The sequence below is a fragment of the Gopherus evgoodei genome, chromosome 8 (assembly GCF_007399415.2).
Source record: "Gopherus evgoodei ecotype Sinaloan lineage chromosome 8, rGopEvg1_v1.p, whole genome shotgun sequence".
NCBI classification, from domain to species: domain Eukaryota; kingdom Metazoa; phylum Chordata; order Testudines; family Testudinidae; genus Gopherus; species Gopherus evgoodei.
The window spans coordinates 35,991,310-36,135,488 of NC_044329.1; the positions used below are offsets into that span (position 1 = coordinate 35,991,310).

The following is a 144,179-nucleotide window of genomic DNA, read 5'->3' on the forward strand; positions in this document are numbered from 1 at the left end:
TGGTGAATAATTTCACAGCCTACTGCACTCATCTGCCCTTTGCGAGAGACAGGTCTTATTCAAAAAGGCAGAGCCAGGTCCACAGATCCTCAGTGTAGGGTAGTCACCTGGCTATAGAGGTAAGGGCAGAATCAGAATTGATTGGACTGCTGATGAGAGACTAGCTCCCATATTTTGGAGCCCCTCCTGGTTTTCTGCATCCTGTAGTTATTGGCAGGGCAGTGGAATCCAGCACCTATCATGAGCGAGAGAATTTGTAACAAAACAAACAAAAAACGTTGAAGGGGTTCTTGGTCTCCTGCATGAAATTAATATAGCACCTTCATATCATCCCCACTTTGCTCTCCCCTCCCTCACTGCTCAGATAACAAGTGAGGAAGATGGTGAAGAAAGACATAGACTGTGTCCCTCCAGAGGGTACAGGACTGGTTTGTGCCTTGTGCACTCCAGCCACCACATCCACAGGTCCAGAAAGGTTTCGCTTTGGCTGCCATACCCTGACCCAGGAGCCGGTTCCCCAGGAGTTCCTCACCAGCGGGGATCTGACAGCTGGGCCACAAATGTCATGAAGTATGGTGGAAAGATTGAGAGCCTTTTGGGGACTGGAGGCAATTACAGCAAAGGCCCGTGGTCCAATGTGGAGAAATCCTCCAGAGACAGAGCAAGGAGCAGTATCTAACACCATTTTGCAGCACGAGTCTGATAGTTTGTCTCGCCTTGCCGTCATTGAGCAATTTGGTTGGTCTCCTGCCCTTAGCTCCAAGGGAAGTCAGGAATTCTGCATGGAGGGGAGAAGGGACTCTTCCCCTGAGGAAGAAATTCTCTCTTGACTAGGGAACTCTCAGATTTGGTGTGAAGAGTGCCTTTATGTCAGAGGCCACCATCTTGTGAGCCCCAGGCAGCAGCTGCAGTGTCCCCTTAAAGGCCTTGTAACCACTCAAAGGAGCAAAGATAAAGAAATGCCTGTTAGCAGAAGAGATTCTTAGGACTCAGGTTCCCAATCCCCATGTCCCCTAAGGAGTAAAATTAAAGGGAAAGTGGGTTCAGGAAATTACCTGAGAAACTTAGGAGAAAACTGGCCTGTTCTTCTGGGAATAGTAGTTCCTCTGTCTTCTCTCCAGCAGGTGCCAGAGCTAAAAGCACTGCTGACCAGGTTTTTATACTTGGAAAGAAAAAACATTTAAAAAAAAAAGAAGAGGTGTTTGTGTCTGGTTCTGCTTTGTCATAACATTTATGTTCATCCTTGTCTTCATGGACATCACCAGTGAAAAAGAAGGCTAGGCAACCTGTTCCGTCTAGTTCCAAGAGCAATTCCATCTGAAAAATGGGACAAGATCAGATCAACAATTACCTGAGGAGGTGCCTGAGGACATTAGATAAGCACCTTCATGAGCATTCTAGGGATGATCATGTCATGCACAGGGATAGTGCCTTGGACAAGAATGCATATGGGACTCTCCAGAGTTTCCTGCTGTCTCTTCTCCGCCATTTTCTGATTATTTTTTTTTCTTTCCATACTGGATAGTGAAAGTTCCATCACTTGTGTTGAGATCTCTGGTTTGGTGAATGGATCCAGAGAAATTCCAGGGAGGGATGGCAATGGTGGAGCCAGAGAGGTCTGTTGGGAAACATGTAGAGCATTCTCTGAGAAGTTGGTAGCCCAAGGAAAAAGGTCCTTCTCGGAATGAATTTTTTTTCTAGAGCTGAAGGCAATAAAGTATGTGTAGTGAGGAGGAGTGTCCTCTCACAGACCCAAAGGAGGAGGCACCACTCACTGAACCCTGGTAGGCGGAACCAGGCCACGTTCATCCCTCCCATTGGAAGTCAGTGGATGGGACAGGACGTATAAAAGGCGGGTCTGGGAGCTCAGTTGTGCTGCAGCTGCCGAAGGAGCCAGATGCCTCCTCCTGAGCTGGGAGACTGCCGCAGCCCCTGCAGAGCTGAAGAATGGTCAAATCTGCTGGAGCCGCCCGCTGACCAAGCCACAGAGGAGTTGTCGGGACTACCATGGGCCTTCTAGCCTGAGACCTTCTAGGGATCTAGGTACACCCAGAGGAGTAGGTAGGAAGTAGCCCAGGGAAACTAGACAACACTAGACACCCCACCTGTGGGGTGGCAGTACTCCCCCTCTTTAGGCCAGGAGGCCTGCATCAGCCTACAATCTGTCAAGCTAGGACACTAAGCTCTGTGAATCCTCCCTGAGCCTCCTTGACTGTATCAGGGTGCTTCACCCCTGCCTGAGGACTTGTTGCCTGCCTTGACAAAGGGCTTTGGCTCCGAACTGTTTGTTGCTCGACCCTAAATACAGGCCCCAAGCTAGAGACTTGTTACCCTGCCTTGCTAAGGGCTTGGACTCCTACTGGTGTTTGCTACTCTGCCCTGACTGCAGGCCAGAGCCCCAGGCTGTGTGTTGCCATGCTAATTCTCCAACAGTGGGCGACACATAAGGCGGAGTGGCCACCCATGGACCATGGGCAGCAGGGACCACTACCACCAACCCACTACAGTAAGCCAGCCAACAACTGGCCCCAGCATTGCCAAAATGGTTATGTTCTGATAATGACAGACAACACATTGGCAATGACGAATGTAAACCTTTGGGATGGAAGGGAGGACGAGGAGGTTAGGGATCTAAAAAAACGAAGCAACATGTCTCCACCCACTACAGTTTAGGGCCTGGCATATCAAGGGCACTGGCAATGCAAAGGCCAACTGTCTGAGCAAAAAAAAGTAAAAAAAAATCAGGTGGAATGGACTCTTCAGGATGCATCCTTCCGTATGATCATCAAAAGTTTTGGAGCTCCAATTCTAGATCTTTTTGCATCCAAGGCAAACCTGGAAGAGTCACAAATACTTTGCAAGAAAAGGGAACCAGGAGCCCTAGGCATAGATGCCTTGTTGCTCATGTAGCCAGAGGGCTTACTTTATGCTTTTCCTCCAATGCTCATCACCACCAGGATAATACAGAAGTTCAGAAAGGAAGTCTTCCAAACTCATGAGCATGTCAGTGGATCCACTTTTGTTCCCAAATCCAATGCCAGGTTTTTTATCCCAGTGGCTAGTTCTTCACAATGATCCAAGCAAGTTAAATTTAGCAGCTTGGCATTTGAAAGGAGGTTTCTAAATGGTAGCGCCGGCCCTGGCTAGAGCGGTAGTTCTCAAACTAGGGCCACCGCTTGTTCAGGGAAAGCCCCTGGCAGGCCAGGCTGGTTTGTTTACCTGCCACGTCCGCAGGTTCGGCGGATCGTAGCTCCTGAACAAGCGGCAGCCCTTGTTTGAGAACCACTGATCTAGAGACAGGAGAGTTGTCAAAAAGTCCTGCCTCCTGAGATTGTGGGGCTGTGATTAGCCTTCGGCTCTGTCAATCAAGGAGATTCTAGGAGACAGTTGGGCACCTCAGAACATTATCTCCCCCTGCCTAGATGCTACCCCCAGTCCTTCCCCACATGGGACTTTAATGGCTCCCCCTGTCTGGCTGCTTCTATCAGCTTCCCCCCAGCTTGTGCCTTCCCTTCTCCCCATTCTTCAGTCCTGGTAAGGAGAAGTTCACACGCACTCTTCCACCAGGTAACATCAGGCTACAAGCCATCACTGTGGGGCTGGCTGGGCAACAAATGAGAATAAGCTCTCCACAAAATGAGCACTTGAGACATAGGTAGCGGGTATAATAGGCTAAGGAAGGCTTGGCCTCCACTGGTGCAGCTACCACCAGATGCCTAGGCCATGGTGGCCCTGCCTGCACTCTGCATCTTTCTGTCCCTGCTCTGCCTCTTCCCTGAGGTCCCCAGGGGTGCCTGGCTGAGTCCCTCCTCTCCTCTATTCCAACCCCCTCTGCGGAGGTCCCCGCTGCTCACCACGTCCCTCCTTTGTGACGTGCCTCCCACTTGCCGTGTGCCTGTGGGCCTCGCAGGGGAAGGGGGTGTGGAGAAGAGAAGGGATGTGGTGGGTGATGGGGTCCTTGTGGGGAAGAGGGTGGAGGAGAGGAGGGATGTGGTGGGCAGCAGCAAGCAGGGCTAAGGCTGAGTTGGAGCATGGGTGGGGCCATGGGTGGAAGAAGCGAGACAGGAAGCTAACCTCCCCCAGGGGAAGCTTCACCTGCTGCCCATGACTTGAGAGTTCTTCCTCTGATGTGCCAGGGGTGGGATTAGCCTTTGGTTCGGTTCTGAACATCATGCCCTCCCTCAGGGGACAGCTGAGACTCCTACCTAGCACTTGTGAACTTTCCTAGCTCCTGAACTCCTCCCTCTTGGAACAATGGAGAGCAGGGAGCAGCAGGGAAGGAGAGCAGATACTCATGCCATCCCATGGGGGTGCAAGCTAGGGATGAGTGTGATACATGGAGAAGTCTGAGTGAGGCTGTTGTCTTCCTCTTTTGCAGGGAATAGGGTCTGTTCCTTAATGGCAACGTGAAGAGGAGAAAAAGGCTAGAGAACGAGGTGAAAAGATAGCAGCAAATAGTCATAAACTGAATCAAAGTAGCAGAAACATCCCAGGAAAGGGAAAAAACCTTTTTTATGAGGTGGTGGGTTTTTGTTTTTTTTAATCAAGTATCAGGGAAGTAAAGGAAGGCAAAACAGGGAATGAGAACAGGGTTTCCATAGGGAGAACCCAAATGCAGAAGAAAAGCACAGGAATTAATTGGAAATTCACTCTAAACTTGATCACCTGAGAAGAATTTCTAGAACATTATTGTAGGAAGGATGGGAATTGAAGGCAGCAAGAGAACAGCTGACTGCTGCAGCCAGTTCAGCATTCAGCTCAGGTGACAGTTACCAAGCCACAGTTTAGCCACTACTTCCACCAGCACTAGCAGCTCCTTCTATCACAGTGGTGACAAGCGCCATCAGAACTTTACTTCACATTCTGAACTTGATAACCAGAAGGGCTGGATGAGAAAAAAAATGATCTAATGTTTTGGGAAGGAAAAACATGATTTTATCTTTGAAGGCACCATACCTGCAATATTATGGAGCTTACTGCCCTTACCAATTCCAATAGATGGGGCCAGATTCATCCCCAGATAACTCCATTGATTCCAGGAATTCATCTGGTCTGTTGTGTTAACAGAATTTTAAAGGTGAAGTGTTGCAGAGGTTAATGGTATAAACTGATTAATTTTACAACTACATTGTTAGCAAACTCTCATTGCACAAATCCTAGGTTACATGCAATTCCAGAGCCTGTGTTTGGGGGTTAAAGTTAACAGTGGGTGCTTATTGTTTTAAAATTCAAATTTCCCTTCTCCAGTTTGGAGGGTCTTTTCTGGTTCCTGGCCTCTCCAAAGTGAGTTAGTGATTGGGGTGCTTAAAGCTGGGGCAAAAGCTGGTTGGGGAGCTACCCTAGAAGCTGGGAAATCTGGGTTCAATTCCATATGCTGTCACAGACTTCCTCGGTGATTTTAATTGATTTCAATGGCAGTTAGGTGCCTAAATACCTTTGAGCATCTGGGCTTTTGTGTCTCTGTTTTCCATCTGTAATTTTTTCCATCTGCAAATTGCAGATAATAGCACTTGCTACCTCAAGGGTCATTGCGAGGAAAAATATATTAAAGGTTGTGAGATGCTGAGATAGTATGGTAATGGGGGGCCATATAAGTAAATTAGCATGCTTTGGTCCTCTTAACATTTCCCATCTTCTCCACAATTCCAAGTCAAACTAAGTGAAAGCCCATGCTGTCATACTGCTGTAATTTATAAAGCGTAAAAAAGCAGAAGACGGCTGAGAACTTAAAAACTGGATGATGCGAGACTGCGAATCCCAGGGATGATCCCTAATATTCTTAACAAAAAGAGCCCTCAACCATGCCTGTAGTTGTTTCCATCACTTCACAATGACTCAACGGACATTCTAGGCTTCAGAATGACACACAGACCGAATGACAACACTGGAATCTTATTAGATAGATTGGGGTGTATGGGGATTGTGATGGGGTTCTTCCAGCAGCACCCTGATCACTGACATTGCCTGCAGGCTCAGCTGAGGGCAGTTACACACTTTCTGGTGGGGGATTGTGAGTATCTGGATGACAACCACGGGGCTAACAAGGATTGGGGAGAATATAAGGGGAGGAAACAGGAAGCAAGGTATAGCTCAGAAGGAGGCTCACAGAGTGAACCTGGGCTGGGGAGTGAGTGTTGCAGGGAAACCTACCATAGGTGCTGGAACTAGAGGTGCAGGGGGTGTGGAAGCACCCTGTCATCTGAAGTGGTTTCCATCACATACAGGGTTTACAGTTTTGTTCAATGCTTTTCAGTACCCCCACGATAAAAATTGTTCTAGTACCTATGAAGCCTATCCTTGGTGTACACCTGTATTGGCTGGTATTCCTATGTAAGAGGGGAATAAATATACACCTTGGTGAAAGATAAACAGCCTGCAGTACATTTGTGACTGAAACCATCTGAACTAGTCAGGCACTGTGGATCACCAGATGGTGATGGAGATGCCCTGTGACAGGGATGGATAGATAGCTGTGTTGGCTGCTTTTTGGTGTCTGCATGGAATTCAGTATGTTGGTTTTCATCTATAAAGCCCTTACTGACTTGAGACTGGTCTTCTTGAGGAACCACCTTTCCCTCCAAGCCCTACTGCCACAGTTATAAGCAGTGATGCTAGAGCCCCCTTGGACTAAATAAGAGAGAATGATACTGTCTAGGAGTTCTCTGTGAAGGGCCTTCAACATAGAAGCTACTTCTGGTCTAAACTAGCCTGAATTTGGTGACCTTCATGGCCGTCTGCAAGGAACATCTCTTTGCCCAGGCCTTTGAAGGAAAGAGGTCATAATAGAGGCTCTTGTTTGTATGGGGATGGACAGTACTGTCAGGCTTGATTTTGCTGTGGTTGGTTATTTTTGGCTTGGGAGCAGACAGCAGCTGTGGTTCTGCTTTTGTTGATTGCATTCTTAAATACTGGCAGAAGCACCAGGAGCGTAGGATAGGTGCTTTTTTGAACATATATTGCTTTAAATCAAAATAAATTAAAAATGAATGGGCGGAATGTGATGCTGAACATCAGTAAACAGGACTGAGATGTTCTTTCCTTTCAGCTGGCTAGACCCTCTAATCATGACTATGCTTAACGTTAAGTCCCACTGACTTCAAGTTAAGCACATGCAATTGGGACCTTCACTCCTTGCTCACAGGATCTTCTATTTTCTTTAGAACTGTTTATAGTTACAATGCCACTCATGCTTGACCACACATGTAAGGGAACAGACACGGATCTCTTCTTTGGAGGGCTTGAGAGTTACAAAAATTAATATGAAACATTTTCAGCGTTCAGAAAACAAAAGAATAAAAGCTAAAAATTGAAAAACCTGCCTGCAGGGCTGGACACCCAACCACAACAGCACAAGAACCCAAAAGAAAATCTAACAGTAAGTTGCAACTGAACGGTCTCATTCCACAGTGCCAAGATTGCCGAGGAGAAAGAAATATTATAAACTGTGAAAATGTTAGATTATTATAACAGAGAGATTTAAAAATGTCTATTTTAGTAACTCAGAGATTCAGGAAGCATAGAGATTTGTAAGATTTAGAGGTTTTTAAGAGACTATAGACATGACTGTTTAAGGATTTTGTTTTTAATGTAATACTTATCTAGTCAGTGTCCATGTCACTATTTCTAGCCCTGGCTCTCTCTGTTTCTAGTTAGTCCAGCATAGGCTGCTCTTTTGTTTCTGATCATACTCATGATGATCATCCATTCATGCCTTGATGCTGTAGCTATGCAACTAGGAAGAGATTATATGGTTTAGAAGATTGGTAGAAAGACACAGCTCATGGTTACTGGTTTGACTCCATCCCTGAGTGGTACGGATCAAAAGTTACTGACTCTTTGATGACAGCCTACATGAAATCAAATGCACAGGTGTCATGTATATATCACTCACAAAACTACCACTGTAATCTTCACTGTTATTGGTGCTCTTGATAGAGAGGCCAACAAGTGAATGGAACTTTCCTTTCACTGCTAAAAGTGCTAATCTTTAGGGCACAGTTGAGGAACTCTGGCAGGACACTCTAGGAGAATCTTGCATTACTGCTATATATGCTGTAACTGCTCTGTGTATAGAAAAGTGCATTCTCCAGGCCTCTCAAACAGACTAGTGCTTTTCACAAGCATTAAATTTGCTTAAATAATTTAATGATTGGTTTTCCTTACTACAACAATGCTTTATTGACAAGTTCAAAAAGCTCGAGTCTTGACACATTAGGATTTTTTTTAATACTGTAGGTAAAATATGGCTTGCTTGATATCTTTTTCTAATAGCTGTAAAATGATCTGCTGGGTATGTTTTCATCTAAAACTAGTCACTTTGTGGTTAAAAAATGCAAGTCTACTATGAGTCACAGAATTTTGCCTCTTGAGCCTTGAAAGGCATAATTTAGCCCATTAGAGCCATTTTAGCAGTTAAAACGAGTGGCCAGAAATATTTTTCCTGTCGTTTGACACACTTCTGGGGTATTTCCACTTTCTGTTATGGGCTGCTCTCACCACTTTCTTGCAAAGTTCCATATCATCTCCACTCCCCACCATTTCTGAGTGTTGATGAATAAGGGCTTGACCCTGCTGTCATTGAAGTCAATGGCAGAACTCCCAATGAGTTCAGTAGTGAAGGATCAGTCCCCTAAATCCCTTGACAGGGCAGCTCTGTATTTGCACAGCTTAAAAATCCACCTGTCCACTCCAATGCCCATTTTTAGGTGTGCAGGTAGAACCCAATGTAAAAACTCTGGATCTATGTTCATATACACACAAAAAGTAACAAATCAGCACTCAAGAACAACCCTATAACCAGAAGTTATAGTGCAGGTATAATAGAGAGTTAAAAACAGCAAAGGGCATTTGTTTCAAGCTACCAGGGTTTATAGACTGACTTTAACATCATGCTCATCTGGTCTAACCTCCTGCTTATTTATAATACCACAGTGATCATAACACCTCAAGATTGTCCTTTCCCATGACTCATTCTTTTTTCGGTAATGCGTAAGATGTGATGCAAAGACAAAGGGATAAAGACAACACTGGGGCAGATGGGAGCAATTTCTTTTGACAGAGCTGCCCCTGCTTATACCAGCAGCAAATTCAGGTTAAAGGTTGTAAACTTTTTGGGGCAGAGAGATTGTCTTTCTATATATCAGTATGTCACCTAGCATATGGCCCCCACCCTAACTGAGGTCTTTAAGAGCATACAAATAATAGTAATTGTGGTAAGTCTAAGAGGACATCAGTAAGTCCTCCTGCTGCTAGTTTAACCTGAACCTGAGGGTAGTGATGAACTGCCAAAATCTTAACAGGTTCCCTATAAAAAGTTCTGATTTAAGGGATGTGCCACAGTAGGTATTTTTTGTACCTTTCTCCATAAGAAGTGGCAATGCATTGAGTTATTGAGAGCCATACTTAACAATAAAAATATGTCCGTATTTTCCTGGGAATTTTAAATTTTAAAAATTTCTCCCGGACAGTGATTTAAGAACTATAAAGCCTGACATGTCCAGGAAAATATGGATGTATGTTAACCCCACCTAAAGTTTTTTTTTAAAAGATGGGCCTGAACAAGAAATGAGCTCCATTTCACATGTGTGGGTCCCTGCCATTCCCTGGGGGTGTGCTAGCGTGACCAGATGTCCTGATTTTATAGGGACAGTCCCGATTTCTGGGTCTTTGTCTTATATAGGCTCCTAATACCCCCCACCCTGTCCTGTGCCGATTTTTTACACTTTCTGTCTGGTCACCCTAGGGTGTGCACATATGTGGGTCCCAGCTGCTCCCTGTCCACTTCATTGAAGCAGGTGTGCAGGGTTATTGCCCTGGGAACTGCAGGGCACCAGTGGACGTGGGGCTGACTGCAGACAGGGGTGTGGGGCAGGGTTAGCTGGAGGCAGGGGGCTCAGGTCTGGCTGCAGGCAGGGCAGGGAGTGTGGGGCTGGCTGGCTTTGGGCCGGGCCGCGGGGGTGTGTGGCAGGGGTTGACTGGAGACAGAGGAGTGTGGGGCTGGCTGGCTGGCTTCAGGCAAGGGTGTGTATCAGGGGTTGGCTGGAGACAGGGAGGGGGCGGGGCTGTTGTAAGCAGGGCAGGGGGTGCGGCAGGGGCTGGTTGCGGGCAGGGGGTGCAGGGCTGGCTGCAGGCACGGTGGCGGGTACTCACAGGGAGAGCAGCTTGGACCAGCCTGAGCAGCAGGACATAGCCCAGGCCCAGCAGAGCAGCCAGGGACCCACAAGGCAGCAATGGGAGCCTCAGGGCTGGGGTCAGGGTCGCACCAGCAGCAACAGGGCCTGTGCCCAGGGCCAGGTGGCGGCCCACATGGATTCTGCAGTGCAGTGCCCCTGGCGGCTAAAGGAGGAATTACATCTCTTCCCAGCCGGAGCCCATCAAAGCCGCAGTGCCCCCTCGCAGGGAAACAGGTTAACAACCGGTTCTAAAACTGCTTCAAAATTTAACAACCAGTTCGCATGAACCAGCACGAACTGGCTCCAGCTCACCACTGCCTGAGGGAAAGGAAAAACAGCAAACATTCCAGCATGCTACGTGGCAACCTGCCACTGGATTAGAAATGGGCATTAATCACAAATGGACATGTGGGATTAAACCTAGAGACCCAATGTAAACCCTATCCTGGGTAAATCCTTGAAGCATTGTATCTGACTCAGACAGAGATCTGAAAGTTCTGTCCTTTTTAGAAGTTTGGCAACATTTGTACAGTGTGTCATACCCAAGGGTTCTGAATTTGATTTGACTCACAGGGTGTTTGTATGCAGTTTTGTTGTAGCCATATTGGTCCTGCGATATTAGAGAAATAGTTTTCTAACAACTTTTATTGGACAAACTTCTGTTGGAGTGAGAGGGACAAGCTTTTGATCATGTGACAAAATGGCCAGTGTTGGTATGGGGAGGAGTCCCATGATTTTCTTGGCAGGGGGACGAGAACACCATCCCTTGCTCTGCTTTTGGGGCACCAAGGACCCCTACTAGGAGCCCAGGAAGGTGGAAAAAGAGGGAAGGGGTCTGGGTTTGCTCTTCACTCCGATCCCCAGCCCCTCTCAACCTCTGTCGGTTTCTTACCTTCTTCCCCCTTGGTAGGGTTCCTCTCCCAGTGTCAAGGACTAAGAGTGAATCTCCCTGCTGCGCAAGGGCAGGGTCTCCCTTCCTCCAGATCTCTAGTCTTTCAATTCTCAGCAACAGACCTCCAAACTCCAGTCCTCTCTCTTTCCTCACTCTACCCTGTCTAGCTGAAGCACGGCTTTTTATTAGGTCCCTGAGAGGGCATTAATTGGCTACAGGTGCTCCAATTAACTTGTAGTAATCTTCCCTAGATTACAGGGAACCATGCCTTAATTACCTAGGGTTTATATATCTCCCCTGGACACTCTCCCACTGCTCCATCACAATGTACAGAAAGCTCTTCTTCAGGTCTGGAAAAGGTACAGTATCACCGCTAAATAGAAGGTTAAATGGACAGTTTAGCACAAATAGTTAGCACATAAGAATGGCCACACTGGGTCAGACCAAATGTCCATCTAGCTCAGTATCTTGTCTTCTGACAGCGGCCAATGCCAAGTGCCCCAGAGGAAATGAACAGAACAGGTAATCACCATCAAGTGATCCATCCCCGTTGCCCATTCCCAGCTTCTGGCAAACAGCAGCTAGGAGACACCATCCCTGTCCATCCTGGCTAATTGCCATTGATAGACCTTCCTCCATGGACTTATCTAGTTCTTTTTTTAACCCTGGCATAGTCTTGGCCTTCACAACATCCTCTGGCAAAGAGTTCCACAGGCTGACTGTGCACTGTATGAAAAAAATACTTTTTGTTTTAAATCTGCTGCCTATTAATTTCATTTGGTGACCCCTAATTCTTGCGTTATGAGTAAATAACACTTCCTTGTTTACTTTCTCGACATGATTTTATAGACCTCTATCATATCTCCCCTTAGTCATCCCTTTTCCAAGATGAAAAATCCCAATCTTATTAATCTCTCCTCATATGGCAGCCGTTCCATACAGCTAATAATTTTTGTTTCCCTTTTCTGAACCTTTTCCAATTCCAATATCTTTTTTGAGATGGGGCGACCATATCTGCATGTAGTATTCAAGATGTGGGTGTACCATGGACTTATATAGAGGCAATATGATATTTTCTGTATTACTATCTATCCCTTTCTTAATGATTCTCAACATTTTGTTCACTTTTTTGAGTGCCGCTACACATTTACTGGATGTTTTCAGAGAACTATCCACAATGACTCCAAGATCTCTTTCTTGAGTGCTAACAGCTAATTTAGATCCCATCATATTGTATGTATAGTTGGGAATATGTTTTCCAGCATGCATTAGTTTGCATTTATCAACACTGAATTTCATCTGCCATTTTTGTTGCCAAGACACCATTTTGTGAGATCCTTTTGTAGCTCTTTGCAGTCTGCTTTGGACTTAACTATCTTGAGTAGTTTTGTATCATCAGCAAATTTTTCCACCTCACTGTTTACCCCTTCTTCCAGATCATTTATGAATATATTGAACTGGGCCCCATGCAGACCCCTGGGGGACACCACTATTTACCTCTCCATTCTGAAAACTGACCATTTATTCCTACCCACTGTTTCCTATCTTTTAACTAGTTACCAGTCCATAAAAGGACCTTTCCTGTTATCCCACAACAGCTTACTTTGCTTAAGAGCCTTTGGTGAGGGACCTTGTCTTGGCTTTCTGAAAATCTAAGTACACTATATCCACTGGATCCCCTTTGTCCACATGCTCGTTGAGCCCCTCAAAGAATTCTAGTAGATTGGTGAGGCATGATTTCCCTTTACAAAAAACATGCTGACTTCTCCCTAACAAATTATGTTCATCTATGTGTCTGACAATTTTGTTCTTTACTATAGTTTCAACCAGTTTGCCTGGTACTGAATTCAGGCTTACTCGCCTGTAATTGACAGGTTCACCTCTAAAGCCCTTTTTAAAAATCAGCATCACATTAGCTATCCTCCAGTCATTTGGTACAGAAGCTGATTTAAATGATAGCTATGGGCTACAGTTAGTAGTTCTGCAATTTAACATTTGAGTTCCTTCAGGACTCTTGGGTGAATACCATCTGACTCTGGTGACTTATTACTGTTTAGATTATCTATTTGTTCCAAAACCTCCTCTAATGACACCTCAATCCATAGGAGCACCCACAGGAAAAAACCCACCAGCAGCTCCCTGCCCCAGCTCACCTCCACCTCTTCCCCTGAGCATGCCGTGTCCCTGCTTCTCCCCCTACCTCCCAGTGCTTGTCAATGCAAAACAGCTGTTTTGTGGCAGCAAGCACTGGGAGGGGGGGGGCAGAGGGAGAACACTGCATGCTTGGGGAAGAGGCAGGGCTGGGGTGGAGACTTTGGGGAAGGGGTTGGAATGGGGGCAGGGGCATGAAGGGGTGGGGCAGGGGTGGAATCAGAGCAGGGTTAGGGGGGTCGAGCACCCACCAGCACTGAGAAAAGTTGGTGCTGTCCTTCAGTCTGGGACAGTTCCTCAGATTTGTCACCTAAAAAGAATGGATCAGGCTTGGAAATCTCCCTCACATCCTCAGCCATGAAGACCAATGCAAAGAATTCATTTAGTTTCCCTGCAATGGCCTTATTGTCCTCGAGCGCTCCTTTAGTATCTCAATCATCCAGAGGCCGCACTGGTTGGTTAGCAGGGTTCCTACTTCTGACGTACTTAAATTTTTTTTTGCTGTTACTTTTTGAGTCTTTGACTAGGTGTTGTTCAAATTTTTTGCCTTCCTAATTATATTTTTACACTTCATTTGCCAGAGTTTATGCTCTTTTCTATTTTCCTCATTAAAGGATTTAACTTCCACTTTTTACAGGATGCCTTTCTGCCTCTCACTGCTTCTTTTACTTTGTTGTTTAGCCACAGTGGCACTTTTTTGGTTCTCTTATGTTTTTTAATTTGGGGTATTCATTTAAGTTGAGCCTCTATTATTGGGTCTTTAAAAAATTTCCATGCAGCTTGTAGGGATTTCACTTTTTCACTGTACCTTTTAATTTGTTTAATTTTCTCATTTTTGTGTAGTCCCCCTTTTTGAAAATAAATGCTAATGTTGGGCTGCTGTGGTGTTTTCCCCGCCACAGAGATGTTAAATTTAATTATACTGTGGTCACTAATACCAAGCAGTCCAGCTATATTCACCTCTTAGATCTGATCCTGTGCTCCACTTAAGACTAAATTAAGAATTGCCTCGCCTCTTCTGGGTTCCAGGACTAGTTGCTCCAATAAGTAGTCATTTCACATGTCAAAGAAACTACATCCCGTTCTGAGGTGACATGTACCCAGTCAATATGGGGATATTGAAATCCATTATTATTTTTTATTTTAACAGCCTCTCTAATCTCCCTGCACATTTTATAGTTACTATCAACATCCTGGTCAGGTGGGCAGTAAAATATCCCTACTGCTGTATTTTTATTATTAGAGCATGGAATTACTATCCATAGAGAGTCTATGGTACTGTTTGGTTCATTTAAGATTTTTACTTCATTTGATTCTAGACTTTTTCTTTCCCATATACTGCCACTCTCTCACCAGCACGACCAGTTCTGTCCTTCTGATATATGTTGTACCCTGGTATTACTGTGTTCCATTGATTATCCTCATTCCACCAAGTTTCTGTGATGCCTATTATATCAATATCCTCATTTAATACAAGACACTCTAGTTCACGCATCTTATTTAGACTTCAAGCATTGGTATATAAGCATTTAAAAACTTGTCACTTTTTAGCTGTCTGCCATTACATGATTTAATTGAAGGGGACTTTTTTCATTTGACTGTTTCTCATCAGATCCTACCTCTATTTTATCATCATCCATCCTCTCATCCTTACTAGAACATAATCTTCATTAATAGATCCTCCCTAAGGGATGTCTCTGTTTGAAGCATGTGCTTCTTTGCACCTGTCGGTTTTCCCCGCCCCCAGCTCTTAATATAAAAACTGCTCTATAACCTTTTTAAAGTGCCAGCAACCTGGTTCCATTTTGATTTAGGTGGAGTCCATCCTTGTTCCATAGGCTCCCCCTTTTTCCAAAAGTTTCTCCAGTTCCCAATAAATCTAAACCCCTCCTCCCTACATCATCTACATACACATATTCTAAGGGACCATTCAAGGGGAAGTGGCCTAACACTCCTGTAGTTGTAGGACAAAAAAGGGGATTAGTAGGTACAGATTGTTGTAATAAACCATAAACCCAGTATCTTTATTAAGACCATGATTTTAGGTGTCTAGCAAAGTTATGAATTTAAGATCCCAGGCTCATCTTTTAAAAGTGTTATGCAGGTTTCCTTTGAGGATGAGGCCTGATAGGTCAGAAATAGCGTGATCACTCTGTGATAAGTGTTCACCCATATATAATATGGTGGGTTTTGTCTTTTAGAATTTTCCTGTGTGAGTTCATTCAAGAGCATAATGATTGGTTTCACCCACATAGTTGTTATAGGGGCATTTAGTGCACTCGATGAGGTACATCACATGTTGATTGGCATGTGTAGGACCCATGAAACTTGAAAGGTGTGTTGATGGGAGTGTTGATTGGTCTAGCAGAGTATATACATCTGCACCTTTTGAATCTGTTCTGGCAGGGTCTGTGTGGAGCTTGCTTCTGATGAGCTTGGAGATGTGGGGGAGGGGCTGGCTTGAAGGCCAGAAGAGGGAGTTCAGGATAGGGATGTAAATATTTAAAAAGTTAACCATTTAAACAATTAAAATTGAATCAGTCAACCAATATAAGAGAAGGGCTGGGGCTGGCAGGCGTGGCCGGGGCTACTCTCAGAGGCACGGGGCTGGGGTTGCTCTAGCCAGCTGGCGCAGGGTTGGGGCCGCTCCCGCTGGCCCAGTGTGGCTAGGGGCTAACAGTTAGGGTGGGCTATAGTTGTTATACCCCATCCTGCAAGGGTGCTGAATATTTAACCTGGACTGTATTATGCAGAATGTGACTAAGGAAGTTTCCACATTGTTTTGTCCAACCCTCCCAATTTTGTGTCAGCAAGAGTAGATTACATGACAATGATTCATCTACCAGCTCACTTGAACTAATGAGCCATTTCCTCAGCTTTAGGTCTCCAGATGGCTTGCAATTGTTACATAGGAGGATAATCCTTACAAGGGAAGTGTCTTCCTCAGGAAGCACCATGGTGGCTCCCTTACAGCACACCACTTGCGTAAGTAGTGATAGGATTGCATGCTCCTAACCAGAAATCATAGAAAATCAAGTGGTAAGATCAATAAAGCAATTTTTCTTTTCCTTATGCAAATGTAGTGACTCATATGTATTATACTTCAAATGGGTAATAAGTCATGAATTCCACTGTTGTTAGTGGTGGAAGTGCTGGGATCACAGAAAATAACTGTTGCTTCACAATCAGTTTAAAAAAAAAAATCAGATACTTCCAGCTAGGCAGCTGGCTAAATAGCTGGAATTGCTGTTTTTATTTCCACACAGCACATGACAAAGCTGAGAAAATGCCTGGTGGTAGCTATTCTTCTCTGAAGCTGCAGTTGATAAATTGTCCATGCTATAATTTAAACTATAGCAGCACTTTCTACACAACTTTCTCTGCCTTGTGTTAATTGGCTGTTTGCTCCCTATCCCTCACTCTTCACCTCAGCTCCACTCTCCCCTTACCTATCCCATTCCCCACCTGATTTGTCTTTCATTTAGCTTATCCCCTCTTAAGTAAACCCATACCCCTCCAAAAATCATAGAACATGACCCTTCCTGCCATCACCTTGTTCACTCTCCCTGTGTCCTACCCCTTCCCTCCCCTCCCAGTGTATCTTATCTATTTAGATTGTTAGCTCTGCAGGGGCAGGAATTGACTACTCTGTGTTTGTACAATACCACCAGCCCTAAGACACTGCTGTAATAAACAAGATGAATTACTGTTCAAAAATAAAGAACTATGGCTGAAAACAATCTGCCAGACTGTGTGCCACATGGCTTTGTCTGTGTATTCAACAGTTCAAACTTTGCTATGAACTGGTCCCTTCAGGTACTCACATGCATTATTTTTCCAATGTGTTTAACTATACTGAGTGTGCATGCAACTCATTTTAAACTACTTTCAAATACTGTTACATGGCACACTATGAACAAGGCAAACATACATCAAAGAGGGCAAGTAACAGACAGGCAGGAAAAGGAGAGGCACAGAAAACAGGAGCAACCAAAAGATGCATTCTTCCAGATACTTTCACATTTTTGCAGCTGAGTGGCAAGAAATTATGGTAAGTCAAAGAAAAGGTAGCTTCTCAGCCTGGTCTGTATGATGACAGGCTGCAGGATGCCCTATTCCCGCTTCTCCCACTGCAGGGTTACCTACAACCATGGGGAATAAAGAACAAGTATTATTAAGTCCTTTGGCACAGAAATTTAAAAGTGAACCTCCTCCCACCCCGTTTCCAACTATGCCTCAAGTCCTTTCAGTACTGCCTGTAGAGCAGAAAGTCTAGACTTTCACAGGAGCAACCTTTGTGGAGAGGCCCACTGTTAAACCAATTTTAACAGCGTTAAATCGATTTAACGCTGCACCCGTTCACACTACACTGCTTATTATATTGATTTAAAGGGCTCTTGAAATCAATTTCTGTACTCCTACAAAACAAGAGGCGTAATGCTAAAATTGATATTACTATATCAGAGTAGGGTTAGTGTGGACGCAAATCGAAGTTATTGGCCTCATTATTTTACAGTAGCTACCCACAGTGCACCGCTCCAGAAATCGACGCTAGCCTCGGACCATGGACGCACCCCACCGAATTAATGTGCCTAGTGTGGATGTGCACAATCGACTTTATAATATGTTTTATAAAATCGGTTTAAACTAATTCAAATTTATCCTGTAGTGTAGACGTAGCCCTAGAGACCTCCAACTTCTCTTTTCAGAGAAAGTCCATGAGAGGATCTATTTCCCTTATCACTGCCGAGGCTATTATATTGTGGGTCACCAAGCAGGAAAGCAGAGCCGAAGGCTTACCATTCTGAGCCCTTAACGCAGAGGTGGGCAAAATTTTTGGCCTGAGGACCACATCTGGGTATGAAAATTATATGGCAGGCCATGAATACTCACAAAATTGGGGGTTGGGGTGTGGGACTCCGGCTGGGAGTATGGGCTCTGGGGATGGAGTCGGGGTGGAGGAGAGTGCTCTGGGATAGGACTGAGGGGTCTGGAGGGTTGGAGAGGGATCAGGCTCTGGGCAACGCTTACCTCAAGCAGCTCCAAGAAACAGTGGCATGTCCTCCCTCCAGCTCCTACGCAGAGGTTCAGTCAGACTACCTTGGGCACTGCCCTGTCTACAAGCACTGTCACTACAGCTCCCGGCCAATAGGAGCTGCAGGGGCAGCAGTTGGGATGGGGGCAGTGTGCAGAGCCCCCTGGCTGCCCCTACATGTAGGAGCCAGAGGTGGAACATACCGCTACTTCCAGGGGGCCAGAATGAATGGGGCAAGACCCTGACCCTGCTCCCCAGACTCTGCTTCCCAGTGGGAGCTTAAGGCCTGGAATAAAACATCTGGAGAACTGATGTGGCCCCCAGATTGTAATTTGTCCACCTCTGCCTTAAGGGATAGGCAAAAGTGCACCTGACCTTGCCCACAGGTGCCTCCGAGCACAAGCCCTGGCAGGAGCTGAGGAAGGCACCATAGTGTGTGCAGGCACTTGCTCAGGGAGCTAGAACTGGGGCATGGCCTCCAATCCAAAAGCGAGGAGCACAGGGCCCCCTGAAAAGGAGAGTGGGGGCAGCACAGAGGAAGGCAAGGTGGGCACAGGCCTAGCCTGGAGACGAGGGAATGGGGTCCCCTGGAGGGGAAAGGGAGGCAAGGGAGCAGCGTGGGTGGGCAGGGCCCAGGCCAGAGAAAGGCAGGGGAGGGGGTCCCCTGGAGGGGAAAGGGAGGCAGGGGAGTCATGGGCCCAGGCCGGAGAGAGGCAGGGAAGGGGTCCCGTGGGGGGGAAAGGGAGGCGGGGGACCAGCAGGGGGGGTGTCATGCGCCCCAGGCCAGAGAGAGGCAGGGAAGGGGGGTCCCCTGGAGGGTAAAGGGAAGCAGGGAGGGGGACATGGGCCTAGGCCGGAGAGAGGCGGGGAGGGGGTCCCCTGGAGGGGAAAGGGAGGCAGGGGAGCAGCGGGGGGGAGGGACATGGGCCCAGGCCGGAGAGAGGTAGGGGAGGGGGTCCCCTGGAGGGGAAAGGGAGGCAGGGGAGCAGCGGGGGGGAGGGACATGGGCCCAGGCCGGAGAGAGGTAGGGGAGGGAGTCCCCTGGAGGATAAAGGGAGGCGGGGGAGCAGCGGGGGGAGACATGGGCCCAGGCCGGAGAGAGGCGGTGACGTGTCCCCGAGCGGGAAGGAGACAGGCTCTCCCCTTCCCCTGCAGCGCCAGATCCCGACACGCGTTACAGCCGCCAGCCGGAACCTTCCTGTTCTAGGCCCCAGCCCCCTCCGCACTGCGCAGCCGCTCCAGGTTTCCCTACTACTCTACCCCTCAACCGTCCGGAACCTCTTTCTTTCTCTTCTCGCGAGAAGTTACTTCACTCCATCGTCTTCTCTCCCCGATCGTATCCTTCCGCTTCTCCGAGCCCCTTTCTGGAGAGTTCTGTGTGAAAGGAGAGTGAGGAAATAGTTCCTGTAGCCGAGCGGGCCTCATCACCAGGTGATGCTGCCCCTCCGCCCGGCTGCCCCGCTGGTGACTATTGGGATGGTGGCGGAGTGATACGGCCTCGGAGGCAGCAGCGCATAAAGGCCCCGCGGAGTGATGCGGTAGCAGCTGCGGCAGTGAGTAAGAGTCCAGTGGCTGCCGAGGAACAGTGAGGCCCTTCCGCCGCACCGAGACTCCCTGCGCTGCACCTTCCCCCTCCCAATAGCTCTGCCACCGCCGCGCCCCTCCCCCCGCCAAGTAATCCCGAACGAGCTCCCCTCCCTCCCCCACGCCGCCCGAGCCGCGCGCCCCCTCCCCGCACCGAGCCCCTCACACACACAATGGCGCTGAAGAGAATCCACAAGGTAAGGGCTCGCGGGCCGGGGCGTCGCGCGCAGGGAGGGCCCGGCCGGGCTCCTGCTCGGCAGCCTGGGAGGGAGGCTGCCTCCCGTTCCCGGCCGCCACCTCGGCCTCCGTGTCCGCACCCGGCCGAGCTCAGGCTGCAGCCAGGGGTCGGGCTCGGCTGTGCTGTAGGCCCCGCGAAGGGCCTGGCCTCGCCCCCCGGGTCCCGAGTACTGGGCGGGGGGCGGCTTAGTGGTGGGGGAGGCCGGGCGGAGGGCAGCGCACCCCCCCTTACGTAACCTTGCTGGCAGGGGCTCCTCTGCCGCGAGGCGAGCCCCGAGCGGCTGCCCGCCGGCCAGTGTGCGCTCGGCCGAGAGGGAGCCTGCTCGGGCAGGGGCTTCCCGCAGCCCCAGAGCGGGGCTCCGCGCCGGCAGCTCTGAATCGGGAGCCAGCCCACTCGCCTGGCCGAGGTAGACATGCTCCTTGTCGCTGTCAGCCCCTCGAGCTCAGGCCGCCCCAGGACTGTCACTGCTCAGCCATCGCCGGGCGAGCCGAGCTGGCCTGAAGGGACCCCGCACGGGGCGGTTTGGGGCGATTGCATCTCTTTGTTGTTCTGAGGCTCGAAAATGGCCTGGCAGGTGCCTTTCAAAGACCCAGGTAGTCTCATGCGGGAGAAATGTGGGCTCTGTAGGCTGGAGAGAGAAATTAGTGACATTGTAAGAACAGACAGTGAAAGCTGAAAAACTGAAGGTGAGGTACTGTAACCAGACTCCTCAAATCTTCTGGGTTTTTATCAACACGTATTTAAGATCAATAACTTTTCTCGACTAAATAAAACTATTATTAAATCTTGAACACTTTGCCTTCTGTTAGGGGGTTAGTGCTCACAATATGCACCCACAGAAGCTGAAATCTGTAGTGGTAAACAAGCAGAAAAACCTCTACATCTTGTATGAGTTGAACGACCTAAATCAACTATTTTTTTTAAAGCTGGGTGACAAAATCTGAGGCAGAAGAGAGTTCTGGTTGCTCACCTAGTTATATGGTCTCTGTATAATCCCCGAGTCAAAAGTGGTAAACTCATTTTGATTATCAAAGTTAAACAAATAAGACTCTAATATAGGGAATAAAATCCTCAGATCCTAACAAGCTTTCTGCTCAAAGCCCCCCAAAGTTTCCCTCTGCTGTGGAGGACATGTAAAGTGCTGCCCAGGAGTTTTCTTTTGAGGCTGGAGGTAATTCTGTGTGTAGGAGTTGCTATCTAACCCCAGATCCTGAAACTCAGGAAGTCCTTCCCAGGTGCAAGTTTGCTTTTGTTTAACTTCAGTATTGAGTGTGGTAACATTAATAGGCATATGTACTTGCTGTATAAGCTTGTATTTTTTTCCTCAGCTGGAAAATTTACCCAGTAAGCATTTTAAACCTTCTAGTGAAAGCCTTATTTGACCTTTGTAACTGCTGTATCTAATTGTTTTTCTGCCCAGTTTCAGATTTAGTATTTGCTAATTGGAAGCTCCACTGTATCAGATTCTTGTATTTTGGTAGGTGGTAGTGCCTACTAATTTTTCCTAATCTATTCTTCCCTTTTAATCCCCTCTGCTCCTACTGGTTGTCTGTTAGTGGAGTGTGAAGTGACCATAGTTGTCAAACTGATTAGCTGAATATATTCAGCTAGACATAACAGTACAGTGCCATTTATTGTATGCTACCGCTCATTTACAAGTGAGCGAATGCAGATAGGAAGGGATGCTCAGAATGGCATGGAGTTGACTGGACTCCAGGTGGTTGAGGAGTGGATGAGTATGGAACTGATGGGGTGGCGGGAAGGTATGGAATTGATGAATCTCTTGGGGAATCAGTGTGGAATTGATGTTTTTCAAGGTGGACGCAAGGCAGAGTGCCCCTAGTTTATGACTTATCCTGTGGGAGAGCAGATATTATCCAGGGAACTTCGTGTGTCTCGCCAGCTGTGGTGGGAAGTATTTCAGGAAGCCCTTAGTTCCAATTTTGGGAGTGCCTCACTTAGTCCTGTCTCAGGTTCACCCAGGTCAACCCAATGCCTACCAGTCATAGCCCAAACAATATCCCCCCATCTGCCAGTGAATCCACCCTGCCAGTGCCCACCTCTGCAACTGTAGGGAGCCCCTATTTGTGCCCTCAGGAAACAATACACACTAATTAGCTGCACTCAGCACACATCACTCATGTCACCTCTGTGACCAGCTAGTCTCCAATTCATTTACAAATTTATTTTATTTTTTTTATTTATTGTATGCTACTGCTTATTTACAAGTAGCTTCATCAGATCATAGTTACTTAAAACACATCTGAAGGAAAATACACCTAAAATACTTGTTCTTGTAGGTCAGAAAAGTCTCCAGACTCCTGTCTCCTAGTCTTTTTGTAGGAGACTGTCAGTTTCTCTTGTACTCTGGAAAGCATTATAAGAAATTCTAAAGTAGTCATCCCCGTAGTATCTAATAAATACTTGAAAAGGACAGCTGTCCAAGAGTAAACTGTTGAGGAATCTTTTGCTACTCTGCTTAGTCTGCCAAACAAATGGCATACTTCTCCAAAACAAGAACCAACCCTGAACTTTGACTTTTAAGTACAAGCCCCATGTGTGCAACCTTCCTGTGTGTTTTCAGGTGTGGATTACGTGTTTCGATTCTAACTCAAAATTTGGATAAAATAAAATGTATAGCTTCTGGCTGATGTGGAGATCTTTGAGGCCATTTCTGTTCTGATGCACCCAGCAATGGACTTGCACCACACATGCAGACTAACTTCTTTTTCTGCTGTGATTGCATGGCATTTGTAAGTGTTCAGGAAGCTTTCTTTTAATGTTTTCCATTGATCAACTTAAAGTAGCTCATGGAGTGCCAAAAAATACCACTCTGAAAAAGCTTGTAAGCTTGAGATTTGTCTACATGGGGAAATTTATTGGCATAATTATACCAGGTTACCTATAGCAATATAATTCCCCCATGTGGACCTGTACTTATGGAGTAAGAGTGCCTTTTTCTGATGTAGCTTGTGTTACTTTGGCAAACTTGAAAATGTCTTAAGCTAACTTTGAAAAAGGCTCTCTACTTCTGGAATTAAACCACTATAGCTAGCTGATGATTTCCCGTGGTGAAAATATCTGTGATTTTACAGATATGCTAAGGGTAGCACTGGATCTGCACATGTTCACCAAATTGATATGCCTGTCAAATACCATTTGGCTTACCTTTGCTTTCAGCTGGGTTAAATTCCAGTTTAGTTGGTATCATTTCACTCTGCACCAGTCTAGCACCCCTGTAGACAGCATTAAAATGACAAGTGGTTCAGACAGTTCTCTCCCAGTGGCCTTTTCAAAGTCTCCTAGAGTCCACTGTCTCTGCAGGTTTGTGCCAGGAACTGAGAAGTACCCAGAGGGAGTTGTAGCCAACTGTAGAACAGCAGTAGTGTGAATATCAAGAACACTAGTAGGCATGGTTAGCATGGACTTTACCATTTGTACTAGGCACTTGTTTCAGTGCTCAAGTCTAGCCTGAAGTGGTTAGGTCATAACACGGCTTGATCACTCAGCCTTTAATTCTTTGTGTTTTAACAATGCAAGACTTGGAAGAAATTTCAGACCTTGTAACAGATGGAAGACTGACACTGAATAACTGTTCTTTCATCTGTTCACAAGGGTATTGGTATGGTGGCTGCCCTTGAATGCTAGTCCCATATTCAAAGATAATAAGTTTGTAGAAGGATGGGGCACTTTAAAATAACCATAATCCAAATGTTGGCTGTAAAAAATTTATCTCTAAATATTTGAAAAATGGCTGTGGCATGTGCTATAGCAACTAAAACTACATGCAGCCTTTTTATTCTAACATTGGAGGCATTCCAGTAGAGTGAAATTCATATTCTAAAATGCCAACTTTAAACAGGGTGGTGGTAATGGAGAACCACATCCCTTTGTGTGGGAAGGGCTCCTAAGCCATACATTTCTACAGATTTTAAGCTTTCATTGAAAAAGTTTTTAGCCCTTTAAAATATTTGGACTGGCCAGGTCTATACTGCTTTGCAGTTTGGACTATGCGGAGTAAATAGCAGTGTGTGCTAAAGTGCTGTGCAGTAACTCCTGTGTTGATGCTGCAGACTAACTTAAAGGTTTGTACTTTGCACTGAAGTAGTCCTGGAGAAGCAGCAGAATTCTTCATGGAGGAAGACCTCTCTTAAAAAACACCTCAGAAACTGGAATAGCAAATTCTCTCTCTCAGACTTTACTAGAGGAGAAAGTTGTGAGAAGTGGCTAAGGTAGCAACAGTCCAAAAGACTTTGTAGAATGGGGTAGGGAAGATGAAAGTTCCCTAGCTATGTTAGGGAAATAGGGGTATCAGTCTCTGGCCCGTAGGAAGATGTTTATTGTGAATAAGGCACTGTGAACTGGGATTTTAGATATCAAAGTTCAGTTTCTAGTTCTGCTACAGAATTTCTGTATGACATTGGGGAAAGTCAATTTGTCCTTGCCTTGAAGGGGTCTGGGGGGAGGAGGGTGGGCGGGCTGGGTGATTAGCTCACTAATGATATATTCTGATACTGTGGGGATGGGAGTTACAGAAGTACTTATGTTTGTGATCCAAAAGTTGAAGCCAATGATCAGTTTATAGGGACAGTACCCTGGTGGGGTTATGGTCTGAGATGGCCTCTTGGGAGTCAGGTCATTTCAGAGGCAAAGCAAAGTTGTTTGAAATCTGACTGTCAAGCTGTAGATGCTCCTAGAAGATCTTGTATGAAGTATGAAATCTGATACAGTGGCCACATCTCATTCAGCAGGTATCCGCAGGAGAGAGACTTGCTTTGGAGTTCTGTATTCTCTAGTCAGAGTGCTTTGAAGAAACTTTAGTCCTAAAACTGATGAGGTCTTGGATAAATTAAAGGCTATAAGATTAAACTGTCAGATCTCTTGGGTTGTGTTAGTCTGTTCCTTGCAGAAAATTTTCCTTCAGGTTGCACAAGGGGCAATCTCAGCAGACCTTATCTGCATGTCTGCTGACTCACATATCTAGAAAATTTGTGAAGCACTTCCCTGTTGGAAAAAGCAGATCTTCAGACAAATCTGAGGATATGCAGGATGACCTCAAACTGGTCAGGAGATCCAGAGTCTCCTACTTCCTCTCCACTATCTGGGGAACACTTGTCCCAACTCTTTCAGGCAGGGGAAATCATTTCGCTTGACGTCCTATTCAAAACTGTATGCCAGATTCCAGCTCATCTGCTTTTTTATGGATTCCTTATGGGAAAGATTGAGAAAAGATCTTAGTTCTGTTGAAAACAAACTGTAGAAGTGATGCCTGAACCTTACAAAGGGAAAAGACTTCTATTCTAGTATTTCCTTATCCCTAAGAGGATCAGTAGTCTGTGGCCTGATTCTGGATCACTGCAAACATCTGAATAAATCAAAATCTGTAGCTTCTTTGCAGAGTATAATACTTACACCCCACCTTAAGGACAACTTTGGGGCGTTCTGCTTTGGAGATGACTTATCAACATGTGGAAGCAAGTAAAGGCTCAAGTACCAGTTCAGATTCAAAGTGGACAACAGTAATTGGCAGGTGCTACCATCAGACCTTGTCATAACCAGAGAGTTTAATTACTGGTAACTGAATGGCTTATGTTTGAGTTAGCTATGCTGAATGAATTTAAATTTTGTCCTGTGTTCACACTGTACTCAAACACACTTTCATTTGTGTGTACTTATCCCACAACTCCAGCTCTGCTCCAGAAGCAGTGCATTTTGGGAGACTTGAGAAGGCCACTGATGTATTGTGGGACAATAGTGGAAGGACTAGGTGAACCATATCTTATTTGAATCCACGACACCAGTTTAGTCTGTACTGGTTAAGCATTAACTGGTTATTTAGACTTCAGTTTTATTAAAATTTGACACCAAAGGGAGACTATATAAAGTTCTAGGCATTCTTGACATATATTGAGACCTTTAAATTTTATCACCTGCTTGTAAAAACTGACCAAAGCAGCAGTACTCATCAAAATAGGATGCCTGTATGGAAATAATCTGTTCTTCCCACTCCTTCATTCTGGAATTCAGGTCTGAAGGCATTTGCAGGTGTAGAGTAACATGGGACAGTGGGATGGGGTAGGATATTTGTTATAACTTCAACTTATAGAATGTAGGGCTTGTCCTGAACATGCCCTTATACTGCCAACTAATAGTCGATGTTCTGTGGTCAGGCACATGAAATATAGTTTCTGTAGAAGTAATATAGCTGGTCTTTCTAGATAATGTGTTTTTCTGGAAGTTGCTCTGACCAGTTTTAAGGTACAGGCAAGTGTCATTCACTATTCTGTTTGCCATACCAGCAACTTTGCTTAAACTTCACACTTGCCTAATATTAAATCCTTAATGAGAGCTACTCTTTACTAAGGCTGTGTGGGGAACAATTTAGTTCTTTTGGCTGCATAACTTTAAACTTCTGCACCTATTATCTTCATAGACTTAGTTAAACTACTGTTCACTGTAACAGAATTTAATCTGCAGAACTGAAATTCAGTGAGACAAAGCTACAGATGAGGGTGAAAAGAGAACTTGCTTTATGTCCCATGAGGGAAGTTTCATGGTGCTTATGAGCTATGACTGTAGACTGTAAATCTCCTGAGGTTTATAGTACATAATACTTTGTCAGCAAAACTTTAGAATTTGAAAGTACACTGAGAAGTAGAAATAGTGGATTTGATTTAAATCACCAGTCAGGAAGGCTCAATTTAATCATGGTTTTCTAGATAAAAGTATATTCTTGTTGGTTATTATAACCTTAATACATATTCTTCATAACTCAGCAATAGATGCAGGTTTCATTTTTAGATGGTACACACTATACATTTTTTAAACAGTGATTTAGTTTGAAAACTTTTCAGATTTAGTTTTGCAGCTATATTAGAAAAGGAATGATTGTTTGGTTATTTCATTTACCAAAGATAATTGAAACAGATATTTATGAAATTGGGAGGTGAACGATCTCCAATTCAACAGGTCAGTCATTAATATTTGGAGGATTTTGTTGTCATGCTGTATTAGGAGGAGAACATCACCAGACAGACAGTAAAATTTGTATTTAACTAAAACAATGTTAAGTATTCTGGATTTTTTTTCTTCAGTGGCAAACGTATAGTATTTTTAACAAAACACACATGTCCCTCACTTCTCACATTTATCTTCCAGACTTCTTCTCCTCGTCCAGATCTGTTCTGCCCCCAGCACTCTTCTATTCATTGAACTTCTTGAAACTTTGTACTTTTAGGGCATGGCTACACTTGCAGATGTAGAGTGCTTTAAGTTAAACCAGCTTTCATAGAGTGCAGTAGGGAAAGCACTGCAGTCTATCCACACTGACAGCTTCAAGCACACGGGCATGGCCACATTTGCAGCACTTACAGCTGCATTGGGAGTGGTGCATTATGGGCAGCTATCCCAGCATGCAAGTGACTGCAATGTGCTTTGAAAAGAGGAGGGATGGGGTGGAGTGTAACAGGGAGTGTATTCAGTGTATGGGGAGGGGGAGAGTTTTTTGGGGGGGCTGAGAGCATGTCAGCATGCTGTCTTGTAAATCCAGACAGCAGTAGACCTCCCCCTTCCCCTGCCTCTCTCACTCCACATTCCACAGTAAAGGCAGAAACGGAGCTTTGAAAGGGCATTTCAGCATTCCTACAGGAGTTCAAAACAGTGACGAGTGGCCACTTGACTTAAAGTGATTATAGGACTTTTCTGGAGGCCGATCAGAGCACAGTAATGCAACACCTCATTCCCACTGATGTCTGGGCGTTGTAGCCAAGGCGCAGCAAACGTTATTCCTCTTGCCGAAGTGGAGTACCATCCGTGCTGTAGCTGCGGAGTCAGCGCATGCTATGAGCCTTGCCAGTGTGGATGTGTAGTGAGCTAGTGCACCTGGGGCTCCTTTATTGTGTTGTAAGTCACAAGTGTAGCCAAGCCCTTAGAGAGAGGTAAGGGACTGACTCTGTGTACACAAATTTGCAAAGGGACAATAGAGCTGAGGTCTGTTGTTTCTCATCTCTCTATATTTATTTAATATTTTTGCTGTTAACAAACATGTTACCCCTGGAGATACATCTACAGTTCAAGAACTGCAAAACTAAGCATCTCTGATGGTATCTTCTAGACCAGGGATCGGCGACCTTTGGCACGTGGCCCATCAGGGTAAGCCCCTGGCAGGCCGGGACGGTTTGTTTGCCTGCAGCATCCACAGGTTCGGCCCATCACAGCTCCCACTGGCTGCGGTTCGCTGTCCCAGGCCAATGAGGGCTGTGGAAAGTGGCAGCCAGCACATCCCTCGGCCCGCGCTGCTTTCCGCAGCTCCCATTGGCCTGGAATGGTGAACCGTGGCCACTGGGAGCTGCGATCAGCTGAACCTGCGGACACTGCAGGTAAACAAACAATCCCGACCCACCGGGGCTTACCCTGATGGGCCGCGTGCCAGAGGTTGCTGATCCCTGTTCTAGACTGAACACTGAGTCCCATTGGGTAAATAGAAAGATTAATCTAAATATATGCAGAAGGATGTGGAACCCCGTAAGGTTGGGTCCCTAGTCTATGAACTATTGGAACTCATTTACAAAACTTTTCTTAAACATTACATGAATATATTGTCTCCTGCTATAGAATTAGGATTTATAATCCCTATTCCATGATAAGATACATTATAGCTCAAAGATATCTTAATTAAAACCATCTTTAGATAGGTTTTTTTCCTCAACTGCATTTCATAAGAAAAACCCAACCCTGATTTTTTTTTAAATTGATTTTTTTCCACCCTGGAAGTAGATATGATTAACCACTGCTAGGCACATGCAGAGCTTATGACTGCTGTGAGAAATAAATGTGGTTCATAACTCTTACAAATAATATGCTGGCAAAGCCAAGAAGCTCATATCTTCAGCCGATGGCATATGTTTTTTTATCAGCAAAACTGGTAGACCCTGTAACTTACATAAGAATTGCCATATTGGGTCAGAATAAAGGTCTCTATAGGCCAGTATCTTATCTTCTGACAGTGGCCAATGCCAGGTGCCCCAGAGAGAATGAACAAAACAGGTATCATCAAGTGATCCATTCCCTGTCGCTCATTCCCAGCTTCTGGCAAACAGGCTAGGGACACCATCCCTGCCCATCCTGGTTAATAGCCATTGATGGACCTATCCTCCATGAATTTATCTAGTTCTTCTTTGAACCTAGTTATAGTCGTGGCCTTCACAACATCCTCTGGCCAAGAGTTCCATAGGTTGACTGTGTGTTGTGTTGAAGAAATACTTCCTATTGTTTGTTTTAAACCTGCTGCCTATTAATTATATTTGGTGACCCCTAGTTCTCGTATTATATGAGAGAGTAAATAACACTTCCTTATTTACTTTCTCCACACTAGTCATGATTTTATAGACCTCAATCGTATCCCTCCTTAGTCATCTCTTTTCCAAGCTGAAAGGTCCCAGTTTTATTAATCTCTCCTCATATGGAAGCAGTTCCATACCCCTAATAATTTGTTGCCCTTTTCTGAATCTTTTCCAATTCCAGTATATCACTTTTGAGATAGGGCGACCACATCTGCATGCAGTATTCAAGATGTGGGCATCTCATGGATTAATATAGAGGCAATATATTATTTTCCGGCTTACTATCTATCCCTTTCTTAATGAGTCCCAACATCTTGTTCACTTTCTTGACTGCCACTGTACATTGAATGGATGTTTTCAGAGAACTAGCCATAAGGACTCCAAGATCTTTCTTGAGTAGTAGCAGCTACTTTAGACCTCATCATTTTTTATGTATAGTTGGGATTGTTTTCCAATGCACATTACTTTGCATTTATCAACATTGGGCAACAAAATGGCAGATGAAATTCAGTCACCTAGTTTTGAGAGATCCTTTTGTGGCTGTTTGAAGTCTGCCTGAGACTTAACCATCTTGAGTAGTTTTGTATCATCTGCAAATTTTGCCACCTCTCTGTTTAACTCTTTCCTCCCCCCCAGATCATTTATGAATATGTTGAATAGGACTGGGCCCTGTACAGACCCCTGGGGGATACCACTATTTATCTCTCTCTTTCTGAAAACTGACCATTTATTCCTAACCTTTGTTTCCTATCCTTTAACCAGTTACCGATCCACAAGAGGACCTTCCCTCGTATCTCATGCCTGGTTACTTTGCTTAAGAGCCTTTGGTGAGGGACCGTATCACCTTAGTTTGAGGAGGAACGTTACTGTTCTATTTTTGGGGCTTGGGATAGGACTGTACAAGGGTGGGTTAAGTTGCAGAATACGTCTAGTCTTTTTACGTCCATTCTAGATATAGCCGTTAACCTTGATCATGCTCTTGATGTTTTGCAGAAGCTATGAGGATTTAATTTAGGACTAGTGATTCATGGAATCTCTTGTAGGTGAGCTGGCATTCCTCCTGGAGGCTATAGGGTTCTTAAAAGGTGTTATAAAGATGAACTTGATCTCCATCAGCCCTTCATCTGAGGGTTTATTACACATAGTGCAGGTAAACTGGTAGAGCTAAAACAACGAGGAGTCCAGTGGCACCTTAAAGACTAACAGATTTATTTGGGCATAAGCTTCCATGGATAAAAAAAACACTTATGCTTAAATAAATCTTGTTAGTCTGTATCCACACACAAGGAGTCTGGTGGCACCTTAAAGACTAACACAGCTACCCCTTCGGTAGAGCTAGTAACCCTCAGGAATTAGTTTTAAAAGCAGTGTCAGAAAGATGGCAGACTTAATTATTCATTCATCTTGGATCAAGGAGCTTAGAAACTGCTGGAGGCTTTAGTGGATCTTATGGAAGTCTCTGGCATACATGCTGACAATTTTTGTACCAACTGAGTACTTTGTGCATCTCAAGACCATGTTTTCAAAAGGCAGACAACCACTTGGTGGGTGCACATATTTTTGGCACACACTTAAGAAATGAGTCTTCCCCAACCCTGGTTTCATGTGCAATTGTAACTGCATGGGGAAATGATTAGGGAAAATCAAACTGCCAACATGCTAGTACAAACACAGTGGCACATAAAGATTACTAGTGCCTCTGCTTTTCCAGCAGATCTTGTAATCTTAGTCTCTTCAGGGTTCAAAGTCAATCATTTGCCTACTGAAGTTACTATGACCAGAGCTCTAAAGAGAATGTTTTGTGGACGTTAATTCCTCATTTGTCATTCTAAAGCTTCGAGAAGTGTGATGCTACTTCTTGCTGACACAATGTCTGAAATAGAGAACTTGGGTTACTTACAGCTACCAGTTTCAGTGAATTTATGCATCACATTCCACTCAACTGCCATCTTGTTGACACAGATTCTAAAACTAATTCCTGACAAATGGTTCTTGAGGGTTCTTAGCTCTACCAGTTTACCTGCGCTGTGTGTAACAAACCCTCAGATGAAGGGCTGATGGAGATCAAGCTCATCTTTGTAAAACCAAACCTGAATTTGCAGCTTAGAGTAGGAGTTGCATCATTAACATGACTACATACATATGACTTGATCTGATGAATCGTGGCTTTCCTAGGGAAACTACTATGCACAACTTCATTAATTGTGAGATTAATTAGAGGCAAGAGGAAATAGCATCATTGTGGTAACAGCTCAATTTCTAATGATAGCTATAACTCTACCCTGTATTCTCATCTGCCATAGTAGCAGACTCTTATATATGGTGTCTAATGAGTGCTGTAGTGAAACTCATGACAGCAGCACTGCAAGATGATATAACATAGTTTGGAAAAGTAATGTGGCACCTCTATATATAATGCATTGAGTGAACTGGCTTTATGCTAAAACTACAGTTTGTATAAGCAGCAAAGAATCCTGTGGCACCTTATAGACTAACAGACGTTTTGGAGCATGAGCTTTCGTGGGTGAATACCCACTTCGTCAGTTTGTATGTGGAACTTATTGCCTCCGCTTTATAGCAAGGAGGCTGTACAATGGGTTCTTAGGCCTATAGTTTGTTGGTGGACCTGAAGTTTGTCCTGTATGTGAAAACTCAAAGCATTGTAGCTTGTGAGGGAGGTATAGTAGTCTTGATCCCGAGTGTAGTAGTGGTCCAACCATACAAGTGTATAGCTAAGATGGAGTGGGTGTGTTGAAGAGTGGTAAGAGGGAGGTCTAGGCTGGGGGGCTGGAATTTTGAGTACTATCAGTCATAGATTGATTTAGTTACCTCTCTCAAATAGTGACAACGTCGTGATATAGATCCCCTGTCACTTTAAAGGTATCTCAGTCTTTATTTAGTCTTTGGAGTTAATATCTATTTCAAAGTGAGATGGTCAGTATTGTATTGACCCCTAGGGTCCTCTCTGGGACTGGGATCATGGGGTATCATCACATACAGCCTGAGTGGTGTGGACAGAGCCCAGTGCTTGTATCAGAGCAGTCTGCAGTGTAGGAGGCCTGGGTGGCTCAGACACTTAGCTAACCACTTGAGACTTTGAGGGCTGCTGCTATAGTTAAAGTGGCTGGCGCAGAGTTGGGTGACACTGCTGCTGTTAGGGTGGCAGGGGCATGCAGCCACTAATGCTTATAGGGCTTGATTTGAGGGCTGTCAACACTACACCATTCAAGCATTGATTCTTCTGCTGTAGTGGTGCATAAAGGGGGCCTCTCTTGCACAGGACAACAGGCAGTGGGTTTTCCACCACTTGTCTTCAGGCTGGCTGGAGCCCCTGCTGCTCCCTGTTCAGTCCAGTCAAGGAGATAGAGGGACAGGGAAGGGACCTCAGCCCCATGAGGTGTGCAAGTCCTTTTGCTGGGGTGGACTGGGGCTGAAGCATCGCTCTTCCTGAATGGGCACAAGTTCACTTGATGAGCAGCACATCTTGGAGACCCCTAAGCCTGGCATGAGAAGTGGTTGTAGGCACCCCAGCAGATGATAAAAATCATCTTTGCAAGCTACCAGTGCCCCACGCACAAGTGGAGCCATGGGGCTTCCTGTATAGGGATGTATATACAGCCTAGGATTGTCTTAATCCAATTTTGGAAGCACTTAAACTGTGGAATAACTGAGAACAAGATCTGATCTAAAAGCCTTTAGTTGCCCATTTTGTCTAGCTCAAGACGATATCCTTGTGGTGAAAAGTCACAGTACAGAAATGAAACAGCAAGTAAATCTAAATAAAACTTAACTTCACTTTTGTTAAGGAGTATATTTGACCCTTAATTAGATGTAGGTTGCAAACTTTCTTCCCATAACAGCTAACTATCTTGATCCTTGCTCTTCAGTACCACTGTTTCCCCATAAGCCTCAAACACTGTCAGTGATCTAACTATAGATATTCAAATGTGGGTTAGTCGTACTAAGAACCAGAATGGCTCCACTAAAACTTTCAGTTTTGATTCAAGGCCTCTTTTTAAGGCTTGTGTATTAATCCTAGCAGGCTATGCTGTGTGAGGTAGAAGTTAAGTCATAAAGGATTTATTTTAGAGACCTATTCTAATGACATTTACAGAGAAAACGTGCATAAACAGGTTACTGTAATTAAATCTTTGAGACTGTTTAATGCAAATATTTATTAATTTATTAGATGACTGGTTTCAGTTCATTTGTAGCTAAACATTTAATCCAGTGTCAAAATATGGATTAGATTAAAAACTCAAAATGCTTATAGATTTGCCAGAAATTTGCGAAGAGTAGAAGGCTCTTAAAGCCGAGATTCCATGTGAATGCTCCCTGGGCGTTGCTTCTTTCCCGCTCATTCTTGGGTGTTACAACCTGAACAATACTTCAGCAAAAGGTTATTTATATTCTGTAAATTTGTAAGCAGCAGAGGTATAACTGAACTAGTGGGGAGGCATAAACACCTGGATGTGAGGAGGAAAGGAAGCGCTGTTCCTCTCCCCAAATTTGTTGGTCAGCCAGAAAGCAATATGAGAGTCAGATGCTGCATTTTTCTCAGCAGTAGGGGCTTGGGCGCTCTGAATTTTCCATACTTGGGTACAAGAAGGAACAGAAGTTTCAAGTGTGGTAGATGTTCCAAATGGAAAATAACTTCATGATGTTCATGTAGCATTCTAGGCAATGGGTCAGTGCTGCCAAAAGTTAACTAAAGCACAATACCCTAACCTAAAATTCTTAAACTCACCTTAATGCTTTCATCGAAAGAGCTAATTATAACACCTTAAAAGTAAGAAGTTCAATAAATGCAGGGAAACTCATAACAAGAACTCCTGTTGGCACAAACCTCTCCAGTCTACCTAACACTTAGCTCATAGCACCTTTCTTCAGTGGATCTGAGTGCTTGACAAAGGAAGTCAGTATCTATCCCCATTTCACAGATGGGGAAGCTGAGTCGCAGAGGCAGCATGAGTGGCCCAAGATCACCTAGCATGTCAGTGGCAGAGTCAGAAATAGAACCCACATCTGAGTTCCAGTCAGTAGCTCTATCTACTGGGCAGCACTGCTTCCTGCTTAAATCCCCAGTACCCTGAACTGTAGGAGAAAGTGTCTCAAACACAGTAAGATGTCTGAGAAAAACTAGTGGGACCAACTTGTTAACATTGGGATTATCAGGGATAATCTATTACTTACATAAAATATAAATCTATAATAGTCATTTTTGGAAATCTTCCTAAAGCATGAAGCTTGTAGGATGTGTGTGTGTGTTCTGGACTGAAGTTCAAAATTCTGTGGTTACTTAAAACTGGATTGAAATTTCCTCAGAAATGTTCTGAACCATGAAACACTGACTCCAGTGCCCATAGGAGTATGAGACTTCCAAAATGAGATTCCTCAATTAACTTGACCATTGGTTGGGCACTTAGTACATACACACTCTCTACTTTCTTTTAGTTTGAGTGCTACATGCTCCTCAGCAACTCCATGTATAACAAGTTCAAATTCTGATAACATTCTTTCCCTAGGGACCTCAGGAGGTCATCTGGTCCAACCCCTGCTCAAAGCAGGACCAGTTCCCAAATTGCCCCCTCAAGGATTGAACTCACAACCCTGGGTTTAGCAGGCCAATGCTCAAACCACTGTCCCTCCCCTTAAAATATATGGGGATATACCTATATCTCATAGAACTGGAAGGGACCCTGAAAGGTCATTGAGTCCAGCCCCCTGCCTTCACTAGCAGGACCAACTACTGATTTTTTGCCCGAGATCCCTAAGTGGCCCCCTCAAGGATTGAACTCACAACCTCGAGTTTAGCAGGCCAATGCTGCTTCTTACACTGAACTAATAGCTGCTGGTCACTACAGCAGAAGCATGCAGGTAACATGCATTTCCCTATTCATAGGCCATTTTTACCTTTGGGTAAAGGTCTGGTTTTTGGGAGTTCTGGTATGGATTAAGGCTATATTCCTAACTTCATCTTCGTTACATGGCCCAGGCTTAAAAAGTGGGATTTAATGTCACCTATCTTAATTTTGTGAACATTTAATAATGCCTTACTATAAAAGCACAAATAGCTAAATGGAAATAACTTGAAGCAGGATAATAGACTTTTCAGACCGGATTAGTTTCTCTGTTGTCTGAGATCCTATCCCTAATTTATTAATATAGTTGAGAACAGTCTAAAGGGAAGTAACTGAAGATGCAAGTGCAAGGAATTTAAGGCTAAGATGGAACATGGGGTCTTTTAGGTATGTTGGCTGAAAGTGAAGCTAGTTCAGCACTGCTTACAGGGGACAAAAGATTGATGTCATAAGTGCAGGTTTTGATTAAACTTCAAAACTAACTTCACATAGTAAGAAATGATCCTCACCAGATAAATGAAGTTCCATTTGAGATTTAGGAACACACCACTGAGGGAAAAGTGCCGCTGAAGTACCACTGTCAGTTTTTTTGTGAGAAGCAAAATGTGATTTGATTTTTGGATTAAGTGAAACATCAACTGTCCGTCCATTCTTTTTTTTAGGAGTTGAATGACCTGGCACGTGATCCCCCAGCGCAGTGTTCAGCAGGGCCTGTTGGAGATGACAGTAAGTACTGCCTGAGTAATAAGGCATCTAGCATGCACATTCATAGGCAATACTGGCACTGGCCTCCACTTTCTTATCTCTAAAATGGGAATACCGAACTCACAGGAGTCTCCAGCTTCAGGAAATACTCATAAAGTCTTATCTGAATGGAAGATCCTAAATAAGTGCTAGATATTACTCCATGTACGCTTTCAGATGTTACCCAACACCTTAATATTTTCCTCCTGGTAGTGGAGATCTTCCAGTCGCTCTTAATTATTGCAGACATCTTAAACTCTCTTTACCTTCTGTTACGTATTCTCTTGTATGAACAGTGGTACACATGGCTTGCGGCTACAACAGCAGGTAAAATGCTAGGGTGTAGCTATCAGAGTTCCTATCTAAACCAGCAAGATACCCAGGCTTAACATATCTTGTAATGCATTATCTGCCTTTATACAGAGGATGCCATCAGGACTACAGTGTATACAGGAGCAGGTTTGAGATAAGGTTGTCACATTAAATATAACCCTTACATAAAATAATATACATGACAAGAACCTTAGCTTAAAAAATCCCTAAAGCATTAATAACAGAAATTAATTGTTGTAGTCTGATATAAACTGCACAATCCAATTATCTCTACTTTAGTCTTGAAGAAAGCGCCATATCAACCTCTCTGAGGAAGAATATGGGGGCACATTCTTACTATGGTCAGACAATTTAGACACCGAAAGAATCTCTGTCCTCAATCTCAGTATCAGTATGGTTGTATTAAGGGGAGATCTGGGTCATACTTGTGGGTCTTTGTTTTTAAAGTAGGCAAGAAAAATTGGGGATCCACCATATGTATCAAAACAGAGCGTTAACATCTAGGAGTCTGACTTCTTCTAGGGCAGTGGTTCTCAACTAGGGGTATGTGTACCCCTGGTGGGGTGCAGAGGTCTTCCAGGGTCAACTCATCTAATTATTTGCCTACTTTTACAACAGGCTACAGAAAAAGCACTAGCAGTCAGTACAAACTAAAATTTCATATAGACAATGACTTGTTTATACTGCTCTATATACTGAGGGTCTTCTGCGCCAAAAAAAATTAAAATTCTGCACACTATTTTAAAATTCAGCAAATTTTATTGGTCAGTAAATAAATGTGGAGGCTCCAGCATGGCAGTGGGGAGCACAGGCCACTGACTGCACACAGGTAGATCACCCTGTGTGCTGTGGCACTGTCCCCCTCCCCCGCCAACATTAGCTCAACAGTAAAGTTGTACCCGATTCTGACACAGTGCAAGGACCAGGACTGTCCCAGAAACACCCCGGGGCCCTGCCCCTCTGTGTCAAGCACACTAGATATAGGCAGGCAGGCTCAGCCCAGCAGGATCCAAGTATGGAGGGGGTTAGTGAAGGGAGATCCAGGTATGGGGTGATAGGGTTCTGTGTGGGGAGCTTGGTGATGGTGGGGATCTGGGTGTGAGGGAGATCTGGATGAACAGGGGGTGGGGGGAGTTTGAGTGCAGACACAAAGGGGTGCTGTGAGAGGGTCCAGGTGAAGGTGGTTGGGACTTGTTGAGGGGTGATGTCTGGGTGTGAAGGGCTCAGCTGCACGGGGTCCAGGCGCTGGCTTGCTCTGGGTGCTGGCTTGGTGGGGTTCAGTGGGGTGGGAGTCTGCATGTGGGGAGCTAGTGAGGATGGTCCAGGTGCATGTGGGATGGGACTTCTTGGAGTGGGGGTTTAAGTGTGGGGGGTGGTCTGGGTGCAGGATTAGGTCCAGATGCAGGAAGGTAGGGATTGGGGGGTCTGGATGCAGGGGGCCTCCAGATGCAGCGGATGAGGCTTGTTGTGATGTGAGTTTTAGTCAGTGGCGGTTCTGGGTGCAGGGCATGAGGCTTGACGGGGCAATCTGGGTATGAGGTGGGTCCAGATGCACAGGTTGGGTGGATGGGGGAGCAGCTCCCCATATAGCGACTCCTCTCGTTCTGCCCTGACAGAAGAGCAATGGGGGCAGGACAGACTCCTGGACGTATTCCTTTCCACACAAATGTACACATTCATAGGAAGGTAGGATATTGGACTAGTGATGACTAGTCCAGTGTCCTGTCTTGAACTCTGACTAACATCAGATCTTGCACAGGAAGCAAGAAACCTCAAAGTGAATATTTTATTAAATCTCCTGTGTAGGAGAAACTTCTTCTTAACCCCACAAAGTTTTTTGCGTGTCCTGCAGCATGAGGTCTTATATTCCATATATAGCAGGCTTTTTCAACCTGAGTCACCAGAATGTATCAAAGGGTCTCAGAACCAGCTGGGCTCCCTACTCTGAGCATTGTGACCTGTTATATGGAGTTGCAGCAGTGCTTGGGTTTGGCCAAACTGCCTCTCTGGCTCTGTATCATTATGACAATCAGGCCAAGTTTGTGTGAGTGGTGCTCTGACCCCGTTTTCCGGGTCACAGTGCCACTCACCAATCCAGGCCTGGCCAGCTCCTGTCAGGGGGTCTGGGCCAAACCTGAGTGGCGCTGTGATCTTAAAGGTTGTGATACCTGAAGCAGGGAGCTGAGCCCACCCAGACTCATTGGACAAGAGCAAGGAGAGGGCAGTTGGGAAATAGTGGCCCCCAATGTAACCCCTGCCCTGCAACTCAATCTATCTTCCATACTTTCTTGCTGCCCCCATCCCAAGTCCCTGAGGCGGTTCTCTCTCCTAGTTGGATGATTCCTTCTGTTGTACCACCCCTTTTACTCTCTTCCCTCCATGGGCATTATGTGGGGGCTGTATTTTTTGGGGAACTATTGGCTTGCCACCTCTTTGCCCCCAGTTCCTTCATCAAACCCACAACTCCTTCCACACTATACCACAGACTCCCCACTTTACCTCCAGGTCCCCAAATCTCACCTGCCCCATAGTGCCATTTGCCTCCCTGGGCTATGGGGGAGAGGCTGTTTTGGGGGTATCTCAGTTTGCCACTCCCAGTTGCCACTGTATGAGGTCCTCAGCTGTTTGCATCTGGCCAGAGGATCTGGAATCTTAGCTCTGAGCACCCTGATGGACCCCTGTGGGGGGCGGGCATCAGGTCTGGGGAAGCATGGGCAGGGGAGAAATCTCTGGGTTGTGACAAGCCATCAAGGTTTACCAATGTATTTTGAGCCCAAAGGTTGAGACTTGCTGACTTTTTAGCAGTCTTTTATCCTGGGTAATTCTAGACCAAGGGTCGGCAACCTTTCAGCAGTGATGTGCCAAGTCTTCATTTATACACTCTAATTTAAGGCTTCGTGTGCCGGTAATACATTTTAATGTTTTTTAGAAGGTCTCTCTATAAGTCTATAATATATAACCAAACTACTGTTATATGTAAAGTAAACAAGTTTTTCAAAATGTTTCAGAAGCTTTATTTAAAATTAAATTAAAATGCATATCTTATCAGTTTAGTGTGATCCTTGCCCTTGCTTTTTCTTACTGAGTTTTCCAATGTCTGGCACGTATTTGGATACTTTCAGCTGCACACAGGCTTCTGAGTGATCACTTGTTAACTGGCTCCGAGAGGGACAGAGGACAGATTTCATATGTGAAAATACCTGTTCACACAGGTATGTGGATCCAAATGCTGAAAGCGTTGCAAACGCAGTTTTCTCCAAACAGTTAAATTTCACTGGCAGGGATGTCCAGCAGGTCAGAATAGAGGGCCCATGATTTCTCTCAGTAGCTTCAAGTGCGCTCCGCGAATCCACAAACTTTAATGTCCACAATTCTGAGCTTTTTAACTAAATGAGTTACATTTCGAAATTTTCAACACCCATCCACTGAAATACAGATAAATGCAAGTCACTTTTGTTGAATTTTTCAAGTTTAGTTAGAAAAGAAAGCATTGGGCCAAATTGCTGGAAATCTTGAAATCAGCCAGAAAATTCTGATTCCAGTTCTTGCATGTACTTTCCAATCTCATCGACATTGACAGTGCAATGTGTCGATAGCTCTTTTATGAGTTGGAAGTAGTGGAAGGTAGAAGTTTGAATATCCGTGGGAAAAACTGCTAGTTTCACAACAAATACTTTCCAGGCTTCATAAAGATCCAGAACTGTTTGTCCTGCCTGGAGACAGAGGTTGAGTTGGTTTAGGTGAGCGGTGATATCAGTTAGAAACATGAGTTTACACAGCCATTTGTCATCATCCAGTTTGCGATAGCTTTGTTCTTTTTCCGACAAAAAGGCCTTGATTGCATCAAAACAGTTTACAAAGCGCACTAAAACCTTGCCACGACTTAGCCACCGAATGTTGCTTGAAGTGGGATGTCGTTATGAGCACTGTCCATCTCTTCTAGCAGTGCCTGAAATTGTGAGTCAAAGCAGATCGAGCAACAAGGAAATTCACAATTCGCACCACTGTATTCACATTATTAAGCTCTGAAATAGAAGTTTTAGCACACAGGTTTTCTTGATGTATGATACAGTGAAATTTGACTGTCGGATGGCCAATTTGATCTTCAAATAACTTTACAAATCTCTTCTGTTTTCCGACCATGGCAGGAGGATCATCTATTGTCTCACACAATATTTTTCTGATGTCAACTCCTCGTTCTTCAAAATGGTTTACAAAACTTTCCAGTATATCTTCCCCCTTTGTTGTGCCATGCAGGGGTTTTAGGCAGCAAAGTTCCTCTTGGATTTCATTGGAAGCACAATATCTTGCGACAACTGCCAAATGTGGAATGTCGTTTATATCCACGCTCTCATCAACTGCAACACTAAATGCTGCTGTGTCTTTTAGTGCAGTCGTCTGCTTTTCCTTAATGTTTTCTGCCATTTCACTTATGCGTCTCTCAACTATTCTGGCAGAGATGGGCAGACCTTTTATTCTAGATATGATTGTATCTTTCTTTGGCAAATCATTGAACAAAATCTCCAAAATGCTGAGAGAAACTTTTTATATATTCCCCATCTGTAAACGGCTTTCCGTTTTTTGCAATGCACTGTGCAGTCTTGTAACTTCCTTCTGTAGCTTGATTTTTCTTACACTTAAGCTTTAAAAAACACTGCTTTGCTTCTCATAGGCTGCTACTGCCTTTTTGATTTAGTCTTGTCTGCTTCGTCAAGAAAAGTTTTCTCAGGCTTTGTTTCAAAATGTCATTGAACACTTGATGTGCGACATACAACACTTTCATAACAGAAAGCACAAATAGCACAGTCCTTCTTTTCAATAAATCCAAATGTGTCTGTCCAAGCAGGCTGAAATGATTGGACATCTAGCTTCGCTTTCTTAGGAGCTGCCATTTTGACAAATATTCCCTTCAACTCTCAGTGGGGGAAAAGTGGCAATAGAAGGCAGGCACAAGGTCAAACGTGGTGTGGTCTGATATAAGCAATTTTAAGATGGGGGTGCTGAGCTGCACCTGCTCTTGCCTTGTGTGCAACCCTCACTGTCCCAGGCTAGAGACAGTGGGCCACAGCGGGGAGGCTGCAGAGCAGTGATCCAAGGCCAGGAGCAGAGCCCAGAGTGGCCTGCTGGGACTCCAGACCAGAAAGCAGGTTGAGCAAGGCTAGAGATCCAGATCCCAGCTGGCAGGAGGTCAGTGGCTGGAACCCTAGATCGGCCATGGAGGTGAGTGGAGGTCGCGGATGGTAGGGCTGAGCATGGCTGGAGGCCTGGACCCTGTCTGGCAAGGGGCCTGCACAAGGTGAGTGGGGCTGCGGCGGGGGGGACCCTGGCTGGCAAGGGACCAGCAGCTGGAACCCCAGAGCAGCGACTGAGCAGCTCAGCCCACCTCACTCTGGGGTTTCGGATGCTGGCTCCTGTCAGATGGGGTCTCAGCCCCTTTCCAGCCTGGGGTTCCTTCCCCCATGCCAGCAGCGGGTGCTGAGTGGGGCTTTGGCAGGGGGTACCCCAGAGTGGCAGCAGGGTGAGCAGCTCAGCCTGCCCCGTGTGCCATCAAAAATCAGCTCGCATGCCACCTTTGGCATGCGTGCCGCAGGTTGCTGACCCCTGCTTTAGACCAGGGGTTCTCAAACGGGGGGTCGGGACCCCTCAGGTGGTCACGAGCTGTCAGCCTCCATCCCAAACCTCGCTTTGCCTTCAGCATTTATAATAGTGTTAAATATATAAAGTGTTTTTAATGTATAAGGGGAGATTGCACTCGGAGGCTTGCTGTGTAAAAGGGGTCACCAGTACAAAAGTCTGAGAACCCCTGCTCTAGATACTACATACTTTACAGCCAGTTTGTCAAGTACATAACCTTAACTAACTATATACATTATTTAATCTACAGCCAACTTACAATCTCTCTGAAATATCAGTCTTTTGTATACTCATTGTACTCTTCATGTTTGTGGCCATTGTCTTTAAACTAAACATAGACCTAGATCTTGCAAATAGACCCATGCAGGCAGACCCTTATGCCTGCATGGACTCCCATGGCTTCTGTGCAGGTAGTGTGTTCCCACATTCCTCCCTACACATCCAGAATTGGTCTAGTTTCACAATTAGGATCTTATTTGCTTCATATTAAATATATATGTTGTTCCTCCTCTCCTAGTTTAAAACAGACATTTATGAAAATCAGAATTCTTCTAAAAATCCAAGTATGTAAAAGTAGGAATTAGAGAGGTAGTACATATCACGATTGCATCTGTCTAAATCTTGTATTCCAAGTTGTTACTTGTACTTATACTGTGATACTAAAATTAATACCTTCGTATCATTAGAACTGAAAAGCTAGCAGAAAGCACCAACTTTTAACTTTGTGCAGTTGATAACTGGGATAGTCAGTTTCACTCTTCGCCTGTATACTTGGTCAGGCTTTTTTCTTGCTCAAATGTTTTCTTAGATTTTTTTTTTTAAAGATTATAAACTCTTGTAGCTTACAAGAAGTTTTTAAAAACTAGTTTTAAAAAATCTGTCAACTGTCCCTATGTAGTTGAGTATTTGTGGCAGTGTAGGTTTGTGCTGTAGCAGAATATACTGTATGGTGTCTTATAGGATGGGAGTATGGATAGATGGTATGTGAATGGTTTGATTTAGGCTTCTAGGGATAGTGGTGTTGATGTAGTATTACGTATTTCAGATCATGTAAGTGTGGAGTCTTGGGCCTTCGTGTAGGAGTTTCCTGGCTTACTACACTCTATCGCGGGGTGGGCAAACTACGGCCCATGGGACATTTTAAGCCGGCTCTTGAGCTTCCGCTGGGGAGTGGGGTCTGGCACTTGCTCTGCTCCAGCGCTCTGCTGCTCCAGCCAGGGAGCAGGGTCTGGGGCCAACCCACGCCACTCCCGGAAGTAGCGGCACAGCCCTGCTTCAGCTCTTATGTGTAGGTGCAGCCAGGGGACTCCACTCTGCACACTGTCCCCGCCCTAACTGTTGCCCCCCAGCTCCCATTGACTGGGAACTGCGGGGAAGTGTGCAGAGCTGCCTGGCCACAGCTCCAAGTAGGAGTCAGAGTGGGGACGTGGCCGCTGCTTCCAGGAGCTGCTTAAGGCAAGTGTTTCCTGGAGCCTGCATCCCTGAGCTTCTCCCCGTGTCCCAACCCCCCTTTCCCAGCCCTGTTCCCCTTCCGAACCCCTTCCTACCATCCCTGAGCACCCTCCTGAACTCCAAACACTTCATCCCCAACCCCACCCCAAACCTGCACCCCTAGCTGGAGTCCTCCCCCTACACTCTATTCCTGAGCCTCAAGCCCCCTCTCGCATCCTGAATTCCTCATTTCTGACCCTTCCCTGGAACCTGCACCCATACCCCCTCCCACTCCCAACCCCAATTTTGTGAGCATTCATGGCCCACCATACAATTTCTATTCCCAGATGTGGCCCTGGGGCCAAAAAATTTGCCCACCCCTGCTCTACCCCTTTTTCAAAGGGTTGTTTTACATATGCATACAGTTTACTGACCAGTGTTTTGGTGATAACTGCAAATACTTTTGGACTTTTCAGATTAGAAATTATAGTAATTAACTTGTTTTCCTCTTTTCAGTGTTCCATTGGCAAGCTACAATAATGGGACCAGTAAGTATATGAATTTCACATCTTCGTGTAAAGAACCCTTGAAGTTGATTCTCTTCTAATAATGATTCTTTATGTTAACAGAATGACAGTCCCTATCAGGGTGGAGTATTTTTCCTGACAATTCACTTCCCAACAGATTACCCCTTCAAACCACCTAAGGTGAGTGGCTTGTATAAATCTACATAGTGTTGTGTTGTATAACCTACATCAGCGGTCGACAACCTTTCAGAAGTGGTGTGCCAAGTCTTCATTTATTCACTCTGATTTAAGGTTTTGCTTGCCAGTAATACATTTTAATCTTTTTAGAAGTCTCTTTCTATAAATCTATAATATATAACTAAACTGTTGTATGTAAAGTTAATAAGGTTTTTAAAATGTTTAAGAAGCTTCATTTAAAATTAAATTAAAATGCAGAGCCCCCCCGGACCAGTGACCAGGACCCTGGCAGTGTGATTGCCTTTGAAAATCAGCTTTTGTGCCGCAGGTTGCCTTCCCTGGCCTACCTCGATGAGCCTAAACTGAAATTTTCCCCTCTTCTGCAGGTTGCATTTACAACAAGAATCTATCATCCAAATATTAACAGTAATGGCAGCATTTGTCTTGATATTCTACGGTCACAGTGGTCTCCAGCACTAACTATTTCAAAAGGTAACTAAATGAGCACTGGAGGTAATCTTACTTTTGTTAAATTATTGATTTGGATTTATTAATGTGAAAAACTGTTGCCTGCCTGTTACTGATTACTCAGTACAGTGGTCAGAACTTCTAGCTCAATGTCTAATTCTATGAGTGCTGCATATATTTTTCATCTAGAATCTTAAACAGTGTCCCTATGGTCCAGTTATACCAATGCGTCCTTGCTTTATCCCAGTGATGTAAGCAGAGGTAACTCGTATCTCATTACTCAGTCGTGTTGGTCTCTATCTTCATTCAAATGCATTTGAGCAATGAACTTACATTCAGGAGTTTAAGAACATGGGGTAGGAAAGTGCCTGTAGTGATGAATTTTCATACCATACTTATGACTGTAGTAAAACACTTTCCAGTAGTGTGCTTAGCAGTGTGACTATGCATCAGGCATGTGATTTTTATTCTCATCTTTTCTCCATGGGGAGATGCATGTGCATTGAAGAGTCTTGTTTTGGTAGGTTTTGTACTTGGAAGGGAATAATTCATGGTGTATAGGTGCTATTCTAGAATAATATAGCTATATCTAACAAAACAAGCTGTTAAAATTGGACTAAGGGCTTGGCTACACTCGAAACATCAAAGCGCTGCCGCGGCAGCGCTTTGAAGTGTGTGTGGTCCCAGTGCTGGAGCTCTCCCAGCGCTGCACATACTCCACCTCCCCATTGGGATTAGCTTGCAGTGCTAGGAGCCACGCTCCCAGCGCTGCGGCACTGTTTACAGTGGTGCTTTACAGCGCTGTATCTTGCAGCACTCAGGAGGGTGTTTTTTTCACACCCTTGAGCGAGAAAGCTGCAGTGCTGTAAAGCGCCAGTGTAGCCAAGGCCTAAGTCAGTTTACACAAGTAAAACATCTTAAAGCAGACTTACTTTATTCAGAGGAAAATATTCATAGGGACAAACTCATTCTTTTTGTGGGACTGAATGATAAAACCATGGAGGCATGGATTTGCTAAGATCACATTGTTCCAAACAAATTGTCTTGTAATATCCTCAACTACTGCCCTACTTGCCCTGAAAAATCAACTTGGTATGTCCTGTCTTTATGACTAATTCTATGCCATTGTGTGGGATACATTTTATTTTTTTCTCAAACTAGAGGATCATAATTTGTGAAGTATTGGACATGCAATATATCCCGTGTGTAGTGGGGCGGTGGCCCCACTCCTTGAGAGTGTGGTTCTGCGTAGACCAATAGCCAATAAGAGAAGGGCTTACAGGGGGCCAGTCGGAGCCAAGATTGGAGACAGCCAATCAGGGCTCAGCTTGGCCCTATATACAGCCTGCCCAGGCCTGGAACAGACAAACTGCTCCCTTTCTTCGACAGGGGAAGGTCTGTCTCCAGAGCTGGGAGACTAGCACCATGGACAACGTAGGGCTGGCCAGGCTCGGGAAGCAGAAGGGAGCTCTTGCCTGTAGCCTGCCAGGCTGCAGGCCCTGAAGGGAAGGGCCTAGCAGGTGCAAGGGGCTGTAGGGGAAGCGGACCAGGGAAGTGGACAGACAAGGCGAGAGAAGGACAGTGAGGCTGCTGCCAGAGGGTCCCTGTGCCAGGACCCAGAGTAAAGTTTGGGCCTCGGTCCACCCCTCTACCCTTGCAGTACACCTCACCATCAGCCATGGGGAGCGGCCATCATAGACTATTCCAGAACCCTGACAGGAGGGATTAGACTTTGGGGGTGTGGTTGAACATGGTGGCTGGGGCGTAGGAAGACTGCTGATCACCCACCCACATACGCACAGACATCCCCCCCAGAAGGAGGTGTGGATGGACTAAGGGGCACTGCCGAAGGGCAGTGGTCCTGAAGAGGACGCCATGAGCTGCAGAGCAATGTGGGCTCAGATGCCAACCAAGGGCAAGACTGTGGGCGGGACACCACGAGGAGAGGGCACTCCATTGGACTGAGCTAATTCCCGGAGACAACCAGTAGGAGGTGCTGTGGTGGTGAGTCCCAGCTGTGTCACACCATGTTAAAGGGTCATTTATGTCCAATTTGACATAATTTTTCTCTCCTATGCCACTACATGGGTTTCCAGGTTCTTCCCTTCTCGTTAGATGTTCACCTAATGCTGGTGGTTTTCCATGAAGGCAGCTCCTGCTACCTCCTGCTTGTGTACTAAAGCTCCTAATGGGGGCAGTTAGGCTGGCTCACTTCCAGATACTCTATAATATATAGTATGGCCTTAAAGAACTTGTACGTTTGCCAAAGCAGTTAGAAACAAAAGAGCTCGACTAGAGATGACTATTCATTCATGAAGCTGAAAGTTAAATTGTCACTGCTATGAAGTGAAGATCCAGCATCAATAGAGAAAATAAACTAGATCTTAAGTCCTTTGACTGTCAGATTAAGATACCAGTTTCCTTACTTATGACCTTTGCCTAAAGAAACTTTGATCACCATCTAGTTTTTGTGTACTTTATCACACGGAACTCAGTCTTCTCCAAAGCAAATACATTTTTCTCTATACAGGGAGGGTTTTAAAAGGAACAATGAGCAAAGAGTATAAATGCATATATAAAGTAGAAAAAGGGAAACTAGAGAAGCTGGAAACAAAACAGTTAAAATCAAAGTATAAGATAACAGGACAATTGCAGATGGCTGGTTTGTTTTACTTGGTACAAAATAAATGGCAGGGTGTGACAGCTCTGGTAAAACTCCCCAGGCTGCTCCAGCCATCATCTTTGGCTCCATATTCCCTTGCACACTTCCTCATACAGTTAATCTTTCATGGATGTGAATCCTCTAGGTCCAGCAGCTCTAGACACCAGGTCCTGTTCTGACCCCCAAGATACCACAGTAGCTCAAGCACACCCTTCAGAGATCCAGCCTTCTGAACACTTTAGTTTACAGTATCTCTCCAGGAGCACATGAGTGAAGCACATAATACACAGGCCTTGCAAAGGTTTCAAACACAATTACATTGATAAGTACAAGAAATATACGTTTCTAAACAGGCTTGTGTATACATTTCCCTTCCTCAATTTCCTCACCACTCTGTGTTGTTTGGGACTTGAGTCAGTCTTCTATCGCCCCTGCCCTCCTGTAGATGGCTTCTTCTCTGGAACATGGAATTTCTCTGGTCTCTTTTCCATCTCCTTCCAATATTGCCAGTGAGATCCTTTCTTTGATAACTTCCAGTCCGCTTTGTCATAGGATTTCTTATCAGTCTCATGAGTCCGTCCCCTCTTCCCCCACCCCTTTCCCCGATCCATTGTTTAGTTATGTTCTCCTAGAGTCTGGACTTAAACTGGGGTTTGCTGAGTGGTAGCCATTTTTTTTGGCCAAGAGGCCCTCCATGTGGCTAGAGGTCATCAAGGTTTAGTGACCCTCTCTTAGTTTAGTTTAGTCCTGTCACTATCCCTTGGAAATTCAGCCTAGCATGGAAGTAAAAATACAACAAAACATTCAGCCTCATAGTCAAAATGGAGTTGTTTGATAAAGAGGTCATCCTCCCAAACTGGAATTCATAAATTTACACACATTCCCCAAATGGTCATACAAGGACAAACCACCAAATGCCTACTGAAAAGGAGGCATTGGAAATATTAGCTCTGCCATGTCATCTCTGAATGCCAGCTCTCAATGTAGAGGCAGAATGGGGAATCAACTAAGTTCCCTGGAAGTAGTTTAGGGATCTTAGAGACACTTTGTTCGTAGTACACAATACATAGAGTTCATCAAAAATGTTGGAATTTCCATGGAACACCTTCTATTTCCTGAAGTTTTTGTTCCAAATTGGAACAAAGTTAACATTTACCAAAGAAAGGAAATCTGTTTGGAAAAACTGATTCCTTAAAATAAGTTTAAAACAGAATACAAAAATATTAACTATCTTAACTATATAATTACACAATTTGTTTGGCCTTTATTCTCTCAACCTTTATCAAAATTGACACTTCCGCAACCTTCAGTTTTTCGACAGAACTGTTCTATCAGATTGTTTGGCTCTAACAATCGGCTAAAGCCATTAGTTCGACTAATTTGCATAGCTAAAGTCGAAGTATCTTAGTTCAACTTACCTGGCCGTCCTCACAGTGATGAGTCGACTGCCGTGGTGCCCCCATTGACTGCACTTCTTCTCCTGCTGAGGTGGAGTACGGGCGTCGATTAGCAGATTGATTTTTATTACGTCCAGATGACATGCGGTAAATTGGTTCCCCGATACATCAAACACTACTTGCTGATCCAGCGGGTAGTATAGATGTACCCTTGGAGATGTCTTGCCAACTTGCAGGACAGTGGCTTGTCTTAATTTCTCTTCCTTGTTTGTATAGCTTTTTTTAATTTTTCATAAACTGAAATGGAGAAGCGTTGTGTAAGCTGTTTTGTAATGATATTTGGTCTACTAACAATGGTAGCTGAAGATCCAGGCTGAGCATTCTTTAAATTGCATGTCACATCTACAATATGTAGACTTCAATTACAGTTGAACCTTAGTTACAAGAATCTTGGGAATGGAGGTTTGTAACTCTGAAATGTTCGTAATTCGTAACAAACATTATGGTTCTTTCAGAAGTTTAACTTAATACAGCTCGGAAACTTTACTATGCCGAAGAAAAATGCTGCTTTTAACCATTTTAATTTTAGTGAAACAAGCATGGAAAGTTTCCTTGTCAAATATATATTTTTTAAACTTTCACTTTACATGGTTTACATTTAACACAGTGCTGTATTGCATTTTATTTTTTGTCTCTGCTGATGCCTGATTGCATGCTTCTGGTTTACATGAGGGGTGTGTGTGTGTCTGTGTCTGTGTCTGGTTGACCTGTCAGTTCATAGCTTTGGTGTTTGTAACTGTGAGGTTCTACTGTATAAGTGAACCCCTATAGTGAAAGGAATTGCTAATAAGAAATGATATAAGGGAGGGATGAATGAAGCCCTCTTATTTTGGACAAATTTAATGCAACTTATCCTTTAACCACTTCTGAATTGTGGCTTTTGCTTGTGTGTGCTATGTGCAATGAATTCACTTGCAAAATTACATATAGATTACATTCTTTAATGTATAGGTTTTTTATAAAGGCAAATGTCAGTGAAGGTTGCCCATGCAATCTTAATTCAGTCCCCTTGTGCGTATGTATTGTGCTAGTCTTTACCATGATCACATACTGTCCTACAGGACCCTTGCCTAATGCAGTGCACAGTAGGGACTGTGCCCACTAAATGGGTAGCTATTCAATATTTCTCTTTAACCTCATTCAGTGTGGCTCTGCACATTACTTCACACCATTTAAAACCAGTACTGAATACTAAGTTCTGTGTCTTAGTATCTTAATGAATTATCTTCACCAACTCATGTGAAGTGAGACAGCCACATTTTACAACATAGGGGAACTGAGGCATGAAGACGAAAGCCAAAATTATTAATGCCCACTAGTTTTGGGTGCTCCATTTGAGAAACCTAGGGTTTTCAGAATACTTGGCATTTTATGGTTTTACTAATAGTTGAAAGCCTGTGCTGTGTCACAGGTATAATTTTGTAAATTTAAAATGTCTGAGAATTAAAAAATTGGATGGTAACAGATCTTGAATCCCACTGATTGAACCTGGTGATATTCTAAACAAAATGCTTTCAGCCATGCATGTAGCTGAGTGGTTCTCAAAGTTTTGTACTGGTGACCCCTTTCATGTAGCAAGCCACTGAGTGACATCCCCCGCCCCCATAAATTAAAAACACTTCTGTTATATATTTAGAACTGTTATAAATGTTGGAAGCGAAGTTGGGCTTGGGGTGGAGCCTGGCAGCTTGCAACTCTCATGTAATAACCTCATGACTCCCCTTCAGGGGTCCCGACCCCCAGTTTGAGAACCCCTGTTGTAGCTGTTTTCATTGCTTCATGCTGATTCACCAGTCACTCTAGGCTTCAGAGTGACAGTCCTGGAATTGTTATATATAGATATGTTCATAGCTTCTATTGATGCCAGTGGGAGTTGCAAGTGAGTGCTCACTCAGCACTTTTGCAATTCAAATCTCAGATTGGGCCCCCAGAAAATGAGGAACACACAATTATTGGCCATCTGTAAAGTACCAAAACTTTCTCTTGCCCAGCATCAGAAGACCTCTGTGGCAGATTCAGGAATAGAAACCAGTTCCTCAAGGTAACATTCAGCTGCCTTAACCAGGAGATCATCCTCTCTGCCTTCAATATCCTGCCAAATTCACTACACATCTTCCAGTTTCTTCATCAAAAGAATGAGGGGGTCCTACAGTCTCCTTCATTACACAGCCCTGATTCATTCCCAGAGGACAGTACCTGTGCACCGAATTAGGCAGGGGTCATGGGGAGAGGTACTTTGTGATCACGTAATAAAGACTCTAGCATAATGCATATGTGCAAGGAGGCTGAACTAAGAATGCATGGGCAACTTTAACTCTCTGGCATTTCTTAGTTTTTGAGTTGCTTGATTTAGCAACCTTAATGGTTTCACTGTAGTTTTTTTGTGTAATTTCCTAAGTATTAAACTTAACTTGAAAAGAAGATTCTATGCAGTTAAAAGAAAATCAGTTTTATTGACCTCTCCTTCACATGAGTAATCATTGGTGTTGGGATCTTTATTTCTTCAGCACAGCATTCTACCATGTGAGCTAATTAAAGTAACTGATAGCAGGAGAAAACTTATCTTTTGGATTGAGCTTGTGCGTATGCGTGCTCTCGCTTTGTCAGTGGGTTTCACAGCTATTTGCTTGATAGCAGCAGAGGAATGTTTAAACTGGGAAGTGATGGGTTTGGTTGCAAATTCTGGAAGGGAGTGGGCGCTCATGGGAGGTAGAGTCCCTTCTGCCCCAATCCTCTCTGTATTAGAGTCAGGTGCTGCCTGTGTACCAGCAGGCATGGGAAGCATTGAAAGCACTGCACATTCTTGTGCACAGTGCCCCTAGTGGTGTGGAGGAGCAGTTGTGGGGAGTATCCCATCCCTGGGCTGAAGCATAACACTGCTCTACAGCCAAAATGCTTCTGAAATAAATGTAGTGCAACTTTACTAATTCTGGGTCACTGAGAACGAAAATGATGCTTAAAATTGTTGATTGGCTCTAGTTTTCAGGATATGCTATTGGGTCAGTATATACGACCCTTGACTTGGGAATGGCGGAGGATAAGTGAGTTATAAAGGGAAGGGATCTCAATTTAAACCAGAAATGACTAAAATATATCTGATTGTATCTATGAAGAAATCTATGACTGGGTATGGACAGTACTTGCTTTTTAAGCAAAACATTGAATGATGCAATCTGAAGCTGGTATTGCGTCGTACGTGATATGAATTGCATCATGTTATTCCTAGAAGTCATGGATGATGCAATCATAACGAAGCTTACATCACTCTGCTGAACAAATTGCCCTATATCAGCTCTAGAAATCATACAGTGTCGTGCTCTTTTATTTGTCAGTGTTTGATTTTGCAAAGGGACACATTTCTGTTTAGCCAAAGTGAGCAGAGATGCCTCGTACTTGTGTGAACAGTGCAGATAACTTCTGCTATGTTTGTGGTGAAGTGACTTTTGCATCACAAAAGTGCAGTATAACCACTATGGTTAAGAGAGCCTATCACCTTTATTTTGGCTGCAAAATTGGAGATCAGGACAAGAGGTGGGCCCCACACTTACGCTGCAACACTTGTGCAACAAATCTTGGCCAGTGGTTGAACAGGAAAAGGAAATCTATGCCTTTTACAGTGCCAATGATTTGGAAAGAGCCAACAGATCATACCAGCAACTGTTACTTCTGCATGGTGCCTCCAGTTGGGAAAGGTGTGTCAAAGAAGAAAAAGTGGACTGTGCATTATCCAAACATTCCATCAGCTATACGCCCAGTACCCCACGGAGAAGGACTGCCGGTTCCTGATGCACCAGAATCATTCTCACTTGAGTCAGACGAGGAAGAGGATGAAACTTCTGGTTCTGAACCATCAATGTCACAGGACCCACATTTTCTCTCATCCTCCTCCTCCTCTGAACCACACCTCATAACACAAGGTGAACTGAATGACCTTGTCAGGGATTTGGAACTACCGAAGAGTAAGGCAGAGCTGTTGGGCTCCAGACTACAGCAGTGGAATCTCCTGGCAGACTATGAGGGCAGATGGAGCCCATCAATGCTTGCAGGCTATTGCTGGACAGTGACAAGAGATGCTCCATTTAATGAATACAAGAGACAAGCCAAGAAGCGCCGAGTAGACACTGAATAGGACTAAACTATGTACGTAATAGTTTTTTGCCTTTTGTTTCATAATAAATTTTATTTATATAACACTTTTGCTGATTTTTAAAGTGTTACATAAACAGGACAGGTGAAATATTATCATGTAAAGCAACCATAAGCACATGAAAAGACCTAGGTTTACAATTTATGATTAAAACTCTACTATCTACACAATATACATAGACATAAAATGTAAAAACTTTAATATCTTAAACAGTAGCCAATCAGTTTTAATTGTCATATTTGAATTCAGCACATCAAAATACATAATAAATATCACATTTTATCTCTGAAGCAGACGACTTCTCAAAAATTGTAGACCAGTGTAATAAATTATTCTAGGACAGTGGTTTTCAAACTTTTTTTTTTCCTGGGGACCCAGTTGAAGAAAATTTTTTATGCCTGCGACCCAGCGGAGCTGGGGATGAGGGGTTTGGGATGTGGGAGGGGCTCAGGGCTGGGGCAGAGGATTGTGGTGCAGGGGTGAGGGCTGCAGGGTGGGGCCAGCAATGAGGGGTCCAGGGTGTGGGAGGGTGCTCATGGCTGAGGCAGGGGGTTGGGGTGCAGGAGGGGTCAGGGCTCTGGGCTGGGGATGCATGCTATGGGGTGGGGCTGGGAAAGAGGGGTTTGAGGTGCAGGAGGGGCTCCAGGTTTGGGGGAGGGGGTTCATGGCTGAGACGGGGGCTTGGGGTATGGGAGGGGGGTGCAGGCTCTGGGGTGGGGCCAGGGATGGGGGGGGCTCTGCATTGGGGTGTGAGAGGGGGTGAAGGCTGGGGGCTGGGGGTGCAGGCTTTGGGGGGATGGCTTTGGGGTGCAGGAAGAGGATTGGCGGGGCTCAGGGCTGGGGCACGAGATTGGGGTGCGGGATTGGGGTACAGACTTACGTCTGGCAGTGCAGCTGGAGTGCAGGTTTCCCACCAGTCCTGGCCTCACACTGCACCTGAAGCAGCCAGCAGCAGGTCTAGCTCCTAGGCGGAGGCATGCAAGCAGCTCTGCGCGGCTATCCCCCCACAGATACTCTCCCCTCCCCTCCCACCCCCCAGTTCCCATTGATCGGGAACTGGAATGCGGTGCTCAGGGTGAGTGCAGTGCACCAAGCCCTGTGGCCCCCTGCCTAGAAGCTGGACCCGCTGCTGACCGCTTCCGGGGTGCAGCGCGATGTCGGAACAGGTAGGTATCTAGCCTGCCTTAGCTGGGCAGCACTGCCAGTGGGACTTTTAACGTCCCAGTCGGCGGTGCTAACCAGAGCAACCCGGTGCCTTATATGCTGTGACCCAGTACTGAGTCGCGACCCGAACTTTGGAAAAGCTGATCTAGGGAATGTGCATGCTCACTGCAGATAAATCTTTGAAGAATTTAGTTGCCATACTCTTAACAAGTTTCTACTGAGCATGTGTGAGCTGAGGTTTTTCAGAGGCTTATAATTCAGCAAAATTTGGGAAGATTTTTATAGGAATGGTGAAAGGTGTTTCTCTGACATTACAGTGATCCCTTGCCAAATTTCAGTATGGAGACACTGGCAGTTCTCAGTGAGGTAGTTGGAAGTTTTGCCTGTGCTTAAAAACATTACCCTAATCTCATTCTCATAAATAGCTGAACTGTTAGCTGGAGATCTCACATTCTCACTGAAAATACGTTCAGATCTTGAGGCAGATACCTGTCAGGCAAAAACTTCAGCCTAAATGGTTGGTTTAACAAAGTTAAGACTCTGTTTTCCATTTCTGATACTGAAAGTGCTGGGCAACCTTTACTATAGGCATTACTATCTGTGCCACCTATAACAGAATTTCAGTAATGATCTAAGCTTTTATTCACTTTTTCTTTGGCTTGAGTTATCGGGTGCATGAATTCATGAGGTTTTTTTGTTTTGTTTCATCATTCTGTTACGAATTTAGCTAAGGCTCTCAACTAGAGTTCCATGAAGTTGAGGGCCTTCAGGAAAACTCACTCACGTCTCCTGAAACTTTAACCCTTGTACCCTGATTGCTACAGCATTTGCAGTGGGTGCAGCTGTCACAGTAGGGAATGAATGTGATGATGGTCTGACATTGAAATTCAGAGCCCACTGAGGCCCTCAAGAATAGGATCAAGTTTTTTTTAAATTATTATCAAGAAACTAATGGGAAGCCTCTGGGGGAGGTGGGAGATATGGAGCACTTGTAAGATAATCTTAGCAGCTATCCTCTGAAGTGGCAAAAGCTGCTGCATTGTACAAACTGGAGCTTATATGTTGTCTTTTAGCCCCAGGCAGAGTGTATTACAATAGTCTAACTTGGGGCTTGATGGACACACACGTAAGAGGCTAGATACTCACCTTAGACAAATGGCATAGTATGCCAGCAACCGTAAAAAACCTATTCCCCTTAAATTCCAAGACTCTGAATCCAGGATTGTCATCTTTGCTTGAAAATCCTTTTAATTCGTGCTATGGTCCGTAAACCTGTTCACTTTCAGAATGTAACTTGGAGATGGCCAGAATGGCACAAATGTATCTTAACTGGGTATAGGAATATTTGGAAATATAGCTAAAAATCTAATTGCAAGGGAAGCCTTCATATCATGCAACTGTTTGGCTGGGATGTGGGGATGGAATCTGTAAGCTTATAACTGATATTGGAGGTGGAACAAATAGTAAGAGACCATAGCCAGATTCAAGAGGACTTGGATGTTTTTCAGTGACTGTCAATAGTAGGCAAGTGTAATTCAGCATAGGCAGAATAAAAATAGCTTGTCCTGAGAAAAGCGGATGAATGTAATAGAGTGCTCTGCTACATTATCACCATACTTCTCTGTATTGGGGAAACTTGTTTCCAGTCTCTCTAGTGGAAAGGGCTTTAATAGGATGGGTGATGGCAGCTTTAAAAACCTCTTTAGACAATTTGAGACTATCAGTTTTTTAAACTGATAACAGCAGAACCTCAGAGTTCACCAGAGTTACAAACTGACTGGTCAACCACACACTTCATTTCGAACCAGAAGTATGCAATCATGCATCAGAGACAAACAACAAGGAGCAAATACTGTACAGTACTGTGTTAAATGTAAACTACTAAAAAAAGGAGGGAAGTTTAAAACAAAAATTGACAAGGTAAGGAAACTTTCTGTGCTTGTTTAATTTAAATTTAGATGGTTAAAAGCAGCATTTTTCTAATGTATAGTAAGCTTTCACAGCTGTATTAAGTAAATGTTCAGTTGTAAACTTGTTAAAGAACAATCATAATGTTTTGTCAGAATTACAAACAGCCTCCATTCCTGAGTGTTAGTAACTCTGAGGTTCTACTGTATGTTAAATGAGGGAGAAGGCACATGGATCTTCTCACCAAGGGGGGCTTTGGACCCTGTAGGGGTACTGCAGAAACACTTTGCCCCTTGGAAATTTCTTAGGTTCCTCAGGGAGGCTAAAGCTTCCAATCTGTTCAGGGAAGTCCACTTTTCTAGCTCCGGGAGACCAAAAGTACCAAAGAAACTGAATGTTTGGAAAAGGCTAGGATGTTCAGTTTATAAGGTCAAAGCTGTCAGGCCTCTTTTTTTCCTGGCCAAACTGTCTTGGACAGGTGATAGTCCAAAAATACAGGATATTAATCCTAGTAATCATGGAAGAAGGCCAAGAGGTATCGAGACACTTAGGATGCCTATGATACAGATGTCAGAATGGCTAGAATAGCATTGGTAAAACATTCTTGGATATGGAACTCTGGATTGACAAGCAGCAGTTCAATTTTAGGTTATTATTCTGCTGTTTTGAGGAGTAATTTCTTCAGGAGCTGGAAATAGTTCTCATCTATGCTGAAGGTATCTGCTTTGGCACCTGTTCCTACAAAAGAGCGACCTGGAAGATTCATTGGAGGACCTCAGATCATTTGGTTGTCACTCCATTTTTTTCCTGGCATAAATTTAATCTCCAGTTTGATGGATCTTGATGTGGTTACACTGTGCAGTTTGTTATGCCAAAAATCATTATCCCCACTTTGCTAACTTTCAGAAAAGTTCCTATACAGGAAGTCAGTGCGCAGATATGGATTATAGAATGAGTGGCAGTACCTTGCAGGGGAAGATTTTGCTTAATTTCTTGTACCTTCCTAGTCCAGTTAAGAAATTAGTGCCAGTTCCAGAATTTCCAGAGGAGGTAAAAGTATCCAAAAAGTTCTGTAGTTTCTCTGGAAGGCAGATTGTATCCTTAAACTCTCGGGATTGGTTTGAGCACTCATTGAAATGTTGATGGCCTAGCCCCAAGAATAAGCAAACACATTGTGGAAGTTCCTCTGGCTCAGAGTGGGAAACAATCACTCAGTATACTACCACCATTGGGAGTTGCTAGCAACTTTGTCTATACCATATAATTGGCAGAGACTGTTCCACCTTCCTTGTCTAAAAATACACCTACAGTTATTAGCAAGGCATGAAGCTCTAAAAATAAGGCTTGAGCCAAAGTGACTTGCTACTTGGTCTGCTTCCGAATAAAAGTCTAAATTAAAGCCCTTGCCAATTTAGACAACTAGGGTTGTCTTCAGATTCCAGGAGGGTGTCTTCTGTGAATTCAAACTCTCCAGGAGTCTCCTCAGTTGCAACACTGACCTTCCTTTCCAAGTTGGAAGTGCTAAATTGGGACTTGAAAGGTCTGTGTTCATTTCCTACTTCTGTCAGACTTGTTACTATGGTCACATGACATAATCTCTGCTGGAGTTTGTCTGGTAAAATGTGGCTAATACTCCCTTCATTTTTTCTGTTTGGCCTAACAGCTCTTTGGGGGCAAGGACTGCTACTTCTATGTGTTTGTACATTGTGACTAAACAGGGAAATATTGATTGAGATTTCTGTGCCACCAGAATAGAAATAGAGACACACAGGACTGGAAGGGACCTCAAGAGGTCATCTAGTCCAGTCCTCTGCACTCATGGCAGGGCTAAGTATTATCTAGACCATTCCTGAGAAGTATTTGTCTAACCTGCTCTTAAAAATCTCCAATGGTGAAGATTGCACAATCTCCCTGGGCAATTTATTCCAGTGTTTAACTACCCTGACAGTTAGGAAGCTTTTCCTAATGTCCAACCTAAACCTCCCTTGCTGCAATTTAAGCCCATTGCTTCTTGTCCTGTCCTCAGAGGTTAAGAAGAACAATTCTTTTCCCTCCTCCTTGTAACAACTTTCTATATACTTGAAAACTGTTATCATGTTCTCTGTCTTCTCTTCTCCAGACTAAACAAACTCATTTTTTAAAAAATCTTCCTTCATAGGTCATGGTTTTCTAGACCTTTAATCATTTTTGTCACTTTTCTCTGGACTTTCTCTAATTTGTCCCCATCGTTCCTGAAATGCGGCGCCCAGGACTGGACACACTACTCCAGTTGAGGCCTCCTCAGCATGGAGTAGAGCAGAAGAAGTACTTCTTGTGTCTTGTATTAGCAGGAGTGCTGTAAATATCTTAAAATGACGTTCGCTTTTTTACAGCAACATTACACTGCTGACACTCATTTAGCTTGTGGTCTACTATGACCCCTAGATTTCTTTCCATGGTACTCCTTCCTAGGCAGTCATTTTCCATTTTGTACGTGTGCAACTGATTGTTCTTTCCTAAATGGAGTACTTTACATTTGTCCTTATTGAATTCCATCCTGTTTACTTCAGACTGTTTGTCCAGATCATTTTGAATTTTAATCCTATCCTCCAAAGCACTTGCAACCCCTTCCAGCTTAGTATCATCTGTAAATGTTATATGTGTACTTTCTATGCCATTATCTAAATCATTGATGAAGATATTGAACAGAACCAGATGCAGAACTGATCCCTGTGGGACCCCACGCCTTATGCTCTTCCAGCATGACTGTAAAGCACTGATAACTACTCTCTGGGAACCGTTTTTCAACCAGTTTTGCACCCACCTTATAGTAGCTCCATCTAGGTTGCATTTTTCTAGTTTGTTTATGAGACGGTCATGTGAGACAGTTTCGAAAGCTTTACTAAAGTCAAGATATACCATATCCCCCCTATCCACAAGGCTTGTTGCCCTGTCGAAGATTATCAGGTTGGTTTGGCACAATTTGTCCTTGACCAATCCATGCTGACTGTTACTTACCACCTTACTATTTTCTAGATATTTGTTTGCAAATTGATTTCTTAATTATTTGCTCCATTATCTTTCCGGGTACAGAAGTTAAGCTGACTGGTCTGTAATTCCCTGGGTTGTTCTTATTTCTCTTTTTATAGATTGGCAGTATATTTGCCCTTTTCTAGTCTTCTGGAATCTCTCCCGTCTTCCATGACTTTTCCAAGATGATCGCCAATGGCTCAGTTATCTCCTCAGTCAGCTCCTTGAGTATTCTGGGAGGCATTTACTAAGGCCCTGGTGACTGGAAGACATCTAACTTGTCTAAGTAATTTTTAACTTGTTCTTTCCCTATTTTTGCCTCTGGTCCTACCTCCTTTGTGAAACCCAAAACGAAGTTATTACGCACCTCTGCCATGTCCACATTCTCAGTTTATTTTCTCTCCACCCACACCCACACCCACTCTCTCTCTCTCGTAAAAGGCCTACCCTGTCCTTGGTTTTCCTCTCTAATCTTGTCCCTATGTACTTCTGATATTTGTTTATATTCATCCTTTGTACTTTGACCTAGTTTCCACTTTTTGTAAGACTCTCTTCTTTTGACTTTTAGATCATTGAAGATCTCCTGGTTAAGCCAGGGTGATCTCTTGCCATACTTCCCATCGTTCCTATGCATTTTAATAGTTTGCTCTTGTGCCCTTAATAATGTCTCTTTGAAAAACTGTCTTCAATTGTTTTTTCCCCTTAGACTTGCTTCCCATGGGATCTTACCTACGAAAACCCTGAGTTTGCTAAAGTCTGCCTTCTTGAAATGCATAGTCTTTATTTTGCTGTTCTCCCTCCTGCCATTCCTTAGAATCATGAACTCTATCATTTCATGATCACTTTCACCTAATCTGCCTTCCACTTTCAAATTCTCAAACAGTTCCTCCCTGTTTGTCAAAATCAAGTCTTGGACAGCCTCTCCTTTAGTAGCTTTCTCCACCTTCTGAAATAAAAAATTGTCTCCAATACATTCCAAGAACTTGTTGGATAATCTGTGCCCTGCTGTGTTATTTTCCAAACAGATGTCTGAGTAGTTGAAGTCCCTCATAACCATAGATCGATTGCTATGGTACTGGAGGAGTCTCTTCCTTGAACAGGTTGTCATTGCCAAGAAATAGGACCTTCTTTACAAAGTATTTCCTGTACTTTAAATGGAAGCACTTTCACTCTGAGCTGAAAGAATTTTTCCTGAATCATATATCCATCTGGGTTTCATTTTATTCCTCATCACAGTGCAGAAATACAACCCTAGTTGACGGTGATTTCGTCTTGCCATATTCCAGTTCAGAGGGCTTCTTGTTAATCTCCTCATGAAATTGAAATTGTTCTTGAAATGGTTAAATTTGTAAATCTAAATCTGAAAGCCTGAATATTTTCATACTCAAATTTGGTGCTTGCTAGGCTTGTGGAAGGTTGTTTTGAGTCTGTTTTTCCTTTTTCCTGGTGACTATAACAGCTCCAAAATCCTTCTGGATGATACAAACTCTTGCCTCTTTTTTTCCTTATGAAAACAATTATAAAATATCATTAGACTTGTTTTGTGTACCATCCCTATACATGAGAACTCAATTGATGGTAATTTGCTCTCAGTAAGCATAGCTAAAATATCTGGATTCATCTATAGGTTGAGCCTACTATACTCTTCTCCTAGCTTTTTAAAAAAAACACCAAATTTAAAGTAGACTACATTCCAATTTAAATATTAAGTTTCATAGCCTGCCAGTTTCTAATGTGACTCTTGAAAGTTTCAAGTCAGGAAATTAAGTTGTCCTCACAACTGAGCTGATTCCCTCAAATTAAAAAACTGCAATTTTTAACACTCAGTCTCTTTGCTGTGCTCAACTAGGTCTTGTTTAAAAAAAAAATCATTTATATTGAACTGAATTCTGCCAGGTGCATCAAGAATACCTCTTTAACTGATGGTGGGAGTATAGGTAGCTTGTCTTTGTCTTAGCCTACATCCAGTATATAGTGAAGTTGGTCTATAGGAACCCGTTATCTTTCTGAATGAACTGAACCATTGTTTTAGACTTCAGAAAATTAGGCAGTATTCCCCATTCTCACTTTTTTAGAATAAAAAGAGCCGGTTGATTACCGTATAGCCTAAAAATTGGAGGCATAAACAAGTTCTGCACATTAGCTAAGGAAAATAAAAACACTTAGATAATCACCCCATTGTTGGGCACTGTGTCCTGTATTTGTGGCATGACAGTTGGGATATGTAGTGTCTTCTAGGAGTAAAAGTTCTGTCCCTTAGGCTATATACAGTGTATAGGCTTATCTCTTACGGAAGTTAGTCTCCTTAGTGCATGAGCCTTGAAAATTTTGCAGATCATAGTTCAGTGCCCATTAGAGTAGGAAGACAAGTTAGAAAATACAAAGTCTTTAAGAACCTGTGATGGCTTCAATGGTGGATGGAGACGATATGCCCATGATGTCAGGCTGAAAGCTCTACTTAGAATACATTCATGACTTAGTAAATAGCAGCCTATTTTTAGCATATTGAGTATCCTAACTATGTATAGCCAAACTCAAATTGTAACAGGACAAGGGATGTAGATAAGAGTTGATTGGCCTCTTTGTGAAGGGAGATGAGAGCTAGAGCCCAACATAAAATCCATGTAAAGTTTTACCTTTGTATTTTTAACTCGGATACTGTGTGGCTTGATTATTAGGTCTGGTACAGCTGTGCTTGAGGCAGAACTGGAAGGATGAAGGGAAGAGGTAATTTTATGTATGCCTACCCCAGACCCAGGGGCCATTTTGGCTTCAGGAGTGTGCTGTCTCAAAGCTGCCAACAGCCCCAAGGGTGAAGTCTGCTAGCCAGGTTGCTGGGGCACTTCAAGCACTTATTACTCCTGGGGACTTCCCCATGCTGAAGGATCCTCAACTGACCAGTTAGGCTACAGGTCCTCTCCGCTCCTAGAATGGTGCAGTTGGAGCTTGCTGGAGCCAAGACTCTTATCCCAATTTCATCAACTTCTTGAAGGTGTAGTTCTAAAGGAGTTGGCTGATGTGAGTGCAGGCACATTGGAGATTTTCTTTGAAAACTCATGGCGATTGGGAGAGGTCCCGGGTAACTGAAAAAAGGCTAATATAGTGCCCATCTTTTTGTTTAAAAGGTGGAGGAGGTGAATCTGGGGAACTACAGGCCAGTCAGCCTCACCTCAGTCCCTGGAAAAATCATGGAGCAGGTCCTCAAGGAATCAATTTTTAAGCACTTAAAGGAAAAGAAAGTGATCAGGAACAGTCAGCATGGATTCACCAAGGGCAAGTCATGCCTGACTAACCTACTTGCCTTCTGTGATGAGACAACTGGCTCTGTGGATGAGGAGAAAGCAGTGAATGTTATTCATTGACTTTAGCAAAGCTTTTGAAAGTCTCCCACAGTATTTTTGCCAGCAAGTTAAAGTAGTATATGGGCTGGATGAATGGACTATAAGGTGGCTAAGAAAGCTGGTTAGATCATCTGACTCAGTGGGTAGTGATCAATGGCTTTGTCTAGTTGGCAGCTGGTATCAAGCGGAGTGCCCCAAAAGTCGGTCCTGGGGCCGGTTTTGTTCAATATCCTCATTAATGATCTGGAGGATGGCGTGGATTGCATCCTCAGCAAGTTTGCAGATGACACTAAACTGAGCAGCATGATAGATTTGCTGGAGGGTAGGGATAGGATACAGAGGGACCTAGACAAATTTAGAGGATTGGACCAAAAGAAATCTGAGGTTCAACAAGGACAAGTGCAGAGTCCTGCACTTAGGACGGAAGAATCCCATTAACTGTTACAGACTAGGGACCGAATGGCTCGGAAGCAGTTCTGCAGAAAAGGACCTAGGGGTTACAGTGGATGAGAAGCAGTATATGAGTCGATAGTGTGCCCTTGTTGCCAAGAAGGCAAACAGCATTTTGGGCTATATAAGTAGGAGCATTGCCAACAGATCGAGGGACGTGATCATTCCCCTCTATTTGGCATTGGTGAGGCCTAATCTGGAGTACTGTATTCAGTTTTGGGCCCCACACTACAAGAAGGATGGGGAAAAATTGGAAAGAGTCCAGTGGAGGGCAACAAGAATGATTAGGGGTCTGGAACATATGACTTGCGAGGCGAGGCTGAGGGAACTGGGGTTGTTTAGTCTGCAGAAGAGAAGAATGAAGTGGGATTTCATAGCTGCTTTCAACTACCTGAAAGGGGGTTCCAAAGAGAATGGTTATAGACAGTTGACAGAACAAGGAGTAATGGTCTCAAGTTGCAGTGGGGGAGGTTTAGGTTGGATATTACGAAAACCTTTTTCACTAGGGCGGTAGTGAAGCACTGGAATGAGTTCCCTAGGGAGGTGGTAGAATCTCTTTTCTTAGAGGTTTTTAAGGCTCGGATTGACAAAGCCCTGGCTGGTATGATTTAGTGGGGGATTGGTCCTGCTTTAAGCAGGGGACTAGATGACCTCCTGAGTTCCCTTCCAACCCTGATATTCTATGGTTCTATGCTCATTAAAGTAGTCCTAAACAAGTATAGTGGAGTTCATATTTCTGTAATGGATTTCCATATCAAATTTGCACCTTCCTGAGATATATGCAAGATAGAAGGAATTGGATTCTCATTATTAGTAAAATTGCAGTCACCCTTAATTCTGTGGCTGATATGCAAGACAGCACTGCGGAGATGATAAATCTGAGAGCTGGATTCTATTTCAACAGTAAAATAAACTCTGAAATTGTAACTAGAATGACTAAGTACATAGGGAAGTGTGACGGGGAAGCACCAGCCCCAGCAGCGTCAGGCCGGTAGCACTAACCACAGAAGTCCTGCCCCATCAGAACTGGGCATGCTCCAAGTGCTCTGGGAGTATAAAAGGAGGGAGCCCAGGTCAGTCTGGGCTAGCGGCCGCAGGGAAAGGCCCTGACCAGGAAGCTCCTGTGGAGGGCCAGCCACCACCCACAGAGGTGCAGGGGACTGAAGCCTCTCCAGGCTGGCTTGAAGCCCTACTACAAAAGGAACCCGGAGAGACAACTGACCCGGAGGCCCGCAGGGAACCTAGAGACTCATGGGAGACCTCAACACTTAAGCCAGTAGGAGGTGACTGGGGGGGGGGGGGAGTAGGGGGAGTGGACAGACTGGTACCCCCTTGCCCCTGGCAAGCCTGTGTGTTTCAGTAGGATACCACTCCTGCTGAACCAGTGGCAAGGTCCTATGCCATGGTTAGGGCTGGAGGATGGAGCCCAGTGGAGTGGGATGGACCCCGGCCATTAGGCCGTACTGCCCTGTAACCTGGGGCGACCCTACAGACTCTTGCCATTAGACCGTACTGCCTTGTATCCAGGGGCACAAACCCTCACATGTGCTGGAGAATGTGGGCAATGATTCAGGACTGTTGAAAGGTTCGGGGAAGGGAGTTAAACCATGGGAACCCCATCAACCTCCATGATGGGAGATGGAGAAGCTCCTAAAATGGTTGCTGAAACGGCAGCAAGAGCAGGCGACCCAACAGCAGCAGGTGCAGATGATGCAACAGATGGCAAGCCAGCAGCAGCTACTGATAACCCAGCATCAAGACCACCAGCAGCAGCTCCTCCAGTTATTGGCGGTCCAGCAAGAGGTGCAACAGGAATGCCTGGTCCAGCAGATGGCCACTCTATTCTGCCTGGCGGGAGCCGCAGCCACCATACCTACTGGGTCCAGACCCAGGGAGAACTTGGGGGAACTACTGCTATGCTTCACTAAAATGGGGCCAGAAGACCACCCGGAGGAGTTTCTAGTGATGTTTGAATGGGTGACGACCACTAGATAGCCCCCAGAGCATTGGAGCACCCTACTAGCCCCCTATCTGACGGGACAGGCCCAGGCCACCTACCATAGTCTCAAACCCCGAGAAGCCCTGGAATATCCCCGAGTGAAGGTGGCCATACTGGACCATACTGGCATTAGCCAGGAGACTGATCATCAGTGCCTCCACAAAGAATAGTATCCCCTGGGGTTCCAACCCTGGGCAGTGGCCCAACTGATACAGGACCACTATTGCAAGTGGTTGAACCCAGAGGGCTTGACTGGACCAGGTAGTGGAGATGGTGGCGCTGGAGCAGTTCACCCAGATCCTGCCCCCGGGAGGAAGGCCTGGGTACGCCGACATCACCTGGCGACCTTGTCAGCGGCGGTGGCCTTGATGGAGGACTACTTGTCCGCCAAGGGGGCCGAGGCACCACCCCGGACAGCAGGGAGTTCCAGTCAAAGGGGCGGGCCAGGCAAAGGAAATCCCAAGGGGGCAAGGGCTTGGGAGCCCTCGTCCGGCAGCCGCCCCGTACCGCTGAAGCTCCCTAGCCCCGAGTCCAGACACAGGGCCGCCCGGGTACTGACCCAAAGGGATCAACACCCACGGGAGAGAGGAAGCCCACTGGGTGGAGGCCCTGGACCCGCTAAGGCCCGAGGGGGTGCTGGGAGTGCAGACAAGAAGGGCATTTTTGACGGGATTGCCCATTTATGGACGGCAATTACGGAGAAGCCTGGGTCCCCAGATGAAGGGCCTGGAAGAGAGGACCGGGAAAGCTCATGATCCCTGTCCGGATCGAGGGGATCCTCGTGAATGCCCTTGTAGACTCGAGGTGCAGTCACACCCTCCTGCAGGAGGGGTTGGTCCCAGACTTTAAACTCTCTTGACACCCGGATCAACTTACAATGTGTACACGGGGACATCCACCCCTACCCCACGGCCTGGGTGAGGATAAAAGTTGGCTGTCGAGGGGGAGCTCCGCATGGTTGTGGCCCCCCAGGTTAGCCTACCCTGTAGCATTGGGATGAGAGTGACCAGGCTTTGGGGAGATCTTCCGGAGGTAACAACTGGCCGACCCACAGACAGAAGGGACTAGGCTACCACGAGTAGGGCTGCTTGGACACACACCACAGGTCGACCCAGGGAGGGAGATTCGGCTCGGGGGAGACCTCTGTGACACCTCCCACCCCCAGTAAGGCCCCTTTTGGTGGAGGACACACAAACAGGCCTGGAACAGGACGTGGACTTTGTGCAAGAAAGGCCTGACCCTGAGGCCCCCACAGGGGCCTCGCTTTGAGATATGGCAGGATTGCCTATATCGGGTAGTGCAGGAACTGCAGATGCAGGAGATGTTCTGTCGGCTATTGGTCCCTCAGAGGCTGCGACGAAGCTGCCTCCAACTATCCCATGAAAACACCTGGACTGGGCACCTGGGACAGGAAAAGACCCTCTACAGGATAACTCCTCAGTTCTTCTGGCCTGGCATATGCTGGGAGGTTCGGGACTACTGCACATCTTGCCCAGAATGCCAGCTGGCAGGACTGAAAGGGGTATCCCAGGCACCCCTGATTCCTATGCCAGTCGTTGGCGTTCCCTTTGAACTGATTGGGATAGACCTAATCAGCCCCCTTGAAAGAAGCAAGATGAGGAACTGATTCATCCTAGTGGTCGTTGATTACATGACACGTTACCCTGAAGCCGTGCCCCTGCAGACAGCAACAGCACCGGTGATCGCTGCTGAACTGATGATTTTTGCTAGCGTTGGGATACCGGCAGAAATCCTGACTGACCAGGGCACGAATGGGTCCTGTAAATTGATAGCTGAACTGTACCGCCTCCTCCATATATGAATACTCAGGACATCAGTTTACCATACCCAGACAGACGGCCTAGTGGAATGTTTCAATGGCACCCGAAAGGCCATGTTATGGAAGTTCATGGAGGAGGACCCCAGGCATTGGGATACTTTGTTGCCAGCCCTGCTGTTCGCCATCAGGGAAGGTACCCCAGGAATTGACAGGGTTGACACCCTTTGAGCTCTTGTATGGCAGGCAGCCCAGGGGGATCCTGGACCTCCTGAAGGAGGAGTAGGAAGCCCAGAAGACACAAGTCCTCGTGTCCACACAGTATGTGTTGCAGCTCCGGGAACAGCTTCGGACACTAAGTGCGTTCTTCCAGGAAAGCCTGACCTAGGCCCAAGCGAACCAAGAATGCCTCCTATAACCGAGGAACTATGGGGCCGAGTTTCGCCCCAGGGCATCGGGTGTTGCTTTTGTTGCCTTCAGCTGAATCAAAACTTCTGGCCAAATGGCAGGGACCCTATGAGGTAATCCAGCGGGTTGGGCCAGTAGACTTACGAGGTCCGACTACCAGGGCGACAGAGGGAGATGCGTGTCTATGATGTGAACCTTCTGAAGGCTTGGAAGACCAGGGAAGCCCTGCTCATTGGCCTGTTGACCCCAGAATTGGAACTTGGGCCCCAAGTGGGGAGGACCCCCAGACCCAAGGCCAGTGGCATTCTGGGGTGGGGGTGGGGCCTCAACTCTGTACTGTGAGAGCAACTACAACAATTGATAAAGGATTTCCCTGACGTCCTTTCCGCCCACCCAGGGCTGACTGCCTGGATGAGTCATCACATCAAATCACCCCCAAACAGAGGGTAAGAGACCACCACCGACCCTTGCCCCAGACAATGTGGGACATGGTCTGACAGGAGCTGGAGACAATGCTGGAGATGGGGATTGTGGAGGAATTGAGTGAGTGGCGCAGCCACATCGTCCTAGTCTCGAAGCCTGATGAATAAGGTCTTACAAGCCCATGAACAGTATGCAGCGGCGTATATAGATGACATCGTGGTCTACAGCTACAGCTGGGAGAATCACCTATGCCACCTGGCTGGGGTGTTGCAGGCCCTCAGGACAGCCAGCCTCACAGCTAACCTTGGGCAAAGTGCCACCTCGGGCAAGAAGAGAGAACCTATCTTGGATATATGGTGGGGGTGTGTGTGTGTGGGGGAGGAACTGATGCCTCATATCAGCAAGTTGCAAGCCCTCATAGACGTATCTGTCCCCAGGATGAAGAAGCAGGTGCGCCAGTTTTTGGGCCCAGCTGGATATTATCGCCACTTCATGCAGATTTCGCATCTATCACTGCCCCCCATCAGACCTGACAAAGAACTCACAGCCTCGACAAGTGCAGTGGTTGGAACAGTGCAAAGAAGCCTTCGAAACCCTGAAAGAACGACTCATGCAAGAAACAGTCCTGCAACACCTAGACTTCTCAAAGGAATTTATACTTCAAACCGATGCCTCTGAAGTAGGCTTGGGGGCCGTACCGTCCCAGGAATTAGACGGGGAAGAGCATCCAATACTGTATCTAAGTCATAAACTGTTCACCCTAAGAACAACATTATTTCACAATAAAGAGAAAAACCCTAGCGGTGAGATGGGCCATTGACGCCCTACATTTTCTGCTGGGGAATAACTTGAGGTTGATCACAGACCATGCCCCCTTACAGTGGATGCATAGAATGAAGGACACAACCCCCCAGATTATGTGATGGTACTTCTCCCTCCAACCCTATGACTTCCGTGTGTTTCATTGCCCAGGTAAGGCCCACGCTTTCTTCTCTAAACAGAGGGGGAGGAGGAGGCAGACCAACCCAGAGGATCCTTCTTAAGGGGGAGGGTGTGTGATGGGGCAATAACGCACTAGCCCCAGCAGTGTCAGGCCAGTAGCACTGATGGCGGAATTCCTGCGCCGTCCGTACTGGGCATGCTCCAAGTGCTCTGGGAGTATAAAAGCAGGGAGCCCAGCTCAGTCTGGGCTGCTGGACTCATGGGAAGGACCTGACTGGGAAGCTCGTGCGGAGGACCAGCCACCGCCCGCAGAGGCGCAGGGGGCTGAAGCCTCTCCAGGCCAGCTCGAAGCCCTGCTATGGGAGGAACCCAGAGAGGCGACTGACTCGGAGGCCCGCAGGGGCCCTAGAGACTCATGGGAGACCTCAACACTCAAGCTGGTAGGAAGTGTGTTTGTGATGGACTGGTACCTTGCCCCAGCAAGCCTCAGTGTGTTTTGGTAGGACACTCCAACTCCCCACCCCCGCTGAGCTAGTGGCAAGGTCCTACACTGCGGTTAGGGCCGGAGGACGGGGCCCAGTGGAGTGGGATAGACCCCAGCCATTAGGGCCTATTGCCTGGCAACCCGGGATGACCATACAGACTCTGACCATTAGGCTGTACTGCCCTGTATCCAGGGGCGCACACATCCTAAGAAGCATATCTGTTAAGGTTCTCTAACTTCTAACCATTACACTTTAGAGGGAGAAGGGTCTTTGACCTCTTTACACTGTTGCCATGAAAGTTAAGACTAAAGTCCAGGTGAACTGGAATGCCTGGCAATGGAAGAGGATCTTGAAATTGGTATGCCACCATATTTCAGCACTGCCTAATATTCGAGGAGGGCAGGGGAGGAGAGGAGAGAAGGGGATACATTAACACCTGATCATAAACTAAACTGGACAGATCAGGCTGTAAAGGTGAGGAGTAGTACTATATCTAAACATTCCATAAAATCTAGTGAGAAATTCTGAATGGAAAAACCAGATAACTTTTATAGATAGAAATTCAAAGCTGTCAGAATACAAATTTACTTAAGGTTACACTGCTGGCCTTCTAATCAGAAAAAAGTGAGTGCACAATACTGAGATTAAATAGGCAGCAGTCTAAAATGGTAGTAATGGAGGACTTCACCTACTTGCATATAAGCTGGTCGATTGGGACATGGTATAGAGAAGCAATGTTATGACACCTTAAATGATTTTTTAGAACAGCTAGTTCCAGAGTATGAGGAGAAGCTGCTCCTTAGTCCAAAGTAATACACAAGAATTGGTTCAGGAAGTAACTTGAGTTGGTAGGTAATAATGACTGCAGCATAATTAAGTTCCTCTTTAGCAAAGAAAATGACAGAAACTGGCATGGTCAACGTTAGAAAGGGGAGCAAGGGGGATTAAAAAAGTTGAATTCCCTCCAAACAAAAAGAGAAAACCCTTATCCTTGAAACTGATATGGTTCATTTAAGAAATCTCCATAAGTGTCATAAAAGATGCATACACTTAACAAAAAGAAGGAAGGGAAGTGTAAAGCCCATGGTAAACTACTATGGATAACTAGCTATGTTCAAGAGGTTACTTGAGCAAAACTGTTTTTTCAGAAAATGAAAGCCAAGCCTAGTGAAGACAAGAACACTTAACTTCAGTAGGCAAAGCACATAGGAAGGAAGTTAAGAAGGCTGAAATGGACTATGAAGAGCAAATACTTCTAACAAGAATGTACTAGCAGCAGAAAGTTTACAAGAGAACTAGGAGGTAGCCTGGATCACCAGAGATTAAATTTAACAATTGAACGATAAGGATATGGTAGAGAATGACTTGTTTGCATCAGCCTTCACCACCAAGTAGGGTTGCCAGTTTTGGCTGGATGTATTCCTGGAAGTTTCATCACATGTCATAATCTTTAATGTCTGGAGACTCCAGGGCAATCCTGGAGGGTTGGCAACTTTACCACTGTGGTTTTGGGGCTATCTGCTCATCTTAGATATTGAGGTGCTGTCAAGGACTGAAGTGCCTGTGCCAACTTGATTAAAGTAGAGCACAAGTCACCAGGACTGGTTTGTCTACATCCAAGAGTTCTGAAAGTACTTAAGAATGGCAGTGGCTGAGTTGCTGGCAAGCCAGATGTCCTCACTAAAACAGCTACTCTGCTGAAGGATTGGAGCATGGCAGATGTGTAGGTTTGCCTTTTCTTTAAAAGGCCTACAAGCGATATTGGGATTGAGACCAGCAAAAAGTTAACAAGAGTGTCCTAAGGTTCTATACAAAGACAAATGTCTGTAGTAATGAATGATCTACAAAATCAAGACAGAATAAGGGAGAAAAACTTGCAAATATCTTTGAAAGACCTAACCAACCGATGTGAACGGACTGCATAATGGCAGATGAAAGTTTTAACAAATGCACAGTGGTGCAAAATGGAAAAACTGTTCATGAACCTTGCTGGGTTCTAAATTGTCTAACAACTTAGGTATTTAGGGGGAAATCTGAACATCATTGTGAACAGCTCAAATCAAACCTTTGCTGTTGTGCGGATTAAAAGATAATGTTAAAATCCTTAGGGGAAAGGGATGGAGAGCACTGAAAATAAAGCTACTATATAAATCCAATGAGATGATCTCACCTGGAATACTATGTTCTATTCAGGTCACATTTTATTAAAAAAAAAAGGGGGGGGGGGCGGGCCGGGGGGAGGGTACTGGGGAAGTGGAATATTTTGCGACAGTGACTGACTACAGCCAAGCAGAAACTTCATATGAAAAGATTGAAAAGACAAACTACTTCAGAAAAGAGGTGACTAAAGGGCTTGATATTCAAAACAATGGCATAGATGGGACTGGCATTGCTTTTCACCATCTTATAATAGCAGAATAAGGGAACATTGAATGAAATAGAATAATTGATAAAAGGAAATGCTTTCACATAATGCGCATTTAGTCTGTGGAACTTCAAGGTATTGAGGCCAAAGAGTTTAGCAGATTTCTGAAAGGACTGGATGTTTTATGCATAACATCCAAATCTTACAATAATAGGGATGTTAAGTGTTTTTTGGAAAGGATAAACTGTCACGTCAAGCTAACCCTGACAAGTATTAGTTGTTGTATGGGAAGTATTTTTCCTATTCCATAACTACCTGCTACAGAATTTTTTGTACTTTTCCTCCAAACATCTAGTACTGACTGGGCTGTCAGGATATTGGACCACTGGAACTACTAGTTTGAAACAGTGTGACCATTCCTGAACTTTTAAAGTTCTCTAAAATTGTGTGTACAGATACTGATGAGGGTGCAGAAATTCTGTTAACGCAGAATACTGTTTTGTCATACTTTTTCTCACTGACAACTATTTTAAGGATTTTGTTTCCTGAACCTAGTCCGTCCAATGAAAATTCAACTAATCTGTTGGAATATCACAGGTATTATAACCTTAGTAGACTAGTAACATGGAAAAGAGGCACTAATCTAACCCAGAACAAGAAATAGGTTGACTTTTTCAGAGACCTTACATCTGCAGGAATTTATCCATTGCAGAACCTGAATTTTACACCGATCAATATTTTTGTTCTTCCCTAAAGTAGTTCTAGAAACCTGGAACTATAGTTTGACACTAATATACCTCACTAGTAAAGTGTCTACTGTAATACAGTGAAAACTGCATTAAATCAAGCATCTGTAATCACTTCTTGTTCTCTCATCCCCACCCAATACAACTTAGCTAGTGAAAGCACCTGGCCCAAGTACCTGGTATCATTTCTTTTTTCACTCTAGTTCTGAAGTTCTTTTTAGCATGACAAATTAAAGATGAATGTGAGAAATGCATTCTACCCTTGCACTCAGCATATGGGACAACAGTACGCCCTGTCTTGTGGAAGACCCTTTTGTACAAGGAGTTTCCAAAACCATCATGGAGCAAACATCAAATAGTATGATTAGACAAATATTTAATTTTGAATCCGAGCTGCTAGTGTAGATACGTTTAAGATTTCCCAGCTCTGCTAATGTCATGTATATAAACTTGCCCAGAGCAGGCCTTGTGTGTGCTAAGACTCCTTCTTTTGGCACCATGAATGGAGCTGAGCTGGTGGTAGGAATTATGGGACACCTGGGAGGAAGGGAGAGCCCTTGTCTATACTACCGTGGCAGCATCAAAGGATAAGCTGGACAAGGTCACAGCAAGATGTAAAGATGCATATTTTTAAAGATGTGCTTAGTATTACTCCTCTGTATGAAGATCAAGATTTTTTTTTCCCCTTATTTTTAAACCTCAGAAATATAAGAATGTCAACTCTGTTCTTTTCTGGCTTTGCTGGAGGGCTTATTGAATGTCTCAGGCTCTGTCCAGTCTTGGAAGACTGGTCATATTATTTAAAAATACTTACCGAAAGTTTTAACATGGCTTTAAGTACAGCTTTACACTTAGTTCAAACAGGGAAGGTTGTGTTACCTTCTGAATATGACTTTCCCTGTTTACACTAGATGCAGAGCAGTGTTTTAAAACTGTTTAAAACATGTTGACAAATGTGATCTCTCTTCCTGTTCTAGACATGGCCTCAGTTGTCTAATCTTAACTTTAAATGAGTAGTAGTAAGTAGTATGGACAAAGAATATTAAAGCATTAAAATGAAGCTGTGAACAGTTGATCTTAAAATCTCTTCCCCTTCTCAGTTGCTCTTTCACTCTTTGACTGTGTCATAACATTAGTTCTCCAGTTATCTTCCAGGCAAGTCAGGACCTAAATTTCTATTAAAACATTTTTTTGTTTTTAAATCTTGTCTTAAAACCCTTCAGGCAATTGTATACATAATACTTGATATTTTTTTAATTGCATGACACCTTTTTAAAGGTGATTCCAACTTGTAATTGAACAGTTCTGTCCCGCTGTCTCCATACTGGCATGGTGTACTCAAAATAACAGTGTTATGGTCCTGCAAAGCCTTAATTCAGTTGTGAAATGGTAATTACTTTATATCATAAAGTCATTTGGCTAAATTTTCTGGAATTTACTATTCATTAGTGTTAATGTTGTCTGTTTTATTTTGGTCACTGCATCTTGACTCCAGACATCAAGGGTTAAAATAGCAATGTAGGTTTATTTCCTGCAGGTGTTTTCAGCAGCACTTAATTCTAATGCAATGGTTTTCTTTCTCTCTAGTACTTTTGTCCATCTGTTCTCTGTTGTGTGATCCCAATCCAGATGATCCCTTAGTGCCTGAGATTGCACGGATCTACAAAACAGATAGAGAAAAGTGAGTATGGAAGCCAAAAACCTGTTAAATGCTTGTTAATGTGAAAACAGCAGAATCTATATTCAGAACCAGAGGTAAAAAGAAAATGGGATTACTTTATAAAAAACTAATCTCTGAATTTGTTAAATTTGTCTTGATCAGTTGGGAACCTTGGTCTTCTAAAGACATTGCTTAGAAGAAGCACTGTAGATACAGTGTACACTGACACTAGTCTTCATATAGTAGTACCTAATGGCATTGCTATAGGGAAGTCTGTATTGAGGGACTTTTAAGTAAGCCATACCTCCCCCTCCTCCCACCGCCCCCAAATCCATGAACCAAGTTCTCAGCCTATAAGCAAATCTATATCTGTTTAGTTGCTTTAACTACAGGTTTGCCTTCATGATTGATACCCTGATAAACCTGAGATAATCTCCCAAATGTAATCTGTACTAAGAACCAGATTTTATACAGATTTTGCAGCATCTGTTTTGAGTTACACACTTTAAAAACCCTTCACTATCTGTGCTTCAATCTATATAGTCAGCAGAAGGAGAACAAGTTACTCTATTACAGGGAGTGCTAATGTTCTAAATGGTGGGGCATGAACATGGAGGTAACCAGTACCTCTGATTCAGCTTCATTGACCTCATACTTAGGGTGCAAGGGAAGGATAAGAGTGGTAGAGATGTGGGGAAGACTTATTAGCTTTTAGGGAGCATATTGCAAAAATCAGAAAAACTTTTGAATTAATGTCACTCAAACTGCTTCAGTTTAAAAGGGAACTTCTTGTCTGAGCAATTGCTTGATGATGATGATTGTAAACTAATTCCCCACCTTGAGCTGTTCCCACTCCAGAACTGATCAGCAGTTCCCTTACACGACCATCTAATGAAGTCAAGACAGCACTTCAGCAACCTGTGAGTAGGGAGGGAGGTGAAATTAAGCAAGTTTCTGGATAATATTGTTTGGTAATTCAGGAGCAGATACTGGGGAAAGTCAGTGCATCTTGTCTGCCATCAGAGCTGCATGATTAGTATTCAGCAGTTCGCACGAGGTACAACTGTAAAATTGTCAAATCCACAGAGTTTATATATTCAGTTCTCATATATTCTGGAAACAAGTATGCAAATATATTAGTCTTGTGCTATCAGCACATTTGAACTTGGCTTTTGAAGAGTTTAAACAATGTTGAAGTTAATGGGTTGTCTAAGTAAAACCTGTTATGTTGCAAAGAACCATTCTTAGTTTAAGTTGACTAGATAGCTTTATTGGACAAAGATCCAGTTGGAATTCTGTATTATAAGGTGGCCAAGTATCCTGTAGCTAGTAGAATGTACTCTCCAAAGTGAAGTGTTTGCAAAAGAAATTATCTCCCTTTTTTGTGACAGGTGGAAGGGAGATGTTCCAAATATAAGTAATGCATCAAACATTATGGTGATATTGCAGTTTTTACTTGAGACTCTAGCCAAAATGTCCTGTGTGCACAATTTCTGACCCCAATGGGTGCACTGGGTGCAAAAAGACTAGCTTGGGTCTGTAAGGAGCAGGTTGCTCCTTAGAAGTTAAAAAGTTGTCATGGCCCAGATTTCATCCCTCTTTTTTGCTTTGTCAAAATAGTCAACCATAATAGCTGGTTACAAATGCTGTAACACTATTCTAAATCTGGCAATATCTTGCAGCTCAGCATCTATGAGAAACTGTTATTACTTCTTCCTTACAACTGATGATGATTGAAGAGAAAGCAGAAGCAAAACCTTGCCAAATAGTTATTGCATCATACAGAGCTTTCAGTCTATTATGAAGATAAAATTTACAACAGTAACACAGTTGCCTAAAGATAGTGGTTAGAAAACATGTAAATTTAAGTCATGTCAAAACACTAATTCTTTTATGTAATTCTGCCCCAAAGATTTCGTTTTGCTGCTGCTTGCTGAAATAATTATAAACACAGCAAAGATTACTCTCCCTGCCCTGATAAAGGGTTAAGTTGTCACTTATTTGCATGAAACTTTATTTTGCTCTTCAAATTACCTGACTGAAAGTTCTGATGTTGCTGAAGAGAATTTAGCTCAAAGGCATGTGTAGAACATTCCACTGGAGTTAAAAATCTCTTGAATTTGAGTGGATGATGCATGTTAAACAAATCCTCTTTTTATATATACAGGTACAACAGAATAGCTCGGGAATGGACTCAGAAGTATGCGATGTAATTAAAGAAATTATTGGATAACCTCTACAAATAAAGATAGGGGAACTCTGAAAGAGAAAGTCCTTTTGATTTCCATTTGACTGCTTTCTATGAGCCCACGCCTCATCTTCCCCTGTGCACATGTTTACCTGATACAGCAGTGCTGCGTGTTGTACATACTTGGAACAACAACATAGAAATACTGTATTCCCCGTACCAACATTGACTCCTAGCAAAGAAGTGTGTGTGAAAAGCCAGTTCTTCAGTCATAACTTAGTTGTGAGCCTAAAAGCATTCCTTATTGATTTAAATTGAGTAATAAAATGAGGGGGGAGGGGTGGTGGGTTTCATCGTTTTCTGGAGACAGTTCACTGACTTGTGGGAGGATTTTTTAAAAATGGAATCCTTTTAAACTCATAACAGTTATGGAAAGCCAAGGTGAAGAACTCAAAGCTGTTTCTGTATTCATTTTATTCTGAAGGATCTACATCTTAGGTAAAAGTTACAACCAACAAGATTAACCCGTACCCACATCCTGTGTTTAAGATCTAAGTTCAAATGGTCAACATTTAAATGGATTGGAGCTATTAGTGCATCAAGTGACGTTGATTTATTTCAACTTTTCTATCCCTTCCCTCATATCTTTTTGGTTTGTATGTGGTTTCTCAGTTAATACATAGCTAATAGCTCTTATTTTTCTTAAGTTTTTTTAAACTGCTTAGGTCTTTCTGGATGTAAGGGTAAAAATTCATTTGACAGAAAACTCTTGTATATTTAAAGACCCAACTGCTCCCCTGGGGCTTGTACGTTCAAGAATGATTAATCTGTGTAATAAACTGATTACTACAGTCATTACATATAACTTTGTGTGAATAGGCTTTTAATTTTAAAACCAGTTTATTACAGGCTAAAATTAATGGTGGCTTGTCCTTAAATATCTGCATTCACAAACAGTTGCATTTCAGAATCATGAAGCAATTCAGTTTGCATCAGAAAAGGCTATGTGCCTGGACAAGACAAACGTAAGGTTAAAGCACTTACATGAACTCAAGATATGTAGTGTGCCAGCTACTTGACTGTTAAACCAAAAAAGCAGTTTACTTAATGAGGATCTGAGCAACAAAATTTTACAAAGCCTAATGGTATTATTCCCACTTGCATGGGACTTAACACAATGCATATGTAGGTAAGTGAAACCTTATGTAACTAAAAGTAATGGATGTAAAAGGGTAAAAATTATCCCACACATCAGCACAAACGTTCATAAAATGTAGGTTTTATATGCTTACTTTGCACTAAGCATTTGCAAATGTTCATATGGTTTTAAATTGTACTTGTATGTCTTTTATTTGAACAAAGTCTTCACTTGAATTCAGTGAAAATGTAGTTTGAAATTTTACTTTGTAAACAAGTGTATTTACCAGCAACATTCATGTGAAGTAGGTGAGTCTGCAATTTTATCTCCTTTAGTATAATTGTAAACCAAGCCATCAAAATGAAGGAGAGGCTGTAGCCTCCAACTCTCCAGCCACAGGGTCTGTCCCATCCATTTTCAAATGCATCTTTACACTCTTGCACAAATGAGGAATAAATGTCCACTGCTTTTGGTCTAAATTTGTTCCAGTTGTCTCATCTCTCAATGTCCTTGGTTATGCATCTCTGCATGTAAATGTTAGCAGCCTTGAGTTTTCTGTGCAGCGGGCTATAGGAAGAACTTGCATATACAAATGAGTCTTGATAGCAGACACATGGTAACTGCTATGGTTTACACTTGGGGGTCTTTATACTTATTGCATGAGGGAAAAGCAAAGTTTTCTGATTAAAATGGCTCTGAAACGGAGCAGAGCTTCACTTACAAAGAACTGTAGAATGTATGGCCATATATTGAACAGGTGATGCGCTAAGAATATAGAACGCTGCTTGGAAGAAGTACAATCATGTAAAGTAACTTGTACTGAAAGGACAAATGAACTTGGGAAAGGCTTGCATTATTGAAGCATTCTCTAAGAGCATGACTGTATTTGCCTATGTTCATATAATATTATAGCCATAGAGAAATGAGCCGTAATGGGGGCCTACAGACTGGTTTGATTCACCTACCATGCATACTGTTACCAGTAATAAGATACAGCGCATAGAACAGGAATTTAATAACTTGTACCTAAATTTGCAGCTGTAGTTTAGTAGGAACTTCCGTGCAGTCTAGTTAAACTTCTAACAGTTATGATCAGGCCTTATATTTAATAGTAATTAAAAAAAGCTCCAGTGTTAAATGCGCTGGTACCCTACTGTGGCACTTGGGGAAAGAACAAGGTACTGTGAAGTCATCAGTGCAACTTCCTATGCCATGTTTGATCTTCCTTGCCACCTTCAGTGATAAGCATAATTAAACTATTACTTGCCTTTAACTGCACATCTGTTTTGAATATTGTGTAAAAAGTCTCCATAGTCTGCTGTAAGTGCCAGAGAGTGGAATATATGATCTAAATCCGTTTTGTATGAGGTCATGAAGTAAATTACCGTACTCATAAGGCCCAAAGTGTGTGTGGTGGGGGAGAGATTGAGAGGCAAGGGTAGAGAGGAGTGTTATAAGAAGAGATGAAGAAACAAAAGGAGCCTGTTTCAAAGCTGTGGATGAGGCTCTTGCATGGTCAGTTGTGATAGAAAGGGTGTCAGAAGTCTGTTCTAGGTAAGAATAGATAAGATCTAAGCTAAAAGCTAATGCAAAATGACCGGGGTGTTCCATCTTCTGCATAATTCCAGCTTACACATTGCTGTCATCACTTGTAGTAAAGTGACTTCTACCCTCTGTAGGTGAAGTGAAGACTTTAAATTTATTGGGACCGGAGTTCATGCAACCGCGGTGTGAATAGCACCTTGTGTAGATGTGTGCATACTAGTTGTATTCTAGCTAACTCATTAAAAATAGCAGTGAGTATGCTATGGCACAGGGCTTAGCAGTTACATATGTACTTGTGCAGGCAGGCAAGCTTGTGCAGCCTGTGCTAAAGCCCATTCCATGACGTACACTTAAATTAGCTTGCTGCAGATTGGAATACAGATAACAAAGAATGTCTGTCTACATGGCCTTGCATTCACATCCCTGACTACAATGTAGACATATCCTGAAACATTACGTGTTGCAAGAAGCTTTAGTTTCTGGGTTCTTTGCACAGGTGCTAATGTTACCCAACCAAGCAGCTAACAGAGAGCTTGTCTTTATTTTACAGTTGTTTCAGTTAACTAGTTCACTTTAACTGTTACTACTGTGACTTACAGGGTTGTACCTTCAGCAGCACTCTGCATCTAATAGTTCCCATTTTTCTGGGTGCTAATTATGTCTACTTATTAAAAAAATAATAATAATAAATTGGCCTCATTGTGGATGTCGGAGCCTTCTTGAAAACTCTGGCTGTAAAGATATCTGATGTTAGAGCTAATCGCTTAAATGTTTTTATGAAGACTAGGATATACTGCAGTTAGACAGATGGAAGGATAAATGGTTTCAGATTGTGAACTGTCACTAAAATGTCATCCAGCTATCTTAATTCCAGCAGCCTCATGAAATTATCTGCCAATGCTCTACCTGTAGTTTTAACAATGTTATGTTCTATAATTGTAGCTCCTGAGAATTCAGTCAAATTGGTACTTTATTCTGTCACTTCTGTATAAGCCTAAATCATACACTCCTGGATGTTGGACTGTGAAAACTCGCTTTACGGAAGAACTCCACTTACTTGGTCTGTTGTATTAAATGGCTATAATTGTCTAAATTTCAGTTTGGAAAACATGTCTTTAAATGAATCTTGATGTTTTTATTAGGGTTTTTAGGGGTGGGGATAGCTTAAAGCAATTCTGATTCTTAAACCTCTTCACACTGGGATTTGCTTTTAAAGGATTATATTTAATAACTAAAGCCTAGATTTTTAAAGGTATCTAGGCGCTGTTAAATTTAGTATTGCAACACCTAACTGATTTAGGAGCCTACAATCATTTAAAAAAGGGGGCTTGGGCACTTCAGTGGGATATAGTCCTAAATTCTTTTGGAAATGAGATGTAGGCATCTAAATCAGGTGTAGCTGTTGCAGTGCCTAAATAACTTACAAATTTTAGCCTAAATATCTTGAAATCTTCCTTGTTACTTAACTTGGGAGGATAGGGTTTGAATGTAACAGGATCAAATTGTCTCTAGATAGATATTGTAGGGTAGGTTCCAAACTTTAACACAGTTAATGTATCCGGTATATCCTCCAATGTGTTCCTGAATTGGGGGACACTGCTGCACTTCTTACCAAGCAGTAACTAAAGGATAATCTGCTCTAGCACTTACAACTGAAACTCTTCAGTAACTGGGCTGATATGCTAAAAGGAGCTGCATGCTTGTGTGCGTGTTTAGAGACTTTCTGTTAAAGTGTTGTCTGTGCTAGTCAAGTAATGTACGATAAAATGTCTTTGTCAGTGTCCATCTAGGTTCTTTCCTCATATCCACCACTATATTAGCCTAGGTGTTAAGCAAATGGCGGTCTCTCCCTTGCTACTTCAGCAGCCAATCACAGACACGTGTCCTGCCCTGCTTGCCTTCTCTTGATGATCTGAATCATCTTCCTGCTATTTAGAGAAGTTAAGCAGCTCCAGTGATGCCCTGCTGACCTGGCGTTTTGGTGACATGGAGAATGGATCATAGGCCTCTTTGTCCAGTTGCTATTCCCTGACACGCCCTTGTGGGAGCAGCGCTAGCTTCCTGCTCTGGCACCTGGGCATGTGGGAGGTGCAGTCAGGGCCAGCTCTAGGCACCAGCGCTCCAAGCATGGGCCTGGGGCAGGACTCCAGCTTTTCTTTTTGTGTTTGAGGCACAAGAAGCTGGGAGCTGGCCCTGAGTGGAGGTGAGCTGCTGCAGGGAGGGCTGCAGGAAGTAACCCTGGGGGGGGGGGGGGTGTGTGCAGAGGAACCCTCGCCCTCCCCCCACCTCGACCTGCTCCCCTGAGCATGCCGCCACTCTGCTTCTCCCCGGCCCTCCCAGGCTTGCCACAAAACAGCTGATTCACGTGGCAAGCCTAGGAGGGAGAAGTGGAGCAGTGGCAGTGCACTCAGGAGCAGGCAGAGTGGAGGTGAGCTGCAATGGTGGCAGGTGTGGGGAGGGCCCCAGGAAATAACCCTGGGGGGGCAGAGGAACCGCTCCCCCCCCCAACTCACCTCCACCTCCTCCCGAGTGTGCCATTGCTCCACTTCTCCCCCCTCCCTCCCAGGCTCTGGGGGAGGAGGTGGGGCTGGGGATTTGGGGAAGGGCTTGCAATAGGCAGAGTTGGGCGGGGCGAGGGGGGCATAGGAAAATTTTTTTGCTTGGGGCAGCAAAAAAACTTCGAGCTGGCCCAGGGTGCAGTGGAAAAGTCTGCATCTTTGCTCAGAGTAGTTAAGAATCTGTCAAAATGTCGCTTTGCTGTAGAGAGTTTGAAGGACATGACACAAGCTTCGCTGCTGCTGACAGTGAACGTAATTACACTGCAGCTAGCAGAGGCCTGTGGTGTAGGCCTTGAAGCCTGTGGGTGATGTCTTATCCTAGAAGGATGGAAACTTATCTTCAGTAACATCCAAGTTCCATAATTTTTAAACACTGGATAATAAGCCTGTCTTCTTTTTCTTCTCCCCGCCCCCTGCTCAGGTTTGTTACTCTGAAGCTCTCAAATTCCCTCAGCCTATAGATCCCTACCTTATACATTTCCCCTGTCTTTAATACTTTTAACCACGTTTGATCCTTCTCCCCCTCCATCCCTTCTGTGAGTTCTGAGCACTTTTCACTGTTGGGGTTGTAGATGGAAGTTTTTCCAGGTGACAACTTCTGCCAAATCTACAAGAAGGAGCAAGAAATGGTTTTTTTGAAGGATCTAAGGTTATTCTTGTCGGAGTTTTAAAGAGAACCTGCCATTTTTAGTACAATCTTGAGCATTCTGGAGGTGCAGAGGCCAAACTGGACATGAATAACAGCAGCCACAGAGGAAAATTGGGGTGAAAATCCCTATTGCCACTGCCCCTCTGAGTCAGGGAATATGTTCATAAATCTGCATGTGTGATTGTAATGTCTTGCAATGCCTCGCCATTAAATAATTACATTAAATTTACTGTGGCTTGACTGCTTCTTTTGCTTAACTTTGGTGTTTTCCTTTTTTAAACTGGTCTTTCATTTCTTCTGTCTGACTAGATTGTTCTACCTAATCCATTCACTTCTCTACATTCACTTATATCTAATCACAAGCCCTTTCCTTCCTCTCATCCATCATCGATGATGTTGCCCTCTCCATCAGTCCTAATCTTGTTCCACTTGCTCCCCTAATCTAGGCTGTCCTTCAAAGACATACAGTGCTTCCAGGGCTGAATTCAGTAGCACTAGCTAGCTGCCTCTAAATCTAGTTTCTGCCTGCTCCCTGTGCTGTGGAGAATTACTATAGGCATCCCCTCCAATTCTGTGCTCTCCTTCCCCCAGGAAGGGGGCGGAGTTGAGAGCAGCATCACCCCCTAGTACCACCCCTCACTTTCCAGAGAGCAGCAGAGCGGCCAAAGCTGATAGCTGCCTTCTCCTTTCAGCATAAGGCAAAGTTTACAGGCTCACTTACTGCAGTAAACTCGTGCCTAGGAGCACAGCTATCTGTGGCATCGCTGATGCCCCCAGCAGACCCAACCACAGTTTGATTTCTTGCCTGAAGATTCCCATTATTCCTCAAAGAAAAGTTTGCTGTCAGTTTTGTGTACTGGCCTCAGTCTGAGATTTAGCATGAGCATAATAGATAATTCCATAGCCTGATAGTTAATTTAGCATGTCTCTCCCTTGCTTAAGTTAGATGGTCTTTTTGACTGTCCATGCCCACCCTGGGGGAGATCGCTCTCGTGGAGGCAGATCTGTTTCTTTTGGGGCCAGTGGGCATTGTTAATGGGTCAAGTTTGCTTTTATAGAACTCATTTACATGGTGCACACACTCTTCACCCCTAGAATACTGGTGTCCCAAATCCCTTCATCTGTGATGGGGGAAAAAAGCTATCATTTAGTCTTCTGGAAATTAGAGCAATGAGTGAATCTCAAATTCCTGAGGATATGTTCCAGTGCTACTTAGTCCCTGAAATCTGCAGTCTCTCTCCAAACGGAATCTTTGGATGCAGACTTTGTGCCACCATCTGAAGTATCAGGCTGGGAGAGGTGATCTTTTTGTATCTACATAGAAGGATCCCTACTTTCATACCCCCATTTTGCAATATCAAACTAAGTCTTTAGTTCTCTCTGGGCCACTTGAATTTCCTGTATCATTTGTTCCCACTTGGCCTTGTGTCAGCTGCAAGAGCCTTCAGAGGGCTGGCAATAGTCACATTGCTCTTGGCAAAATGGTCTCTGCATTTCCCATTGGGTAGTTGGGCCATTAAGAGCCACACTTAGGGAACACTCTCCATATAAGTCATAAGGAGATGGGAGAAAACTTGTTCACCTTAGCCTCTAAGGATAGACTAAGAAGCAATGGGCTTAAACTGCAGCAAGGGAGATTTAGGCTGGACATTAGGAAACTGTCAGGGTGGTTAAATACTGGAATAAACTGCCTATGGAGGTTGTGGAATCTCTATCTCTGGAGATAAATTTAAGAGTAGGTTAGATAAATGTCTGTCAGGGATGATCTAGACAGTATTTGGTCCTGCCATGAGGGCAGGGGACTGGACTCGATGACTTCTCGAGGTCCCTTCCAATCCTAGAGTCTATGAATCTGTCTGAGCCATCAGCTGAAAGGCTTTCCTCTTTTGTATTGAAGGTGAAGTCTGGAGAAACAGTTTAACCCAAAAGATAGACTGAGGCTAGTTGTCCATTCCCTGCTTGGTGGAGAAGCATAATGATTTCCCTTTTAGACCTGCTGCTTTTGGGTCCATATCATGAATGGATTTAAGCATTTTATGGTGCGAGACATATTGAGGAAAATCTAATCCTTAGAGTTCAGACCAGAAAGGAACTTGGACTTCATTCATGTGGTGCTGAACCCCATGACTGTCATAAACAGATAGCTAAGGGTTAATGTTCTTTTACCTGTAAAGGGTTAACACAGGGAACCAAACACCTGACCAGAGGACCAATCAGAAAACAATACTTTTTCAAATCTGGGTGGAGGGAAGTTTTGGGTGTGAGTCCTTTGTTCTTGGTCTGTTCTTTTCTCGTCTCTGAGAGTGATCTTTCTATCTCCTGGCTTTCTAATCTTCTGTTTCCAAGTTGTGAGTACAAGGATAGTAAGACAATAGGTTTATATATTTTTTTGTATTTACATGTGTGTAGTTGCTGAAATGTGTTAAATTGTATTCTTTTTGGCTAAGGCTGTTTGTTCATTTTTTTCCTTTAAGCAATTGACCCTGTATATTGTCACCTTAATACAGAGATCATTTTATGTCCTTTTTTCTTTCTTTTTTTATATAAAGCTTTCTTTTTAAGACCTGTTGGAGTTTTTCTTTAGTGGGGACTCCAGGGAATTGAGTCTGCAGCTCACCAGGGAATTGGTGGGAGGAAGAAGTCAGGGGGAAAATCTCTGTGTTAGATTACTAAGCCTGACTTTGCATACCCTCGGGGTGAGGGGCGAGAGAGATTAGATCTCTCGGTACTTGTGTTTCCAGGACTGGAAGCAGGGAATCTCCTAGGGTCGTACAGGGAGGGGAGCCTGGGAGGAAGTAACAAGGAAACAAGGGGAGGGGTTTATTTTTCTTTGTTGTAAGACTCAAGGCATCTGAGTCTGGGGGTCCCCCAGGGAAGGTTTTGGGGAGACCACAGTGAGCTAGGCACTGTATAATTCCTAGCTGGTGGCAGCGATACCAGGTCCAAGCTGGTAACTATGCTTGGAGGTTTTCATGCTAACACCCATATTTTGGACGCTAACCCATGACCTTCAGTAAGCCCTCACCATGATTTGAACTGCCCCAGGTGCTGGTCTGTCAGGGTTGGGGCATGTCACACTGTATAGGGTTGTCACTCAAACCTGTAGCTGCATGCTATTATATTGCTGGTGCTTGTCCTAAAGGATCTCTGCCTAGAAGTTGGACATTGTGGTGAGATTGGCTAACATGATAGTTGTTTATCAGTTGACACTGGGGCATGAGGCAGGAACTTAATGAAATAAACAGGTCTGCTGTTTAGGTTAGCAGAGGCCAAACTCAAATACCTTGAGGCTCTCTGGGTCCTGGAAAGTTCAGTCTTCAGAAGCAGAGTGTTTTTCTTGAAAGCAATGGACAGAGGAGTCCAGCCCCAATAGACCAATGGGCATCTCCTGTGGCTTCTCTATTTTTGCATCTGAGAGCAATGCAAAGGTTCACCAATAAACTTACTCAGGATACATTCTCCATATTCTGGTATTAGCATACACCTTTCTTTCCCTTTCTTTGATTTGAGAAGATATTGTACAATTAATTTCCCCTCTTAACTGCATATTTGGTCTCGGTGCTGCCCAGATGGTTACAGGCACTCCTGCCCCTGAAATCAGCTGAAGGATGACTCACAAGACTAATTAAAGATTGTTAGCAGCCTGATCATTGTTAGGGTGATTGGGTGTGGTACTGTGGGCTCTCTCAGCTGTACAGGATTCAGCTGGGCTCATGAGGGGTAACAGGAAAGAAGCAAGCTAGGGTTGGGAGAGTGGTATAGAGGCTTTTGTGACTGGCTGCCTAACCAAGGAAAGTGGCAATACTATGGTCTGTTCTGTTTTAAACACAGAAAACAAATTAGCATGTAAAAGGAATCCAATATGCCTTAGATTCTTTAGAGTATAATATTTTTTGAAAAAATAGTCTGACGCAATGCTGTTCATAGCTGTGGAGAGTACTAATGCTCTTTCCCCTTGGCATGAAACTGGGATGTCTCTAACCGGACAAATTGGTTGGTTTGAAAATTCCGCAGTAGCTCTGTAGTCTAGGGTGTTAAATTTCCATTAACATGGCTTAAAATCATATTGCATCAAAGCGCTCCTATAGCTTGGGGATTCCCCCATTTGAATCTTTGCTAATACCCTGTCTACACTGCAGCTTTTAACAGCGTTTGTGAGCAGCTAGTGTTGTGGTCAGCTTTAAATGTGGCAACATGCAATGTGGAGAATACTCAGAGGCCTCAAACTTGCAAAGAGTTCTGCACCTGCTTTATTTTATACATTTGAATAGTTCCATTGAGTGCAACAGGACTACAGAGGCAACTGAAGCATGTAGATAACTTTGTAGGGGCCTTTGTAATCATGGCAGCTCACAGTTTTGTCCTCCTGGGCAGCTTGGTTATCTTACAGGTTGTCTCACTGATTTGCAGTGTAGATAGGCATCATTCAAGGAGTGAGGGTCTTTGTAACCATATTGGCTGGTCCCCCGTGCACCCAGCTGCCTATGAAGAAGGGCATCCAGAATGTGTGACTTGATATGCTAGTGGTGCTACTTTGTGTGCATTCTCTGACTAGCCTGCAGGCACTTTTTCCTGGGCTGAGGAACTATAGGATAGCTTAGATTTTCCCAAGATGCATGCACACAGTTGAGCAGAGTGGCTGGTGTAAATGCACAAGCACAGGTGATGCTACTGTATTGTGGTGTGTGCGTGTGGTTTTTGCAACCTAAACCTGTGCATGGACACAACTCAACTGTACACAAGCAGGTGAGAGTCAATCTGGTTACGAGGATAAGGTGGTTTTTATAGCATAGATGGTTCTACTTTTCTAATAAGTTCTGGTAACTGTTGACTATAAATGTAGCTATTTAATTTCATGGTATCAGTTACTAGCATTGTTGATCTATAAACATTATGTAAAGCCTCTGAGTTCGGTTGCCAAATCAAGACTGAGTGCTTTTCTAGAAGATATGCTTTAGCCAGAGGGGTCCTGATCCATCACTAAGGCTGTTAGGACTACAGCTATACTGATACTGTATAGGTAATAATGAAATTTTAATAGCCTGTGACGTCAGACATGATCTGATCCCTTCTGGCCTTAAATTCTGGATCTGTGGAGCCTTCACCTATGTTAATCTTGTGATATTCAAATATCTCACTCCATATAATGGATGTACAATTGGCTTTTGTGAACACCCATAATAGAACTCTCTGCACAGTAAGCATGTCAGGAACAACCCCCTGCTCCCAAGAACAAACACTCCAAATCCTCTAGAGAAGAGAGGGGCTTTGCAGTGTCTGAAAGGCTGACAAATATGAGTTCTGATGAGCAAGCAATGAGCGAAGTCCAGAGTCGTTGCATTGACACCTTGCAGAGCAGCTCCATCCCATGCCTACAATGCATCTCCAGCACCACTGCTAATGGCAATTGACCCATTATGTCATGAAAGGATTCCAGGGCTAAGTTGGGTAATGTGGAATTCCCTGGATGGACCTGATCCAGTGCTTAATGAGAATCTTTCCTTTGATTTCAGTGGGCTTTCGTTGAACCCCAGTTCACTGTTCCCAACCCATGTTTGACCAGGCTCTTTATGGTGTGAAGTTCTCTGCTTTAGGAGTGTCTTAAAAAAATTAAGTCAAGGTCCACTTTCAGATTTCAGTGCATTTGGTCCAGCACTTCCTTTTTGCTGCAGTATCTTTTTCTTATAGACTACCAGATGTATTGGAGTGTAAGCATCTGACAAAGTGGGTATTCATCCACGGAAGCTCATGCTCCAATACATCTGTTAGTCTATAAGGTGCCACAGGACACTCTATTGCTTTTTACAGATCCAGACTAACACGGCTACCCCTCTGATACTTTTTCTTTTAAACTGGCTTTTTGTTGTTCCTTATCAGTAGTAACATACTTTTAGACATCATTCAGCTTGCTTACAAGCTATGCTGAAAGTCCCATGTTCTCTTTGGCAAAATAAACCCAGCTCCCACCGCAGAGCCCTAGACTCCCATTGCACTTGGCGGCAGCAGATTGAAAATTGTGACAGATTTAGGAAAACACTCAAGGTAATAGTTGACTCCAGCATGAAAACTGGACAGTGCCATTGGTACATAAAATTTGTAAGTGTAGCAGAATTTTATATTGACAATGTACAACTGTATTGTGGAAGTTTGGTAATGTTGGAAGCTGGATGGGGAACAGTAAAGTTATATGTGGAATTTAAGGTGGAAGGGACCACCAGATCATCTAATCTGACCTCCTGTAGATCACAGGCCACCAAACCCCAACTAACCACCCCCCAAAACCAGAATTAGACTAAAGTATTTCAGTCTAGAGACTAAACTATTGTGTATCTTAGACCAAGAACAGGGAGGACAAAAGGTGCACCAGAGCCTGAGGCCCCTGCAGTGGCAGAAGGCACCTGGGAAGGTGATCTGGTTGTTTGGTACCCAGGAATCGAAGCTTTTGGTTCTAAGGAGGGGATGCATCTCCTTGTTCACTCTACCTTGTAGTCCAGGGCAGAGGTGACTTTAAGATTCCTATTTTCAGACAAGAGTGTAGAAGTCCTCTTCCCCACTCCAGCAACCAGTTGTTTCCCACCCCAGTAGGTCACAGTGTCCAGCAGCAATGAGTAAAGATGGTCCCTGGCTGGTAGTATTTAAATGAACAGCCATGCAATAGTTAACAATGGTGAGCTATTTAAATAGAGCCATAAGGCCCTTCTGAGTGTGGAAGTAGTGGGATAGAGTTGTATGCTATTGGTGTGCTGAGGGAGAGAAGGCGGAAGGAGCCTATTTATGCACAGCCTGCAATACCGTCATTAGGTGGTTCATTAATTGTATATATTTGCATGGTTTTTATGCACATTTGCAATATACTTCCACTCTGAAAAGTAGTTCCTAATCAAATGCTGAAGAATCATTGCAGAGAAAATCTATTTAAAATTTTCCTCCTAATTTGGAGATATTGGTCCATTTCTGTTTTATAATCTTCTTACTTTTGTTAGGATTTCTTGTATTACTTGGACCCCTTTCCATCCCACCACTCTGTATCCATAATCCCAGCTGCCCCTTTCAGCAGTAATCCAGCAATTGATTGTAGTTCACTGTCTCTTATACGAGTTCGGGCTGATTTTTTCAAAGCTGCCAAAAGGGTTTGGATGCCTGGAAATTGGATATCTACGGCCCTTGAGATGCTTTCTAAATCTCGTCCTGAATTTAGAACAACGAACTGCTCCCAGGTTTTGGCTTTAACTCTAGCAAAGGAGTTTGAATTGGCTCAAGGATCATACCGTTGCAACTTGGCATTTTGGGAGCTTTTTAAAGCTCTATTTTCCTCTTCCAGCTGCTCACTATTCCAGCCCTGTCACCTGCTGCTTCAGCCCCATCCTCACTGGGTGCTGCCTGAGATATTACAAGTGAGAATATTTGTTTTTTCCAGCCGTGCCCTGTCACTGACTCCATGCTCTTGCCAATGGAAATTCCAAATGCCATTTGTGGGAAATTAATTTACCCTGTTAACACACATTTGCTTAAAAACTGAACTGTTTAGTATGTTCCTTCAGTTTTACTTTGTCTCCAGTATTGCAAGGGATAAAAATTAGTGGATGCTAATGACCAAATGAGAAGTGCCCTCATGGAAACCAGAAGCAGCTAAATGTTTAATTGTTTAATTCTTTAATGCAAAGGGAAGTATTTTTCCTTTTTAAAAACTTGTGGCCTCATTCCTCTTCCCTCCCTCATTAAATATAATGCCTCAGACTCAAGAAACCCTATTCAGGGTAGCTTTTAAACGCATGCAGAAGTGCTATCCTGAATTGTTGGGAATAAGGGCTTGGCTACACTGGAGAGTTACAGCACTGGTGGTGGCTTTACAGCTCTGTAACTTACTCCCCATCCACACTGGCAAGGCACATACAGCGCTGTATCTCCCTGGCTACAGCGCTGGTTGTACTCCACCACGACAAGGGAATAGAGAGAACAGCACTGGTGCTGCAGCGCTGGGGTGCCAGTGTAAACAGTGATTAATCTTACTATGTCGTAACTGACCTCCAGAATTTTCCCATAATGCTTTTAAGTAAAGATAACACTTTGTTTTGTTGTGATGCCTCTCTTGGTTTTGTTGTGAACTTGGGCTTCCAGAGCTGCTTATCTAAAAAAAACACAGCTACTGTTTGCTCGAGCAGAGGCAGGCAGGGGGATAAATGTTCACAGCTAGTGTTTGCTTGAGGAGAGAAGCAGCACGACTTGCGGGGGGAGGGGGGTTCCGTTTCGGAGCAGCTGCTTATCTGGTCTGTGAGGGGAAAAAAACAAAAGGCTATTTGTATTTAGTGAATATGAGAGGGGTGGGGGAAGGGGTCGGAACTTGCCGTCATAGAATATCAGGGTTGGAAGAGACCGCAGGAGGTCATCTAGTCCAACCCCCTGCTCAAAGCAGGACCAATCCCCAGATTTTTACCCCAGTTCCCTAAATGACCCCTCAAGGATTGAACTTGCAAGGCATGGAGCTGACACAGCATCAGCTCCAAAAATCCTCCCTCTCTCTCTCTCTTTCTCTCCCCCCCACGCTCCCTGTCACACTCCACTCGACCCCCCTCTTTTGTAGACTAGCCCTTGTATGTTTTGAGTCAAAGGTCCTACCTTTACACCACTGAGTTGGTGCATGACGTGACAACGTTCAAAAGGCCCAGCCAGCCAAATCAGAATATAGCTTTAGACAATCAGCACCCCTAGCCATACTCTGATTAGATTTGAGTTCAGAGTGGTGGGAGGTGGAAGGGCAGTTTATATCTCTTAGAACTATAGTTTCAAGCTGTCTATAGCTGCAGGCAGATAGGGCTTTATAGTGGTTTATATTCAAGTTACATTTGGAAGTTTTCCTCCTCTGTGTGCTTATCCAGATTCCATTGCTGGCTGAGTTCGGATTCTGTTGGCCAGTGCTGTCCATTGGGCCTGTGCCTGAACCCCAACTGTTCGTGTGCCTCTAGCCAAGGCCATAAATGGTGGGGCAACCCCAACTGCCCCTCAGTTCCTTCTTGCCACCCATAGCTGTGAGTTGGAACCAGGGCCAGCTCCAGGCACCAGCCTACCAAGCACGTGCTTGCGGTGGCACCTTGGGGTGGGGCAGCACTCGGGGTTTTTTAGTTTGGTTTTTTTTTTTTGGTTCGTCGGGGCAGCGCTGGAGGGTTTTGTTTTGTTTTGGCAGCTCGGTGCTTGGGGGCTTTGGTCAGCTCGGCGCTCGGGGAGGCGGGGGCTTCAGGCAGCACGGCGCAGGGGTTCGGCAGTGCGGCACTGGGGGGGATTTCAGTGGCATGGCACTCACAGGGTAGGTACGGTGGGGCAGCGCTCTTCTTTTTTGCTTGGGGCGGCAAAAAAGTTAGAGCCGGCCCTGGTTGGAACTTGCAGTGTCTGAGTCTCTTGGCTCACCGTGTGTTTTACCTGTTGTCCTGTAGATACTTATCCTTGAGACTGTCCGTAGTGTTAGATTTTCTGATAGCCTTTTCTTTCTCCCTTTTAAAAGGAAACTTGTTTGTTTTGCCTGCGAGTTTACCCTAGTACTGAGACCAAGCACTACGACTGAGCTCAAATCTCCAGGTTTTAAAAATTGCCTTTCATGCGAGGCAGTAATGCCTCCCAACGATGGGCATGCCAGATGGTTACTGTTGATAGCTGTGCCATATGTAAATTCTTTTCCTAAGAGAATCCAGAGAGCTAGGGAATCTCTTACAGATGTTCCTACTAGAGATGCTGATGCATCTCTCTTTAGACCCAGAGATGCCTGGAGCAGAAATTCCTGAGCATGTATCAGAAAGTGCTCCTGCTATGCGGTTGTGATTGCGGCTCCTAAAGACCCATCCTCCTTTAGGAAACTTCAGGGGACAGGGAGAAAAGAGCCCTGAGCCCACAAAGGGAAGAGAGACAGGTCTCCTTCACCAGGTTCTTGCTCTAGGAGCCACAAATCCTATCAAATCTCATCTGAAAAGGGTAGCACAAGGCCCCAAAAGGGTCCCTCTGATTCCCATTCAGGCACCAGTTGCTGTGCCACTAAACTGGTGTCCTAGGTGCTACAAAACTTGCCTGGCACCCACCTCTCAGCACCGAGGCCCCTATTACTGACAATCCTGGTACGAGTGTCATCTAACCGCCTGACTACAGCATCAACTTACACTGTGCCAAAAGCCTGCACACCATCTAAACATCTGTCTCTTCGTTATCAGACTTCCCACTGTTGGCAATAGTAAAGGTACCGTCTCCAGTACCAGCCTTCACTGCTCCTACATCAGCACTGACCACGTCAATGATACCAATCCGAGCACACTCTGTGGCACTCCAGCTGAATCGGCTCCCCCTCCAAGAGGAGTAGTCATTCCCATCCTGCAGCTCTGACAGTACGGAAGTATCACTGATTCAATCCCTGGGACAAGGATACTCAGAGCCCATGTACAGAGGGGAGCTGAGGGCTAATCTCTATTACCTCAGATACAGGAGCCCGAACAGGGAGGCTGCTCCCGATTAGTGTCCCCTTTAGCCACCTGCCCCTTATGCTTACAACACCCTTGGCTTTACAGGGCTGCACCAGCCTAGAAGGCCAGTGTCTGCACCCCAATCTATAGCTAGATCCCCTGCTCCACAGCCTCACAAAGAGGCTTTACAACCAGTCCAATCTGCTGCACTGTCTACTGAACAGACTGGTCAAGGCTCACAGGAGAAATTACAGGCAGCACCAAGTGCCTTCCCAGCAATTTGAGCAATTCTGTATGCACCCTTCACTGAAATCATTCATTGTCACTGTGGCTGAGGAGAGAGGCAGAGACAGTCCGCAGAAAGGAGCACCTCAAGACAAGGTCCCAAGAAATTAGATTGTTTAGAAATAGTATTCTACATCAAGTCTCCAAACAAGAATGGCCAACGACCTGTTGAAGTGCAATAATCAGGATTCCATAGGTAAAGTTTGCAGATAGGCTTCCTCAAGAAAGCAGAAATTAATTTAAACCCTTAATCTCTGAAGTGGGAAGTGGGAGTGTACATTCCTCCAGGGCAGTCCTTGATTCTGTGGCCATAGCTTCCAGATCTATGGCTGCCTCAATTGCCATGAGGGGACCCTCTTGGCTTCAGTCACAAGGGATCTGTAAGGAAGTACAAGGTACAATGGGGGATCTTCCATTTGAGGGCTGTGAACTTTCTCAATGAGAAAACAGATGAAGCTTTGAGGGTGGGGACTGTAGACAAGGCCAATGCAGTCAAGGTGGATGTTGACCATTTCCAACAGCTGATAAGAAGGTGTGAGTATCAGCAGAGGGAAAATTACTTTTTGTAGTGATTCATCTACTCCCAGTCTTTATTCAGGCCTAATTTGATGGTGTCCAGTTTGCAAATTAATTCCAGTTCTGCGGTTTCTTCAAGTCAGTGACACTGCTATGGGTACCCACATGGCCCCACAATATGCCAACATTTTTATGACTGACTTAGAACAATGCTTCCTCAGCTCTTGTCCCCTAGCACCTCTACTCTACTTGTGCTACGTTGATGACATCGTCCTCATCTGGATCCACGGGAAGGAGGCCCTTGAGGAATTCCCCCAGGATTTCAACAATTTCCACCCCACCATCAACCTCAGCATGTACAAGTCCACACAAGAGATCCACTTCCTGGACACTACAGTGCAAATAAGCAATGGTCACATAAACACCACCCTATAGTGGAAACCTGCTGACCGCTACCTACATGCCTCCAGCTTTCATCCAGACCACATCACACAATTCATTGTCTACAGTCAAGATCTAAGATACAACTATATTTGCTGTAGAGACAAACACCTACAGGATCTCTATTCTTAAAACTACAAGACCCCCTTGAAGTGAAGAAACAGATTGACAGAGCCAGAAGGTTACCCAGAAGTCACCTACTACAGGACAGGCCCAACAAAGAAAGTGACAGAATGCCACTAGCCGTCATCTGCCGCTCCCAACTAAAACCTCTCCAGCGCATCATCAAGAATCTACAACCTATCGTGAAGGACAATCCCTCCCGCTTACAGACAGCCCCTCAACCTGAAGCAAGTACTCATTAGCAACTACACACCACACAACAAAAACACTAACCCAGGAACCAATCCCTGAACAAATCCTGTTGCCAATTCTGTCCACATATCTATTCAAGGGACACCATCACAGGACATAACCACATCAGCCACACTATCGGGCTCATTCATCTGCTCATCTACCAATGTGATATATGCCATCATGTGCCAGCAATGCCTTTCTGCCATGTACATTGGCCAAACTAGACAGTCTGTATGCAAAAGAATAAATGGATACAAATCAGACGTCAAGAATTGTAAGATTGAAGTGCTCTCCTACTGGTTTTTTAATCTCCTTGGGCACTCAATAACAGACTTAAAAGTGGCAGTTCTTCAACAAAAAAACTTCAGAAACAGACTTCAATGAGAAACTGCAGAACTAGAATTAATTTGCAAACTGGACACCATCAAATTAGGTCTGAATAAAGCCTGGGAGTGGATGGGTCACTACAAAGAGTAATTTTCCCTCTGCTGATACTCACACCTTCTTGTCAACTGTTGAGACTAGACCACTTCCACCTTAATTGAATTGGCCTCATTAGCACTGGTCCCCCCACTTGGTAAGGCAACTCCCATCTTTTCATGTGCTGTGTGTGTATGTATGTGTGTATTCTGTATTTTTCACTCCATGCATCTGATGAAGTGGGTTTTAGCCCACAAAAGCTTATACCCATATAGATTTGTTAATCTCTAAGGTGCCCCAAGAATTCCTTGTTGTTTTTGCTGATACAGCCTGACACAGCTACCACTCTGAAATATGTGAAGATAAGCATCCTCTGGGTTGAGAGCCGCACACCAGTCATGTAGATAGAAGATTGGAACTGATGAGGTCAGTTGCCATCCCAATGCGCTCTTGTAATAATCAACATTGACTATTTAATATCCCAAAGCATAACATGTACATACGTAGTGTGATAGAACTGGGCATTGCTTCTAAATACATACATCTTCACAACAGAATTGGAAAAGGGGAAAAGTCACTTCTTCCTTTACCTACCTACCAAGAACCAAGTTCAGGGCTTGTCTTGCTTCAATTAAGACACTGTTTAAGTAGCCACTCATTGTTATGTGACTAGCTGGGAGTTTAACTCACCTGAGGTTGCTGAGGAGTTTGCAGTGTTGTAGCTGTGTTAGACCCTGGAATATCAGAGACACACAAGGTGGGTGAGGTAATATCTCTTATTGGACCAACTGCTGTTGGTGAAAAGAGATAAGCTCTTGAGCTGACACCGCTGCTCTTCAGGGAGAACACAGCACCTGCCTTCATCTCCGGGACATCCTAGAAGGCTGGTTCCCCTAGACTTTGGTGTGAATATTCACTAGGTCTGATCTTACCACCCCTTCCTGCCCAATATATAGGTAAGGTTATGGGGGTGTAATGGGAAGATGTTTCACCAAACCCATAGGATGTGGTCTCTGTGCTTTCCTAGTGACGTGACTGGGCACTGGGAGCAGAGCACCAGGACAGGTGCCCAGCCTAGAGGAGATAGAAGTGATGCTACTTGTTTGGGGGAGTATCTAGAGGGATGGGCAAGAGCTGGATCTGCACTGGCTTTGGGGGTTGTATGGCTTCCCTTTTTGGTATAGCTCTCAGCCACAGGACTCTATATTGACAGTGGCCAACATGCCTACTTTCTCTCGGGGGGGGGGGCGCTAGGAGGCAGTGCTCCTTCCTCTCTGCTGCAGTTACCCATGTCTGTTACCCCTGCAGCTGGGTCACTGCACTGTGTTCCACCTTTGGCTACACTTCTGGCTACCACTCAAGTGTCAAGAATGCAGATGGGCAAACCGTATCTGCTTGCCTTTGGGGCAGAGCGAGCTAGAAGCAGCACATAATGCCAGGGCTCCAGGCACTGCATGTCAGGGTGTAATGTAAGGTATTGGTCAGAGCCTGTGAGCCTCTACCTACTCTGAGCCCTGGTAACAGACAGCACTTCTCTTCCTCCCTCCATCCCAAGAATGGATGCTTGCTGGAGTGCCGTGTTCGTGCCTGGAGTTGCACTGCCCAGTGCTTGGACAGTCCACCCATACCCTCATGGCTACATTCAGGATGCAGTGTCAGGCTCTCCTACTCACTCTCTTCAGTATCACATCTAATACTGGCCTGAGTCACTCTGTGTTTGGATGGGAGTTGCCCAGGTGCCAGGCCAAAGACCCCTCCTATCTGCTAAGTATAAATATACGGGACATGTCTTTAAATTTAAATGGGGACTCTGTCCTTTCTACATGAGTGCCCGCAACTCCTCCTGGAGCTGAGGAGTGCTGCTTCCTGTCCTGATTTAGGGTTCAGTGGGAGCAACACCAGCATGGAGAGCTCAGGCTTGGCAGATTAATTGCTGTAGTAGGGTTAGGTAGGAGCAGAAGCCACCACAGGACCCTTTGTTCCTTGAGCAGTTTGAGGCCAGCTCTCTCCTCGTATGAGTCTAAACTTAAACTGTGTGGAAGGGGAGGAACAAATCCCTCAGCTGGCTGGGGAGAGAAGTTACCTTACATTTACATTTTGGAGGGTAAGTGTCTCAAGTCCTCACATCTTCCCTGGGAAATACCAAAAAGGGGATGTGAAAGAGATTTGATTAATGCTCATTTCAGATGAACCTTAAGTAGAAGAGCAGCAACTAGACTCAGGAATGGGTCCAAGGAGAAACTGACAAGTATGTGCCTAACTTTAAGCATGTGAGTAGTGTTCAATGGGATTTGTGCTTGGAGTTCAGCAGATGCTTAAGTTTATTTGCTGAATTGGGGCCTTATTTAACAATAGATGATGGTGTGAATCCCAGGGCTGTGCTCTTAATAGCCCTGTCTTTTAAAGCTGTTTGAGATCTTAAGTATCTTATTCACAGGTGAGGTCAGAAAGGACCATTGTGATCATTTAATCTGACTTCCTGCATAATATAGACCTTTCATGAATTGATTCCTGTTTGAACTAGAGCAGATATTTCAGAAAAGTATCCTATCTTCATTTAAAAATTGCCAGCAATGGAGAATCCATGAAGACCTGTGGTAAACTGTTCCAGTAGTTAATTACCAGCACTGTTTAGAAAGAACATAAATTTTTTTGGTCTGTATTTGTCTAGCTTCAACTTCCAGTCATTGGATCCTAGCAGACCTTTGAAAAGCCCCTTATCAATTTTCTCTTCCACATGCAGGTGCTTCTAAACTGTGATCAAGTCACCCCTCAACTTTCTCATGCTGAATTGAAGCCTAAAGCTCTGTCTTCTACTGTTTCCAGGCTATTTCAAGTAGAACAGCGAGGACCTTTCTGTAATGGAACCCTGAGAGGGAGTGCGTGTGTACACTCACACATTCATGTGCTTTGCTGGCTTGTGATTTTCAGTGGAAAGTAAAAGGAAATTCTGCAGTTTTTGGTGCTTTGAGATTCGAGTTCAAAATTTGAACCTTACATTCCAAAGCAAAAAATGATGGATCCAGCTACAGGCAAAGAGAAATACAGTTCTAGAATTAAGCCATCAGTTGTCCAGCAGGTGACCTGCTAAGGAGCAAAATCTGTTTGTTCCTTCCCCTCCCCTTCACCCACCCCCATTTCATGAATATCTGAAATTTTATTTTGGTATTTTTTCCCAAGCTCAGGAATACTACGTCTATTCTTTCCTGTTCTTGCTGGAAGACTCCTTTTAGAGGAATTGAAGTGGGAGCTCCCTTAGCCCTTGCTGAACCTTTCACAGAGAGCTTTTCTCCTCTCTGTGTGCAGCTGATTGTTTTCTTTGTTTTCATTAACCACTTTCAATGAGTTTTAAACAGTATGACTAAAATCCCTTCTCTTAAATTTTCAATCTCTTGTGATGTCATAATCTCACACTTGGTCTCCCACAGACTCCAGCAAAGATTGGGAAATAGGCTTTATTTTTCTAACATTAAAAACCAAGCAGTAAAAGAATGAAGCATGGGGGATGGGAGGGTGTAAAGAAGGAAGGAGAATGCCAAACTTGCAGTCCTCCTTGATACATCAAAACCAAGAGTGTGTGTACACACAGCATAAACACTTTCCTTCCTTTTCAGGTCACCTTAAGGCAATGGGATTTGTAACCACCAGCAGAGGGAGCTGAAACACCTGCAAATCCTCTTGGCTGAGGTAGTATGATCAATGAGCAGCAGGAAAGGAATGCTTTTTAGGGTCTGGATCTCATGGAGTTTTTCTGCTAGGATGAGTCATTGCTAGGAAGGAGAAGGAGTTTATCCCGCAGGAGGGCTAGCGCTCAGAGTTCGCAGACAAGCAGGAGTGGCAGACAGCTCAACGTTTTTGCTGTACATGTACCACTGTATTGCTCTCATTGGTTGCTGGTGTGAGTGGGAATTAGAGCCCCTGGCAGCTCCTGGGGCTCTCCAGACCGTATGATGGCCAAACACCTGGCCATTCCATTGTCTAAGGGTGTGCCCAGACATAAGGCATTTCTGGGTAACGAGGTCTCTACTTTTGACTTGGCCTCAAGCATCTGTGGACTTCAACTACTGGGACTCATAAGCACAACAAGCAAGAAGTCACTGCCGCACAAGTAAATACTATTGGATATGTATATAACATTTCACATCTAAGGTCCCCAAGTGATTTACAATTAAAGCTCAGAAGAACCTCATGTAATCCATGTTATCCACATGTTATAGAGGGGAAAGGGGAGACACAGAAGACATGTTTTCAAAAGAGCCCACACAGTCTGGGTGCCCACCTTATACCACTCAGCAGCTGGTTTCTAGAGGTGCAGAGCAGTAGCTCCAGAGGAAGTCAATGGGGGCTGGGAGCGCTCAGCAGCTCTGAATGAATAGGCCAAGGGGCAGTGTTCCTAACGTTTGTGATTTTTATTGCAAGTCTTGTGATATTTGATGTTTTTCTTGAAGTCCCAGCTCCCAGGGTGCTGTGCTTAGGTGAGAATCATGACTTTTGCTATTAAAGGAAATTGATTGTGGAGAAAAGCTTGAAACTGCAGCCAGTGTGTGCCCTAAAAGCTCAACCACCTGAAGGTGAACCCATGCTATATTATTTAAGTCTGGTGATTTTTAAGAGGGCCTGCCTCCCAGTTTTTGAGTGTTGGGGTCTTCAGCTGGGCACCTAAAGGCGCAGCAGTAAACAGCTGCAAAATTGGGTTCAGTGCGATATTTGTAAACCAGTTACTTGCAGAGACCAGCCACGAAAGCGAGATTTGACTGCATGCGCTAGGCCAAGTGCATTCCATGCTCCCTGGTCAAGTTGGCTCACCCTCAGTGAACACTACAGGCAGCTGATGCTGTTGGGGCATTAAAGTAGATGGAAGGTGATCACCCGTAGCTACCCAACTGGGCTGTGACCAGGAGACAGGTGCTACCTGGGTGCTGTAGTGATGCAAATAACAATCATATCATCCACATGCTTGCATGATGATATTTTTAATGCTCATAAATAGGGCTGTCGATTAATCTTGCAGTTAACTCGTGATTAATTCTCAAATTAATCTCAATTAAAAAAATTAATTGCGATTAATCACACTGCTAAACAATAGAATACCAATTGAAATTTATTAAATATTTTGGATGGTTTTCTACATTTTCAAATATTGATTTCAATTACATATGAAGTGTGTACTGCTTGCCTTATATTTTTTATTACAAATATTTGCACTGTAAAAATAAGAAATATTTTTCAACTCACTTCATACAAGTACTGTAGTGCAATCTCTTTATCATGAAAGTGCAATTTACGAATGTAGATTTTTTTATTACATAACTGCATTCAAAAACAATACAGTGTAAAACTTGAGAGCCTACAAGTTCATTCAGTCCTGCTTCAAGTTTGTTTACATTTAGGGGAGACAATACTGCCCATTTATTTACAATGTCACCTGAAAGTGAGAACAGGCATTTGCATGGCACTTTCGTAGCTGGCATGGCAAGGTATTTACATGCCAGATGTGCTGAACATTCATATGCCCCTTCATGCTTTGGCCACCATTCCAGGGGACATGCATCCATGCTGCTGATGCTTGTTTAAAAAAAAAAAAAAAGCGTTAATTAAATTTGTAACTGAACTCCTTGGAGGAGAATTGTATGTCTCCTGCAGTTTTACCCGCATTCTGCCATATACTTCATGTTATAGCAATCTCGGCTGATGACCCAGCACATGTTGTTCGTTTTGAGAACACTTTCACACTAGATCTGACAAAACACGAAGAAGGTACCAATGTGAGATTTCTAAAGATAGCTACAGCACTTGACCAAAGGTTTAAGAATCTAAAATGCTGTCCAAAATCTGAGAGGGACGAGGTGTGGAACATACTTTTAGAAGAGTTAAAAGAGCAACACTCTGCTGTGCAAACTACAGAACCCAAACCACCAAAAAAGAAAATCAATCTGCTGGTAGCATGACTCAGATGATGAAAATGAACATTCATTGGTTTGCACTGCTTTGGATAGTTATCCAAAGAAAGAGAAAGAGAGAACTCCAGCTATTGGGGTCCTTGTGGTTTAGGCTCAGGAATCTGCCCCGGAGATAGGGAGGGGGAACAGGATCCCAGGGCTGGCCTTACCATGAGATGAACTGAGGCGGCCGCCTCAGGTCCCAGATGATGAGGCGGGAGGAGCGCCACTAGGACCCAGAGTGTAGAAAATTATGTCTGCTGCTGGTACATATGTATTCTCTTTGCTCTAGATGCACAGAGACAGTGGAGTCCTGTGCTGGAGGAAGCAGCACACAAGAGACATAACAGGCAGGTAGGAAAAAAGGTGAGAGGGAATAACAGAAAGCAGCAGGAGCTGCAGGGAGAGAGAGGAGGAGGAGCCTCTTATGTACCTCTCTAGAACCTCCAGGAGACTGGACTGATTAACACCAGCTTCTTAGGGAGCTTCCTGTTTCCTGCCGCTTCCCTGAACCCACTTGAGAACGGGGCAGTCAACTGAAGTAGTAGGAGCTAGTTAGGCCCTTAAGAGACACGGATAGCTTCCCTCGCTCAGGCCCTGCTACCAGCCTGCTTATTTGTTTCCTTAACTGAGTGTTGAGAGCCACTATAGCTGGCACAGAACAGCAATCATGAGTGAAAGAAGAAAACTTCCCTCTAGGGCAGCATTCAGAGAAAGAAAGCAAGCAAAGGAAGCTTTTCTATCTAAGCAGGAAGGAGCTCTCCTGAAATACATAGACACAAATGTTCACAGTGAGCCTTCTGGCCCCAGTGAGGATGAGTGGTGAGGAGATGCCTGATCTTCCAGTTAGTGAGAGTGCAGGTGACCTGGCAGCTGCAGCAGCATCCATATCTGCATCTCAAATGGATGTAACCATGCACATTCCTGAAGAAAAGTGTAGATCAGAGAAGAGTGTGGTGGAAGCACACAAAACAGCTGCTGCTGAGTTTAGTTCCTTAAGTCTAGATCATCCAGGACTGTGGACCCACTTGAGCAGTAGTCTGAGGGACTTCTTTGTACTGCATGGGCCACAGCAAGTGAAAAACTTCATGTTCCCCAAAGACAATGAAAATAGAAGTTTCCATCCCAACACATTACTGGCGTGAAATCCCCAATGGTGACAAAGTGGAGAGGTCATGGCTTGTGTATTCAAAAACCCAGAATGCTGCATACTGTTTTTGTTCCAGTCTAATGTTCCAGCCACATTGGGCTCTACAGGAACAGGGGACTGGAAAAATCTGGCTAGAAATCTGGCATGCCATGAGAAGGCAGCAAATCACCAGACAGAATTCCATAGGTGGAAAGAGCTTGAGATGAGACTAAGGTTAAAGGCCACCATAGATGATCAGCATCAAGATTGCATCAGAGTCTCTTTACTGGCAAAATGTTTTGAAAAGGCTCATTGCCATTGTGAGAATGCCTGCTACCCAAAACCTAGCACTGCATGGCACTTCAGATCAGCTGTATGTGCCAAACAATGGAAACTTCCTTAAAATTGTGGAGTTGATGGCTGACTTTGATGCTGTACTCCAGGAGCATCTAAGAAGAGTCACCACTCAAGAAATGTACACACACCACTACCTTGGAAAAACAATTCAAAATGAGATCAGACAGTTACTGGCAACAAAAGTCAAACAGAAGACCTGTGGCAGATCTGAAGTCAGCAAGATATTACTGTTATTCTGGACTGCACACCTGACATCAACCATATGGAACAAATGACTTTAATGGTGCGTTTTGTAACAACAACAGAACCTAGTGAAAATGTCCCTGCAATGGTGACTGTCAGCATTTTCTAGAATTTATTGACACTGATGATACTACAGGAGCTGGTATGACAAATGTGCTTCTTAAAAAGCTGGAAGATACGGGAATTGCGATAGCTGACATGAGAGGTCAGGGCTACAGTAATGGTGCCAACATGAGAGGAAAGAACAGAAGAGTGCAGACACGGATCCGAGAGTTAAACCCTTGAGCTTTTCTTGTCCCATACAGTTCTCATTCATTGAACATGGTGGTCAGTGATGCAGCATCAGCTTCTAGTGAGGCTGCTGAATTTTTTAATATAATTCAAAGCACCATCTTATTTTTCTCTGCATCAACTCATTGATGGCAAATTTTGAAGCAACATCTGAGAACATCCTCTCTGACACTGAAACCACTGAGTGCCACATGATGGGAAAGTCGAGTGGAGGCGATAAAGCCTATCAAACACCAAATTGGGAAGATAGATGATGCCATAGTTGCCATTATGGAGGATAATGCTATGACAGGAACTGTTCATGGAAGAACAGTGGAAGAGGGAAATGGAATCACCAGAAACATCCGTAACTTCAAATTTCTGTGTGGCTTAGTGTTTGTGGCATTACATACTGTTTGAAATAAATGTTGCAATCAAGAGACTCCAAGGTGTTGACCTTGATATATCTGGAGCAATGGAAGAACTGGACAAAGCAAAGTCATACCTACAGTCTTACCGGTCAGATGAGGGATTTCAAAATGTTTGGAAAAGTGCACGGAAGTTGACAGAGGAACTTCACACTGAAGCTATTTTCCCACCCATTCAAGAATACAAGAGTCACTGAAGAAGAAGACATTTTGATTACAAGGCACGGGATAATCCCATAAGAGACCCCAAACAACAATTCAAAGTTGAATTAACTAGGTGCTAGATTGTGCAATACAGTCAGTTGAAGAAAGGAACACAGCAGTATATTTGGGATGTTGTATGATATTCCAAAACTCCTTACTATACCTGGAGAAGACCTACACCAGCAATGCAGGGCACTAGGGACAGTGTTGACACATGCTGACATGCGCGATATTGATGAGTGATTTAGGTGATGAACTGAAAGCCCTTTCAAGATACATATCAGCAGGATCAACTCCAAAGGCTGTTCTGGAATATATGTGCAGAAATAAGATGGCCACCCTCTTTCCAAATGCTTTTGTTGCTCTGTGCATACTTCTAACACTTCCTGTAACAGTTGCCAGTGGAGAATGCAGTTTCTCCAAGGTGAAGTTAATAAAAACACATCGACGCTTCACAATGACACAGGAGAGGCTGGTCGGCCTTGCAACCATCTCAACAGAGCATGAGCTGGCCCCAACTGTGGACCTTCAGGAAGCAGTTTAAATCTTTGCAACCAAGAAGGCACGGAAAGCACCACTTTGATTATTCAAACAGATAAAAATGCCAGTGTTTACTATGCAGACAAAAGTTACATTTGCTGTTCAGGTGTTTTGAAAGTTAAGTGTTACTTAAAATTTTTGAACAAGGCATTTTAAGTTGTTAGTTCTCCTTTATTGGGGTAGGTAGCAGAGCAGTACCATGAGAGGAGTAGAACAGGAAGAAGGCAGAATTGAGACCTTTCAAATTTTTGGTTTAAGCGATGGGGCCTGAGGGCGTCATTTGAGCTGCCCACCTCAAGTGCCAAAATGTTGTGGGCTGGCCCTGCAGGACCCAATAACCTGGAAGCAGTTTTGTACTCATTGCGACGCATCGGCTGACTCCTTGGCTCTCTTGATTCATACCCTGCTCTCCCCTCCAGGCAGTGGAAACCAGCCCATCTCCCCGGCTGCAGGCAGGCTGACTTGCACTAAAAAAGACATGATTCAAAAATTGTATGTGGTGGTGTAGCTGTCCCAGGCTGTTAGAGAAACTGGGTGGGGGAGGTAATAGCTTTTATGGGAGCAATTTCTGTTGTGGGGAGAGGAGCTGTCAAGCCCCACAGGGCTCTTCTCCAGGCCTGAGAAACGTCCTCAGCATCACAGCTCCATACACTAATAAATAATAGAGGCAATGGCTCTATGGCTTCCTACAACAATGTATAACACTAACAGACCCTAGCTGCTTCCCCTCCCCCCATTTCTTCCCTACACCTGGAGGCATACTAATGGACTACTTCACCTTGGATGGTCTCTGCTTATGCTAACCATCCTGTTCCACCTTGGATTTAGCTGGGACACTCTGAGGAAAGGGTAGAGCTCTGTATAAGCTTGAAGACTTGTCTCTCTCACCACCAGAAGCTGGTCCACTAATTACCTCACCCATCTTGTGTCTCTGAGTCAACCACTTATTGAAAGTGGGCCCGATCTCCCTGCCCCTGCCAGTGAGCTGGGCTGCTCCATGTGCTCCCTCTGCCTCTCCCTGATGGGTTAGTGGCATGCTCGGATTAGCCTCTGTCCTAGGGTTGCTTGGCGTCCTGTTTTCAACCAGAATGCCAGGTCGAAAAGGGACCCTGGAGCTTCAGTCAGGACCGCTGACCAGACTGCTAAAATTCTGGTCAGTGGGGCTAAAGCAGGCTCCCTGTGGCTCCCGGAAGCAGCTGGCATGTCAGCTCCTAGGCACAAGGGTGGCCACGGGGACTCCGTGTGCTACCCTCATCTTGAGTGCTGGCTCCACAGCTTCCATTGGCTGGGAACAGCAACCAAGGGAGCTGCAGGGGTGGTGCCTGTGAGCAAGGGTTGTGCACGGAGCCTCCCTGGCTGCCCTTGTGCTTAGGAGTCACAGTCCCCGATCCCCAGCCAGAGCCCTCACCCCCTGCTGCACCCTAACCGCCACATCCCAGTTTGGTGCAAATGAGTGAGTGAGTGAGGGTGGAGAAGAGTAAGCAATGGAGGGAGGGGGATGAAGTGAGTGGAGGTGGGGCCTCAGAAGGGTTAGGGCTTCAGGGAAAGGGTGTGGCAGTGGGTTTTCTGCAATGAGAAAGTTGGCATCCCTTCTTTATTCCCCTGCGCCAGAAGCCATAACACCACTGAGTACCTGGAAGGCCTCCTGCTGCCAGGGTGTGTTTCAGCCCTTCTGTGTAGGGGCTCTGCTCCTACACCAGTTCCAGCAAGGACAGTTTTGCCCTGGTTTTGCCCATGCCTAGGATTGGGCCCCCTGGGGAAAAAAGCACCCACCTAGCTGTGAATGCAGAGGAGCCTTTTCCCGCTTTGGCAGGATGAGGAGCAATGATGCAGGGAGGGGACTCCAGATCTGTGTGGGAATGTGGGAGAGAGCTGATGGCTCCTAGCCGAAGGGAGGGGGCTCAAAGGGCAGGTGGAGGAGACTGGCTCACAAGCCATGAGAGTGATGGGGGTAGCGAGGAGAGGCCTTGCCTCCGAGCTCAGGCTGACAGGCGTTGCTGGCCTCAGCTGTTCTCTGGGAGCCAGGACTGGCTCTAATGGGCTGGAATGCAGGGTGGACCCAGACTGGCCCGCAGGGTGAGCTCTGGCAACGTCAGAGCACGTTATGCTTGAGCCTGGGGTTTCTGCAAACACTTGGCTGCTGGCTCTTCCAGGTGACTGGGCCTCAGCCCCAGCCCAGTCCTGCCTGTCAGTTTGGACCAGTGGACGTGCAGGGAGGCCGGTATCCTGCTAGTCTCAGTTTCCTGGAGCCTGAGACCACTTTGACTGCCCAGCCAGCCATGGCAAATGACAGGCCTCAGCCCATGTGTCATTCTAACGGGCCCCACATGGTGGCAGCAGCGCCCCAAATAAAAAGCGTCTCTCTATTTAAGGCTGGGAAAAGTTCCCAGCCCTGGTTCATGTTGCATTTGCTGAAGATTCCCTTTTGAAAGGTGAAGAGCCTGCTGCTTCCAGCCCGCCGTGTAAGTCACACGCAGGCAGCCCGGCTGTTGTCACATTCTGCCTCCCTGCACTTTCAGCTACACCTGCATTTTCCTTTTACCTCCTCTCACTTCCTGTGTTCCTGTTGGCTGTTATAGCTCCTCTGCGTGCCAGCTCAGAGGTGGCTGCAGGGCAGCCTTCAAGCTAGGTGTGCATGTGTCCCCTGAACTGTGTACTCAGGTGGGGCTGAGTGTTTCCATTGGCCATGGGGCTACACTTTGCTCCCAGCTGTTAGACAATGTGGCCCATGACTGTGGGATCCACCAGCTGTAAGGCGAGGTCTAGGAGAGTGGGCGCATGAGATGTATTCCAACATCCTCCTGTGGATCAGGACAATAGGACAATGAAGATACAATCCACCTCTTATTCGGTCCCCTTACCCAGCACATGCAACTGCAGGACTGATACCTTCACAGGGAAAAGCTGCTTGTTTTACTCCCAGCAGAGGGACGCAAAGGCCAAGGGAGTCACAGAAAACAAGGCAAGGGGGGTGGGGAGTTGAGCTGACGTGGCCAGAACTGGAAAGGTCAGCTGACAGATTGCTCAGGAGGGGTCCACTGGCGAAATAGCAGGGAGCAATGTTTATGCAGCGCTATGAGCCCGGTGGGCTGTTAGTGGCTCTGCTACCTCAGCGGCAATTCAGAGCGACTCCACTGTAGGCGCTGGAGCTGGGCTGCGGTGAGATGGGTGTGACTTTGTTCACCAGCCCATGGGGTAAATGCAATGTTGATTCAACTATGCTTGAAGCCTGCCTGGTGTCTCAGAGGATGCAGGGCCGCCCACCACAGCAGCAGTCCAATGGCAGGATCACGGTCCAGCCAGCATGGGCACCGCTCCTCTGATCACACAGTGCATGGGAGCTTCCATGCTAGAGCTCTCCTCCTGCCCTGCTCCACTCACATTGGGGGGCGATGTGGCCCAGGCTCTGCCATTTCTCTTTTTGCAAAGGAGAAGAACGGGGGGGGGGGGGGGGGAATACATTCTGCCTAGTCATAGAATCATAGATTAGGGTTGGAAGAGACCTCAGGAGGTCCTCTAGTCCTATCCCCTGCTCAAAGCAGGGCCACCCAGAGGTGGGGAGGGCAAGTGGGGCAATTTGCCCCAGGCCCTGCAGAGGCCCCCATGAGATTTTTCAGGGGCCCCCATGAGAGTGAAAGACCCTCTGCCAAAGACCCGGAGCTTCTTCTGCTCCAGGTCTTCGGCGGCAATTCAGCGGCGGGGCTCCTTCCACGCTGGGACCTGCCGCCGAAGTGCACCGAAGACCCTAGCCCCCCCTGAATCCTCTGGGCAGCCCTGGCTCAAAGCAGGGCCAACCCCAACAAACAAATCCCAACCCTAACCCTATTACACAAATGAAATGCTTGCAGCCTGCCATGGTGACCAGCGACCTGCCTGAGCAGGTTGGGTTTGAAAGGTGCCACTTGGAGTTGAATTAGTCCTGAGTGAGGAGCAGGCTGCAGCTTCGCTCCAGAGGAAACTGGTTTTGTTTGACTGAGGGATGAACCTTGGCAACTTGTGGGCTTAGCCTGCATGCTAGAGGTTCCCAGTGGCCAGATCCAATGCCCACTGAAGTCCAGGTCAAGATTTCCTCTGAGGTCAGTGGGCCTTGGCTTATGAAGCTTGCACCCATGGATCCGCTGCCTTTGCAGCCGTAACTGACTTAGCTGTACATTGAAACATCCAGAGCAGCCAGGGACACGGGCCTGCAGAAGGGTCTCCTATAGACCCTATAGGGCTTGTGGGGGCAGAAGAGAGGCAGCTGCAAGCTCTGTGCATTGTGCAGGTGGAGTCCAACTCTGGGGCACCTCAGTCGCAGCCTTAAAACTGGTAAGTTCCTGTTAAATGAGGTGTAGCATGTATGCTGGAATTGAGTGCTGGTGGATAACAGTCAGATGCCAGGGGGCGGAGGTAAGATGCCATGTATGGTTCTGACTTGGGGGTGCTCCAGTTCTCCCTATACAGCTTAAAAATGGTGACATGCACAATTGACCTACCACTGAAATGCAGCCTCCTCAGCAGTGGAACCTGGCAGCTGTTTAACAGCTCCAGGAATGCTCCATTCAGGACACTGTGGTGTGCCTGGATTGCAGTGCACATTTAGGCAGGCTAAATCTCATTACCCAGCACAGTGGAGCAGATCCCCTGCATATGCAGTAATGACCAGGAGCTGTTTAATACCCACAGGTGGGCAGGGTCTCTGTTTTGGTCTCATTTGGAAGCAGCAGTTCCAGGCACCCAATGTTCCTGAATGCCACCTGCATGGGGCATCTTAGTGCCAACGATGGGCCGGCTCCCATTGACATCAGTGCTGATCTGGCTCCTGCCTCGACGGGGTGGCAGAAGGCAAGGCAGGAAGAGAGGCTGGCGGAGGAGGAAGCTTGTGACAGATGGCATAGAATGGATCACGTGCAGCCAAACCACAGCACATGGGCCCTCTGTAAATTGCATTTGGGATGTGCATTGCAGCCCTGGGCCTTCACTCCCCAAACCACAGCCTGTTAGCAGCCCCAGGGCCCTTACCTGCCACTTGAGGGCAAGATCTCCCCCATCCAGGTAGCTCCAACAGCCAAGACACGCTGGGTATGCTGGGATGTCCTCCAAGCCCAGCTCTCACCTGATGCCACCTTCCCAGACCAGAAACACTCCGTCCTTCCCAGAACAGAGCTCTCCTCTGGACTCTGCAGCCCTTGAGAACCGGCCAATCCCCAAACACCTGGGCACTAGCTGCTGTCCTGAGAGAGCCAGGAATGGGGCTGACAGGGCTGGGTGCAGCTTCTGAGCCATTTGGCTGGGATCTGGGAAATATTCCCCATGGGCAGGGCAGGGCTCTCACTGCAGTTCACAACAGGCTCCTCATTGGGGTTTGAAACCCACTAGGTTCCCTGCTGGAGCGGGCGGGTGCCCCTGGCCAGCTCACACCTCCAGGCCCTGATGGACCAGCCTGCTGGCATTCCTGCTGCGCAGCTGGCAGGTCCCTTTGCCATGTAGTGGGACGAGCTGACCCCATGGTCCAGCAGGAGAGCAAGGTGGGACTTGGGCAGTGGCAGTGTGGTTCTGTGCTGTTTGAGTTGTCTGCCTCCCAGCCTGGCTTCTGGGCGTATTTGTAGCTGCACATGCAGCATCGAAGCAGGGAATAATAATAGCTCAGCTCTCCCGCTAGGAAATGTGGCATGACTTGGCGTCATCAAGCAGGGCAACGATGCTGCTGTTCTCCCCAGAGTCAGAGGGGAGGGAACCCAAGGGCCAGAGACGCAGGAAAATGAAAAGTAACGGGCTGGGGAAATGGTAAGTGGAGAGTCCTGAACCGTGGGAACAGACTGGTTTGAGGGCAGGTACAGGTAAAACCAGCCCAGCTAGGGCCAGCCCTGGGGTTTGAATGCTGGCACCTGGGAAGTCAAAGACATGAGCCGCTACCACTCACACTATGGACAACGACCCCTCGCGGGCCTGCCCACTGGAGAGGGGGACACCCTACACTGTCCTCCTCTGGGTTACAGCAGGCCTGATTTCATCCAGCCCTTGCCCAGAAGGGCAACAAGCCAGAGCCAGCCTTGGGGAAAGTTGGGGCAGTGCTATTGATTCCCTGCCATAGGGCTGCCAACTTCCTAATTGCACAAAACTGAGCACCCATGCCTTGCTGTGCCCCTTCCCTGAGGGCCCGCCCACACTCACTCCGGCCCCCCTCCCTCTGTTGCTTGCTGTCCCCCACCCTCACTCACTTTCACTGGGCTAGGGCAGGGGATTGGGATGTAGGAGGGGCAAAGGCTCCAGCTGGGGCTCTGGGCCCCAGGGTGGGGCTAGAAATGAGGGGTTCAGGGTGAAGGAAGGGCTCAGGGCTGGGACAGGGGGTTGGGGTGCAGAAGGGGGTTTGCTGTGCAGGCTCCGGGAGGATGTTTGGGTGTGGGAGAGGCTTCTGACCTGGGGCAGGGCGTTCGGGGTGTGGGCTCTGGCCAGGCGGTGCTTACCTCAGGCGGCTCCCGGTCAGCAGCACAGCAGGGCTAAGGCAGACTCCCTGCCTGCCTGCCTGCCCTGGCTCCACACAGCTCCCAGAAGTATCCGGCATATCCAGACCCTAGGCGGCAGGACGGCCAGCTGGTTCTGTGCAATACGTGCTGCTCACACCCGCAGGCGCTGCCCCCGAATCCGCTGCCCCTGCAGCTCCCAGTGGCTGCGGTTCCCAGTCAATGGAAGCTGCAGAGATGGCGCTCAGGGCAGGGGCAGCGAGCAGAGCTTCCCTGATGGCCCCTGCACCTAGGAGCCGGATGTGCTGGCTGCTTCCAGGAGCTTCACGGCATCACAGGAAGCAGTGCTGCTGCCTGGAGCCCCCAGGGTCCCTTTTTGTCCAGGAGTTCTGGTTGAAAACCGAACACCTGCCAACCCTATGGGTGAAGCTCACACTCATGTTCCATGATAGTAGCTGGCCTCACCCTTGGGCTAAAGGCAAAGGCCCATTGTGCCTTCTGTGTGTATCCAGAGCCAGGCTCGGGGTGGACCATCAGGGGGGTCACCGGGGCACCAGCTTCCAGAGGCACCAGATCAGAATATGGGGGTGGGGTGGGAGTCGCATGCCTCAGCTGCTGTTTATTGGGTGGTTGGTTTTTGCTTGGCCGGCCTGCTTGGTTGGTGGGGGCCAAAAACCATTTTCCACCAGGCCATCCCTGTGGGCGTGCACGCGTCTCCCTCTCCTGTTGGGACTACTGACTGTGCTGTTTCATGACATGCCTCTCTCTATGTGGCTCATGGTGCTGCCTGCTTTAATGATGACTGACGCAACCAGGCTGCCTACAACTGGCCAGCTAGCGAAAGGTTTGGCTGGCATGCTGCTTTCCCTGGCTCCTCCTCTTGTGAGTGTGGCTCCGGAAAGGGTGTGGACTTGAGGTGGGTGAGCGTGGCTCTGGAGCAGGGGGTGGTTTGCCCTAGAGTGGTGATGGTAGTAGGGGGAGGTTACCATTCATTTCTGTGCCCTTCGGTCCTCCCTCCAGGCTCATCACTGGCTCTTTCCCAGTCTGTGCAGTGGGTCCATCTCTTGGTGCAAGGACGTTCCGGGCAGACAATTCCTCTCCCACCGCCCTCACAGGCCTTTGCAGCAGGGCAATCACATATGTGGGCTGTGGCTTTCCTCCCTCCATGCTCTGCCAGTTTAGCTGTTTCCTTTTAGGAGGGGAGAAGGAGGAGGCAAGAGCTCACTTCCTGGAAGGAGAGTGGGGGGCCCGCAAGGGCACTGAAACTGAGCTGTGTTAGGGCTTCTCCTGTAAGATGGCTGCAGGGCGGCAGGTAGGGGGTGAGACTGGATTTCCTGTTTTTGGTTCAGCCTCATCTACTGACCAGAGCACCTCATTGCAGCTCCATGGAGCTGAGGACACAAAGGCATCCTCTAGGGAAAAGCAGCATGAGCGACTGGGTCTGGGAAGCCTTCTAAAGCACGTCTCTGAGCCTGGCACGGTGCTGCCCACGCCCACATTCCCTCTGCCCCAGGGAGCCTGATCCTGGAGAGCAGTGACGGCTGCCTCTCCCGAACCCTGTCCTTGGGAATTTGTCCCAACGCCCACTTGCTGCCCTCTTCCTAAACTCTCTCCCACTGGCCTGGCTAGCTCTGTGGCCTGTCATCTTCGGAGGCTGTGAATAATTCACTCCCTCTGGCCAAGCTGTTTCCTTGCAGGTATTTATAGCCTGTGATCATGTCTCCTCTGCGGTGCTCTCTTAGGTGGTGTAAATTTAGCTCCTGCAGTCTCTCACATGCCTTACCCTCTAGTCCTTGCAGCGGGGTTTTTTGTCCTTCTTTGTATTTGCCTTTGGCTTCCTTGTGGCCTTCCCAGCCAGTAGGGCCAGAGGGCAAGGACAGCATTGAGTCTGGGGCTCTAGCACTGAGTAATGCATCAGATCGGCAGCGCAGTCACAGCTCAGCCTTTGTTCACACCAGTCATGCGTTCCCTTCCCGTGCATATTCTAGTGGGCAAACGTTACTAGTGCGAATATTCACAAAAATCTCCTTTTCAGTGTGAATGTCCCACAAATTGAGAATTTCACACTCCGCTAAGTCATTTCTGCTCTCATTGGCCAGTCCTATACATCTCCCTATCCAGGAACATAAATAATACCAGTGACAGACGTACCTGGCCGACCGGGTGGCAGTTGTGAATATTTGCCACGAGCTGCTGGCTAACAAGCTGTGGAACAAGAATGATTCGCTGAAAAAAGTCACCAGAGAACTTTGAATGAATCTGAGAAATTCGCAATCTGTTCGCAGACAATTCGCCGACAGAAAGAGGAGGGGCAATTGGACAAATAAACATATTTTCCCAGTTCTAACTGAAATGCAGCCACTTCTGGGATGGAACAAAGCAGCTGTTTAACATTCCCAGGACAGTGTGGGACAGGAAGTGATGAATAGCCAATTAAATTAATGGGGAAAGCTAGCTGGGCGAATATAGCTACCCAAATTGAAATCCCTTTTGTGAAAAAAGTGCCAAGTGATTGTTAATGAGCCCAGTGCACAGGCCCTTGAGGGGGTGTCCCATCCAAAAGCTGTCATTACCAGCAGGGCTCAGGCCTGGTTTGCAGGGGGCAGTGTGGCCAGCCTGGGCATTACAACAGCTGCCTTCCATTCCACAGGTGGCACGGATTTGGGATGGGAGCTGCCCTGTACTGTGCCTCAGTTTCCCCACTCATAAGATGGGTTTATAAAGCTGTCCCTCCCCTTTCAGAAGTGTTCTGGGCTCTGTGGGTGGAAAGCCTTCTCTGCACAGCACGTCTGGGGTAACGAGCGCTGGGCGGGACTTTTTCGACCAATCATTTTTTTGTTGAAATGGAACCTCTCGAATTAGGATGAAGAGCTGAGCTCTTGAAAATGTTCACAAACCAAAAAAGCCAAACAAAAACATCTGGGGTCATGACGATGTTTGAGATTTCGGCATTATGGCCTGAATTGAGAGGGGGGAAAACTGGAAACACTTGGCAACTGCTTCCCAGCTGTAATGCAAACAAGTTGGAGAAAAACGTAGGTGAGTTTAGTACAAGTGAAAGGTGCCGGATTGAGGGCCAAAATGCTGGCAGGCTCTGGCTGATTGACCAAACTAATGTACAGTGCCCAGCACAGGCACAGGCGTATCCTTTCTCTATCGATTCACTCAGGCCCAGATCCTCAAAGGGATATAGGTGCCAATTCCCACTGATGCCAATGGGAGTTAGGTACCTCAAAACCTTGGAGAAGCTGAGCCTTAGAGTTACCCTGGCTCTAGAGCTCAGCAGACCGGCTCCCGCTCAAAGTCCGCTGGGGTTTTGGCCTCTGGATGCTGCTACTGGGGGAGCTGGTTTTTATAGTGTGTCAGGAGGGTGACTGAGAGCATTGCCTCACAGGCTGGCTGACGAGCAGCCGCTAGCAAGGCTCTGTGCAGGCCGACAGGATCGGGACCTTGAGTCACAGAAATGGAAGGAGCTGCCCAAAGATGTGGTATCCGCTCACCCCAGCCCTGGAGGTGAAGGGACCATGCAGCATTGATCCAGGTTGCCATGACACACTCCGCACCAGGGGAGCTGCGAACTGTGTGTGCTGTGTGGAATGGGCTGGACACTGCTCGAGGACAGGAACCCACATGGATCAGAGCAGGACCGGGGCCGAGAGCTCAGCTGTAGTGCCCAATACTCACCATTCAAACCATACCCTGCCGTGAAGGGGTCACAACTCCTTTCTGGAGCCTGTGGCTCTGTGGGATGACAACAGTACAGGCAGCATGGCCTTGGGGTTATGGCCCTGACGTGGGGTTTAGGAGAGTTGGGTGCAATGCTGCTTGGCATCGGATGCCCTGTGAGACCCAGACCCTCAAACCACTGATTTCAGGGGGAGTTAGGAGCCTAAATACACTGGTGGATCTGTGCCTCCATTCTCCATCTGTGAAATGGGACAAGAACCTTTCCGCTGTCTGCTCAGGCTGCCAGCACCCAGCGGGGATCTCTTGGCCTGTAGCTGCACAGCACCAGCACAGTGGGGCTATTGGTTGGCTAGTGCTTCTAGGTGTGACTGTAATAAGAGCCCCAGGTCTGTATTCAGGGAGCTTTCATGCCCAGATGAAGCCCTTGGGGCAACAAAAATGATTAGGGGTATGGAACGTCTTCCATATGAGGAGAGATTAATAAGACTGGGATTTTTCAGCTTGGAAAAGAGAAGACTAAGGGGGGATAGGATAGAGGTCTGTACAATCATGACTGGTGTGAAGAAAGTAAATAAGGAAGTGTTATTTATTGCTTCTCATAACACAAGCATTTAGGGGTCACCAAATGAAATTAATCAATGGGCTGGAACAAGGGAAAAGGATTGTGCCCAGATTAGGAAGGCGTCCAGTCTGTGAAAGAAACTTATTGAAACATCTCTGAGGGTGAGACTTTATCTGCATTCAGTGTTATTACTGTACTAGGCTTAGACTTGCATGTTTCATTTTATTTTGCTTGGTAATTCACTTTGTTGTGTCTGTTACTACTTGGAACCACTTAAATCCTACTTTCTGTATTTAATAAAATCACTTTTTACTTATTAATTAACCCAGAGTATGTATTAATACCTGGGGCGATGGGCGGGGGGCAAACAGCTGTGCATATCTCTCTATAAGTGTTCTAGAGGGTGAAGCTTTATACAGGGTAAACCGGATTTATTTGGGGTTTGGACCCCATTGGGTGCTGGGCATCTGAGTGTTAAAGACAGGCACACTTCTTAAGTTGCTTTCAGTTAAGTCTACAGCTTTGGGGCACGTGGTTCAGACCCTGGGTCTGTGTTGAAGCAGACTGGAATGTCTGGCTCAACAAGACTAGATGCTGGAGTCCCAGGCTGGCAGGGAAAGCAGGGGCAGAAGTAGTCTTGGCACATCATTTGGCAGTTCCCAAGGAGGTTTCTGTGATCCAACCCATCACAATGGACCTTTGGTCCGACCCAGTATGGCCGTTCTTATAGAATAGGTACCCAGTGCACTGGTTGGGCACCTATGCTAGGTATATGCCCAGCCCCATTTCCATAGGGGCTAGTGCCTCGCGGTGTCTGAGGTATTTCTCCTTCCTGTGTCCCTGGGAGGCTGGGCAGGGATCTCAGCCCCTTTGTGGCTGGGCCCCAGGTCAGATGGGAGTGTGGGGCAGAGCCAGGCACTAAACATGGGTCTTGGGCTGGTGCCCAGCAGTGTGCCCATCCTCCCTCTCCAGCTGTACCTTTAAAAAACGGTGCAAGAAATCAATGCCTTGTGCCAGGGCATGCATGTTCCCCAGGCTGCGTGGCATTGCTGGCAGGGGTGTGCATGTAGACCCTGGGCCTGGGCAGCACCACGGGCACCCCCAATATTATCCTCCATGCTGGGCACATCTGGGTACCGGGAGCCCAGAGATGCCTGCTGGGGTGAGGGCAATGGGCATGGAGCGGGAGTCCTGTCAAGCCAGACTATAGGCAGTGCAGTACAAAAGCCAGTGGCCACTTCTCATGGGTAAGTGTCTTTGTGGCCTCCTGCACTGGGCTCCCCTCCCTAGCTCCAGCTTCCTGGGGGCAGCCCCAGCCCTGGCAGAAGCTCCCTGTGAAGCCCCTAAGGTGACCTTTGCCCTCTGAATGCCACGGGGCTGGGCTGGGGATATAGCAGTGGGACTGGGCCTTTTGTAGGGTCAGCTAAAGGGGGGGCCTATAAACTCCTAGGAAACAGTCCCTGGGCTCCGCAGGCTCAGTGTGGGGTGGCCTGTCCAGCCCCCAGAGATACAGCCTTTCCTCTGCAGGGCACCGCATGGAGCATGGCACAGCAGGGCCCGCCAGAAGGAGACTGCAGGCTGCATTGCCACGCTAGAGAGAGGATCTGCTGCCTGCCCTGCACAATAGGTCTTGGCAGGCTGGGTGGATGGCACCTTCCCCGGAAGGCAAGAGGGGCTCTGAGTTGCCGGTGCTGCGATCATGCTGGCTGCAGGGATAGCTGGGGAAACTGGCCTGGGCCCCCTAACCTGTGAAGGCTGCAACAGGCCTTGGCTGCTTTAACTAGCCTAAAATCCCAAAGGCAATGGCTCCCTGGGGGGAGGGGTGGAGGAGGGTTGGAAAGGAAGATACCAGCTAATTAGTCTTAATGGTGTCAGGCTGGGAAGGTTGATTAGCATAATTAATCTAGCCCTGTGATTAGCCTGGAGGTGCCTCCGGGATGCATCTGGTGAAATGTGGTGAACCTGGGAACGCACTGGGGGTGGCAGCTTAGGTTTGGCTTCAGGTCAGTTCTTGTAGTTTCTCTGCCTCGAGCAGGGGAGGGCAAAGCTGCCCTGCTCCCCTCACCGTCAGACTGGTTGCAGTGGGTGCAGAAGGGAAGAGCCTGATCTTGTGTGTCGAAAGGGCAGGTCTGGCAAAGGGCACAGCTCTGTAAGAGAGATGGGTATTCCCCAGAGGGGCATAGGTGCTGGAATAAGGGGTGCTGCAGCACCCCCTGATTTGAAGTGGTTTCCATCATACGCAGTGTTTACAGTTTGGTTCAATGTCTCTCAGCACCCCCACTTTGCAAATTATTACAGCTCCTCTGCAGAGGGGCAGCAGGTGAGCTGGGCTCTGCTCCTGGCCCTGCTGGTGACATGGGGTGAGTTGCTTCCCCTCGCCACTTTGGCTGGCATGTCTGTTTGCACTGTAAGCTTTTGGCACAAAGACTAGGTGTTGCTGGGTGTGTGGAGCCCCTAGCTGAGGGGGCTCAGATCCCAAGGGGCCCCATAGGGGCTGGGATGGGGTTCAGGTTTCACACACCAGGGCCATTTACCCTCATCAGCCTTGAGTCCTATGCACGCCCTGGTGCGCTACATAGCTCTGGGCCTGCAGTCCTCGGGGTGCGAGCAATTGTGCAGACCCATCTGCACCGCAGCCAGGAGCCTGGTTCCAGGAGGACTCTGGTTCACTGCAGAGACAGGCTCTTAGCTGCGCTCCCATGCTCGGCTAGCCCCTTAGCTGGAGTCCTGGTGCACTGTCATGGGAGCCCCAGTCTGAGCCCCCCAATCCGGCAGTCATGGGCCTAGGCCTGGCCCAGACCGGCCTCCTCTCCCCTGGGAACCCCAGCTGTGCCTTGCTCCACTGGGGGGAGTCAATGCTGTAACCAGGGCTCGCAGGAAGAGGGAGGGACGCCCCTCTGTGCAGAAAGCTGTGTGCCAGGGGTGCCATTCCTGCTTCCCCACCAGTGGACCTATGCTACTGCTCTTGACAGGGCCTGAGCCAGCCCCTCCTCGCTCCCACTCATCACACAAACCTGGGGCAGGCTGCAGGGTCCTAGCACAGCCCTCCAATGTGTTCACAGCAGGTGGGCTGGCTGGGGGGTGCATCCCCCACTAAAGCTCTGGTGTATGGAGCCCCCGCTCCCTGGGCGAGTGGCTCAGCATGCAACACCCCCTCTCCCAAGTCGGTAGCCCTCCTGTTGGCTGGGCGGCCAGCCTGCTCTCAGCCACGCGGGGAGGGGGCAGCCACTGTCGTCAGCACCCCAGAGCCCGGCAGGGGGTTGGGACACAAAGGCCTGTGATGCCAAGCAGGAATGTCCACCCCCACCCCTCAGCTGCTGCCTCCCCCCGCAACTCTGCCCCCTGACACTGCACTGACAAATGGGACATGTAGGACCAGGGCTGGCCGGGCGAGCAGTTGCTCAGGGGCCTGGCCTCCTGCTCCCTTGCAGGGGGCCCAGATGGGGAGGCACCATGCAGCCTGACCCCCACATTCGGTGACCCCTATCCACCCCAACCTGCTCTAGATGGGGCAAAGTGGTGCCCTGGCCCCATCTCTCTCCTCCCCACAGTGGTGCCAGAGGGCAGAGCCACTGAGGGGTCATCTCCCCACACACCCCCGTGCGATCTGCCCCGTCCCACGGCCTGATTCCCTCCCATGGGACGCACGTGCAATGAATCCAGCGACCCTCGGGCAGGGCAGCTCTAGTTTTTCTCCCCAGCGCTGGATCCAGCCGTCAAAGGCAGCGCGTCCCTTTCCCTGCCCTTTCCCCCCACCCCCCCGCAGCATGGAGCCGTCTGCAGAGCCGTGCCTCTCCGCGCCCTTCTCCCGGGTTTCCCCGCTGCAGCTGCCAGTGCGGCGTGTCTCTCTCGCCTTCAGCAGCTGCGCAGCGGAGCTGGGGAGAGGCTCAGCTGTTTCATCACGAGGGAATTCTTTGAAATTCCTGGGCTGCCATCTGGGTTATGCAAATACCTCAATTTGACGGCTGCGTGTGGACCTGCTTCCGGACCCGGCGACAGGAGCTGTTATTATCTTGCTCTTTCTCTTGCAGCGCCAGGAGGGGTGGGAGGCAATTTAAAGTGCCAAGCGGCATTAAAATATAAACCTCTCTCGAGGCCGCGGAGAAGTGAGGCTGCCTGGGTTGCACAGACGCTGGGGCCAGTGGACTGGCTGGTGCGGGGGTGGGGACAGGGCAGGGGACTTGCACCTCCAGGCTGCTGGTCTAAGAGCAGCTGCTAGGCTCCAAATGTGGGGTCTGCACCCCCTTGAACTCTAGGGCAGAACATCCTGCTTCTGGTCCTGCTGCAGTTAGCGCTGAGCTGTGGAGTGGCCCATGTGCAGCGAGTTGGGGGATCTGAGCACATGGCCTGGCAGCCCAAGACCCCTCACTCTGCCAGCAGCCTTGGCGCAGAGCCCAAGGGCTGACCAGGCACAGGGGCTGACCCAGAAGTGGTGTCTCAGGTTCGGAGGGAAGGCAGGGTGGTAGAGCAGGGACAGTGGTCTGCAGGGCTGGCAAGCCGGCACCTTTCCGCAGCATGAAATCCTTCTTTGCACAAAGCTCCTGTTGCTAATGTGTCCTCGGGGCCGGCTCCCATGTGTGGCAGGACAACAAGGCAATAGGCGGTAGATATCTCCCACGGTCCCTGCCCTCTCCTGTGTTAGTCCATACACCCCACCATATCTTTGTGCCTCCCAATAATGGCCAGGGGTGGCTCGGGGATAGAGCCCACTGCCATGCCACTGATCAGGGAGATGAAGCATGAGACTTGGCATAGTCACAGCACCCAATCACCGGCACCTGAACCGGAACCAGCTGGTGGGGGGCTCCAGGCCATAGGTGCTGCACTGTGCAAGATCAGGCTCCCTGCTGATGGGCCTTTGTTACCAGACCGGGGTTTGTCCAGTCAGATCTCATGCTGAAGTGAATGGGTGGTGACGAGCACAGGGCAATTCAGCCACCAGCTTAATCTGGCATGTTTGCCTGGCAGGCTGGGAGCCAGAGCCCCGAGGGGTGACCTCCTGCAGGCCTAGCCTGTGTAGCAGAGTGCTCATGCTCACTCATCTGCAGATGCCAAGGATCTTTCCCTCCCATGTGCTTCCCAAAGGATGAGGGGCAGGAGGGCCATCATGTGCTGAAGGGCAAGGGGGCCAGTTGCCCCCAAGATCTTGGTGTAAAAACCAACGAAAGGAAGGACTTCTTCCCACAACGAACAGACAACCTGGGGAACTCCTTGCCTGGGGATGATGTGAAGGCCAAAAGTATAACTGAGTTCAAAACAGAATTGTATAAGTTCCTGGAATATAGGTCTGTCAGTGGCTCTTAGCCAAGCTGGTCAGGGAGGCAACCCCATGCTCCGGGTGTCCCTAAATCTCTGACAGCCAGATGCTGGGACTGGATGACAGGGGATCACTCAGTAATTACCCTGTTCTGTTCATTCCCTCTGAAGCATCTGGCATTGGCCACTGCTGGAAGACAGGATATTGGGCTAGATGGACCACTGGTCTGATCCAGCATGGCCATTCTTATGATGCTAGACCTGGACTGGAGATGCCTGAGTCCAAACCTGCCTGACCCTCTGGGTCCAAGTTCTGTAGACTAGCTCGAGCCACCACCTATGTGGCAAGATCCACACTGCTGTTTTCAGTGCACTAGCTCAAGCATAGCTAGCATGCATCTGTGTACCTGAGCTGGAAGGATCCATTCAGCTGCAGTGTAGCCAGACCCTCTCTGCTGTAGTTTTACTAATGGGGTAACAGTGCTACCCTATCTCCCGGGGCAGGGAGATAAATGCATTAATGAGGGTGAGGTGCACAGATACGTGAGGCCAGAGTTAGGGTTATTTTATCTTAATAGTTGGCCCCATGCCCTGCCTCATGGACAAGCCCCAAGCAACTGTCTGTAAAACCTGCTAACTTTCAGCGCTCACGCACAACTTCTCCCCATTGTGTGGCTCCACTCACCCTGCTGGCACCAGGAGAAGTGATTCGCGCTTTCTAAAATGCTAACCTAGTGTCAAAGCTGTAATTCCCCAACCTTTTGCTCTCCGCGTGAGAAACTGCAGCCTATTAATGGTGGGAAGTGTTTCCTGGTACAAACTAGAGAATAAAATTAGCAAACAGCAAAAAATGCTCACGGAGATTCAGTCTCCCAGAGTGGAATCCCAGGGTTGTCTGCGCTGACTGGCTCAAACACTCTCAGGAGAGCTCATCACCTTGCAGGCTTGGGGCCTGGTTAATATTTTAGAAGCCTGCTTGCCACAGGGGCTGGGCGGCTCACACAATAGCCTTTCATCTCTACCAGGCCTTGCTTTGAATTTGGCGCAGGCTAAAAACGACAGGAGCTGGTGCTCTCAGCTTAGCCCTTATCTGACATTTTTCCTCTTCACTAAACTGCAGCGCAATTAGGCGGTGGCTGCAGCAGGCGCTGTTCCGGGCGAGGTCAGGACTGGAGAAAGCACAGATGTTCCAGTCTGAAGTGTGTCGGCGAAGTGGCATGAGGATAAAACCCAACCCTGATGAGCCTGTGGCAGTGGAATTCGCCCAGCACAGCCAGGCTTTGCATTACTTCTCTGCAATGCATGTTGGGCCCCCAGCTGAGTGGTGATTGCACCTTATGAGGGTGATGGGAGTGCAGAGGCAGGACACACAGGGGACCTCTCACAGTCCAGCCCTGGGTACTCAGGAGGCAGCCCACAGGAGCCTGCAGCGGGAACATGCCCACCTCCTGGAACTGCACAGGCACAGCCTGCCACCCCTAAGCAGAGTTGGGGAGTCCCAAGGCCCCAGCTGGTTGGTTATCAGCTTTCATGTCTCCTCAGATCAGAGCTAGCATCAGTGACCGTGGAGAGTGTATCTGAATGCAATGCAGCCTGTCACATATGGCTGTGTGTGAAAGAATGCGATCACCCTGTCATACGAGGATTGTGTGTGAGTGCAGTACAGCCAGCTACATAGGATAGGGAAAAATTACAGGGTTTCTAGAGAACAAAAAGTTCGCAAGAGAAGTTAATGAATGCAGAGATTCTTTATCAGCAGAGAACTCCTTAAGTCCTTGTGCTGCCACCCCGGCTTACAGAACTACTGAAGAACCTGTATGGTTCAGGGGTGTGTGTGTGTGTGTGTGTCCCTTTATCTGTAGAATTTGTGCACATTTGTGTTTATATTGTCTGTTTCTCTAGCTAGCTAGCTAATTTGATGCCCATCACCGTAGTACCTGGGCACCTCCAAAGTGAACACACAGGGCCGGATCCTGCCAATGTTAAAGTCCCTTTGTATTGTGTCTGCAGGTGTCATGGGGCCTTGATGCTGTCCTGAGTGGTACCCCTGTGTTCCTCATACCACTGGGGCAAGGAGTGTGCTGAGGGTGGGGCAGGGAGGGACAATGACCAGAGCACAGTGCAATCCCTTATCAATGTAATGATGCCTTAGGGACCATTACATGCTAGTAAAGTGTACAGCAGGCCCAAGGCTGCTCTAAGTCACACCGGGCACCAAAGGGTCCCCTCTGGCACACTGACTGAGTGGGCTGTGGTGCACCTGAGCACTGAGCCACGGAGCGCCTGGCTTCTCTCACCCTGTCCCTACCACAAGTGGGCAAGCGAGGATCCTGTTCAGAGCTGTGTGTGCTCTCGTGAGTGTCTGTGGAGGACGGGTTTGTGGTGTGTGGGGGTAGCCGAGCTGCTGGGCAGGTACCTTTGTGCTTGGTGTTGGCACTTGCTGAATGGAAGGGTCTGGAGGGGGTGAATGCTAGTGTCAGCAGTGTGCATCTGCAGTGTGTGTGTGTGTGTGTGTGTGTGTGTGTGTTGTGTCTGTGTGTGACTTCCAGTGTCTATGGTGTGTGTCTCAGGTGTGTGTGCGATGTGTGAGTTCTAGTGTCTGCCGGAGTGTTATTTGTGTGTGTGATGTCTGTATGTGAATTCTACAGTCTGGGAAGCATGTGCATTGTTGTGTCTATGTGTGTGTGAGTTCTTGTGTCGGTGGGATCTGTGTGTGTGTGTGTGATGTGTATGTGAGTTCTAGTGTCTGCAGTGGGTGTCTGGGATGTGTGCGTGTGGTATCCATGTGCGTGAGGTCTGGTGTGTTGTTTGTGGTGTGTGTCTGTCTCCGTGGTGGGCGTGGGGTTGTGTCTGTGATGTGTGCACATTGTAGTGTCAGTGATTGTGTCTGTGGGGTGTAGTTTGTCCTGCTATTTGTGGTCAGCATCACAGTGTGCTATCTCTTTGTTCACACACATATTTGCATAGCTGCTTTGCCTCTCTGCTCTCCATTGTGGTATAGGAGGTAAAACCAGCACAATCGACTGCTCTGTGGAAGCTGCCAGCTCCCTGGCTCTGCTACCCACCCTTCCCAGAGAGCACTGTGAACTCTGACCCGCCACCACATGTTCAGCATTGAAACAGGAGCTGTTCTGTGACCCCTGGCCCCATGCTGGCTAGCCCTGAAACAGGAGCCGGCTGACAGGAACTATAAACAGAACATTTCCCTCCCTCTGCAGCTCAAATTGTTCCAGGACTCAAGTGTCAAAAGTGGCTTCCTGGTCCCCAAGCCAAGATGGTCTCGCTTGGATCCTGTCGGGTCACCCCAGGCCCTGTGGCCAGGCATGAAGTGGTGTCAGGGAGCTCTGGTCGCTCTCTCACAGCTAGTGGTCTGGCCAGCATTCACTCAACTCAGTAACAGGAGGACCGGGAAGCCTTTGAGGGGCTGGGCATGGAGCTGTTTGCATGCTGTGGCACTTGGCACCACTGCTTAGAAAGTTGCTGGGCCCCATTTGCGGAGGCCAGGAGAAACGCCTGCTGTTCTGACCGTGGCTTTGTCGGGGGCTGTGAGGTGCACAGGGCTGAGCATGGGGAGGGGAGAACAGGGAGGTGTGTTGAATGCACAGTGCGAGAGCACTGGCCCGATGACGAGCCAGCCTCAGCGGATGAAGAGGAAGGTGCTGGAGGCTGGGGAACGGGGGGGTGGAAGCTTGCCTGGGGAATGGAAGCTGAACTGAGGGTTGCTTGAGCACCCAGCCCTGAACTGCTCCTCTCCCCTGTTCCTCTGGTGGTGGTGGAGAAACAGGCGAGAGTGTTGGGAAGTTTGGGAGTATGATACAGCCATACAGGTGGGCTGGAAGGAGTCTGTCGTGGAGAACACTGGGGGGAACAGATCATACACCACCCCGGGGCCCCTCCATGTCTCCAGGTGCTGTGGCATCATGCCGCATGGAGCATCGCTCGTAAGCACTGGCCAGGAGTGTGTGTACTGACAAGGGGTGGGGAAGGGCCCGTGGGGGCTGCAGCAATTCCCCATAGATGGAGGATAAGGTCTGCTGTCAGCAGCCGTGTGGGGCCCAAACACAGGATGATCTGATGTCCTTGTCTCAGTCCTGTTCCCAGTGGCTGCCTGTGTGAGAGGTACTGCACTGTCCACTCCAAACACACCCACAATGCTGCGGGGGGGGGTTACCCATGCACACCCTGCGTGGCGCAGCTGGGGGCATGTCAGAAGGCAGAACTGGGTGGCTGGGTGCATGGTGTTCCCTGCAGGTACTGTACCACCCTGGACAGACAGGAAGACAAAATGGCAGGCCTGGGAGCCTGCTATCTATCACGTTGTGTCCCTTGCAGGGGAGTGTTGGGCAGAGGTTGTCAAAGGGCTGTAACGTTCTGGCTCCATGACTCAGCCCCCTACCCGGGGCTATTCCCTTCCTGCATGTGGCATTGCGGGGCACAATGGGTTAAGTGCCCTCAGTAAGCCAGAGGACCAGCTCCTGGTTATGCTGCTGCTGAGGGGCTGGGAAGGAGCTCTCTGAAAATACTGCTGTAGATTTGGGGGGCTCTGGGCTCAGTGCCCAATCTTGAAACACAGGGGTTGTGGTGCAGGACATGCCCTGCTCAGCTGGCACGGGGACAGCTGCCACCACCAATGGCCACTCAGAGATGGGATGGGGATTTTCAGGCCGCGCAGCCCCGAATACCCTAAAGTGGGGTGGGGCTGATGGGGGAGAGGAAGGACCTAATCTCCGTGAGGGTCACCAGACCTTCTAGAGCTCTGGGTTTGCACTGCAGTGGCCTGGTTTGGGGGTTCGATGTGGAAGGCTTGCAGGCCCAGCGGGAAGCCCCTGGAAAGCAAGGTGTCCAGGCTGGCGCCCAGCTGTGGAGACTTCGGAACCCACAAGGATAGCTATGGATGTATCACATCAGCACCATCTTCAGTCACGCAGCGCTGGGAACCCAATGGAGGCTGATTGCCATACCAGTGAGAGCCATGAGGATGCCACTGTGAGACCAACCTGGGTCCCAGTCACCTGAGCTGGGCCATCATCATGCCCTAGCCACGTGCCAGGAGTCCGGATCTTGGACGTTAGTGTCGTTTTATTTCTTATATGTGGTGTGGAAGCACCTGGGAGCCCCTGTTATGGGCTCCATTGCGTTAGGCACTGTACAAACACCACCCAGATATGGTCCCTGCCCCAAAGAGCTGGCAATCTTACAATGGGGATGTTGCCCAAACAAGCTAAGACCTCTGGAACAGCAGCTGACCAAGGCAAGGGTGATCTTCTGGGAGCTGCAAAGAGCGGAGCTGTCTGAATGACATCCCTTGTGACCTATCACAGCAGGACGTTTTAGCTGTAGCCAGCAGAATTTGCAGGCAAAAAATGCATGAGGCCCAATTCTGAGAGATGGAGGCAGACACAACTATTTGGCATAATAGCCGTGTTCAGCACTGAGACAGCAGCATCTCCAATTCCACTTGAGTTCTTGGCTGCCGTGGCCATGTCTGCAGCAAGGCCAGTCCCTGAACTGGCTCAGCGGCATGTCTGAAGGGGCCCAGTAACACAGCATCCAGGAGAACGCACAGATCCACAGCCGGCACCCCAGTTTGTGGAGCCATGGCTGGAGTTGGCTTTCCAGCTGATTTCTTTGCACAGCTCAGGAGGCTGGAGAGCCTGCAAGGTGTCTGTTCCCACAATGGCTGTGTTCCAGGGGACCTCTGCAGTCCTAGAACAAGGTCATTCCAGGAGGGGAGAGCCCTAGGCTGTGCCTATGCATTGACATCTGTATTCAGAACACGTCAGAGAAGAGCAGAACAATTTCTCTTCCATGCCAAGCTGATCAGTTCTTGGGGTCTCCATGGAAAGCCTAGACATGGGAGGTTAAAATGGCAGTGGGGAAGTGGTGCGAGGTGTGACTATGGCAGCAGAAGAAGTAAAGCCTTGAGCAGAAAGAGGGCTGTGTGGAAGGCCCAGTCATGAAGGACAGCCCAGGGACAGCACAGCTGAGTGCCACCTGAATGAGGTAGAAAACACCTGGAGGTGCTCAGACACCCCTATGCTGAAGGCCACATAAGTACTTTGAGAGCTACATAGAATCCCTTGATCTGATGGGACAAGGAGCCAGGGAGCAAATAGGGGGAGTGGCTCTGAACATTGGCATCCCACAGGGATGAAGATCCATGGAACTGTGGTTTCCTGGAGAGCTGATACACAGTGCGGAAAGCAGAGCCTGGCCCGGGGTGCACATATGAGCATTCTGGGGATGCATCAAGCTTCTCCACTGGATGACGGTGGGGGGTCCCTACCAGGGCCCCTCTACATTGGGAGTGGCGCCAGCATGCAGAGGTGGTGATGAGCCTATGTCCTGTAAAGATGGTGTGTGGTTCCTTTCTATCGCCCACGTCCTGGAAGTGTGCGTCCTGCCATTGCTTCCAGGGAAGACGCCCGCTTCCGCTCCTGTATGTCCTGTAGCCCAGACACCTGCACTATGGCAACGCCTTCTGGGTCAGAGGCCACTTCCTGCCATCCTCTGCCTCCCGTGCCTGGGGAGCGCACATCGGGCCGTGCTGCCCAGCGCAGAAGTGACTGATCAGGTGGGAGTGCACAAGCAGAGGAAGGGTGAGGCTGGGCGAGAGGAAATGTAGTGGAGTGTGAACCACATGTACAGATGGGGAGTTGCCAGGTGACACCTCTCAGGGCGCTGAGGGGTCAGATGACAGTGGATGGAAGCGTGAGCCCAAAGCTGGGGAGGTTTGTGCTGCCCCCAGCACCAAGCTGTTGTTTCAGGCACATGGAGGAAAGAAAACTAGGGTAACTCAGCCCAGACCGGCAGCTCTCAGCTTTCAAGATGGCTGCCGCACTACCCAAACCCTCTGCAAACTGCTCCTCAGTCCCTCAGCCAAACGGAGCTGGCTACAGCCATTGACTGCAAGCCTCAGCACTTACAGGACATTGCAAACATTAACTTAGGCCTTGTCTACACCTGCCTGGGAGTCATGATTTTCACTATATGGCTTTGAGCAGGGCATGGCCTTGCTCTGTGCCTCAGTTTTCCCACCTGCACAATGGGGTGTAGTGGGCAGGGCAGGCCTTGTCTACACACAAACATTGCACTGCTTTAACTGAACTAGTTTTTAAAATTCATTTAGTTAAACTAGTGCCAACCCAAATGTGGACACCTTTTAACTGGTTTAAAGGTGCCCATTAAGGGATGAGCACTGGTTTAAATAAAGCAGTTAAAAAAATTGTTAAACTGGTACAACTTTTGTGTGTAGACCAGGTTTGTCCCCTGCCCCGCTGTACAGATGGGGAACTGAGGTACACAGAGAGGAGGGGTCTTGCTAAAAGTCACATGACAAGACTCGTGACTCACGAGATCAGGGAGTCTCTGAGGAGATTTCTGTACCCTTCTTCAGTAAAGTAGCACTGTGCTAGGAGGAAATTGGTCCCAGTTAGAGCAGACTCAGCCTCCAGCGTCCCCTCAGCATCTCATCTCATTTTGTGGCTTTGCTTATCGTTCATGGACTTGCGGCAGTTTCATGTATTTGCTGCTCCTAGCCCTGTGACGATGCTGCCATAACGTTCTTCATCTGTGCTTGGGGCCAGAAAGCAACGTCCGGCACATCTCCTGGCTGTTACAGGCTGATGATGAGACTCGTTGACACTTATTGGGGCCAGATCCCCCATTGGTGTCCAGTGACCTATCTCCGCAGATTGCAGTGGAGACACGCTGCCTTGCACCAGCTGAGAGCTGACCCATTGTCATGTCTCTCATAGCCCCTTTCTTCCACAAGGGCTTCACAAGCAGTAACAAACCCTGTACAGAAAGGGGTGTTTCCAGGTCCTGCATGAACGTATATGGCCAGGAGGCCCTGAAAAGCTGCCATCTCCCCTCCCACCATAATGCCCCATGCCGGGGTGAAGCACAGGTGTTGCTAGGAGAACTGGCTGGCTGCAGAGAGGCACTCACAGTGCTCAGCTTTAGAAGGTGTAGCGTCCTCTGTGCTCTCTGTGTACCATGCAGGGCATGACACGCATCCGATGAAGTGGGTATTCACCCACGAAAGCTCATGCTCCAATACATCTGTTGTCTATAAGGTGCCACAGGACTCTTTGCTGCTTTTACAGATCCAGACTAACATGGTTACCCCTCTGATACTTGGCATGCAGGGCATTGTATCTTCCAGAGGCATCTTGGCTACTGGAGCTCTCATGAGGGTGGGAAGGTGCCTCACCACCCCCAGCTCAGGAGGTAAATGGCTCAATCTGCCCTGTAATATGCAGGGATTGCTGCATACAACAGTGAAGTGCAGCTACCTCCTGGGTGAAATGCAGCAGCTGTTTACTGGTGCTCAGCAGAGAGCACAAAGGAGCACTGTATCCAGCTGACGCTGACTGGGGAGTTTTTGGAGGCAGAATTTACTGAAGGGGGGGACATCATTTAGGGGTTAACCCTCCATGTCTTACTGATTGTCATGTGCTCTTTAATCAACTCACATGACCAGGATAGCAGTTTTTAGTGCTCCTTTGATCAACAGCCCCTGCAGCAGCACAGCGCCCCCAAGCTAGGGCTTTGATTTAGTACTAATCTGCAGTCAAGCTGCTGCATCACTAACTCCTGGGGCATGCAGGAGGTCTCCCACCCGAGGGCTGGGCCAGCTTAGCTCCCAGAGGTTCACTTGGTCACATGCCTGCACGTTTGGAATGTTATCTTCAAAACAACCGTGCGTTTGCTCTAAGAAAGAGAGGAAGGATGAGTTCAGCATTAAAGCTCTGAGAGTCAGGAGAGCTGCGTTCAAAACCCGGCTCTGCTGTAGGCTCCATGTGAGACTGTGGGCAAGTCATTTCTTCTCTGCTGCCCTCGGTGTTCCATCTGTAAAGCAGGGCTGAGAAGTGTTCGTTCTAGTGTCTCATTGGTTTAGATTGTAACCTCTTTGGGGCAGGGACTGTCTCTTGCAATGTGTCCAGCACAGTGGGGCCCTGATCTCAGTGGAGCCCTGAACGTGGTACAGGGACACAAATAATAATGCAATTAGACACAGAAAGTATTTTCCTTGCTAAAGGCAGGACTCCAGAAGTTCGAACTAACAGGCATTCTTGCAGTTACTTGGCTTTCCTTCCCTGGTTTGGCTCTGCTCATGCCAGCAGAGGGCCTCCCCTGACAGAAGCAAGAAAATAAAATTGATATGGAAATATCGAATGTATTATCCATTTGGCAAAACTTAGTGTAAGAACCAGGAAATGGGCTGGAGTTCATGCTCCTGCAAAATAGTGTCAGACTAGAGGGGTTTTTTTTCGTGCTTTTAATCTCCAGTGCTTGAAATACATTAAGGCAGCAGTAGCGTTCATTATCCTAATGGAGATTTCAAATCAGACAATAAATTTAGCATAATAAATGCACCGTAAGGATGTCTCATCTGTTGCTACACGGAGAAAAATGTTAGTCACTTCTGAAAATTTGTAAAACAGGTGCGGCAAAAATGTAGTTTAGCCAAGAGTTCCCATGCCCTGCAGCGCTGTACAGTGAGCATTTATGTTACTGAATGGTTTTATATTGGGGAAAAAATGTCTCCTTTTCATCCGTCCTTCTCTGTGTATGTGCAGGTAGAGAAGGAAATGTTTTGACTGTTACTTTTTACTGGTCCATGTGACAATCAGTTAAAACTTTATAGCACAGGGGGCTAGTTTTGTTGTTTAAAGGGAGAAACATTTCATCTTCAAACCCTTTGTTCTGTGTATTCCCCTCAGGTGAGGGGGAAAGTTATTCCAAATAAAATTGCCATAAACCCGTCACTTTCACTCAAGCACTGATTCCCCTCCTTGAATTACCTATTTAAACACTGGGATGGCAGAGAGGATGACTTAACACAGGGGTTTTCAACCTTTTTTGTGTGTGCGGGCCACTAACATTTTTTCGCATGGAGGTGCGGACCCCTTTGGAAATCTTAGCCAGAGTCTGCGGATCCCTAAGGGTCCATGGACCACAGGTTGAAAATCACTGCCTTAAAACAGCATAGTATTGCAACTGAGCGGCTTGGCAGAGCTACTGCTGCCAAGCACAGCATTGCTGGCCCTTGCAGCTAGCCCTCTCATAACACACGCGGCTGGTGGGAGCCAGCGTCTGCTAACAGTATTAGCCGTTGTATCGTAACTATTTGCTAAATAATTCAGGAGCTTTTTTGTGCACGAGCCTTTTTTTCTTTGGTTTGCGGTGTTTTCTGGACTCCTTTATTTTGGGGGGCATTGGGGGTTAGGGGAAATCACTGCGTGTTTGCAGCAAACCTCTCTGTGTTATTTAGGGATTGTAAAACAACAGTGGGAGTTCTCTTCAGCCAATTTTTTTTTTTTCATGCAGCCTTCATTCCACCAGCAAAGGTCAACCTTTCTCTGTTCAAAGCAAAACCACACCCCCTGGTTATCAGATTTAGGAATTCTAGGGGGAGACTGCAGATGGAATGTGTGTAAAACAGGAAGAATGCAGTGACTCTCCGAGAAGAGAGGTTGTTGGGGTCAACGCGTGAAAAAACCGAGAATGCAGACAAGCTGTGAAGGGACAGGCAGAATGTGGTCAGGCTGGAGAGTGTAAAAAAACCGAAGCCAGCCACTGTGGGGTGGAAGGGAATATATAATCCAGGAGCCCTGATTAGCAAAACCGGAAATAAGACTGAATGAAAGCAAAGGGCGTGTGAGTAATTGGGGCAAATATAATACAGTTTATTATACCCAGCTATTGAAATGGGTCCCTGAGCCTGTCCCCGGAGAGCTTTGAAGCTGAGAGAACAAAAATCTCTGCCACTAAGAATTTAGTGCAGCTCTGCAAGTGTTTGTGTGCATGTGTGGACAACAGAGAGGAAGGTGGGAGGGGAGAATCCAGCCCCTCTATTTAATACATCGGGGTTACCCCTTTCTTTCAAGAGCCATAAAAGCAGATGGTCATAAACTGGGGTAGCCATGCATGCGAGTCACCGGCAGGGAAAAGCCCTGCATGTGAAATAAAGTCCTCCTGTGGCTTTGCATTTGAGTGGGAAGCCAAGCAAATCCACTGCGTTCAGATGTCTCTAAATTCTAGTGCTCCAGGATGCTGCATCAGGAAATGCTGTGACAGTTCGCTGGGGCTATGGGAAAACTTTCCCTTGGAGAGGAGTGGGGGGAGGAGTGAGAGTGAATTCAAAGTCAGTATGGAGATCCTGGCTGGCACAGACTGCTGCTCCCGTCGTTGGCACTGACAAGGGTCTGGGCTGGGAATGCTTACAGAAGCATTCTGGTGTCTCCGTTAGCTGGGGCTGTAGTCTGGCTCGACAGTAGAAGGAAAAGAAAACAAAGTCAACTGAAAACACCAACTGAGGGAGGATCTGCGAGAGCGACGCTAATAACTTTGCAAAGGGGCAATAGCAAGGAGGCCAGCTGGCTTCCTTGCTGTACCGCCACCTCGAGTCATGACCCAGTTTTGGGTTAGTCTGATTATGTGCAGCACCTAGCACATTGGGGCTTTGATTGCTGATGAGGCCTCTGCCCACTATAATGTCATTATTAATACTGACGTTTCACAGGGAATTTAAGTGTCGCTATTCTGTAGTGGGGATGTCAGAACACATCCCCACTACAGAATACAGAAAGTGCCTCTGACTTTGCTGGTGAATGGTTTTTAATTAAAACCAGCAGATGCTAAGCTAAGGCCCGGCTCTTTGGAGATGACCACTGCACACACCCTTCACCTTTCGGTTTTTTTTGAATCTCTCTCTGCACAGCTTGAAAAGTGGAGATGAAAGTAACCCAAAAAGGACCAGAAAAGGAGGGTAATAAAACCACATCTTGGAGGCATCTACTGTTTCTTCTAAAGGGAAACTCTTGGCCACATGCCTACATCTGATGGGGCAGATGTCAGTGTCAGACATGCCCAGCTTACATTCAGCATTGGCAGAGCAGAAGGTGTCTTTAAAGGGGAAAACAAGATCTCTCCGGCACAACTTCTCCCACCTCCCACAAACCTCTGCCTGATTGAATGAGTTACATTAAAATGTGATGTTTCTAACTAAACGCAAACCAACGAGACATGGTTTGGATCCTGGTTAAACTGGCAGAACAGCCTGCCTCAGCCCAGGAAACTGGGCCGCTGCCTTCAACTTTTGAATCATATTCCACAAAAACAATCACAGCTAGTGCAAACATTGTGCCCCTAACTGGAACCCTTGACGTTCCTCGCCAGAAACATATTTCAAATTCCAGTTTAGCCTCTTTTTTTTTTTTAAATGGATCCTTCCAGGAAAGATTCCCCCCACCCCCCCAAAAAAGCCAAACAAAACAATGTGGCAGTTACTGTAGGTCCTACACATAAACAATGGGGTGGTTGAAAGAATGTGTTGTCATTTTTTTTTCTGTTTGTAACCTAAATACCCACTTCAGGAGTGTTTTAGTGATTAGTTTAAAAAATGAGTCACTCCTGGAGCAAGTGAAATGCTCCTGAGTATCACAGATAGGTTAAATTGGATCCCATATGAATGGATACAGGGCTTAAGCCCAATTCTACTCCAGTTAAATTCAGTGTCCAGAAGCCCGTAGACATCCCTGGGACTGGAATATAGCCCATTGAGAAAGATGAGATGTGGCAGACACACCTACCCCTGCTCAGAGGTGATAACCTGGGCATGGAATTTAGGGCAGTTGGACATTTTTTAAGTGCCGAAGCCCCCCATTTTCAAAGGGCTGTTTGGGATCAGGCACTCAGACACTCAGCAGAGCCTCCTCTCACAGACCTGGGGACACAGAGCTGGGCTTCAAATCTCCCCCACCAGAACCCCAGCGTTCCTGCTGTGGACCAGGCTGGATGTACATGAAGAAGATCCTGTTCTGGGGTGCTGCAGCCTTTTCCCAGCACTTTGGGCCCATTTTCAGCCTTTGCCCTGGCTGGAGCCCAGAATTGCAAAGGCCACAAGCCACTGAACAAGAGTCACTATGGAAACGTTCTCCACACTCTGCCGCGCCTCCACCCAGGTTTGCATGAAGGTCTGCAAGAGGCACAGGGGTCTGTCTGTGTCCCAAGGGCAGTGCCCGCCCTGTCACAGCCTTTCACAGCTGCTGAGGAAAGCATGGTCCCATTGCTGCCTCTTGGGCTCACCCCTTTCTGCAGCCCCCCTGCTGCCAAGTGTCTGCCCAGCCCAGATGTCCCCCACTTTGTCCATCTTCAGTGACTCTGGGGGCTTGCTCTGGCCCACAGGCCTGAATTTCCACATTCTTCTCCTGGGGCCCAGGCCTGTGATGTGCTGCGTGCCCTCAACTCCCATTGGCTTCAGAGGGAGGGGTGCTCAGCACCTCCCAGGATCAGGCTCCAGGTCCCTTATTTCCCTTGGCTTTTCCTCCCCTGCCTTTCGCCTTTGTCGGCCGCAGTGGGGCCGGCTGTATCCCCCTGGCCAAGCTCAGCGAGGTTGCAGGGTAACAGAAAACACTCTCTCTCCTCTAGCTCTCAGGGCTTGTGTACTGCCTTCTTAGCATTCCTAACCCCCTACCAGCGCTGGCATGGAGGCCGAGGACAAAACCTCCACCCCAGCTAGCTGCGACTCCACCGGGGCTCCCCTGACTGCCCTTAGCAGCGTGTCCTTCAGGAGCCGGCCCTTCCGCCCCCTACGCAGCCTCAGCTGCTCTCGGCTCCTTGCCCTGCCTATATCTGTGCACTCTTTCATCGGTTGTCTTCACATCGTCTGGCAGTTCCCTCCACAGCCAGGCTCAGCTTTCTCCTCTGGAAGCAGCAGGTCTAGTCACTTGTGCCTCGACCACAAGCAGATATTAGACTGGCAGCAAGGTCCAGAGCTTAGAGCAGTGGGCTGGGGGAGGAGAGGGCAGGAGACAGGGTTTGTAGCCATGCTCTGCCAGCGACTTACTGGGTGACCTTGGGCAAGTCCTGTATCTCACTGCATCTTAGTTTCCCCATCATAAAAGGGGGACGGTGATACTTACCTGCCATGGGGCGCACGGACCTGATGCTGTCCCAGGTGCCAAAGAGTTAACAAGTTGATACTCTGCCTCCCCAGCTGGGCTGATTGGAAGCCCTGCAAGAGCAGGGCAGATAAAAAGGCTGCAGGGGAGGGGGTGGAGTGGCTGCTAGGCACCACTGAGGGCAGGTCCCTCAGGCACCAGTCTAGCAGGAAGCTGCCTAGGACAGTAATCCCATCCTCAGAGGAAGAGAGTCACAGAGTGTGAGTCTAAAGTAGTAAGGGGGTGGGAGAAACTGGTTCCAACAGCTTCATACAGAGTCCCTGGGCTGGCATCCAGGGGAGTGGGTGGGCCTGGATTCCCCTCCCAAGCCTAGCAGAGGGATTAGTAACCCCAAGAGGCCAGACACTGTTGACCTTTTGCCAGGATTATTGGCCTCCTGACTCACTAGATTCTTTACTGCCCTGAGGGAAGAGACTTAATGATCTGGCTGAAGTCATAGGAAGGAACTACCAGATATGGGAATAAACAGATGTTGGCTGAAAAGGGGGAAAGGGAGGCAGGCTGGTCCTCACACACCCCTCTACCGCACGGGGACATCAGTGGCTGAAAGTAGCCCTGGACATTACCCTTCTTTATACAGTGCTTTGAGATCCTCAGCTGAAGCGCTGCAGGCGAATGCTGGCTGGGGTCTGTAAAGTCTTTCTCTGCCACTGTCCCGCTAGCCTCTTCCGCTGGTGTGAAATCCCAGAAACCATGGAATACCCCGCTCATGCTGCAGCCTGAGAACTGGAGCTGACTCTTCACCTCTCGCTGGTATTGCCTCTCCCATCTATGCCTGCGGCAGGAGACCAGGAGGGCACTGTCCGAGGGAGCAGCTGTGGGAGAATGCCTCAGACATGGGAAAAAAACTGGGAGGGAAAAATTACTGCCGAATGATTAAAACACCAGAGACAGCAGCGATCTTAAGTGAGGCAGCAAGATGCGGGTGATAATGATATACAATAATTACCCTGCTACGCAGGCTTAATGAGTGACCCCCTGGGACTCTCTCCAATATAGCCATGCAAAGCTAAGGATGAGTATTAAAACACAATAATGACAGACACTTCCAATTAAGGGTCCCACTGCGCCAACCCCCTCTCTCATCTCTCCGTCTATGTGGTGACACTGATCTCCATAGTCGCCCTGTGCATGTACACACCACACTGAGGGACCCAGAGGCTCCAGTCAAACCCAAGAGCAGCAGAAACCTTTGCTCACTCTTTGAACTGAACCAGAATCTTTGGGGATTTTTTTTTGGTTATTTGGGACTGGTCTAGGTATGCCCTGTTGCTGCCTGTTGTTGGCCACCATAATAAGGGAGGAAGTGGCAAGCTTGCAACGTAACATGACTTTATTTTTCAAGACTCTAGGACCCTGACACATTGGAATCTAAACCACAGAGAGACAAAGCAGGCTGCTCCCTTAGTCAGAGAGGCACAATTCACCCCATTTTGCTCTAGGGTGGCTCTTTGCAGACTGACTGCTGACAACCCAAATTGTGCACCTGCCTACAGAGCCCTTAGCCTGCAAGCAGGATCAGGAAATCCCTTATATTGCAAGGGATAGCTTGTAATTTTAACATGGTGTCCAGTATGCCACAAGAAGAACCTAATTTCATGCACTCTGGGGCTTCAGAGATCTATACACCATTGGGCCCAGCACACTGCATATTGCTGCTCTGGCAAGGGCCAGGAAACCAACCTACACTATCAGAGCCTCCTTCCTCTGACCATCTGTTTCAAAGCATCCCTCCTCTCCTTACCTTGTAACCTATGCTAGCTCTTCCAGTATGTCTACACTGCAGTTGGGAGGTGTGATTGCAGCACGTCTGGACACAACTGAGCTAGTTCGGCTCCAGCTAGAGCTAGTACCAATATCAGTGATGCCACAGTAGCAAGGGCAGTAGTGTGAGCTAGCCCCACGTGCCAGAGACCCTGGGTACTTACGAGTGGCCTCTGCCCATGCTGCTGCAGTCACACATCTGATTGCAGTGTAGACAGATGCGTAAGGATTTATTCAGTTCCAGGTGCTGAACAGGGCTCACTGTGAGTACAAGTATCAGAGGGGTAGCCGTGTTAGTCTGGATCTGTAAAAGCAGCGAAGAATCCTGTGGCACCTTATAGACTAACAGTACAAGTGAGTACAAGGTCTTCCAATGGCATGTGATTTTTTGCTATGAGAGCTGGGTCTCAAAGACTGCCTGGTCAGAACCATCTTTTCCTCCAGGAACACGCTGGTGCCCGGTGCGCAGTTAGGAATCGATCCTAGATTCTTGGCTCCATGTTCCGTCTAGCTGCCTATTAACTATCTAAATTGCTGCCAGTTTTAACAAGGGAGTTGATGTCAATTCCTGATAATAAAATTCATCCTAAACATATACCTGATGCACAATCAGAGGCTTTTGCTGGGGGCTTTTCATTTTCTTTTAAAGCCACTCAGTCCCAAGCAATCAGCACAACCACACCAGTACACTGAACAAAAAAAAGCAGCGTAAGCATGTTTTGTCCCAATTTCAGATCCTTTGACATTCTGTCACAGGACAACAGCTCTCTGTGTTCTTTTCTTTTCTTTTTAGCAATAAAAGCAAAGATGAGAACACACAGTTGCTTTTAGTGGAACCAGCTTGATGATCCACAGATCTCATTTTGAGACTTAGAGGAAAACTTGAGCTTTGTGAACTACTCAGAGAAAACAATATAGTCCCAGAGGAGGTCCCCCCCCCTTTTTTTTTTTTCTGTTTGCAAATTATCTACAAATGACCTCAAGGCCAGATTCCCCACCAAATCTAATGGAGTTGAGTCAGCAGAGACATCTTAAGACACCAGCTCAAACTAGATCAATATAAGCCAGGGTTAAACTGCCATTGATTTAAATCCATCTCTGTTAGGGGTTTAATTGGGTTGATTTTTACTAGGATATTAGGTTACTCTGGGCAAGGCCTGAGATATTTGTTAATTTCATTATTATGTTAAAAGACCCGACAAATGTGTGACTATGCTTCAGCCTATGGGGTGCTTGCAAACTATTCTCATCTGGACAGTTACTTTGCATATCGGCTGTGTGATTAGTCACTGAAGTCAGGTGGTATTGTTTGTGTGCCCTGATTGGATGATTTCAACCCTACAAAGCAGTCTCAAGATGGCTGCATGGCCAATTCCAAGGTGGATGTGTAGTCACAGGGGTATGCACAGCGCTGGCCCTTCCTGGGAGCAAAGCTTTGGTCAAGCTGGGCCGACGTCCATGGGGCCGAAATAGAGAGGCTAGGGGGGATCCCATGAGCAGGATCTTGCAGGGCTGAGTCTCAGGAATGTTTGCACACACTGGCAGTGGTAGGCGATATTTGCTGGAGACGGAAGGTGAACCCCTGGCCTAGCTGGCCTGCACCGCGGGAGACCAGGTTACATTCCTGAACTCTTACGGGCTGCAGTGCACAGCTTAGCCAAGTGTGGAGGGGAGGTAGACAAGCAAACAGGAGCTCCTGTGATGCTACAGGGCAAGAATGAGTGTAGGGAAGTGGGGGCAGGGGGGAAGTGCACATGGAGGAGATTGGGGAGCTCCCTTGCTTCCCCTGCTACAGCATAACTTTGGTGGGGGAGCAAGGCTTGAGGGGGGTGGGAAGGAAAGCGGGGAGCTACTGTAACACTGCTGAGCAGGGTCTGAGCCGGGGAACTGGGGGATCAGAGCCCCTGTTGTGGGGCAGGACAAGGTCTGAGCTGAGGGATCAGAACCCCTGTCATGGGGCAGGGCAGGGTCTGAGCTGGGAGATAAGAGTCCCTGTCATGAGGCAGGGCAGGGTCTGAGCTGGGGGATAAGAGCCCCTTTCATGGGGCAGGACAGGGTCTGAGCTGGGGGAGCAGGAGAGCCCCTGTCGTGGGGCAGGGTAGGGTCAAAGTCAGGGGGCTTGGGGAGCAGGAGAGCCCCTGTCATGGGGCAGGGCAGGGTCGGAGTCAGGGGGCTTGGGGAGCAGAGCCCCTGTCATGGGGCAGTGCAGGGTCGGAGTCAGGGGGCTTGGGAGCAGAGCCCCTGTCATGGGGTAGGGCAGCGTCGGAGTCAGGGGGCTTGGGAGCAGAGCCCCTGTCATGGGGTAGGGCAGGGTTGGAGTCAGGGGGCTTGGGAACAGAGCCTCTTTTGTGGGGTAGGGCAGGGTTGGAGTCAGGGGGCTTGGGAGCAGAGCCTCTGTCATGGGGCAGGGCAGGTTGGAGCCAGGTGGCTGGGAAATCAGAGCTCCTGTTATGGGGGAAGGCAGGGTCAGAGCCAGGGGGCTTGGGGAGCAGAGTTCCTATCATGGAGCAGGGCAGGGTCTGAGCTGGGGGAGCAGGAGAGCCCCTGTTGGGGGGCAGGGCAGGGTCGGAGCCAGGTGGCTGGGAAATCAGAGCCCCTGTCGTGGGGGAGTGCAGGGTCATAGCCAGGGGCCTTGGCAATCAGAGCCCCTGGCGTGGGGGAGGGCAGGGTCTGAGCCAGGGGGCTGGGTAAGAAGGGCCTGCTGCTGCAGAGAAGGTCAGAGTTGTGCAAAGCCCCGGGGGCTGGGGTGGCGGGATGGGGAGCCCTGTCACACTGCAGGGCAGATCTGAGCAGGGAAGGGCATTTAGGTGACTGTTCCCCAGGGTCCGTGCCCTCAGGTCCTGCAGCGACCAGTTCTGTCCTGCCCCTCATTAAACACTGAGCTCCTTTAACTCTGCATTGAAAGTGCCTGGGCCTTGGCTGGAAGGATCTGTTTGCGTTGGGAGTCTGGGATGCGGCCTCTGCGAGCACCGGGGTGGGTGGTCCTGGCAGGCAGGGACCAACTCTAAAGCCACACGAGGATCAAAAGGGAGATGAGGTGGTGGTGGGGTGTCGTTGCTTTTTTAAGGCATCAGCTCGCTTGTTGGAGAGCCCAGGTGATGGGAGGCAGGCGGCAGCAGCACAGCAGGGACAGTGGGAGTAGCACGGTGGGGGGCCCAGCTGGTGCGTGGGCCTGTACAGAGGCTGCACTGAAGAAGAAGACAAGGGAAAATGGCTTTGAAAAAGCCCTGGGCTCCTGTTGCTATGAGCAGGGGGGTGGGGGGCGAAGGGAAAAGCCTGAGAGTAGTTACCCATGCCCAGGGAAGAGAGATGGCACCAAGGGACAGGAGTGGCAGCAGGGAAAGCCCCGAGACAAAGGAGCCCACAGAAGAGAAGTAGGGAATCTGAGTCCAGCCAGCACAGCCTACTGCATCTCCTACAGGGAGATGCAGGCTGGGAGCCGTGCCAGGAGCAGCCTACTGCGGAAGGGCAGACCAAAGCTCCAAGGGCAGACTCCCCCAGTGGGGCTGGGGCCAGTGGGAGCGACGGATGCAGTGCCTGGAGCCGGGATCCGCTGGCTGCCTGCCCTCTGGCCCACAGGAAGAGCTCAATGTGAGCGCATTTGCACCGTGCCAGCGGTGTGGGGCCGTGTCCCTGCCCCACGGAGCTTGCAACAGAAGGGAGGGGCTAGGTCTCCTCTCACTTACCACAGCGGCCCCAGTGGGGTCGCAGCATGCAACTACTGGTGCGAGAGGAGACTCCCCTACCCCCAAACAGGGCCTGGCCCCCTGAGGGATGGGGCCCAGCAGGAGCAGGGCTCCAGCAGCTACAGGCTAGAGAAGGCCCTTGCTATGCTACTATCTTCTTTTGTGATTCAGGCATGGAAAGCACATCCTGGATAAGAGCAGGAGTGGGGTGGGGGTAATGGGAGGCAAGGAGAGCATGAGGGCAGGAAGGAGGGGGCAGCAGCGGGAAGGAGGGGCAAGGGACAGTGTTGCGAGGGCTGGTGGGGGAGCCAGAGGGAGGGGTGTGAGGTGGGAAGGGAGTTCTGCGGAGAGGTGAGCTTGTACCATGCAGGCTCCGGGAGGGTAGTGCGGGGTAGGGGTTAATAGGACACATGGGCATTGACCAGCAGGAGCCCACTGGGCTGGCTCCTGTGTCTGTGAACCTGCAGTCAGAGTTCCGCTGGGTTTTTGTTGCTCTCTCTGTGGGATTATTCCCCAGCGTCCTGAGGCTGCTTTCCAGGGGTGAACCCCAACATCAAACCATCTGCGCTGGACAAAGCCACGTGGGATTTTCTAGTGAGGCTGTGTTGATGAATCAGTACAAACCCTGCAGCCCTGGTGCACCCTAACCTCGCCTGGGAGTTTGCAGCCAGATTAGACCATTGGAAAACTGGCTTTTTCCACTCCACTGCTTTCTAGCCTCAGGGCCTGTGAACCAGTTCAGCCACAGAAAATGTGCAAACTCATCGGAACTGCTGAGCTTGCGTAGCTCTGGCGGAAACAATGGGATGATTTCATCTGGGTCGTCGAACGGGTGCTCCAACAGAACAGTGACGAGTGTGGTCGAAATGACTAGAGGGGTAGAGGGATGACTAGTGAAAGGGGAGTGCTACTAACTTGTCTTAGTTATATTCCTCTTTCACTGGACCTTAGCCAACCAACCAGACTTGTCTCTGCAGTCGGGTTCTCTGGTTGAAGTCAGTGGGCTAAGAAATGGAATCTGCCTTTGCCCAATAACTCCTGACACTCCCTATTCCTCGCACACACATCTCTGCTGTTGGTAGTGGTGATGCTCATGTCCCTGCATTGGCAGGGGCCAACAGCGGTGGTGAGAGAGTACGCTTAGCCTGTAGGTGAAAGACAGAGCTCGATTTTGCTCAGGATCAGCCTTCCTGGCATCCTCAGAAGCAAGAACAGGCCCCAAAGGACATTCTTGTCAGTTCTCCTAGACAAAACAGATGGTGGTTGAGATCTTGGGCTTCAAAGGGTTGTACTGGTGTAAACTGGTGGTATATGCCAATGGTGATAGAACATCCAGGGCTTGGGATCTAGAAAACCTCCCACAGTCAGAAGAACCCTCTAAATCAATATGTCCAAATCCTGAGAGTCAGCATCAAGCACTTTGAGGTTCCTCAGGCACCGGATGTTTTCCATGATGTCATCTTGTTTTTTAACCTAATTTTTCCTTCATCCATACTGGAGAAGGCACGTCACAGAATCTGGGAGCATTTCTTTATCCTGTTGTTTCCCATCTGCATAGGCAGAGGAAATGCTTTCCCCATGGAGTGAGTCCAGTCATCAGCAGGCCCCTTCATAGCCTCTTGTGATTATCTTGGAGAGCGTTTGAAGTGCAGAGAGAGGGGTTATGACAGTTATGTGCAAATACTTGGCAGACAGGCATCTAAAGGAGGGTGACACTTATCTGAGGCTGAACCAAGGACGTATTGTAAGACAAACTGGGTTCAAATGAAAGAATGTGAAGTTTCGATTAAGTATATAGAAAATGTTCAATACGTGAGAGCAATTAGGCAAAGGAAGTTACCAGGAGAGGTCTGTTGAGGCACCATGGAGGGATGTGTTTAACAGAGATTAGATAACATGCATTAGGAGAAGAGTGCAGGGGATAAAAGTCCAGTAGGTGTAAGGGGAAGGGCATATATTTGGTGACTCAGATTGCGTCATTACTCCCGGAGTGGATGCTGTATAAGTACTGCTGGAAGAGGTCTGTATGGAATTTTGTCATATAACCATCTACTTTTTCCCCAAAGAATAGAGCCATTGTCCTTGGAAGATGCTGGGGTAGGCTAGCTAAGTTGTAAACACAAATGCTTCCAAGGGTCCAACTTTGAGCCTTTCTAAGTCCATCAGTGGTTTACTAAGACCCTTGAACTATGCGTCCAAAAGGAATAATGGAACATAACAAAGCTGAAAGTGAATGGAGCAAATCACACACAGGTACACACACATTTTGAGGGAAAAATCCTGCATTTTTACGATAAAGATTGTGTCTGAGATTTCAGAGCTGCATACAGGATCTGGATGACCATTTGTGCATAGAGATCCCCCAAGTGTTGCCGTAATTATGAGCTATTTTCATTATTTTTAATATGAGTGAATTTAGTTCTGGTATAAGCTCTGGAGATTCAAGATCTGAGTGAGGCGAAACTACTACTCTGACCCCATTAAGATTTGGATAGCACTAGTGTAAGCATGAGAGGGGAGCTCAGACCACAGGACACCATCAGTCCCTCACTAATTTGTCTCCAAGGTGTCGATTAGTGCCCATGGCGATGGAGGACACCTGTGCATGGGGAATGAGTCTGAGACCAGCATTGGAACCTTCTTGATGTCTAACCGGAAGCCCTGTGGCAGAAGTATCAGAAGTCCTCCTGCAAGGCCATTTGATCCTGCTAAAAACCTCAAGACTAGTGTTGAGCTCTTCAGGCTGGATTAATAACAGCCAGCCGTGAAATACATCTGCTGGAATTATGTACCACTTGCACGGCACAAAAAGCAACAGCTGTGGAATTCAAATAGGGGCAAAGCACCCTATTAGCCATGCTTTCAATGATGGCCCGTGCCTGCTGATGGGGGTGGGGAGCAGAATGAAGGTGGCTTCAAATCAGTAGTGTTACTGAGCATGCACAGTACAAGCCAAGCAGAAAATCCGGGGGGGGGGGGGGCTCATGACACCACATACCCCTCCTGCCCCCCCAACACTAAACAGAGAAACCAAGCCAGCCCTCCTTGAAATCACTGGGAGTCTTGTCACTGACTTCAGCTCGAGCAAGAGCAGGATTGTAATGTGAGACCAGACAGGCCGAGGCTCCAATCCTGCCATGAGCGCTGTGCAGTCAGACCCCTGTGCCCACGTAGGGAACTACTGATACCCATGGGGTTCCGTGCAGGTGCTGTGAAGCTCAGTGTAGGATCAGGGCTTTGGAGAAAGGATAAAAGGTTCTCCAGGACCAAGGCCCTAGTGGAGATCCACGCCATCTCAGTGCCCTGATACCACGCACACTTAGCGCTGGGTGTAAGTAAGAGAAAGAAAACTTATTCTGACTATCAGGAATATCTTCGTGATAGTGAGATCTATTGACTGTGGCATATAGAAGCAAAGGAAGCCTTATTGCTTGGGACCTCTAAAACTGCTGGCCAAAGCACCAGAAAATATACTGCAGAAAACAAGCCTGCTCTGGCAAGGGGATTGGATGAGATGAACTATTAGGTCTTTTCCATCTCCAGCTGCTTTCATTCTGTGATTCACCTGCTCAGCCAATTACTTACCTACCTACACTCATTCCACGTGGAGTACGCAGTTACATAGGTTTGCCCTCACTCATTTTGAATCATGCTTACAATATACGTTCCTGTTCAATCATGTATTTTATTAATTTATAGAGTGGCTGTCGCTGCAGCAGTCACAGAAGTTCCTCATGGAAAATTGCATTCGGCCTGGACAGATTTATCTTGACAGTGTCTGAATGTATATTTAAAGAACATTAAACAGCAGTGGTGGTAGTGTTCAAATTAATTAGCATGGCGCATAGAGGAATAAACACAAAGGACCAGAACCCCAGGTGGAGTAAATCAGCACAGCTGTATTGACAGCAGCGGTGTGACATCAATTTACACCAGCTGAGGATTTGGTCCAGACTCAGAAGTCCTGACTTCTAATCCTGGCTGTGCCACTGATTACGACAGGGGCGGCTCTAGGTATTTTGCAGCCCCAGGCATGGCAGGCAGGCTGCCTTTGGAGGCTTGCCTGCAGGAGGTCCCCGGTCCTGCGGATTAGGTGGCGTGCCTGCGGGAGGTCTGTCGAAGCTGCAGGATTGGCGGACCTCCTGCAGGCATGCTGCCGAAGGAAACCTGCCTGCTGCCCTCGCGGCGACCAGCAGAGCGCCCCCGGTGGCTTGCTGCCCCAGGCACGCACTTGGCGTGCTGGTGCCTGGAGCTGCCCCTGGATTACGCTGTGACTTTGGGGAAGTCACTTCTCTGAATCTATTATCTCCTTGTAAAATGGGGTTTGTTACCTTCTCTGTGACTATTCTTTAGCTCCCTTCTGACCAGCATGTCAAGTCCTGTGTGAGTGCTAGGCAAAAATATATAATACTTTGCATTTTTATAGAACTTTCCATACTCAAAGCACTTTTCTGAACTCTTAGGATTTCAGGGCCTAATCTTGTCCCCTCTGAATTCCATGCAAATAAAGGGAGCTGGGCTGGGCCAGACTGGGACTTACGTGATATTTAGGCCTTGTGCTGGCCCTGTCACTGGGCTGATTTTTATCCTCTCTGAGGTCTACAGATTAGCAGCCCTAGATTGGAACCCTCACCCCGCCACTGCTTTGTCATATGAGCTTGGTCAAGTCACATAACCCCTCTGGCTAAGACCCTCAAAGGTATATAGGCAGGGGCAGCTCTAGTTTTTTTGCCGCCCCAAGCACGGCAGGCAGGCTGCCTTCGATGGCTTGCCTGCGAGAGGTCCTCCGGTCCCGCAGCTTCGGTGTACCTGCCGCCAAATTGCTGCCAAATCCGTGGGACCAGCAGACTTCCCGCAGGCGTGCCGCCAAAGGCTGACTGACTGACTGCTGCCCCTGGCGGCTTGCAGCTCCAGGCACGCTCTTGAAGCGCTGGTCCCTGGAGCCACCGCTGTATGTAGGCACCTAAGTCCTCTTGATTTGGGTCTGATTCCATACCTTTAAGGATCTAGGTTTTTTGTGCCTTCGTTCTCCATCTGTACAGTAGAAATGAATACCGCCTATCCACATTTGTAAGGCTATTTGAGATCTTCAAATGAAAAGCAACTACACAAGCGCCATGCATCCATTATTGTTAGTGGTGAGTGGCTGTAACCAGGTGTTAAATAGCTGTGGAATTCTAACTTGATTCATGCCAGAGTTGTCAAATAAAGGTTTTTAAAAAGAAGAGACAGGGACCACTTCTCCTCTCACTTATGATGGTGTAGATGAGGAATAATTCCTCTGAACCAACTGGAGGCACTGCAGTGTAAAGATAGCATAGGTATAGAAGAATCAATTCTGAAATGCAGTATATGACACCTTTATTCAGCACAGTATTTTTATTCCTTTCATGTCTTCTCAGCCCCATTTAAATGACCACCTCTGTTAATCTGGATGATAAACTGTCCGGGGCAGGGAGGTGTCCCAATTAAGAGGATCCTACAGTATTGTTATTAAGATCAACATCAGACAATAGTGGAACACAGTGAAACCTGTGACCTACTGTGACCTATTGGCATAAGATTAGGAAGCATCCAGAACTGATGAGTTTGTGGGGGCAGGACGGGGGAGGGAGACTCCCCCAGGGGAAATGG

At 46.9% G+C, this 144,179-nt stretch overlaps 1 protein-coding gene across 2 annotated transcripts; it reads left to right on the top strand.

Moving 5' to 3' along the window:
• Window positions 1-19,918: 19,918 nt before the first annotated feature.
• Window positions 19,919-77,336, top strand: UBE2D2 (ubiquitin conjugating enzyme E2 D2). 2 transcript variants are annotated; one of them, XM_030574075.1, is made up of 7 exons: window positions 19,919-20,031; window positions 35,937-36,000; window positions 43,933-43,964; window positions 44,046-44,123; window positions 44,507-44,612; window positions 73,459-73,552; window positions 75,699-77,336. In XM_030574075.1, exons 1-7 carry the CDS (start codon window positions 20,008-20,010, stop codon window positions 75,742-75,744), a joined length of 444 nt encoding a protein of 147 aa, XP_030429935.1. In that variant the 5' UTR covers window positions 19,919-20,007; the 3' UTR covers window positions 75,745-77,336. The 2 variants fall into 2 exon arrangements, with proteins under 2 accessions (XP_030429935.1, XP_030429936.1); XM_030574076.1 differs by lacking the exon at window positions 35,937-36,000 and having other exon boundaries at window positions 19,945-20,031.
• The last annotated feature ends 66,843 nt before the right edge of the window (window positions 77,337-144,179 follow it).

Bases quoted from the DNA above. Each gene is read 5' to 3' on its own strand.
- UBE2D2 (XM_030574075.1), top strand. From the start codon at position 20,008: ATGGCGCTGAAGAGAATCCACAAG. The intron at 44,124-44,506 runs GTGAGTGGCTTG...CCTCTTCTGCAG, and splicing joins ACCCCTTCAAACCACCTAAG to GTTGCATTTACAACAAGAAT. The intron at 44,613-73,458 runs GTAACTAAATGA...CTTTCTCTCTAG, and splicing joins AGCACTAACTATTTCAAAAG to TACTTTTGTCCATCTGTTCT.